Source organism: Zingiber officinale, chromosome 1A, assembly GCF_018446385.1.
Source record: "Zingiber officinale cultivar Zhangliang chromosome 1A, Zo_v1.1, whole genome shotgun sequence".
Classification (NCBI taxonomy): domain Eukaryota; kingdom Viridiplantae; phylum Streptophyta; class Magnoliopsida; order Zingiberales; family Zingiberaceae; genus Zingiber; species Zingiber officinale.
The window spans coordinates 159,664,904-159,795,360 of record NC_055987.1 but is presented as its reverse complement, the minus strand read 5'-3'; the positions used below and the strand labels follow the sequence as shown (position 1 = coordinate 159,795,360).

The following is a 130,457-nucleotide window of genomic DNA, read 5'->3' as shown; positions in this document are numbered from 1 at the left end:
CCATACCGGTGGATATTATTCCTCCTAATTGTGTGGTTGATTAAGGAGAGGGGCATATGCCTCAACAACAGCCCCCTCAAGAGGCGGAAGCAAATGAAGAGGTGCCTAGAGAAAATGTGCAAGTGCAACCATCAAATGTGGTCCAACGGTCGACAACTTCAAGTGAAGTGAGCTCATCCTCCACCTCTACTTCTTCCTCCATGGCATCACATGAAGATAGGGCAGCAAGTGAGACAATTCATACAGTATCGGAGGCATCTACATCTTCCTCATTGCCTACTACTACATCATCTACGAGTGGAGATACGGCTAGTAGTACACCGGCCCCTACGATTGGCACAAGACAACGGGTGCGAGTAGCTCGAAATGGTCACAAATGAAGGTTGCCTCTTGGAACATTAGAGGCTTTCACAAGCCTCTAAAACATGGAGGGGTGCAACATCTCATTCAGCAAAAAGACATTCAAGTTATAGCGTTAATCGAAACGAAATTCAAAGAAGAGGCACTAAGTCCTATATTACAAAGGAGGTTTTTAGGTATGGGGCATGCACATAACTTCAATTTTTCTAATAATGGCCGCATACTTCTTCTTTGGGACTTGCATAAGGTTGATATGGATATTGTTATGACCACAAATCAATATATACATTGTCATATTCGATGTCGTATCTCTAGCAGGAGCTTCTTTGTAACTTTTGTTTATGGATTTCATTCAATTGTCACAAGAAAACCTCTATGGGAGTCACTTACAGAGTTGGGGGATATTATTACTGATCCTTGGATGGTCATGGGAGATTTCAACTCATTTTTATCTATTGATGAAAAGAAAGGTGGTTCTCCAGTCACAAATCATGAGATGAGAGACATGTAGATTTTTGCACAAGCTTGTGGATTGGTGGATCTTCGTTCCATTGGATGTCGCTTTACATGGTCTAATGGTAACGTTTCTTGCAAGCTAGATAGAGCTTTGGTTATTTTTTTTTTGTTGATGGCAGATTATGATGCATATGTGGAGTTTACGACACCGGGGTGTCTCTCGGACCACTCATGTACTATTGTGCACACTTTGGCCAAAGACCACCCCCCGAATAGAGCTTTTAAATTCATCAACATGTGGACACTACATGAAGACTTTGAGTAGATTGTGAAGGACTCTTGGACAACCCCTATGCAAGGTAAAGCTCAATATATTCTCAAGGCAAAGATGTTCCGCTTGAAAAGGTGCTTAAGGGAGCTACACAAAAACAAAATTGGGCACATTTTGGAAAAGGCAAAGAAAGCAAAAGAAGAATTAGAGAAGGTCCAAAGAAGCATTCTAGATGGTGGCCCAACTCCTATGGGGTATACTCACATAAGGAAAAAAGCAAATCTCTTAGCCGAAGCGGAAAGGTAATTCTACCAACAAAGGGCCAAGAATGTATACTTGAAGAGTGCGGATAAATGCACAAAGTTTTTCCATGATGTGGTGAAGAGGAACAATAAGAGGAATGCAATCATCACACTCAAGAAAAGGAATGAGGACCAAACCACAACTATTGGTGAAGTTGCGGAGGAATTTGTTGACTACTTTCATGGCTTACTTGGCAAAAAAGAGGCAAATACTTTTTTGGACAGCAATGAGATCACCGGAAGGAAACTCACTTTGGGGCAAACTGAGAACCTAAGCAAGCCGGTCACGCTAGAAGAAATAAAAGCCGCTTTGCATGATATTGGGTGTGGGAAAGCCCCGGATCCGGATGGCTATGGTTCAAAATTCTTTACCTCATATTGGGATATTATTGATAACGATTTTATTGCAGTTGTGCAGGAATTTTTTCAGAGTGGCAAACTACTAAAGCAATGGAATCACTCTTTGATATCTCTCGTGCCAAAAGGGGATCATGCGGTGGGGGTAGCGGGCTATAGACCAATTTCTTGTTGCAATGTCTTCTATAAAGTTATTTCAAAGATACTTGCTGCACGATTATCGGAAGTTAAGGATTTCTTATTGGATCCGGCTCAAGTAGCGTTTATAAAAGGGTGATCCATAGGTGACAACATATACTTGACCCAAGAATTGCTTCGGAAATATACAAGGAAAAGGGTTTCTCCTAGATGTATGATCAAAGTTGATTTGAAAAAAGCTTTTGACATGGTGGATTGGGAGTTTCTTATGTCGGCACTCGTTGGTTTTGATTTTCCCCAACGATATTGCAATTGGATCAAGGAGTGTGTCACAACAGTCTCTTATTCAATCTCTCTTAATGGCAGGGTTTATGGCTTCTTCAGTGGGCAAAGAGGACTTAGGCAAGGGGATCCCCTCTCTCCCTTATTGTTTGGATTATGTATTGAGGTATTGTTAAGAAAACTCAAAGCTACCTCTAGATTGTCAACTTTTCATTTCCATCCCATGTGCAAGGAGGTGGGCATTACTCACCTAGTTTATGTGGATGATCTTATGTTATTTTGTCGAGCGGATATTTCTTCTACACAACACTTAGCGGATTGCTTGGATTTCTTTGGAAAAGCTTCGGGACTAAAGGCAAATCCACAAAAAAACGCAGATTTTCATAGCCGGTGTAGAAGCAAGAGTGAAGGCACAAATTCTTGATCTTTTAGGTTTTCAAGAAAGTTCTTTCCCTTTCCGATACTTGGGCATTCCATTGGCGGCGGAAAATTGAGGATTGCAAATTATGGACCGCTCTTAGAGGCCATCACAATGAAGATAAATACTTGGCCAAAGCATACTTTGTCTTACGCCGGAAGATTGGAATTGATAGGTACGGTTCTACAAGGAATGAAATGCTTTTGGCTTTCTATGCTTCCAATTCCTAGTGGAGTTGTAGACAAGATCAAAGCACTTTGCCGTATGTTTGTTTGGTCCTCCAAATGTCCTCCCATATCTTGGAAAAAAATTTGCTTACCTAAGCAAGATGGAGGATATGGTCTTAGAGATCTACTTGCATGGAATAAGGCTTTGTTGTGCAAAATGTTATGGAATATTCAGCCCAAAATGGATTCTTTATGGATAAATTGGGTGCATCATCATTATGTAAAAGGTGCAGATTTTTGGGCATGGGAAAGCAAGGCTTCGGACTCCCCGTTAATCAAGAGGCTCGTAGAAATTTGGAACAAGATCTTGAGAACCTCTAGTGGCATTGGAAGTGCAAATATGAGGATGATGAATTGGTTTGTTGGGGCACAAAATGGAGTTAAAAATGCATACACTTTCTTCATGCCAAGAGAGCCGGAGGTTCCATGGAAATCCATGGTGTGGAAACCAGAAATCATGCCAAAACACCGCTTCACACTATGGATGCTAGCTCATGGGAGATTGAGAACCAAGGATAGAATGGAGTATGAGCCAAACAAGGATTGTGACATGTGCCATCAACAAGATGAAACAAATCAACATCTCTTCTTTGAATGCCCGGTAGCTTGTGAACTTTGGTGCAAGGTAAAGAGATGGTTGGAGATCAAGCACAACTTCAAATCCTTTGAGGAGTTGCATCATATTTTTGGAAGACATTACAAGGGTGGTGGTAGAAAGGCGAAGGCCCGGCATCTAGGCATCTCTAGCTCAATCTATTACATATGGGAAGCTAAAAATAGGTGCTGGTACCAAGGCATTGCACCGGATGTGGATTGACTATTTCGGAAGGTCCAAATACATACCTATCGGTTTGTGGACTTAAAACCTCCATAAAGCTTTTCATTTGTAGGTTGTAGGCTATTGTTGGAGGGTGTTTGAAGCTATGAAACTGATGGTACTTGAAGGAAATGGAAGCGGTTAGCTGCTGTCCGAATTTTGAGCTCACTATGCTTGCTACTGTCCGAAAATTAGAGCTCACTGTGCTACTATGCTGGATTTCTATCCGAAGCTTTGATGAAGTGGCTTTCTATCTGAATGGTTGTTGTTTGGAGCTTTGATGAAGTGGCTTTCTGTCCGTGAGTTGGCTCACACCCGTGGAAGGCATCATGCTTGGCAACTGCACGTTTTGACTGTGTAGCTTTTGTTGACTTTGATTGGGTAATTTTTGTTGATTGCATGTGTGATTGTGTTTTTGTTTACATGCAAGTGTGAGTGGCTAAGAACGTGTAATGAAATGTGATGCGTGGATGGTTTGTGATTGCATGCACCATATTGAGTGACATGTGCTCAAGGGTGTTGATCATGAGACATGAGAGTGGGATGTTTGGTGAGTTTACCTCATCTATGAGGAGTAAATTCATGATGGTTGAATGCTTGTTATGCGGTTTGAGAGTTTTTACCTCTCAAACCAGTTTTATACATATGTACCTACTTCCGTGAATATCAAGAACTCTCAACTTGCATTTTATTGTGAAAAGACTTTCTTCCGAATGGTTTAGTAAACACATCAGTAAGTTGTTCCGCTGAAGGGACATATTCAGTAGCTACTGTACCATCTTGAATCTTGTCATGGATAAAGTGAAAAGTCTATTTCGATTTGTCAGGTTCTTTCATGAAATATGGGTTGGCTACAATATGAAGTGTCGCTTGGTTGTCACAATAAAATAATATTGGCTTTGAGTGCAATATTTATAGATCCTTCAACAATGATCATAGCCAAGATAACTCACAACATATATCAGTCATAGCTCTATATTTAGCCTCTGTTGAGGATAGAGAAACTATTTTTTTATCTCTTTGTTCACTAAGAAATTAGAGGAGATCCCTCCCCCCCCCCAAAAAAAAATATAATATCTTGTAGTCGATTTTCTATATACTGAGCAACCTCCCCAATCTGAATCACAAAATACGCGCAAAGATAAAACATTTTGGGAAGGAAAAAGTAAACCTTGACCTGAGTTGTTAATAGATGCATGACAACTTCCATATAAGGTTTGCGTGGAGCATGCATGAATATGATCGGTTAACAATTCTCCTTCATTTGATAATTTTGAATTCTATTCCATGGGAAAATCCACAAATTTAGGTCCAAAATATCCTCCATCTTTTAGAATTTTTAAAGCGTATTTCCTTGGTGAAATGAAAATACCTTAGCTTTCTTTGAATGAAAGACCTCCATACCCAAAAAATACTTAAAGTCGCCCAAATCTTTTTTCCGAAAATGATTATTTAAAAACGGTTTAAGAATAGTTATGGCAATTGGATCATTACCGATTATGAGGATATCATCAACATAGATTAATAAGACTGTAAATGATTTATCCTTCTTACATGTAAACAAAGAGTAATCTTCTTTGGATTGAACAAAACCAGCATCTTGAATAGCCGTAGAAAACTTGGCAAACCATTGACAAGAGGTTTGTTTTAATCCATATAAAGACCTGTTGAGAAGACACACAAGGTTCTCCCCCTGTCGTTGAAAACCAGGAGGAAGAGACGTATAAATTTCCTTTGAAAGATCTCCATGAAGAAATGCATTATGGATATCAAGTTGAGAAAGAGACCAATTTTGAGCAGTTGTCAAAGCTAATAAATAACGTACTGTAACCATTTTAGCAACAGGTGAAAAAATATCATGATAATCAACACCTTATGTTGGTGCAGTTGACACCAATGGTAAATCTGAGTTTTGATGAATGACAAATATGTTAAAGTTAGACATGTTGTGATCTAACCTTGTTACGGAGTGTGAAGAATTAACTAATCCTAGTTAAGATGTTTGATTCCTGATTGGCTGAAGATCGGATGTGTGATTCTAGTAAGACGGGATGTTTGATTCCTGACAGGTTGAAGTGCAGATGTGGAATTCTGGTAGTGGTTGGGATATGCGATTCTCGATTGGAGAAGATCGGATGTACAATTTTGATAGGTCAGGATGTTTGATTCCTAAAGTCGGGAGGTGTGATTCCTGAGGTAACTCTACACCTGTAAGTAGAGATAAGTCATTAGAGGAGAGTGACTAAGTGAGGACGCACCCTCGTTCGAAGGGACAGGAGGTATCAGTCTAATTTAGGTCAATTTCGAAAACCTAAATTGAGACCCTAACTAGATCTTGATCTCGGAGAGACATGGTCTAATTACTACTCCTTACTATTATTGTGCTAACATTGTCTTGCAAATTATTGGACTAATATGTTTTGCAGAGCAAAAGAAGCACAAAAGATCTCGGGAGCTCAGCAAAGCTCAGATCGCAAGAGTGAGGAAGAGCAAGAACTATTACTGTAGAGGCCCTCGACCTCGATATATATCCTGCACCTGCTGCACCTGTGAAGAAGACAAAGAGCAACACAGAAATCTAGTCGTTGTGTCGCAACGGTTAGGCCTGGACCGATCAGGCTCCACCCTGATCGGTCTGGGAGCCATCTAATCGGTCTGTGAACCGATCAGGCCCTAGGCTGATCGGTCCCCAGACCGGTCAGCCATCTCTGTGAGGGTTGGCTTTAAAGCCTGATCGGTCTGTGGACCGATCAGGCAACGATCAGTAGCTTCCTGATCGTTTTCTGATCGGTCTGTGGACCGATCAGATAACCCTGAGTATCACTGGATCGGTCACCAGACCGATCCAATGCCTTAGAGCTCCCCAGCCTTAAATCCTAAAGCCTTCCCGGTCTAGAGAACGAGCTACCGAGCCCTCTCTGACCTAGTCTGGAGAAACGAGCTACCGAGCCCTCTCCGACTTCCATGTCCGGTCCAAAGAACGAGCTACCGAGCCCTCTCCGACTTCCATGTCCGGTCCAGAGAAAGAGCTACCGAGCCCTCTCTGACCTAGTCCGGAGAACGAGCTATCGAGCCCTCTCCGACTTCCACGTCAGGTCCAGAGAACGATCTACCGAGCCCTCTCTGACCTAGTCTGGAGAACGAGCTACCGAGCCCTCTCTGACCTAGTCCGGAGAACGAGCTACCGAGCCCTCTCCGACTTCACATGCCAAGCTTCCATACTTGGACTTCTCCCGTGCCAAGCTCCCTGCTTGGACTTTTCCGTGCCAAGTCTCCATACTTGGACTTTTCCCGTGCCAAGCTCCCTGCTTGGACTTTTCCGTGCCAAGTCTCCATACTTGGACTTTTCCCCGTGCCAAGCTCCCTGCTTAGACTTTTCCGTGCCAAGTCTCCATACTTGGACTTTTCCCGTGCCAAGTCTCCATACTTGGACTTCTCCCGTGCCAAGCTCCCTGCTTGGACTTTTCCGTGCCAAGTCTCCATACTTGGACTTTTCCCGTGCCAAGTCTCCATACTTGGACTTTACCGAATCAAGTCAACTCAAGTCAGGTCAAACAGGTCAACCTTGATCGAAGGTTGCACCCACAATCTCCCAAGTTTGTATTTTTGTCAAACATCAAGATACAACTTTTCTATTCTCGTCAAACATCAAAATACAACTCGAGTCAGGTCAACTCGAGTCGGGTCAACCAGGTCAACCTTGACCTAAGGTTGCACAACAATCTCCCCCTTTTTGATGTTTGACAAAAACCATAATCAAGTTAGGTTAACCCGATAACCTAACTTAGGTTTTCCAATAGTTCTCCAATCAATGTTCTTCCTTGAACATTCTCCCCAAACTCCAATGTTCTTCCTTGAACATTCTCTAGACATTTCTCCCCCTTTTTGACACACATCAAAAAGAGTGAATCAAGGTTAAGAGTTTCTTCCTAATGAAAGTCCCATACCTTTCATTGAAACCCTTAATTTTCCCCTTGATACTAAAGACAATAATCAACTTAGTGATAATCTCATATCACTCATCCTCAGAAATCGAGTAAAAACTCCCCCTAAAAGTCAACTTCCCTTTGACCAATAGGTAAAACTCCCCTTAAAGGTCAACTCCCCCTTAACCATTGCACCAACAATGTCTTGGAGAGTTTCAATCCTTTAGAAATCTAAAATACCAACTTCCAGCTGAAATTTCAGACAATCAGTCGAAAATCATCATTTTGGCATGCTCAGCCCTTTACTGGATCGGTCACCAGACCGATCCACACTTCCCTGGATCGGTCCAGTGACCGATCCAGACCTCCCTGGACCGATCAGCATCCCCTCTTATCGGTCCACAAATCTCTGATAGAGATTTCTGATTTTTCTCCCGAAATTCAGAACCCCCTAAAAAATCACAGAAAATTTCAAAAATTGTAAAATTTTGAGAATACATTCCTCATAACATATATTATCATAGAAAAATAGTTTTCTATGAAAATAACTTCCATTTTTAAATCTTGATACAAAGTTCGAAAGACTTTGAAATAGCTCAAGGTTAATCCATCTTTGTATCAACTTGCTCAATGATGAATGCTATCATTAGAAAAGCTTCATCAAGGTTTTTCAAATCAATTTTGAAATGATTTTAAACCATTTAATTTAGGACCACAATCTTAGGGCTAAGTGCACATGACTTGTACGCAAGCTTTCCCTATGATCCTCAATTTCGAATTAGGCTCATCTAGGTACAAGAACTATGCACCTTGATCCTAACTCATAATCCTAATATCTCACACACATCTAGGGTGTATCAAATACATCCAAGTCAATTTTGATGTGAGATATGGGTTTAGGTCATCTTAAGCTAAGTTTTCATGCATTTTCTACACAATAATTTGATTTCCATATCAAGTTGTGTTTTTATCCTTAAATCAATTTAATTGATCATACATGCAAGAGATGATGACATGACATAAAATAATATCATAAGTGGAAACATGTGCCAATGTCATGATGTCATGGCATAAAGTATGAAACTTAAATAAGGCATAACATATAACTAACCTAAGCATTATCATGACATTTCAAATGATAGTAAATTAGATATGATGTCATGACATGACATATGACAAATAATATATGGCAAATAACATATAAAGGTATAGAAAATACCTAATTCTAGCTTTAGTTGCCATTTTTGATAATTTTGATCATTTTGCCATAAATTCTATATTCCTAAGTGTAATAGATCTAAAATCATATACTAAAGATTTTTAGATCACTATGTGCCAATTAGATTGACCCTAGAAAATTCCTCAAGTGTGGTTGGCACATCCTAACCCATCTTAGGAATGAGTAAAATTTTAAATTTCATTTTCAAGGCTTGATTACACCTTGAAAATTCCTAAAATGTCACCTTTTGCCATGATTAGGTTAACTACCTATCCAATTAAGGTTGGCACACTCTAACCCATCTAGCGTGATGGAATCACGCTCCTAGGAACCCAAAACCTATTTGAGCTCATTGGGTTCACTAAATATTCACTAGGGATGACTTCCCTAGCAACCCTCCTAATGACCCTCCTAGGCTTTAAAGCCTTGGTCATTTGGGACTCATCAAGATCAACTCTAGGGGTGACTCCCTTTGTGACCTTGGTGATGGTCTTCCTAGCCCTAAGTCTTGTTCCATAATCGAATGGAACATTATGATAAGTGGGCTTGACCACTTGAGACTTAGGTTTGTGACTCAAACCTCTCATGTCCTTGAGCTTTTTTTTGACCCTTAGACCCTAGAGTTGACTTCTCCAAATTCTTAAGGGCCTTTTCTAAAGTGTCAAGTCTTGACCTTAAGACTTGATTTTCCTTCTCTAATACCTCAAGTTTTAATTTGTCATTTTTCTTTGAGGTATTCCTAGGCATATGTCTAGTTATTTTGGGATTCCTATCTAGGTTTTCCTTAACCTTAGATGAATTAATTCTAGGGTTGACATTTCTAGTATTATCCTTATCTAGGCTAACATGTTTGGCACCTAAGGACATGTATCGGATTCTATGGTTATCATGCTTATCATCATTGGCAATTGCAATAAAGCTACTAGCATGTTTCTTATTAGAATTGCAATAATGTGCCTTAAAGGGTACCTTAGGGTTTGCCTTAGCTCCCCCTATAGATGTGCTTGGTCTCTTGTCCTTGTGAGGTTGCCTCCCCCTCGGACATTGGCTCCTATAATGTCCCCTTTGCTTGCATTGGAAGCACACCACGTGCTCCTTGCCCTTGCGTATCGGGACTCCGGCTTCCTTGACCTTTGGCGCCGGTGGAGTCTTCCTAATCGTCTTTGGACATTTACTCTTGTAATGCCCATATTCCCTACACTCAAAGCACATTATATGTAATTTATTTGAAATTAAGTTGCTTGAGTTACCTAGGGTTGAGGATGGATATACGCTCTCTTCTTCATCCCTTCCGGAGGTAGAGGCTGTTGGAGTGTATACTGAAAGCCTAAGCTTTTGTAAACATTTGTTTTGAATAAAGAATCACATTTGGTCAAATTATCTACATTTGTTTGTAGTTGTTCAATTAATTTATATTGAAGATAACATAGCATGTGGTGTCACATGCAGAAGATAATGTTATCAGTACCTTATAAATTATAAACAGTAGCTCACGACCAAAATGGAAAGGAACAAATCATTAGAAGGTCGTAGTGTAATTAGGCATCAGTTTATCTTGACTGTATAATTACACTAGTACACTTAGAGTGTATTGAGTAGGACCATTTGAGGTCGTTTCTTTTATACTGACTTTATAAAGGAACAAAGACCTCAGTTATTATGGAAGTGTGTGCTCTTAATCCTTATATAATAACAAGCATATATATTTGATATTTATTTCTTTAATTTATCAATGGGTGAGATTTAGTTCGATGAATCAATAAGCCCGATAAGTTGGGAAATGATATCACTTATAGTGTGTGTTGTTGATTATAGAAGGAAACTGTGTCCTAGAGATACTAGGTTGATAATGTCCCCAAGAGGAGCTCATAAGGATTGTCATGTTAAACCCTGCAGGTGGACTTAGTCCGACATGACGATAAGGTTGAGTGGTACTACTCTTGGACTTAGATATTAATTAAATGAGTTGTCAGTAACTCACTTAATTAGTGGACATTCGATATCTTAAACACAAGGAGACTAACACACTCATAATAAGAAGGAGCCCAAAATGTAATTTGGGATTGGTGCGGTAGTTCAATAATAGTTATCTAGTGGAATGAATTATTATTGATAAAATTAAGTTGTGTGTTCGGGGCGAACACGGGATGCTTAATTTTATCGGGAGACCAAAACCAATTCCTCCTCTCGGTCCCTATCGTAGCCTCTTATTTATAGATTTCTATACCCACCTATACCCACCTTCTATACCCACCCAATAGGGGCCGGCCAAGCTAGCTTGGGAACAAGCTAGGGCCGGCCTAGGTATAAGATTGGGTGGCCGGCCCTAGCTTGAACCCAAGCTAGTGGGGGCCGGCCAAATTAAATTAAAATAGAAATTTAATTTTAATTTTTATTATGTGGAAGATATAATTTATTAAAGAGAATTAAAATTAAAATATCTCTCTTGTAAAAGATCTACAAAAGATTAAAGAAAGAGATTAGATCTCTTTCCTTATTTGTAGATTCGTGAGATATTTTGTTTTCTCTTTAAAAATTATTCACATGTTGTAAAATTAAAATTATGGAAATTTCTTAACCATGAAGAGATTTTTTGAAGAGAAATTTTATTTTTAAAATTTCCGGAAACAAATAAGGAAAGTTTTAATTGTTGATTGAAACTTGTCCAATTTGCTTCCCATTGATGTGGCCGGCCACTTGATTTTAATTGGGAAAATTTTGTTTTATTTTTCTCAATTAAATCATGTCAAGGAAATTGAGGAAATTTTATTGTAATTAAATTTCCTAATTTGCCTAGGCTAAGGAATATAAAAGAAGGGGTGAGGGTACCTTCAAGAGACACAACATCTATTATTTCTCTCCCTCTTTTGTTCCTTAGTGTGGCCGGCCATCCTCTCCCTCTCTTCCTCTTGTGGTGGCCGAATCTCCCTCTTCCATTGGAGCTCTTGTGGTGGCCGGATACTACTTGGAGAAGAAGAAGAAGAAGGAGAGAAAGCTAGCATCTCTTGGAGCTTGGTTAGTATTTTGGTTTTTCTCCTTGGTGAAGTTTTCCTTTGTGGCCGAACCTTGCTTGGAGGAGAAGAAGGTGGTTGGTGGTTTCTCATCTCGGTAGATCGTTGCCCACACAACGTCCGATGTTAGAAGAGGAATACGGTAGAAGATCAAGAGGTTTTTCTACAAGGTATAACTAGTAATTTTTATTTCCGCATCATGCTAGTTATTTATGGAAATAATACCAAATACAAGAGGCTTACGTTCTATAATTTCGAATATGTTTTTTCGATGCTGTGTTCTTTTGATTTTTCTTTTCCTTGTGATTTGATTATTCTCTTTGGTTAACCTAAAGTTATTTTAGGAAATTAAATATTAGCTTTCTATAAAAGGTTTTGTCTAGTCGGTGGTGGTTGCTCCCATATCCAAGAAGGTCATGTGCCTCGCCACGTCAGTACTGGGAACCAATTATGGAAATTAATATTTAATGAAATTAATAACTTAAGGAGACTTGGGTCGAACGTGTAAAGTTCCGCAGGAGATCCAAGTCAAAACCTAAAAGAACAAATAGATTAAGTTTTGGATCAAACGTGTTAAGTTCCGCAGGCGATCCAAAATTTAATTTAAAAGAACACATGGTAGCTAGGAAAAGGTTCAGACCTTTGTACAAAATTTTGTACAGTGGAACCTATAGGTTTTCCGAGTAGCAACCAACAGAGGCTTCTTCTTGCACCAATCTTGAAGAAGAACTCTTCTCCTCTTCTTCCTTAGATGTTGAGTAGCCCTCAACTTCTAATTCCATACCTCCATGATGTGAGCTACTTGGCTCACTTGACTCCTCTTCATGACTTGAATTGGAGCTCTCCTCATGGAACTTAGCCAAGTTGTTCCACAACTCCTTGGCATCATTGTATCAACCTATCTTACACACGATATCATTAGGTAATGAAAATTCAAGGATTTTCGTTACCTCGTCGTTGATTGTGGATTGGTGGATTTGTTCCTTCGTCCACTTCTTCTTCTCGAGAGGTTCTCCCTTTTTATCCACCGGAGGAGTAAAACCCACTCGTATACAATTCCAATTTACTAGGTTAGTCATAAGAAAATACTTCATTCTTACCTTCCAATACGCGAAGTCGTCGCGATCGTAGAAGGGTGGAATCGTGATGTCTTCTCCAAGTAGATCCATTCTCTATCTTGTGCTCCCCCGAGTGTTAATCCGACGAAGAGCAACCTTGCTCTGATACCACTTGTTAGGACCTTCGGATGCGGCTAGAGAGGGGGTGTGAATAGCCGACCTCAAATTATCGTTTCTTCCTACAATTTAGGTTAGCGCAGCGGAAATACAATGTAGAAACGAAAGTGGAGAAGATCAAACCTCAAACACGATGATGTAACGAGGTTCGGAGATGATACTCCTACTCCTCGGCGTGTCCGTAAGGTGGACGAAGCCTATCAATCCGTCGGTGGATGAGACCCCAGATAACCGGCTAATATGAACTCCTTCTGGGTGGAGAAACCTCGCCACAATCTCTCTTGCAACAGCAAGAATGGAGTACAACCAATAGAGAAAGAAAACAAGAACAATATAAATGTAAAAACACTTTGCTTGCCTTCTCGTCGACTGGAGTTCGATGAAGCAGCAACTTCACGAGGTCAACAACAGCTGATCACCCAGTCGAGGGAAGCTCACACGAAGCTTCAGGAATAGGGAGCTCAGCAAAGCTCAGATCGCAAGAGTGAGGAAGAGCAAGAACTGTTACTGTAGAGGCCCTCGACCTCGATATATATCCTGCACCTGCTGCACCTGTGAAGAAGACAAAGAGCAACACAGAAATCTAGCCGTTGTGTCGCAACGGTTAGGCCTGGACCGATCAGGCTCCACCCTGATCGGTCTGGGAGCCATCTGATCGGTCTGTGGACCGATCAGGCCCTAGGCTGATCGGTCCCCAGACCGGTCAGCCATCTCTGTGAGGGTTGGCTTCAAAGCCTGATCGGTCTGTGGACCGATCAGGCAACGATCAGTAGCTTCCTGATCGTTTTCTGATCGGTCTGTGGACCGATCAGATAACCCTGAGTATCACTGGATCGGTCACTAGACCGATCCAATGCCTTAGAGCTTCTCAGCCCTAAATCCTAAAGCCTTCCCGGTCTAGAGAATGAGCTACCGAGCCCTCTCTGACCTAGTCTGGAGAAACGAGCTACCGAGCCCTCTCCGACTTCCATGTCCGGTCCAGAGAACGAGCTACCGAGCCCTCTCTGACCTAGTCCGGAGAACGAGCTACCGAGCCCTCTCCGACTTCCACGTCAGGTCCAGAGAACGAGCTACCGAGCCCTCTCTGACCTAGTCTGGAGAACGAGCTACCGAGCCCTCTCTGACCTAGTCCGGAGAACAAGCTACCGTGCCCTCTCCGACTTCATCCGGTCCAGAGAACGAGCTACCGAGCCCTCTCTGACCTAGTCCGGAGAACGAGCTACCGAGCCCTCTCCGACTTCACATGCCAAGCTTCCATACTTGGACTTCTCCCGTGCCAAGCTCCCTGCTTGGACTTTTCCGTGCCAAGTCTCCATACTTGGACTTTTCCCGTGCCAAGCTCCCTGCTTGGACTTTTCCGTGCCAAGTCTCCATACTTGGACTTTTCCCCGTGCCAAGCTCCCTGCTTGGACTTTTCCGTGCCAAGTCTCCATACTTGGACTTTTCCCGTGCCAAGTCTCCATACTTGGACTTCTCCCGTGCCAAGCTCCCTGCTTGGACTTTTCCGTGCCAAGTCTCTATACTTGGACTTTTCCCGTGCCAAGTCTCCATACTTGGACTTTACCGAATCAAGTCAACTCAAGTCGGGTCAAACAGGTCAACCTTGACCGAAGGTTGCACCCACAATCTCCCAAGTTTGTATTCTTGTCAAACATCAAGATACAACTTTTCTATTCTCGTCAAACATCAAAATACAACTCGAGTTAGGTCAACTCGAGTCGGGTCAACCAGGTCAACCTTGACCTAAGGTTGCACCAACATATCTGACTGCCACTGAGAAGTCGTCCAAACACCGAGCTAAAGCAGACCATCTACGAAAGTGTTTGGTAACATAACATAATTTTTGTTCTTAATTTCTATAAATGAAAAATGTAGTCTGTTACACTTTTTGGACTCTTTTGTACTCGATCCCCTTTTCCGGTGGTTCTGAAAGAGGCTTTTAGTAAATTATCCATCGATAGATCCATGAGATCGGAATCTTGGAATAGGAGTCGCCGAAGGCTCCGAACTAAGTAAATCTCTATGTTCGTGTCTTTTTTTGTTTATTTCTTTTTCCACTACGTGCTCTTGTTTTTAAAATAAAAAGGCAAGCTTTTCAAAATCACATGATTCCCCCCCCCCCCCCCCCCCCTTATCATGTGCATCTCGACCCAACACCTTCAAGTGTGTGTAACCTTTTGCTATGAGCCATGCTTTATAACGTTCAAGGGAACCATCTGATTTACGCTTGAATTTATATATCCAACTACACCCGATAGCTTTTTTCCAAGAGGAAGAGGTGTGAGAGACTATCTATTGTTGGCCTCTAAAGCAGCCAATTCTGCTTGCATTGCTGTTTGCCAATGAGATTGCGAGGCAGTTGGTCATAACATGTAGGCTCAACATCATTAGTAATAGTATAGCAATAAAAAATTTTTGTTGTGGTGAGTAATAACCATAAGAGATAAAATTACAGAGAGGATAACGTGTACCTTTACTTTGAAAAGATGACGATGATTCAAGAGAACTTACTTGATTATAAAAATAGTCATGCAGGGATGCAAGGGGAACATGAGATCGTTGAGAACAACGCAAGGGAGCTATTGGTGAAGTAGCAAAATCAACAGGGATATATTTTGCAGGTGTTGATTGAATGGAAGAGGAATCTGGGATTGCAACAAGTATGACAGAATCTGATTGAGGCTCAACAAATATGAATTCATAGGAAAAAATATCCTCATGAAAAATAATATCACGACTAGTGAAGACTTGATGAATTTCAATATCATATAATTTGTAAACTTCCTGACCAACAGGATACCCAAGAAAAATGTATTTAGTGGCATGAAGAGCAAACTTATGGGAAACATGAACATTAGTGGCATAAGTTAGACAAAAAAAAACTCTAAGATGGGAATAAGTAGTAATTTTTTCATAGAGTTTCTCAAATGAAGTTTGGTGAGAAAGTATAGGTGTGGTTAGCCTATTAATTATATGAACAGCAGAAGAGACACATTCTGTCCAAAAATGTAAAGGGAGATAAGTTTGAAAACGAAAAGTTCTAGCTAATGCAAGGATATGTCTATGTTTGTGCTCGACCACCCCATTTGTTGAGGTGTGTAAATGCAAGTATGCTAGTAAGTGGTGCCTTGTTATTTAAAAAAATCTCGCATAGAGAAGAACTCTCCTCCATTGTCAACTTGAATGTTTGTTATAGGAGTATTGAATTGGGTTTTCACAAAAGAGAACAAATACATTTGGAGATTTTTTGTCTCATTTTTATGACGCATAAAAAAATCCAAGTAAAATGAGAAAAATCATCTACAATAATCAAAAAATATTTAGCTCTAGAAAAAGAAGGAACTTTAAAGGGGCCCCAAATATCACAATTGATTAATTCAAACAGTCTAACGGAAGAAATAGAATTAATTGGAAAAGGAAGCCTTGCTTGTTTTGCAGAAGCACAAACATCACAATTATTATGTGGTTCCAAAGGAAAATTTAACAAGGTCTTAGCCATAAAGTCTAATCTAGAAGAGGATAAGTGTCCTAGATATTGATGTCACAAGATAGTAGTGTTTTGAGAAGAGGAAGCTTTGATGGTATGGACAGATTGAACATGATGGTGTAGCTTATTTGCTGACATTGTAATCAAGTAATATAGTCCATCTCGTTGTTTACCCAAACCAATCATCTTCCCCATCATCAAATCCTGCAAAATACACCAATAAAGAAAGAATGTTACTCGGCAATTTAAATCTCTTGTGACCCAACTCATCGACATCAAATCCACCTTACAAGATGGCACCCTAAGCACATTCTTTAAATAAATAATAGGACTCAAAGGTAAATTTTTAGTAGAGATAATTGGAGCCTAGTCTCTATTTGGCATAACAACTGGTGGTAAAGAAGTGTTCTCCTTACTATTAACAAGCGAAGCTGGAGAAGAAGTAATGCGATCTATTGCACTACTATCGATTATCAATTCAGGTGAGGACAAAAGTGAAGAAGTAATGACATTATTTGCCTTGGGAGTAGCTGTTTGAGATGCCTCATTGCTCTATATAATTGACAAAAGTTATTGTAATTGTAATTTAGTCAATCCAGTCATAATCAGTTGAAGTTGTTGCATCACTGGAGTCTCTCTGATATTATGAATTGAAGATTGATTGTCGTCGTTGTGCTTAAAATGATTATTTTTTGTCGTTGAATGCTTGGAATGTCTAGGAGGATAACCATGTAGTTTCCAACATGTCTCTCTCATATGATGATCTCTATCACAATCAGGCTGTGTTTGGTAAGAGATAATCAACCTTGTAATATAATCAGGATTACATTACAAGGCTATTCGTTTGGTACAGTTTAAAACCTGTAATATAATATAATCTGGATTATAAAAGATAATAAACTTTTTTTTAATATGGATTACAAGGCTAATACTATGTAATATGATTACATTACAATTCTAAGATTTAATATGCCAGGTATACCCCTAGTTTATTTCTTGCACCAATCGACAACTGACGGCAGCGGTGGCTCGTCGCCACAGTCGGTCGCGTCCGCCAACCGTCGCCAACAAAGGTCACAAGATATTTTTATCATTTTATAATAATATGAATTACATTACTGATAAAAAATAATAGACACAAAATAAAAAAAATATATAATCATCCTTATAATAAAAAATTACATGCATAGTATACAACTCTTTCACCAAACACAGTAATATAATATTAATTACATTATATTACATTACAAATTTGATTACATTACAAGCTTGATTACATTATGCCTAAAACCAAACGTAGCCTAAGAACAATGCAGCGGCTTGCGGTTATTGAAATTAGGATGAGAGAAAGGACTAGATTTATGTTGAACAGTAAGGGCTACTGGTTCACTTTTTTGAACAACCATAGCAGAAGCTTCTATTATCTCCCATCTTGTGCCCTAATTTCATTGCTTTTCTTCTTGAATAATGGAAGAATAAGTTTATGAAACATAAGGTAATGGATTCATGAGAAGGAGTTGACCATGAAAAGTATTATAAGACTCATTCAATCTCATAAGGAATTGCATAACTTACGCCTTTTATTATTTACATAAGTGCAAACAACATCATTGTAGGATCTTAGCTAACCCCCATAATTTTTTTTAACTTTGTATAATAAAACACAACCGTCATTTAATCTTGAGTAAGACAAGCAATCTCTTTCTCGATCTGAAAAATTTGTAGTGTTTTGCTTTGAGAAAAGTAATTTTGAAAATCTTCCCAAACTTCATGAGCAGTGTCATAAAAAATGACACTATCTGCAATATCAAGTATCAAAGAATTAAGAATCCAAGATAATATCATATCATTGCATTTTTTCATGTTGTTTAGTCCTCTGGTTTGTTTTGGGCAGATGGTGCCTCGAGGGTTTCATCAACAAAGCAAAACTTGGATTTTACGTTTAAAGAGATGGTCATTGCTCTACGCCAAGTTGAATAGTTATCACCATCAAAAGATTTAGAAACAAGAATCATCCGTCACTTCTTCGATACCATGTAAAATAAAAAAAAAAGAATATGATGATAATCTGTTCTATTTTCTCATTAATAAAGACATGATATATATACAAATGTACATATCTTCTGTTTCTATAATTCAATAATTCTAATATGATTGTTATCATATTTACAGCAACAGTCATTAAATATCATTTACTTTACCAACAAATTTAGAGCAAGAATCATGAGATACGATTTTCTTTCCTAACAGAATGCATGAAATGTCGAAAAAAATCATGCGTTTTATGCATTAATTGAGAATCTAAAGTCTTGTGGATCTGATTAGCTTATTATTAAACAAAAACTATCCCAGTGTTGGGTGAAACAAAAATTGATAGTGTTGAAAAATTATGGGGTTCCATTTAAAAAAAAAAAGTGTTTATGTTTGTGTATGAGTTTATTGATATTTTTCTAAGGCGTGTTTATCATAATTATATATTTGCTTAGTGGTATTAAATAGTTTGCTGACCCAAAGAATACATTGTGAACAATGCCCAAGATAACGAAAAGTTGTACTGAAAATAATAATTATGATTAAAATTATTACAATATATAATAATTAACTTTGATTAAATTACTTCATACTAACACTATAACTATTTTTAACAATTGTAATCATAATTGTCATATAATAGTTATAGTCATACCTACTTGTAAATTTAATTAAATTTAAATATTTTTAAATAAGTTAGTTAAGAGTTTTGATTAACCTATATATAGTGATTTTGTTAAAATAGTGCTTTGGTTAAAAAGTGCTAGAATAAAAATATGTTTAAGATGATATCATTGCAGTTGGCATTTATACTCAAACTTATATTTTAATGTATAACAGAGAATTTAAGTTAGACATTATGTGTTTAATATATGAGTTTAGTATGCAAATTATTTAACATAGAAAATTTTAATAGGTAAAGAAGATCAGACATTTCATCAGAAAGACCTAGTAGGTCAAGAGAATCGAACATTAGGCAAGGAGTCTTAGTGCAGAAGACCAGATGAGTTGATTTGACAGAGTACTTGATGAGTTAGCTGGACCAAACATCAAGTAAGAAAAGTCCTAGTGGGTCGATTATACACTGAGCAAAAAAAAGTCCAAATAAGTCAGCCAGATCAAATATTTAACAGGTAAGCAAGGTAAGTCCTAGAGAGGTTTTTCGTTCCAGAAGACAGTAAAGACGTGTCATGGTTGAGACAAACGGTAGGCAATGATCTGACTCAAGAAACCTCCGTTGGTTTCTAAGTCAAGATCAAATGGTCTTAACTGTCATATTAATTTATGCATACTTATTTATTTCAAACTCTGATTTGGAGGACTTTTATTATTACTCTTGTTATGCTAACTTTATTTTGTAGAAAAATAAAGTTCAAAATGATCGAAGTGTTTGGTCAACAGAACAAAGGGGTTCAGTCGACCGGTTCCAATACATAGGCACAGATTAGATCAAGATTCAATAAACAAGAAAATAATGGTTCTATCGGTCGAATAAGGATTTAGTCGACTGGGCATACTTGGTAACTTGAGATCGAATCGAGCAACAAAGAAAATAATAGAGTTTAGTCAACCGAACATGGGGTTAGTCAACCAAACACATTTGGTAAGCGCAGACCAAATATGATCGGGTCAAACATCAAAAGGAGCTCAGATCTTCAGTTAACCGAATAGGGAGTCCGTCGATTGGTAAAGGCTAATTTGCGGAAGATACAATTTGGGTAGATCATGCATCTAGACGTGAGCTGGGAGGATTCTCAAGATCGGTCAACCGAAAAAGGTTTGGTTGACCGAATAAAAAACTTATAAAAAGAGCCTTGAGGTCTGAGGTTGTGCAACAATTCTCTTATCGATCTATCTCTCTTCTACTACTTCATTCGTGCAAGTCCTGCTACTACTATGCTGAGAGGCTCTCCGACAATCTACGCCCAAATTCTTTACTTTTGTTGTTGGTACATTTATATACTTGCATTCAAATTTAAGAGGTAGTAGTGTTGTTACTACTCTTTTCATTTGTATGACTTTTCCTCCTTTGAAAGTTTGGAGAAGAGAACTTTAGTGGATTGCCTAGTTGAATCGATCTAAAGGATCATGGATTTTGGAATAATAGTCATTGGATTGTAAACCAAGTTATCGACTGTGAGGAGATTATTAGTGCAATCATCCTCGGATCAAATCTGTGAATATAAATGCATTCACAAGAATTCCAATAAACTTCTTCTTCTCCACTATTTATCACCAGTTCTTGGTGTTTGGGAGAATAAGTGCTGCTGTATTTTTTTAACACTAAGAGGCTATTCCTGTTAGAATGTATACTAAAAGCCTAGCTTTTGGTATAAAACATTTATCTAGAAATAAGAATCACATTGGTCAAATGTCTACATTTGTGATAAATGTAGTTGTTCAATTAATTTATATTGTAGATAACATGGTGTGTGGTGTCACACACAGAAGGTCATATTATCAGTACCTTATAAATTATAAACAGTAGCTCACGACCATGATGAAAAGGAACAAACCATTGGAAGGTCGTAGTGTAATTAGGTATTAGTTTATCTTAACTATATAATTACACTAGTACACTTAGAGTGTATTGAGTAGGACCATTAGAGGTCATTTCTTTTATACTGACTTTATAAAGGAACAAAGACCTCAGTTATTATGGAAGTGTGTGCTCTTAATCCTAATATAATAACAAGCACATATATTTGATATTTATTTCTTTAATTTATCAATGGGTGAGATTTAGTTCGATGAATCAATAAGCCCGATAGGTTGGGAAATGATATCACTTATAGTGTGTGTTGTTGATTATAGAAGGAAACTGTGTCCTAGTAATCTAGGTTGAGAATGTCCCCAAGAGGAGCTCATAAGGATTGTCATGTTAAACCCTGCAGGTGGACTTAGTCCGACATGACAATAAGGTTGAGTGGTACTACTCTTGGAGCTAGATATTAATTAAGTGAGTTGTCAGTAACTTACTTAATTAGTGGACATTTGTTATCTTAAACACAGGGAGACTGACACACTCATAATAAGAAGGAGCTCAAAATATAATTTGGGATTGGGGCGGTAGTTCAATAATAGTTCTCTAGTGGAATGAATTATTATTGATAAAATTAAGTTGTGTGTTCGGGGCGAACACGGGATGCTTAATTTTATCGGGAGACCAAAACCAATTCCTCCTCTCGGTCCCTATCGTAGCCTCTTAATTATAGAGTACTATACCCACCTATACCCACCTTCTTACCCATCCCATAAGGGGCCGGCCAAGCTAGCTTGGAGACCAAGCTAGGACCGGCCAAAGTTTGGTTCATGGGTGCTTCAAGGTGGCCGACCCTAGCTTGGGTTCAAGCTTGGTGTGGCCGGCCCAAATTAAAATAAAAAGGATTTTTATTTTTTAAAATTTTTCTTATGTGGATAACATGTTTTAAAAGAGAGTTTAAAAATTTAAATCTTTCCTTTTATAAGATTCTACAAAAGATTAAGAGAAGAGCTAAATCTCTTTCTTTATTTGTAGATTAAAAGGTTGATTTTAATTTTGGTAAAAACTTTCCTTTTTAACCATGTTCATGATTTAAAAGAAAGTTTAAAAAATTAATAATTCTCTTTTATTAGTTTCTACAAAAGATTAAGAAAAGATTTGATATCTTTCCTTATTTGTAGATTAAAAGAGATTTTAATTTTTAGAGATAATTTTCTTTTTATTCACATGTTTAAAAGAAAGATTTTAATTTATTAATTTTCCTTTTTATAAACCAATCATGAAGGGATTAAATTATTAGAGAAATTTTTATAAATTTCTGGAAACAAATTAGAAAATTTTAATTCTTGTTTTAATTAAAATTTTCCTTGATTTGGGGCTTGAGGTGACCGGCCATTGTATTTGAAAAAGAAAATTATTTTTAATTAAATAATTTTTCTTTTCAATAGAAAAAGAATTAAGGAAATTTTTATTAAATTTTCCTTATTTGCCAAGACCAAGGATTATAAAAGAGGGGTAGAGGAGGCTTCAAGGTGAACGACTCTATTCTATTTTTCTTCCTCTTTTCCTTGGTGGTGTGGCCGGCCCTTCCTTCTTCTCTTCTTCTTCTCTTTGTGGCCGAGCCTCTTCATGCTTATGGAGTTTTAATTGGTGGCCGGATCTAGCTTGAGGAAGAAGGAGAGAAAGCCTACATCCCTTGGAGCTTGGTTGGTGGAAAAGATCTTCATTTTTTGGAAGCTTTGTGCTTGGCCGAAATTTGAAGAAAGGAGAAGGTGCTTTGGTGGTTTCTCATCTCGGAAGATCGTTGCCCACACAACGTCCGAGGTTAGAAGAGGAATACGGTAGAAGATCAAGAGGTTTTTCTAAAAGGTATAACTAGTATTTTTTCTTTCCGCATCATACTAGTTATTTTTGGAAATAATACTAAATACAAGAAGCATACGATTCTAGAGTTTCGAATTTGTTTTCGATATAGTGTTCTTTTGTTTTTCTTTTCCTTGTGATTTGATTGTTTTTTTCGGTTAACCTAAAGTTATTTTAGGAAATTAAATATTAGCTTTCCATAAAAGGTTTTGTCTAGTCGGTGGTGGTTGCTCCCATATCCAAGAAGGTCATGTGCCTCGCCACGTCAGTACTGGGAACCAATTATGGAAATTAATATTTAATGGAATTAATAACTTAAGGTGACTTGGGTCGAACGTGTTAAGTTCCGCAGGAGATCCAAGTCAAAACCTAAAAGAACAAATAGATTAAGTTTTGGATCAAACGTGTTAAGTTCCGCAGGCGATCCAAAATTTAATTTAAAAGAACACATGGTAGTTAGGAAAAGGTTCAGACCTTTGTACAAAATTTTTATACAGTGGAACCTCTAGGTTTTCCGAGTAGCAACCAACAATTCTAAATAAGAAGAAAGCAAGTTAAGCAAAGGTGCATGCTATAAATCATTTTTGCAATTCTTATTTGTATTTATTGTATTTGAATTTGTACGAGGTTTCTCCACCTCCGAATTGTTTCCAAGAAATAGTATTTTTAATAGTGGGGTGTGTACAATTTGTGGACTTTTGTATTAGTCACCCGAGGTGGATACCAAATAAAATCAAGAATGTTAATATTATTTCAAATTTTTACTATAAATCATTATTGATGAAATGATTAAAACTAATAATCTCTCTTAGCTCCCAAAGTGTTCTAACCAACTTTGTTTTCCATCTATATGTGTCTCTATCTCTGTGATTATTTTGATAAAAAGAATATTTGTTAAATGAGTGTGTCGGACATTTCAATTCTACAATCATGATATATAGATTTTAGTGTCTTTTTATATTGTTTATAAAAATAAGAACCTTGTATAGTAAAAAATAAGGTGCACATTTTTTATTAAGATGATAAAAATAAAGTGCACATTATTTTTTTAATTTTTGCCCATAATAATAAGCATCATGCGATTGACCTTAATTTGTTTTTTTTTCCCTTTCAAGCCAGCAAATGCAATTTTTCTTATCCACGCCAAAATAGCCCAAACTCTTTCGAATCCTACCCCCAAAAAACTCTTCAGTAGAAGTCTCAATGAATTAAAATAATCTACTGTTCAATTAGGGTTACGTTACCTTCATTACACAAAATTCCTTTTGACTGCATATAATGAGAATTAATGTTAAAACACAAAAGGAGAAAGGAAGTTTGATTGTTTTTTTTTTCCCTTTTGTTGGAGCAAACATCACCAACAACTGTGCCAACCGTGACGGCCTATTTTTATTTTTATTTTTTTTCGAGAAAAGATGCAAAACATTATACATTTGGTAACAGTAGAGCTAAGTATTATTCGTTTAGGCTAATATGTTATATTATTGATCTCACTGTTTTATTCTATGGTAAACTTTGCTTTGCAATGAAGAGCTTTTTGAAGGGTACATCGATAAGAAAATTAGCTATTTTTTATAAAAAAAAATGTTATTGTTTAAAGTAAAATTTGTAACCCAATTAATTAAGCCATTTTTGGTCAAGATATATTTTTAATGTGTTTTTTAAAATAAAAAAATTCCACCCATTATGTTCATTTCATTACCGGTCTTCGCCAAACCAATTCAACATATGCCTACTAAGTACTCGTGGGAATACAGTATGATAGTAAGAGTAAGGCGAGCGTATCTCATATATCCGTGGTGTTCAAATCACTTATGATGCTAGATCGCTTATCAAAATTCATGTATACTTTTCATGTTTACTTTAGTGATCGATGGATAAAATTTTTTCACGGAAGTAGAATAATTATCTTCCGAATGAGTCAGTTTAAAAAATTAGATAGTTAAATTTAAATAATAATAATAATAATAACTCCATCCTCAGTTCCTAACACAAGAGACTTAATTGAGGGTTTTACTTCGATAACACGTTGCAATGTTGCATACTTGAAAATATCAAGGTATTGCCTACTTCACAATTGTTTCATAGTAGAATTTGAATTTAAGGTGAGAAAGTTCTTGACTGGGGTACTAAATAAGCTCAACTACGAAGATTTTATGAAAAACTAAATTAATTTCACCCAAAAAGTATTTTTGCTTATAATACATACTCCATTTAAAACTATACCCATGACTCGGTTACATTTTCTTCATCAGTGTTAGAACTAAAAAAAATTAAAATATTTTTTTAATAATATAATATTATCTACTTTAGGTTTTTTATAATTTTATTTTAGGATTCTATTCAAAATATTTCATATTATTAGGAATATTTTTTCCTTATACGTCTATGATATTTCCATGTATTTTCAGTATGTTAACTTTATTTTGCAACCTAATAATCTCTCCTTAAACGAAGGACCTCTCCCTTAATTCTATCCGCTTGAAGTCATATAATCCTTGACCCATCATTAGGAGATTGTTGGTGCAATCGTTCCCTGAGTCAAAGTTTACCAGTTTGACTAAACTCGAGGGGAGTCGAGTTTAAATTTTGATGTTTGGACAATATGTTGTGAGACATATGAGAGAGAAATCAAGTTATGAAGGATCGGTACTTGACCGGTAAAGTCCTAAATAGGAGTTAGGCAACGGTAAAGTCATAACTCGGAGGTTAGACAAGATAAGTCCTATCTCAATGGTTAGGCAAAGGGAAAGTCCAAGTAGGTTAAGGAGGATTGCACGTTGGCAAAGGAAAGTTCTAACTGCGGTTAGGCAAAGAAAAATCCAAGTGGATCAAGGATGACCGCACGTTGACATATGAAAGTCCAATTGGACCAGGGAGGACCACACGTTAGCAAAGAAAAGTCTAAATGATTCAGGGAGGACCACACGTTGGTAAGGAAAGTCCAAGTGAGTTAAGGAGGATCACACGTTAATAAGGAAAATCTTTACTACGATTAGATAAAGGAAAGTCCAAGTGGATCAAGGAGGACCGCACGTTGATAAGGAAAGTACTAACTACAGTTAGACAAGTAAATCCAAGTGGATCATTTGAATTAGGGAGGATCACACGTTGGCAAAGGAAAGCCCCAACTGCAGTTAGGCAAAGGGAAGTCCAAGTGGGTCAAGGGGGACTACACGTTGGCAAGGTTCAGTCGTAACTACGGTTAGGCAAGAGGAAAATCCAAGTGGGTTAAAGAGGACCACACTTGGTGATCGGAAGTCCAATGGAAAATTAGCAGAGAGTCTGAGTGGGTCAAAAGGTTGATCGAACACTTGATAGAGAAGTCCCAACATGTCACGGTTAATTGGAGATTAGGCAAGGAAACCCTAGACTTGAGTTAAGCAAGTTAGACTTGAGCAATTGATTGAAAGCTACGTCAATCGATCAATTGATCGATTAAGCGTATCTCTACATGACGCGCGTGGTGAATCAATCAGGTGATCGATTCTCCCCGAAGTCAATCAATTAGGTAATCGATTGAAGGGGGATTTCACGAAGCACAATATTTTTTTTGCTGAATCGATTGGGAAAGTGCTCAATCGATTGGTAGAAGTTCGCGAAGTGAATAATAGGCTTCTGAATCGATCGGGTGAATTGATTGAAGCTAAATAATCGATTGAGAGGAGTTTTCGCAAGAGCACAGAGGCATTCTTGATTGATTGGGTAATCGATCAAGAAGTGTTTAATCAATTAGGTAATCGTTTGGGAGTGCTTAATCAATATTTTCTTGTTGAGAGCTTGTACGAGGTTTCTCCACCTCTGGACCATTTTTGAGAATGAGTATTTTCATAGTGGAGAGTGTACTCTATGTAGATCCTTGGATTAGTCACCTTGTTGAGATAGATATCAAGTAATTCGGATGTTAGCATTGCTTCGAGTGTTTTCCATTGCAACAAATAATCAGAAAAGTGAATAGAGCTAATCACACCCCTTCCTCTAGCTCGTCGAAGTGTCCTAACACTCTCCTACCCCTCGGTCTAACCGACCTACTAAGACTTCCTTGCCCCTTGATCCATTTGACCTATTAAATTGACTTATTAGGTCTTCCTTACCTAGCTGCAACCAGAACTTCTCTGTTTGATGTGTAGTCGTCTTGATCCAAACATAGGGGCCCCTACTTCCTTCATTAGAGGTTAATATTGTACCCACATATCTTGATTGGATCATGATTATTGTGCACAGTCGACGGTTAATCCTTCTAGCAGTCTGAGCTTTTATATTAATTATTAGGGCCAAAAGAATTAAAATATTTTATAATGATATAATATTATATATTTGGGTCTAAAACTTCATCATTTTATTTTTAGACTCTACTTAAAATGTAATATTAATAGAGATATCTTTTCTTTATAAGTTAATGATTTTTTTTCTGTGTTTTTAATATGAAGTTTTATTTATGGAATCGAATGTGATGTAGTGTGTATTTTACTCGCGCTCATTAGATTGACCAATTAATTTTGTCCTCAAACCACACATCTATTAGAGGGTCTCACTTTGATGCCAATATGCAACACACCTTATACTTGAGATAATGCCCATTTTATCAATATCCCTTCATAATTTTGTTCTACGGTGAAATTTGACTTTAAGTGAGGTGTTTCCTAAATGCCCACCATTCTAAAATTATAATACAAGAAACACGCGTAATTATACTTTTTTCATGGAGCTCAACTAATTTTACAAAAGATTCTTATTGTTAAGAGTACATAATATATTTAGAATAATTTAAACTCATAGCTTAGTTATACAATTTTTGTGCTTCACTATGTGCAATGTTTTGTTTCTACTCGAGAGTCGGTCAAGAAGCATATGTTAGGAAGAAAATTAGATCTGAGAGAATGGAAGTTTAGGATTGTAAACAAATCGAGCCGAACTTAAATCAGCCTAAGCTCGAGCTTTGCTTGGTTCGATTTATACTAGCTCAACTTGAGCTCGTGCTCACTTGATCATGTAGAGTTGAGCTCGAACTCGAGCTCGATATTTAATTATGAGCTCGATGTCGATTTTTTATATTTTTTTTATTATTTTATTAATAAATAAATTAGTATTCTATATATTATATATTATATTATTATTGGCTCATTTGGCTCGACGAGCCATCAAACCAGTAGTAATTAAGTTTGAACTCGATGAACTTCAAACTCAAATTAAGTTTTGATCGAGTTGTTCATGAACGACTCATGAGACTCATTTACACTAGTTATGTTATTAGTCATCAATATAAACTATACCCATTTGTAACCCATCATATTGTGTAACATTTTCAGTTATTCAAGATTCTTGCCTAACATTGTTTTTTAATAATAATAATAATAATAATAATAAAAATAAAGGGTAACATTCATATGTATAACGTTAACATGTTAAAAGATGTTCATTCTATTTTAAAGGGTGCACACTAAAATGTCAAAAATAATCAAACAGAAAACTTCCAGAAACTTCGGATACCGCGCAATCCAAACCACCACCGTAACAAACCAAATCTAGCAGCCGCGTTAACTGTCGGTCAATATATATATTTATTATACACGGATTCGCCGCGGCACAAATAATTGGCAGCCCAAATTAACGATTCAACCCGCGCTTCTCCCTCTGCCATCATCGAATCCATCCATTGCTATTATGGCATTCAATATGCTCTTCTCCATTCCCCTCCACCACCACCACCACCACCACCACCTCCACGGCACCGCATTGAATACGCGGCACCTTTGCGCCTCCGGCGATCCCTCCAAACGCCCCCAACCCGACGTCGTCGTCCTCTACACCACCTCTCTCCGCGCCATCCGCCGCACCTTCGAGGATTGCCGCGCCGTCCGCTCCATCCTGGACGGCCTCGGCGTAGCCGTCGACGAGCGCGACGTCTCCATGGACGCGGGGTTCCGCCAGGAGCTTCAGGTGGCGATGGAGGGCCTCCGGCCCTTCGTGCTCCCCCAGGTCTTCGTCGGCGGCCGGTGCCTCGGCGGGGCGGCGGAGATCTACGCGATGCACGAGGCCGGGGAGCTCGGGAGGGCGCTCGAACCGGTGGCACGGCGCCGGGATTCGAGATTCAGCGTCTGCGGCGGCTGCAGCGGCGTGCGGTTCGTGCCCTGCTCCGTTTGCCGGGGCAGCCGGAAGGTGTTCGTGGAGGAGGAGGGGCGCGCGCGTCGGTGCGTGGAGTGCAACGAGAACGGGTTAATACGTTGCCAGGATTGCCGTTGATGTGAATACGTTATAAGACAGCGTTTTGAAGATCTCAGACCGGTTCAATTAACGAAACCCGAGTCAGTCTGGTCTGAAAAATGAATGTAGAAAGAAATACAGGCGGTAGAATCGGCCAGATTGTATCAAACAATAAGTTTTTAATACCTTCAGTTTGCAGACTTATAAACTATATATACCGTGTAGAATCGGCCAAACTTTTTACCTTGAATTTTAATACAGAGTTGAAACAATAATTCCAAGGATTACTAAATAAAGTCAAGAAATCACGAACCAATTATCTCTTACAGGCCATCATTGCAGCTATACCGCCTAACAGAAGCCCCACGGCACTTGCACTGATTCCTATGCCAATCACGCCCTGTTAGAAGTAGGATATTTTCACTTCAATTTTTTCAGAAGATAATAAAACAAATACAAGCAGTGTAAAGATTCGATAGGCATTTTATTTTTACCTTTAGCAATTTGATCTTCCACCACCTTCTTCCGAGTTTGGGGCTGTCTCCAATCCGGGGCAATCTACAACTTACCAAGATTCCAAAGTTAAAACCTTAACATTCGCTCAGCATACAAAAAAAATGAAATTCTCAAGTAAACAAAGTTCATAATGAGATGCGTTTCTCCCCAAAATTAATGGATGAAAGGAAGTTGCTCGATGTGTTAGGTACTAAACTATACTATAAAAGTTAACCTTACAATTGAGTTATCAGTTAAATTTCATCATTACAAAAGATTTTCAAATGAGAAGATCAAACAGAGTTTTTGATAAATTAATAAGTAACTTATTATTAAAGTTATTGGGTAATGAAATTTTAAAAATGATCTCATACTTGATATCATAATTTAATAGAACTACGATGCTAAATGGATATATGGAATGATATCAGAAATGCAGGTGTAACTTTTCATTTATAGATGGACTATCCATTTGAAGGAGTGGCTTTGATACCAAAATCATAAAACTAGCCCAACTTAGCTGTTAGAATGCAATCAACATAGAAGATCTTTACCAAAAATTATGATTATTGGAGATTCATTTGAACTTGCATAGATACACTGAATTAAATTGACTTTCAGAAGCTCAATAGGTGACAGATTTGAGTCTAGTGGAATGTGAACCAAGTTACACATTTTCTGCATTCTGACAATCTTTCACTGAGATAATAAGCAAATTGACTCGAACAATATTTATCATTTCACCTTTCTTTGCTAAAATCATGGAAGGAAAGGTACATCAGCTTAGCAAAGTGTTGATTAGTATTTAGTCTTCAGCAATATGGGAAAGATGAGCTTACATAACACAATTAACTTAGTAGAATTTTACATGTTTTTGGTATTAACTGAAGATTTTGAGTCTTATGATGGCATTCCAGTCTTGAGACAGTTTTTCTCTTCTCTTTTTGCATTTCACATATTCTACCCTTGCTATTGTTCATAATGCCATCCTCAGAATTTCTTCGACCATGAATGGCTCCGTGGTTTTGATCCGACAAGCCTAACACTCTATCCAAGAGATCCCTTCAATGTTTAAAGCATTGATTTTTCTTCCACAATCAAAATCACCCATAGAAATTCTCAAGACGAGTTTTTAGCATATATATATATATATAATTAGGTGCATGAGCTTCACCCGACTAATCCCGAAAGTAAACAACCTTCCCTCTGATTTACCTACCAAGTAAATCGGGAGCTTCTAAGATATTTGTCCTATTTGAGAATCAAATCCGATTCTCTTATTGTTCCTCTAGGTGCTTTACTCTGACTCTATCTTTATATTTAGAACATAGTTCTACATCATGAATAGTCAAATAGTTAATTGTCAAAGATTTCTCTCTTTGTACTCCGTAGATGCTTACGCCATTACTGGAAGTGGTATTTTTGTCCATAGCATTGATATTTATCTCTAATGCTTTCAATTTAAAACACAATTCTAGTACTCCACGAATTGAAGAAAGATGGGTATTTGTCTAGCATACTGATCAATAACACCATGGGAATTAGCGCCTTCCTTGAAACTTACACATAAGGTCCATCAAATAATCACAAGCATCAATAAACAAAACTAAAGCATATAATTCAAGATATTACATTCTAATAGTCATATTATACTGGTTCTTTGTTTACATTGCAAGGGAGTAAGTATGGTAGTAGCTGGACTAAGCACTATTCTTCACTACAATAACCTAATTCATTTCAACAGAGCCCAGATAGGTTTTCCTTGAGAACCGATTTCTCCTATCTGGTTAAGTTTAAATCAGGTGTGACCTATTATAACTAAAACTAAAGAAGTACCTTATATTTTTTAGGTCCACTACATATTGATTAAGCTGTGACCAAACTCACATTCTACGTGAAATGTGTTGGCCATACATAGGGGTGTAGTATAATTCTGGAATCCATGATCTAAATAAAAAAGAGAATGCAAAAGGTGAATTTTAAACAAATGAGACATAAAATAAACACAACTAAAGTAGGTAATACATGCATATCTTAAGTTAATGCTCCAAAACTTGTGGATCCATCATTAGAAAAGCAAACAAATAGGTTCTAGGCAAGTTGCTGCCAAGATTGTCGTTTCCTAAAAAAGATTGTTGATTCAATAGACTACTGTCGAAACCTACATTTTTAGATATTATAATCTATTTTGTCGATGTAACTTATAGCTTAACTGCTTAAGTCAGTGTACATGCTATCAAGAGAAAATGCAGCTTGAGGAAGCAACAAAACTAATGAATAAATCCGTCCAACTATGCAGATAGCACTGTATGTCCTGTAGGAAAGAAAATTGACTAAGGGAGGTGTTTTTAACAATTGCAAAGACTCAAATTAAACCATTGTTTGACCTTATATTAGTTGAATTATAAGAATTAACTTAAACTAACAAAAGTGAACCATTTCAATTTTCAGAATTCTACCTAAACATACATAAACACTGCAAAACCAACAGAAAATAAGGTGACAAAGAAATATGATATAGACTTTCTGAAACTCCATTTAAATCCAATTGAACCTGATGTCATGTAATAGACATGATTTGCATTAATTGATAGGTAAAGAAACGATAAAAGAAAAGGAACGCCCACTGCGTGGAGCAATGCCAGATGAATCCCATGAAGAAAGTAAAGAAATTGGCAATATACCCTTCATAATTAAATGGAACTTAGAAGGAAAGCATCTAGGATGATTTCCATTGACCAATAATAATGAACTTAAGAAAATAATAATAAATTGACGTCAAGAAACTGGTTTCTTAAGGTGTAAGGTCCATAGAAGATTAGTAGATCAGAATGATGATGTTTATAAAACCAATTAAATGGAGGCACCATAAGATGTTGTCCAAACAACTAGTAGGATCAAAACTATGAAATAACAGTATAAACAATGTACCTTTAAACATTGTTCCAAGAGATGACGACTTCTTGAGTAGTCTCCGTTTCTGTAAAATCCAACAGACAACAAATAAAGTTTCTCCCTGGTTTGCAGTGGACTCTACTTGTGAGGTCCTCAAACCTCTGGATTTGTTCCTCGGTATTTGACATAGTCGATTTTAGTTGACTGTCGTGATTTCCGGGAGATTGGTGCTGCGAGGAAGCAAACTGAGTTGTCGTCGAGGCTAGTATTCGACACCATCTCCGTAAAACGATATTGCTCCGCTACGATGCTCACGGATAGCAGCAATTTGTTCCCAAGATACAACGACGACGTCTCAAAATAGTAACACTTCAAATTTCGAGACCGACGAACCTTCTCGTAGGTTTTTTGGACTCTTCTTATGCAAGAGATGGAAGAATGGTTTGAATGCAAATACTTTTTGAATGAATGATTTCCAAGAATGAGAGGGATCTATTTATATTGGGTGAAGAGGCAAGTAACCCTTAGTTTGGACTGATCTGGATCGTTCATTATGAAAGGGTATAACCCTTTAAAGGTCTTTTGATCTCAACCATAAGATCTGAAGAGATATAACTCTTCAGATTCTGATATGATATCGTCCCTTGATCTGAAGGTTATAGTAACCTTCAGATCAAGGGACGAGATCATATCAGCCATCAGATTACAACATTTAATCCGACGCTTCAAATCAAGCCTTCCTCTTTAATGCCAGATTAGAATCTGACGCTCCAGATCGCATCTACTTGCGATCTGTCCTTATCTTTAATCCGACGGTCACCATCTGTTCGCCCAATCCAGTCATTGCTCTCTACACAGTCACGTGCCACATAGGCACTGCCTCGTCACCCGACATACCACGTCACCCCCAAGTGCAAAGTACACCAACAAAGCACCCATTGCGCGCGTGGCGGGTAGCGGGCGCCCAAGGGTAGAGAGCACTTGTGCTTTTGTATTAACAACATTAACACAGCAACACATATAAGGAAACGCTGGCTCTCGCCGGTTAACGATGTGGGACTAAAACCCAATCTTTTTCCTTAATATTAATTTGAGCACATCTTTGAACAATTAATTTTTCATTCACCCATAATCGGTTTTGAGCAAATTAATAGTCCAGATTTATCTACGCGAAACGTAGATTTCGATTTTGAAATCAAACTTGACTTTCAATGATCGATGGCACCAAGATTTTGGTTTGCAAAATCGTATCCAACAATCCCCCATATGAATAGAAATTAATGCATGTAGTGCATGTATGCATGCTGACACTTTACAAAAGTCCAATTGATAAGTCAATGCATCGGGAAAGGTAGCTTGTGGCTTTGAACCTTCCGTAGTGGAATGCTATCGAGCATACTAGGCTGCACAGTGAACGTGATGTCTTGAACTGCCCAGCTGTTGGTGTATACTAAGACAATAACACCCACATAGATACTTATTTCACCCACTTTTGGTTCTCATGGTTGGTTCCGTTTCGGCCATAGACACCATCTTAGATTCATGAGTGTTTCATTGAAGCGGTCTATCTTCATACTCACATAGGTGATACTTATATTAAGAGTATCCCACCATACTCCACTTTTATAAGGTATAGAAGTCATTAAAAGCATAAGCTTATCCTCACTACATGTGGTAGGACAGCACCAAATCATCCTAGGATTGAGATAGTAGAGATAATCATTTCTCTTGTGCTGTTACACAACTTTTGTAACTTCGTTGTCCCATTGAACCAAGATCTTGGAATCTCCAGTCAACAAGGTTGGGTTACCGCTACAGTCATTTTTAGTTGTAGAGTTTTAATCTCATTCCTCTTGATGAGCAGTATACTTGATCTCGACTTAGCCCCTTCGTAAGGGGATCTATCAAATTATCCTTAGATTTGACATAGTCGATTGCAATCACTCCGTTCGAGATCAACTGCCTAATGGTTTTATGTCGACGACGTATATGTCGTGACTTACTCTATACCCTTCCAATTGTCGATTGACTATCACAGTGGATAAGTCAGGCGGGCACAGGTTTCGTCCAACTCGGAACATCTTTCAAGAAATTCCGCAGCCATTCAGCTTCTTTAGCTGCTTTATCAAGTGCTATAAACTCGGATTCCATTGTTGACAGAACTATGTGTTGGATCGTAGAGTTTCGCTAGAGGGGGGGAGGGGGTGAATAGCGATTTAAAACTTGTCGAAAGTACGCAGCGAAAAAGTAAATGTAAAAGAATAAAGCAATGCTAACAAGAGTCGTTTTTTACTTGGTTCGGAGCCTTTGTCGACTGCTACTCCAAGGCCCGCACGCAAGGGTCCTTTCGATGGGCAATCCGCTAGAAATTCGAATATTTGATTACAAACTAAATTACAGGAATGCTAATAGAAAGGCAATACCGACAAAAGGAAGAAAACAAAAGAACAATGCGTGGTCGGAGTAGCTTCGCAGCGTCGCAGGAGCACAGGAGATCGAGTCGTGAGTTGTTGTTGGAGCTTCAACCTTGACCCTCCTTATATAGGAGGTTCGGGGCGCCTGAAACCTCCAGGGTGCCCTGGTTGTGACGTAGCCGAGCCAATCAGTGAGCTCCACTTGGCGAGGCGACACTAGGATAAAGTTTCACCTCCGGGTGCCCGGACCCTCATTTTCTAGCAGATTCCTTCATGCAAGAAAACGTTAGTCCGGAGGCAAATATAAGATATATCCTGCAATACAGAGTATTAGCACAGTTTAAAATTAAACAGAATATTAATTAGATTCCGTCTCTCCGAGACCGGAATCTAGTCACGATCTCGACTTAGATATCCGAAATGGGTCTAAGTCGGATCGACGCCTACTGTTCCCTTCCCGAGAACGCGTCCTCATAGTCACTCCCCTCCAGTGACTTACCTCCACTTACCTGCTAGACATCCGGTCATCCCTTCGACTCGTCTGGACTTTGTGTCAGCTACCTGGTCAACCCGTCGACCTAGCTGAGCTTCCCTGCAACACTGAGTTAGCACAGTATTAACAGAATTAAAGTATAACCTAGGGTTACCTCCTAGGGTTGCCTAACTTCACTCGTTAGGACTTCTATTACCTGACTTCACTCACCAGGACTTCCTCCACCTAGCTTCACTCACTAGGGTCTGACTTCACTCACCAGGACTTCCTCCACCTAGCTTCACTCACTAGGGCCTGACTTCACTCACCGGGACTTCCACCACCTAGCTTCACTCACTAGGGCCCGGCTTCACTCACCGACACTTCCACCACCTAGCTTCACTCACTAGGGTCCGACTTCACTCATCGGGACTTCCACTTTGCCTAACCTTTGGTTAGGACTTACCTTTGCTAGTCATCTAATCTTGACTAGACTTCTCTCTCCCAAACATCAAGGCTTGTTTGGGTCAACCCTTGGTCATATTGTCAAACATCGAAACCCTAGAGGTCGATTGTACCAACACTATACACGTCTGCTTAGTGGATTTCCAAGATACTGTTCCCCCACTGATCGTGAATACATATCCACTAATGGATTTTGAGTCTTTTGTATCTGATATCCAATTAGCATCACAATATCCCTCTAAGACCGCGGGATACTTTTCGTAATGTAATTCGTAGTTCATACTATATTTTAAATATCTAAGAACTCGCATCAGTGTTTTTCAATGGGTGTCATTTAGATTGCTCGTAAAACGACTCAGTTTGTTGACCACACATGCAATATCTGGACGTGTGCAATTTGTGAGATACATCAAACTACCAATTATCCGAGAATATTCTAATTGCGATATGGGCTCACCATGGTTTTTCCTTAAGTGTTGACTTAGATCTATAGGAGTTTTTACAGTAGAGAGATCATATGCATTGAATCTTTTTAATACTGACTCTACATAATGTGATTGCGTTAAAACTATCCCATCGGATGTCCTGAGAATTTTAATTCCCAATATGACATCTGCTAGACTCATATCATTCATATCGAAATTATTGGTCAGCATTTTTCTTAGTACTCATGATTACATCATGATTATTTTCCATTATGAGCATGTTGTCTACGTATAGATAGACAATTACATAACTTTTAGGTGTGCTTTTGATATAAATGCATTTGTCACATTCATTTATTCTGAATTTGTTTGACAGCATTATTTTGTTAAATTTTTCGTGCTATTGTTTTGGCGCTTGTTTAAGTCCGCACAACGAACCCCTCGGGTTACTCCATGTAAATTTCTTCTTCCAACTCACCATTTAAGAACGCAGTCTTAACATCCATTTGGTATATTTCAAGGTCATACAATGCTGCAATGGCTATCAACACTTGTATGGATGTAATCCTTGTCACCGGTGAGTAGGTATCGAAGTAATCAAAGCATTCCTTTTGCTTGTACCGTTCGGCTACAAGTCTGGCCTTATACTTGTCAATCGATCCATCAGCTTTATACTTGTGTTTTAGTATCCATTTACAACCTAATGGTTTAGTATCAGAAGGAAGGTCTACTAATTCCCAAGTATGGTTATTCATGATGGATTCGATTTCATTATTGACGGCTTCCTTCTACAGTGGGGCGTCGGGACTAGAGAGAGCTTCGCTTAATGTTCTTGGGTCCATTTCCGACATAAATGTCATGAAATCCGACCCGAACAATTTCTCAACTCTAGCCCGTTTGCTCCACGTGGCTCTTCGCTTTGATTGCCAATAGCCCTTTTCTGACAACTAAGTTCTGGAACATCATCTTTGTTAGAACTTCCGTTGTCATTACTTTGAATGTTTCCCTTCTTATTTGGGAACACGTCTTCAAAGAATATTGCATTTCGAGATTTTATGGTTGTACCCACATGAATAACAGGAATGTCTGACTTATGAACTATGAAATGATATCCACTACTGTTTTGGGTATATCCGACAAATATCGCATCGAACGTTTTAGGTATGATCTTAACTTGCTTTGGCTTAGGTACTTCGACCTTTGCTAAGCACCCCCACACTTTCAAGTATTTATATGATGGCTCGTGGGCTTTTCATAGTTCATATGATGTTTTATCATTTTTCTTGTGAGAGATTTTGTTGAGAATGTGGTTTGCTGATAAAATGGCTTCCCCCCACAAGTTCTGGGGTAAGCCTGAATTTATCAAAAAAGCATTCATCATCTCCTTTAGTGTCTAATTTTTACATTCGGCAACACCATGTTGGATCGAAAGCGCTAGAGGGGGTTGAATAGCACTCGTGGCTTTCACTCGTTTCGTATTCGGAAATCGTTCGAGAGTTTAAAGCAGCGGAAATAAAAAGAACAAGCACAGAAAAGACCCAAGTGTTTTTACTTGGTTTGGAGCCTTGGGCAACTCTTACTCCAAGGCCCTCGCTCGTTGAGCGATTACTTTAGGTAATTCACTATCAAATCGCAAAGTACAGATACGAATTAAGTACAACAGAATTTTAAGTAATACTGACAACAAAAATTAAGGAGACCGGAGTGTCGGGTTGTCGGGAGCTTGTCGTAGCTTGTCCGGAACGTCTCGTTAGGAACTCGGTGCTTAAAGGTTACTTGGAAGATGAATAATCGAACCTGCTGCTCGAGTCCCCTTATAAAGCCTACTGGAGGCGCCTCAAAGCCCCATTGAGACGCCTCAAAGCCGCCGAGTCAGCCGCATGGATGTGCGTTGAACATTTCTACTCTTATCCTGCGAGGCGCCTCCATAGCCAGTCCGAGGCGCCTCCATGCAGTCCGAGGCGCCTCCATGCAGTCCGTGGCGCCTCAAGCTCCTTTGAGGCACCTCCAAGCAGTGTTGTGCGCAGACTTCTCTCCTTTGCACCTTTGCACCTTTGCACCTGTTCATCCGAGACTTAAGGTTGCTCCTTTGTACCTGCAAGATACGTTAGTCCCAAAAATACCTTGCAACACAAAGTTAACACTGAATAGGTATACTAAATGAAATATCGACAGTCAACGAACTGTCCTGGTCTGACTTCGGATTTCCAACCGGAAACCCTAGGTCGACCCGACGCCTACTATTCCCTCTACGGGGAACGCGTCCTCACCTACTCCCCTCAGGAGAAATTACCTGGTGCCAGTTCGGTCCTCCAGACTGACTGGACTTTCTGCCTAGGGTTACCATCCCCTAGGACCTAGGGTTACCGCCCCTAGGATTTTTCACCACCTAGGGTTACCACCCCCTAGGACCTAAGGTTACCCCCCTCCCTTAGGATTTTTCTCCACCTAGGGTTACCACCCCCTAAGACCTAAGGTTACCGCCCCTTAGGATTTTCCTACCACCTAGGGTTACCACCCCCTAGGACCTAGGGTTACCACCCCCTAGGGTTTTTTACTTGCCTAACCGCAATTAGGACTTTCCTGTAATCTCATTTAAGCACATTAGATAACAAGGAATCTTAACTTTGAATCCCTTTGCCATTATCAAAACTTAGGTTCGATCGTCGTGTTAGAATGTATACTAAAAGCCTAGCTTTTGGTATAAAACATTTATCTAGAAATAAGAATCACATTGGTCAAATGTCTACATTTGTGATAAATGTAGTTGTTCAATTAATTTATACTGTAGATAACATAGTATGTGGTGCCACATGCAGAAGATGATGTTATCAGTACCTTATAAATTATAAACAGTAACTCACGACCAAAATGGAAAGGAACAAACCATTAGAAGGTCATAGTGTAATTAGGTATCAGTTTATCTTGACTGTATAATTACACTAGTACACTTAGAGTGTATTGAGTAGGACCATTTGAGGTCGTTTCTTTTATACTGACTTTATAAAGAAACAAAGACCTCGGTTATTATGGAAGTGTGTGCTCTTAATCCTAATATAATAACAAGCACATATATTTGATATTTATTTCTTTAATTTATCAATGGGTGAGATTTAGTTCGATGAATCAATAAGCCCGATAAGTTGGGAAATGACATCACTTATAGTGTGTGTTGTTGATTATAGAAGGAAACTGTGTCCTAGAGATACTAGGTTGATAATGTCCTCAAGAGGAGCTCATAAGGATTGTCATGTTAAACCCTGCAGGTGGACCTAGTCCGACATGATGATAAGGTTGAGTGGTACTACTCTTGGACTAAGATATTAATTAAATGAGTTGTCAGTAACTCACTTAATTAGTGGGCATTCGACATCTTAAACACAGGGAGACTAACACACTCATAATAAGAAGGAGCCCAAAATGTAATTTGGGATTGGTGCGGTAGTTCAATAATAGTTCTCTAGTGGAATGAATTATTATTGATAAAATTAAGTTGTGTGTTCGGGGCGGACACGGGATGCTTAATTTTATCGGGAGACCAAAATCAATTCCTCCTCTCGGTCCCTATCGTAGCCTCTTAATTATAGAGTACTATATCCACCTATACCCACCTTCTTACCCATCCCATAGGGGCCGGCCAAGCTAGCTTGGAGACCAAGCTAGGGCCGGCCAAAGTTTGGTTCATGGGTGCTTCAAGGTGGCCGGCCCTAGCTTGGGTTCAAGCTTGGTGTGGCCGGCCCAAATTAAAATAAAAGGATTTTTATTTTTTAAAATTTTCTTATGTGGATAACATGATTTAAAAGAGAGTTTAAAATTTAAATCTTTCTTTTTATAAGATTCTACAAAAGATTAAGAGAAGAGCTAAATCTCTTTCCTTATTTGTAGATTAAAAGGTTGATTTTAATTTTGGTAAAAACTTTCCTTTTTAATCATGTTCATGATTTAAAAGAAAGTTTAAAAATTAAAAATTCTCTTTTATTAGTTTCTACAAAAGATTAAGAAAAGATTTGATATCTTTCCTTATTTGTAGATTGAAAAGAGATTTTAATTTTTAGAGATAACTTTCCTTTTTGGAAAATTATCCACATGTTTAAAAGAAAGATTTTAATTTATAAAATTTCCTTTTTATTAACCAATCATGAAGGGATAAAATTATTGAAAAATTTTATAAATTTCCGGAAGCAAATAAGGAAGTTTTAATTTGTGTTTAAAATTTTATTTGCTTGGAGATTTGTATATGGCCGGCCATTGATATTGAGAAAAGAATTTTAATTTTAATTAATTAAAAATTTTCCTTTTCATGGCAAAAGAATTAAGGAAGTTTTTATTTAAATTTCCTTATTTGCCAAGACCAAGGATTATAAAAGAAGGGGTGAGGGTGCCTTCAAGAGGGACAACCTCTATTATTTCTCTCCCTCTTTTCCTTGGTGTTGTGGCCGGCCATCATCCTCTCCCTCTCTTCCTCTTATGGTGGCCGAATCCTTCATCTCCCTTGGAGCTCTTGTGGTGGCCGGATACTACTTGGAGAAGAAGAAGAAGAAGGAGAGAAAGCTTGCATCTCTTGGAGCTTGGTTGATGTTTTGTTCTTCATCCTTGGTAAAGCTTCCTTATTGTGGCCTAACCTAGCTAGGAGGAGAAGAAGGTGGTTGGTGTTTTCTCATCTCGGAAGATCGTTGCCCACACAACGTCCGAGGTTAGAAGAGGAATACGGTAGAAGATCAAGAGGTCTTTCTAGAAGGTATAACTAGTAATTTTTCCTTTCCGCATCATACTAGTTATTTATGGAAATAATACCAAATACAAGAGGCTTACGATTCTAGTATTTCGAATATGTTTTTCGATGTTATGTTCTTTTGTTTTATTTATCCTTGTGATTTGATTGTTCTTTTCGGTTAACCTAAAGTTATTTTAGGAAATTAAATATTAGCTTTCCATAAAAGGTTTTGTCTAGTCGGTGGTGGTTGCTCCCATATCCAAGAAGGTCGTGTGCCTCGCCACGTCAGTACTGGGAACCAATTATGGAAATTAATATTTAATGGAATTAATAACTTAAGGTGATTTGGGTCGAACGTGTTAAGTTCCGCAGGAGACCCAAGTCAAAACCTAAAAGAACGAATAGATTAAGTTTTGGATCAAACGTGTTAAGTTCCGCAGGCGATCCAAAATTTAATTTAAAAGAACACATGGTAGCTAGGAAAAGGTTCAGACCTTTGTACAAAATTTTTGTACAGTGGAACCTCTAGGTTTTCCGAGTAGCAACCAACAATTAGTATCAGAGCTAGGGTTTTGCCTCTGTGTATTTGGTATTAGTTTAATTATGCACATGTCATACATAATTTAGGCAGGTTAATAGTAGGATGTGCTAACTTTGTGGATGCAGGATCCAACTATTATGACTTATAGTTATTATGTGTGTGATTGGACCCTTGGGCATGTCAAGGGCATTTTATTGTGTGTGCATGATTGTATTATAAAATACAGCAGGAGCTGTATTTAGTTTTATTAGGATTTTATCTTTTGATCTAGTTACATGTACATTCCTTTTATGGAATATAGGATCGATGGATGTAAATTTTATTTTATGTTCGATCTAGTTTACATGTACATTCCTTCGAGGAATATAGGATCGAAAAATGTAAAATTCTATTTATGTCGCGGATCGAATCTTGCAAGGCGTGGAACCTTTTGAGGACCAGAGGCGCAGCGGAACAAGGAGCAAGATGGATGCGACAACTAGACCCAGTGGCGGTGGCCAAAGATGGCAGCAGCTAGGGTTGGCGACACATGGAGGACAACAATAGATAAAAGCCATAATAGTTGAAAATTAGTTTTTCTATTTATTGCTTTTTATGCTGTGTTGTGTGTGCTTGTTAGTATGCATGTTAGGTAGACTAGCATAGGCAAAATTCCTCACTTTAAATAACTAAGTGGGAGAGGGATTTATTTTTAAATAAATTCCACGGTCTCCATTACTGGTTTATAAGTGATGCAACAAGCTTGCGCGTTGGCTCTAAGTGCCTTCCTCCATATCGGATGAGCTTGTTTGCAGATCATTAGATTAAACTTCCATTTTAGATGACTATAGGAAGTTAATTAAGAGCGTGTGATCTTCCCCATCGGAAGGGGCATAATCTTATTAATGGACTTAGTGTCAAGTAATGGTATACACTTAGGCACGACTAATAGTATCCTCCCCATCGGAGTCACTGCTATTATTTGTGTGACCGAAGAAAATCAACTATTAATTTGTCAAATAAATAGGTTGACAAGATAATAAAATTAAAAACCCCTCTTACGAATGTTTGATTTTGTATACGTCCACACTATCATGGCATACAAAATTCACGGTGTTTGAGGTAATTTTATTTGTCATAAAGATTTATTGACAAGGTAATTAATGGATAAACCCCTCCTCTTACAAATGTTTAATTTTGTATACGTCCACACTATCGTGGCATGCAAAATTCACGGTGTTTGAAGTGTTGGTGAATTTAAATAATACTGTTTGAGGAATCAATGTTATTTTAAATTCAAAAAGTTTTGACCAAATATTTGATCAAAGACAGATCAACTATTAATTTTATTCGTCATAAAGTAAAGTTGACGAGATAATAAAATTAATGAATAAAATCTCCTCTTCGATTTTGTATACGTTCACACTATCATGGCATACAAAATTCATGGGGATTTTAAGGAGTTGATCTTGACCAAATATTTTTGTGATTCTTAGGATTTAAAATGTTTGTCAATCCCCTAGTAGTCATACTATAGAAAAGACTTAGTAGTCTCAATTGTAATGATTGGAAATAGGACTTGGACATTAAGGTAGACTGTCTTCTTAGAATTAGGAACAATATAGGTGTATTTAATTCATTAGTTGAAACATGTTTAGTAGTGTTATCTACCAGAATCTGGAGTGTAGATACAGATGCCATTAATCATGTCCGCAATTCATTGCAGGGTTCCAGGAAATCCGGCAACTAAATGAAAATTAAAATACCGTCCACATGGGCACTACTGTAAAAATTGGTAGCTGTTGCAGTGGGAGATGCTTATCTTTTGATAAGAATAAAACATGAATTTTTGAGTAATTACGCACCAAGTTTAGAAAGAACTAGTTTTCAGTTTCTAAACTATTCAAAGAACTTGATATTCTGTCTCTTTTAATAACAGAGTTGTTATTAAGAAAAAGAGGGAAGTTATCTATTCTGGTAAGTTGGTTGGCAATTTATAAATCCAATAACTCTCATGATGCAACAAATGGAAATTAGTAACACATCTTCTAACTTTAAGAGAAAGTAACCTTTAGAAATGAACCAATTATATCTTTGGCATCTAAAGCTAGGTTATATTAACTTAAGTAGGATTCATTGGTAGCTGATGAACTTTTGGGTTCATTAGTAGTGGAAATCTTTCCAACCTGCGAGTCTTACTTGAAAGGAAAAATAACCAAGAAGTTTTTAAGTCTAAGGGGTATGGAGCCAAAGATATGTTGGAATTGTTTCATTCTGATTTGTGTGATCCTATGACTATCCAAACAAGAGGTAGTATCGAATATTTCATCTATTTTATAGACAACTATTCAAGATACAAATACATTTACTTAATGTGCCGCAAGACTAAGTTGATTAGTTCAAAGAGTACAAGGCTGATGCGGAGAAACGTCAAAGTAAAAGTATCAAGATACTACGGTGAGATCGTAGTGGCAAGTACCTCTTGGGAGAATTTAGGAGTCACTTATCAGAAATAGGGATTCAATCCCAACTAACTGCACCTGGTACATCCCAACAGAATGGTGTAGAAAAAGGAAGGTATAGGACTCTTATGGAAATAAGTAGATTGATGAGTTATTTAGAATATTACCAAAATCATTTTAAGGATATACTCTGGAAACGGAAATGAATATAGTACCTTCCAAAGACAGAACTCTCTACTCATATAGAATTACTGAATAGGCGTAAGCCTATTTCGAAGCATATTCGGATTCGGGTAGTCCAGCACATATGCAGAAGAGAGACAATGATAAGTTGGACAGGAATTCACTTGTTTGTGGGTTATCCTAGAGAAATGGAAGTAGGTTTATAGTCTTAAAAATCAGAAGGTCATTGTTAGCATCAATGACCGATTTTTAGAAAAGGACTATGTAATAAACCTTGTGTCCATAAGAAAATTTGTTCTTAAGGAAATAATAAAAGACATGTCTAATCTAGTACCAACTGTACAAGATGAGATACCACAAGGAAACTGCAACACGTATCACAAATGATACACAATTACAGAAAGTGGCTTGTCGTAGTGGGAGGGTTGTTAGGCAACCTAAAAGGATTCATGTTTTGGGAGAGTTTTTTTGGACTCGATCCCTGGAGGGCATGAACCTGATCTCCGGACATATGACGAAGCACTCCAAGATAAAGATGCAACATCTTGGCAAAGAGTAATGAATAATAGAATATATGTATGCTAATAAAATCTGGAAGCTTGTAGAAACACCAAATGGTGTAAAAGCCTTTGGGTGTAAAAAGGTCTATAATAGGAAAAGAGGGATAGACAGGAAGGTAGAAACTTTCAAAAGCAAGGCTAGATGAAAAAGGAAACTTTTTCACTGCTAGCCATGCTTAAGTCTATCCGGATTCTTTTATCTATTTGGCAAGTGGATGTCAAGACAGCATTCCTTAATGGAAGTCTTGAAGAAAGCATCCATATAAAGCAACCAGAAGGGTTCATTGCAAAGGGCTAAGAGCATCTTGTGTGCAAGCTCAGTCAGTCTATGGACTGAGGCAAAGCTTCAAGGTTTTGGAATATCCGGTTTATCAAAGTAATCCAGACCTATGGATTTATTGAGTAAACGGATAAGTCTTGTGTATACAAAAGGTGTGATGGAAACGTGGTGGTATTTCTTGTACTATACATAGATAGCATTTTTGGTAGTTGGAAACAATATCAAAATGTTGTCAAAAGTAGGGGTATGGTTGTCCAAATAATTCGATATAAAGGACTTGGGAGAATGTATATATTCTTGAGATCAAAGTAATAAGGGATCGCAAGAAAAGAATATTTTACTTATCCCAAGCTTCATACATCGGAAAAATCCTTGCTCGTTTTAAGCATGCAAAACTCCAAGAAAGGTTTCTTACCTTTTCAGGATGGAGTAACTTTATCTAAAGATATGTCTCTATAGACATCAAAGGAGATAAAGGAAATAAAGACAGTTCTTTATGCTTCGGCTGTCGGAAGCCTAATGTATGCTATGCACGAGATCAGAAATCTGTTTTGCCAAGGGCATAGTTAGCAGATATCAAAGTAACCCTGGACAAGGACAGTGGACTGCAGTAAAGCATATATTGAAGTACCTTAGAGGCACTAGAGATTATATGCTAGCTCACAAGGCAGTTAATTTGGTTATTGTGGGTTGCATGGATTTTGACTTCCAATCGGATAGGAACAATAATAAGTCAACCTCGGGGTTTTGTGTTTACTTTAGGAGGAAAAGTCATAACTATGGAAGAGTGATAAGCATAGGTGTTTTTCTGGACTCCACCATAGAAGCTGAGTATATGGCAAGCCTCTGAGGTAGCCATAAAAGCTGAATGACTTAATAACCTCAAGATAGACTTAGATATGATTTCTAGTTTGTCCAAAGATTATTACAATTTATTGTAATAATAATGGTGCAGTAGCAAACTCGAAGAAACCATGAGTCTATAAGGCAAGTAAACACAATAGAGCACAAGTACTACCCAATACGAGAAATTGTATAATGAGGAGAAGTTGTTGCTGCCTAGATTGCATCAGATGATAACCTAAGGTCCTTAAGGCAAGAGCTTTTTGAAAGGCATGAGAATCAGATGTATGGCAGCTTAGTTTTTTAGTATAAGTGGGAGATTGTTAGAATGTATACTAAAAGCCTAGCTTTTGGTATAAAACATTTATCTAGAAATAAGAATCACATTGGTCAAATGTCTACATTTGTGATAAATGTAGTTGTTCAATTAATTTATACTGTAGATAACATAGTATGTGGTGTCACATGCAGAAGATGATGTTATCAGTACCTTATAAATTATAAACAGTAGCTCACGACCAAAATGGAAAGGAACAAACCATTAGAAGGTCGTAGTGTAATTAGGTATCAGTTTATCTTGACTGTATAATTACACTAGTACACTTAGAGTGTATTGAGTAGGACCATTTGAGGTCGTTTCTTTTATACTGACTTTATAAAGAAACAAAGACCTCGGTTATTATGGAAGTGTGTGCTCTTAATCCTAATATAATAACAAGCACATATATTTGATATTTATTTCTTTAATTTATCAATGGGTGAGATTTAGTTCGATGAATCAATAAGCCCGATAAGTTGGGAAATGATATCACTTATAGTGTGTGTTGTTGATTATAGAAGGAAACTGTGTCCTAGAGATACTAGGTTGATAATGTCCTCAAGAGGAGCTCATAAGGATTGTCATGTTAAACCCTGCAGGTGGACCTAGTCCGACATGATGATAAGGTTGAGTGGTACTACTCTTGGACTAAGATATTAATTAAATGAGTTGTCAGTAACTCACTTAATTAGTGGACATTCGACATCTTAAACACAGGGAGACTAACACACTCATAATAAGAAGGAGCCCAAAAATGTAATTTGGGATTGGTGCGGTAGTTCAATAATAGTTCTCTAGTGGAATGAATTATTATTGATAAAATTAAGTTGTGTGTTCGGGGCGGACACGGGATGCTTAATTTTATCGGGAGACCAAAACCAATTCCTCCTCTCGGTCCCTATCGTAGCCTCTTAATTATAGAGTACTATATCCACCTATACCCACCTTCTTACCCATCCCATAGGGGCCGGCCAAGCTAGCTTGGAGACCAAGCTAGGGCCGGCCAAAGTTTGGTTCATGGGTGCTTCAAGGTGGCCGGCCCTAGCTTGGGTTCAAGCTTGGTGTGGCCGGCCTAAATTAAAATAAAAGGATTTTTATTTTTAAAATTTTTCTTATGTGGATAACATGATTTAAAAGAGAGTTTAAAAATTTAAATCTTTCCTTTTATAAGATTCTACAAAAGATTAAGAGAAGAGCTAAATCTCTTTCCTTATTTGTAGATTAAAAGGTTGATTTTAATTTTGGTAAAAACTTTCCTTTTTAATCATGTTCATGATTTAAAAGAAAGTTTAAAAATTAAAAATTCTCTTTTATTAGTTTCTACAAAAGATTAAGAAAAGATTTGATATCTTTCCTTATTTGTAGATTGAAAAGAGATTTTAATTTTTAGAGATAACTTTCCTTTTTGGAAAATTATCCACATGTTTAAAAGAAAGATTTTAATTTATAAAATTTCCTTTTTATTAACCAATCATGAAGGGATAAAAATTATTGAAAAATTTTATAAATTTCCGGAAGCAAATAAGGAAGTTTTAATTTGTGTTTAAAATTTTATTTGCTTGGAGATTTGTATATGGCCGGCCATTGATATTGAGAAAAGAATTTTAATTTTAATTAATTAAAAATTTTCCTTTTCATGGCAAAAGAATTAAGGAAGTTTTTATTTAAATTTCCTTATTTGCCAAGACCAAGGATTATAAAAGAAGGGGTGAGGGTGCCTTCAAGAGGGACAACCTCTATTATTTCTCTCCCTCTTTTCCTTGGTGTTGTGGCCGGCCATCATCCTCTCCCTCTCTTCCTCTTATGGTGGCCGAATCCTTCATCTCCCTTGGAGCTCTTGTGGTGGCCGGATACTACTTGGAGAAGAAGAAGAAGAAGGAGAGAAAGCTTGCATCTCTTGGAGCTTGGTTGATGTTTTGTTCTTCATCCTTGGTAAAGTTTCCTTATTGTGGCCTAACCTAGCTAGGAGGAGAAGAAGGTGGTTGGTGTTTTCTCATCTCGGAAGATCGTTGCCCACACAACGTCCGAGATTAGAAGAGGAATACGGTAGAAGATCAAGAGGTCTTTCTAGAAGGTATAACTAGTAATTTTTCCTTTCCGCATCATACTAGTTATTTATGGAAATAATACCAAATACAAGAGGCTTACGATTCTAGTATTTCGAATATGTTTTTCGATGTTATGTTCTTTTGTTTTATTTATCCTTGTGATTTGATTGTTCTTTTCGGTTAACCTAAAGTTATTTTAGGAAATTAAATATTAGCTTTCCATAAAAGGTTTTGTCTAGTCGGTGGTGGTTGCTCCCATATCCAAGAAGGTCGTGTGCCTCGCCACGTCAGTACTGGGAACCAATTATGGAAATTAATATTTAATGGAATTAATAACTTAAGGTGATTTGGGTCGAACGTGTTAAGTTCCGCAGGAGACCCAAGTCAAAACCTAAAAGAACGAATAGATTAAGTTTTGGATCAAACGTGTTAAGTTCCGCAGGCGATCCAAAATTTAATTTAAAAGAACACATGGTAGCTAGGAAAAGATTCAGACCTTTGTACAAAATTTTTGTACAGTGGAACCTCTAGGTTTTCCGAGTAGCAACCAACACGTCGGATGCTTCCCGCACTAACAATCTCCCCCTTTTTTATTATGGCAACAAAGATTCAAAGTTAAGTAAAACAAGATGCACAAAATAAAGATAAGCAAACTATAACCAGTGCAAGCATGATTTAAGCTAAAAACATCGTGTATAAGACTCCCCCTTAATGAGAGCTCTGTTTTTCTTATCACTTAATTCCAATTAGTATACTTAATTTGAATTTGTCCTACACTTAATTTGAATTTGTCCTACTCTCCTCCTTTGCCATATATCAAAAAACTTTTGTTGAAAGAAGGGGACAAGTTGAAAGGTCTAAGTTTTTAAAACCAATACATTACGTTTTCAACCAAGCAATATTTCTAGTAGGTTTTACTTTAAAATTACCTTAGTTTTGAAGAACTTAGCCAAAATATGGGCAAAGGTAGGTTAAAATTACCTTAGTAGGTCTAAGTTTTTTTTTTTCGAAAGGCAAGTTTCGAAAAAATATTTTTGAAAGGTAGCCAAAATAAAGTAAGTTTTGAAGAACTTACTTTAGGCTAAGTTTGCAAAAGATAAATTTTTGAAAGGCTTTGTTGAAAAAATATTTCGTTAAATTTTTTTTTAAAACCTTTTAAGAATCATTAATTTCAAATTAGTTTAAAAACTTCTGAGAAGTTGGATTAACTTAAGACCTTAATTTTTGAAATAAAATTCAAAAAGTTAATTTTGAAGACGACTATAGAAGTCAAAAAGAAATTTTTAATAATTTGAAAATCTTTAAAGGCAATGGAGGAGCAATAAGCGTAAAACCTAATGTCCAAGCATGAGTTGAGTTAAATGGATTGTGAATCAATTTGCTTTAGCAAGGTATCAGAGCCCTAAAGTGTAAGCTGAGTCAGTTTGGAATTTTAATATCCTTAACCAACTGTCTAACCTTTAGCTACTGGCTGAATATTTAGAGGGCACCAATTTTCACTTGGTTAGTCAAGTTAAGTTAGTAATCCAGTTAGATTTGATTAGGACTGGATCATTTAACTTGATTAATGTAGAGTTAGTTTTTAACGCCCAGACTCACTTTGATGCACAGAGATAAGTATTCTGGAGTCCAGGCTGTACCCTATGCATCTCACACCATTCTAAGTTTCTTTCAAACACAAACAAGTTATGCCTAGTGTGTTTGTGAGATGCTCTGGCTGAAGCTAGGGGAGCATGATATCTATGGGGAAGATTCTAGGCTAAGTCTAAATTTTGAAAGACTAATAAGATTGGGATTTTTGAAAACATCATTTTTCCTAGAATTTTAAAAGATAATTTTAACATTAGGCAATTTTGAAACAAATTTTAAAATTAGACGTAGGAAATTTATTTGAAAATCAAGATTTATTCTACCCAACACATTCCTACTTGTTTTCTAAGTGTACTAAACTCGAGTTCAGGTAAGGGTTTTGTGAAAATGTCAGCTAGGTTAGATTTGGACTCAACATGGTTAAGTACAATTTCACCTCTAGCTACATGATCCCTTACAAAATGGTGTTTTACCTCTATGTGTTTAATTCTAGAGTGGTGAATTGGATTTTTGGTTAGATTAATTGAACTCATATTATCAATAAAATTTTTTATATTTTTATATTCTAGTTGATAGTCTTTTAGTGTATGCATCATCCACAGGAGTTAAGAAGCGCATTCTCCTAGGGCTATGTATTCAGCTTCTGTAGTGGATAGAGCAACGCAGTGTTGCTTTCTGCTTGACCAACTTACTAGGCCAATACCTAGAATTTGGCAGCTACCACTTGTGCTTTTTCTATCTAGTTTGCACCCGGCATAGTCTGAATTAGAATAGCCAAAAAGGTCAAAGGTGCAGGTTCTAGGGTACTAGAGTCCTACATTTAAGGTGCCCTTAATGTATCTAAGTATTCTTTTAGCACATGTTAGATGTGACTCTTTTGCACAGGATTGGTATCTTGCGCACATACCTACTGCAAATAGTATGTCGGGTCGACTTGCAGTTAGGTAGAGTAAGCTACCTATTACGCTTCTATAGTGTTTTGGATCTACTGGTTTTCCTTCTAGATCAGCATCAATGTTGATATTAGTTGTCATTTGTGTATTTATAATTTTTGAATTTTCCATGCCAAATTTTTTAATTAATTCCTTCGCATATTTGGTTTGGTATATGTAAATTCCATCCTTTGTTTGCTTAATTTGTAGACCAAGGAAAAAGTTAAGTTCCCCTACTAAACTCATTTCAAACTCACTTTCCATTAAGTTTGTAAATTCTTTTAAAAAATTTTGAGTTTGCTGATCCAAATATTATATCATCTACATAAATTTGAGCTATGAAAATGTCTTTTTCTAAGGTTTTCACAAAAAGGGTTGGATCTACTTGTCCTTGGTGGAATCCTTTTTCTAAAAGATAATTAGACAGTCATTCATACCAGACTCTAGGTGCTTGTTTTAGTCCATATAAGGCCTTTTTTAGTCTAAGGACATAGTTTGGATGCTCTAAGTCTTCAAATCCAGGGGGTTGGCTAATATACACTTCTTCTTTAATAAATTCGTTTAGGAAGGCGGATTTTACATCTATTTGGTAGAGCTTGAATCCTTTGTGTGCTGCATAGGCCAGCAGCATCCTGATAGATTCAAGTCTAGCTACAGGAGCGTAGGTCTCATCATAGTCTAGCCTTTCTACTTGATTAAACCCTTTAACTACTAATCTTGCTTTGTTTCTGACTATTTCACCTTGATCATTTAGTTTGTTTCTGAAAACCCATTTAGTGTCAATTATAGTTTTATCAGTGGGTTTCGGCACTAAGTCCCAGACTTGGTTTCTTTCAAATTAGGTTAATTCTTCCTACATTGCTAGTGTCTAGTCTGGATCGGGTAGAGCTTCGTCTACAGTTTTGGGTTCAATTTCAGATATCAAGGCTATTTGGCTGCTGTTTCTATAGGATGACCTAGTTCTAACTCCTAGAGATGGATCGCCCAAGATTTGGTCAGATGGGTGGTTTGTGTTTGTTCTTGTTGGTCTTAAGTTTGGGTTAGTGATTGGTTTGTCAGATTCATTGGGTTCAGGTTGAATTTCGTCATCTTCTGTATTTAGTGGGTTAATATTTTCTATATTATTTTCATTTGTTATAGTGGTTACTTTATTATCTTCATCAAATATTACATTTATTGCTTCTTCAACTTTTAGAGTATGTTTATTATACACTCTATATGCCCTACTAGTTGTTGAATACCCTAAAAATATTCTTGTGATTGTTTTTGATGAAAATTTTCCTAAATAGTCTTTAGTGTTTAAAATATATACTTTACATCCAAAAACTTTTAAATAATTTAAATTAGGGATTTTATTATAATATATTTCATAGGGTGTTTTGTTATGAGATTTGTTAATTAAAATTCTATTTTGTATATAACATGCTGTATTTATTGCTTCAGCTGAGAATTGGTTGGATAGCTTGTATTCGTTTAAAATAGTCCTAGCGGCTTCTTGTAGGGTTCGGTTTTTACGCTCTACTAGGCCATTTTGTTGGGGGGTCCTAGGGCAAGAGTATTCATGTTTATACCCATTAATTTCACAAAATTTAGTAAAGTTGTGATTTTCAAATTCCCCCCGTGGTCACTTCTAATTCTTTTTACTTTAGTGTCTTTTTCATTCTCTATTAGTTTGCAGAAGATTTTAAATACTTCATAGGTTTCATCTTTAGTTTTTATAAATTTTACCCAAGTAAATCTTGAGTAATCATCGATTATTACTAAGCAATATTGATTTTTACTTAGTGACTTGGCTGCATGCGAATCAAACAAGTCTAGGTGAAGGAGCTCAAGTATTGAGGTAGTTCTATTTAGGTTGGTTAACTTATTGTTTGACTTGGTTTGTTTACCTTGTTGACAAGCATTACAGGTTGAGTTTTCAATAATTTTTAATTTGGGCAAGCCTCTAACTAGACCATTTTGACTCATTTTCAAAATGAGTCTAGTGTGAGTGTGACCCAGTCTTCTGTGCCACAACTCAGTTTCCTCTTGTTGTGTTAGAAAACACTTTATTGAGGATGTTGGTAGGTTAATGGTGTAGACATTATCTTTCCTAGTGCTCTTAAGTATGATTTCAGGATTATCAATACTTTTACCTATACATTCATATTTGGAAAAGTTGACTGAATAACCACTGTCACATAATTGACTTATACTGAGTAAATTAAAGTTAAAATTTTCAACTAATAATACTTTTCGAATGATAAAGTCGGAATTGAGTTCGATGTTACCTCTTCCGATTACCTTAAGTTTGTCGTCGTTGCCAAATGCAACAGATCCTATTTTCTTTAATTTGAGCTTTGTGAACTTCAGTTTATCTCCAGTCATATGTTTGGAGCATCCACTATCCAACATCCATTGATCCAATTCTTTATGTTCAGAGGGGATTGACCCTATAGAAACGGATGCGGATCCGTGGCTTCTCTCGGGCTCGACTTCCGATTCGTCCTCGCTTCTGGTGTAGTCCCGGGCTGTCAATGCGAGGAAGCTTGCCTGCTCGACTTCTTCGTCGTCGGATTCCTCGGAAGAAGATTCGTCCCAAGTTGCCTTCAGAGCCTTCTTCCTTCTTGGTTTCTTTGGATCCTTTTGGTTCGGGCAGTGCGCCTTGATGTGTCCCTTCTGATTGCACCCGTAGCAAGTCACCTAGAATTTGACCTTTGAGCTTGATTGGGCTTCTTTGGTCTAGATGGCTTTTTTGACATCCTTTTTGTTGAAGCCCTTCTTTTTGTAGAGTTTTTTCATCAGGTTAATGAATTCTCTTGTGAGCTCGTCGTCGTCTTCCAAATCTTGTTCCTCTTCTGATTCTTGTTCGGTTCTACGTTTTGATTTTGACTCACGTGCTCTTCCTGTACCTGCAATCAAAGCCAACCCTTTCTCGGTCGAACGTGAGTTAGTCTGTTCATGAAGCTCAAACTCAGAAAACAACTCATCTAATTTAATAGTAGAGAGGTCCTTAGAAACCTTGTAGGCATCTACCATGGATGCCCACAAGGTGTTCCTCGGAAAGACGTTTAAGGAGTACCTTATGATGTCCCGGTTATCTACCTTCTGTCCGATCGCATAGAGTCCATTTAGTAGTTCTTGAATTCGGGCATGGAGCTGGCTAGCCGTCTCACCTTCCTGCATTTTTAAGTTATACAATTTATTGAATTACAAATCTCGCTTACTTACTTTGGTATCGGAGGTCCCTTCGTGAAGCTCTATCAGCTTCTCCCATAGCTCCTTGCCGCTCAAGAATGGATCGACGCGGTTTAGCTCCTCCTTTGTTAGTCCGCACTAAAGGGTACAAGTTGCTTTGGCATTTGCCTCCACCTTCTTGATTAATGCTGGTTCCCAGTCCTCGCAGGGTGTAGGTTTGCCGTCTTTATCAGTTGGTAGTTCCAAACCAGTCTTGACGATCATCCATGTCTCGAACTGGATCTTCAGGAAGTTCTCCATTCTACCTTTCCAGTAACCGAAGTCCTCTCCGATGAAGAGCGGGGGACGGACAGTGCTATAACCCTCTTGTTGGGCCATTGATACCTTGCAAGACAAAAACAATAAAATCTATTACAAGACTTGGTTTTGGATTAGTAGTGCTAGAATAATAAAAAAAATGAACTCGAGTGGTGTTGCACCAGCCTCGAGCAAAACCGATTCAAATGAGAAATAGATCGGAATATAGTAATTATACTAATTCCGATCGACTCCGGAAAACTGAAAATACCACGAAAAAATTACTTGATTGGTGGTTGCACCAAATCGAAGCGGCCCCGCTCTGATAGTAATTGTTGGATCGAAAGCGCTAGAGGGGGGGGAGGGATGAATAGCGCTCGTGGCTTTCACTTGTTTCGTATTTGGAAATTGTTCGAGAGTTTAAAGCAGCGGAAATAAAAAGAACAAGCACAGAAAAGACCCAAGTGTTTTTACTTGGTTCGGAGCCTTGGGCGACTCCTACTCCAAATCCCTCGCTCGTTGAGCGATTACTTTGGGCAATTCACTATCAAATCGCAAAGTACAGATATGAATTGAGTACAACAGAATTTTAAGTAATACCGATAACAAAAATTAAGGAGATCAGAGTGCCGGGTTGTCGGGAGCTTGTCGTAGCTTGTCCGGAACGTCTCGTTAGCAGCTCGGTGCTTGAAGGTTACTTGGAAGATGAATAATCGAACCTGCTACTCAAGTCCCCTTATAAAGCCCACTGGAGGAGCCTCAAAGCCCCATTGAGCCGCCTCAAATCCGCCGAGTCAGCCGCGTGGATGTGCACTGAACATTTCTGCTCTTATCTTGCTTGAGGCGCCTCCATGCAGTCCGAGGCGCCTCAAGCTCCTTTAAGGCGCCTCCAACCAGTGTTGTGCGCAGACTTCACTCCTTTGCACCCGAGGCGCCTCCAAGCTCCATGGAGGCGTCTCGGACACTGTTTATCCGAGGCTTAAGGTTGCTCCTTTGTACCTGCAAGATACGTTAGTCCCAAAAATACCCCGCAACACAAAGTTAGCACTAAATAGGTATGCTAAATGAAATATCGACAGTCAACGGACTGTCCTGATCTGACTTCGGATTTCCAACCGGAAACCCTAGGTCGACCCGACGCCTACTGTTCCCTCTACGGGGAATGCGTCCTCACCTACTCCCCTCAGGAGAAATTACCTGGTGCCAGTCCGGTCCTCCAGACCGACTGGACTTTCTGCCTAGGGTTATCATCCCCTAGGACCTAGGGTTACCGCCCCCTAGGGTTTTTCTCCACCTAGGGTTACCACCCCCTAGGACCTAAGGTTACCCGCCCTTAGGATTTTCCTCCACCTAGGGTTACCGCCCCCTAGGACCTAAGGTTACCACCCCTTAGGATTTTCCTACCACCTAGGGTTACCACCCCCTAAGACCTAGGGTTACCACGCCCTAGGGTTTTTCACCTGCCTAACCGCAGTTAGGACTTTCCTACAATCTCATTTAAGCACATTAGATAACAAGGAATCTTAACTTTGAATCTCTTTGTCATTATCAAAACTTAAGTTCGATCGTCGGATGCTTCCCGCACCAACACACCATTCGATTGAGGTGAGTAAGGCGTCGTTATCTGATGGATAATTCTAGGTTCCAAACAGAATTAATCAAACGACACATCATATTCTCCACCTCTATCGCTACGAATTATTTTAATTCGTTTATCAAGTTGATTCTCAACTTCCGTTTTATAGGTTCTGAAAGCTTCTAGGGCTTCGTCTTTACTTTTTAAAAGAAAGACATAACAGAACCTCGTGTAGTCATCGATAAAGGTAATAAAGTACTTTTTACCTCCTCTAGTTTGTATGAATTTTAAGTCACATAGATCACTATGTACTAATTTTAGAGGAGTCGTCGACCTTTCCACTGAATGAAAAGGTAGTCTCATTATTTTTGCTTCCACGCACACTTCACATTTGTGTGTTTCATCAACATCGATGTTTGGTAATAAATTTAGTTTGACGAGACATTTCAGAGTCTTATTATTGACATGCCCAAACCGATCATGCCATAAATTGAAACACTCAATAATCTAGCTGAAAGCTTTTATTTTATTACCATCAAAATCACGGTATACAGTCATTACAACCATTTTGAACAAACTTTGTTCCAAATACCCCTTTCTTACGAAGACACCGTTCTTTGTAAGTACAAAGTTGTTGGACTGAAACACTAGTTTGAATCCAGCTTTAACAAGTGTCGATCAAGAAACTAAGTTCTTCCTGATGTCGGGAACATGGAGCATATCAATGAGAGTTAGCTCCTTCCCAGACATCATTTTTAGAACTACTTTTCTGAATCCAACAATCGGGGGCGTCATGGAATTGCCCATATAGAACTTTCTTCCACCTATCAGGATGTACTTGGAGAACATCGCCTTGTCAGAACAGACGTGGCGGGTTGCTCCTGTAGGACCGTTGGGCCGGCTAGGAGGGGGTTGTTGGATATCCTGCTAACACAAAAAGGAAAACAAACCCTCCTCGAACTCTTTAGGCTAACACTTGCATAAATAAACTAAGCAGTAAATTAAAAGCATAAAGAAAAGCGAGGCACAAAAGATTTACTTGGTTACAACCGATGTGGTTGTTAATCCAAGGAAGATTAAGCTCAATAAAACTCCTTCTGGCGGAGAAGCCTCGTACAGCGTTGAAGTGCAGAAAACAGAAGCTTAGACTAAAAGAGAGTGTGCAAGCACTGGATTTACAATCAGTGAGTTATCTTTAAGCTTCTGGACCAAGGCTATATTTATAGTCTTGGTCCGGGCGCCTGGAAGGGTTCCGGGGCCCAGAATAAATTTTATCCCCAGCGGTCGGATCGAGTCAAAACTCGATCCCGTTGAAAGTCCATTCCGGGCGCCCGGATGGTTCCGGCGCCGGACAGCTCCGGCAACAGAAGTTGACTTTTTCTCCGGGTCCTCTTCTCTGGTTCGGCTCGCCTCGGTCCGGGTCTTCTGCTCCGGCTCCGCTTGCTTGGGTGATCTCGACATCCGGAATAGGGCTCACCGAACCCATCTTCCGGTCTTCTCGAGCGTGCTTCCCTCCGGCTTCTCGTCCCTCGGAATTACCGCGTGCTTCCTTCTCGTTCGCCAGCGTACTCATCCGCAGTCTTCATCCCTCGGTCGCACCCCGTGCCGACCTTCTTGCTAGCTGCGTCTCTTGCTCCTCGAGCAATCTTCTGCTCTGGCTTTCGTCCCTCGGAACAACCGCACGCTTCCTTCTCGTCCGCCGGTGTACTCTTCCGTAGCACCTCGTACCGCGGACGCACCGCGTGCCGTCCTTCTCGCTAGCTGCGTCTTCCGCTCGACTACCAGTGCTCCTAAGCTCCTGCACACTTACACACAAGGTTAAAAACACACAGGACCTAACTTAACTTGTTGATCACACCAAAACAACCTTGGGGTTCCAACAATCTCCCTCTTTTTGGTGTGATCAACCCAAGTTAAGCTAGGGTCAACAATAGATATGAAATTAAACAGTTTATTGCAATAACATGCAACATGATAGAAAAAATTAAATTTCAAACATTTTAATTTTCAATTTTGTCTACCTCCCCCTAGACTTATACTTTCCCTTCTCCCCCTTTGATCACAATAAAAATGGGGTACAAACGAAATCTAAGGGTTGACATTAAAAAAATTTTTGAAACTATATTTCAATAATTTTCAGGGAAATATTTCTAAGTCAAGACAAATTTCTAAGTCATTCGACATCAAGATTAAGAAGTTTCTAAACAGAAAGCTTTATGCAAGAAAATTTCAGAGAATTAATAACATAAAGAGAAATTTTCTATGCATTTATTTATTTATATAGTTTATACTTTAATCAGAAGGTTTAAATTTCCATTTTAATTTATCAGAAATTCTTAAGTCACACTTTTTCAGATTTAAAGCAAAAAATATTAAACATGCAACAATTTGTATCATGTTAATTTCTATTATTTTTTGAATTTCAAGTTCACGAAAATATTTCGATAGCATAGATTCTAACTTGATAAAATTTTTCGACGCTATAAAAAATTCTTTCAACGATGTGCAAAATTCGTTTGAAAGAATATTTTGTAATTTGCAAGAATTTTTTAATTCTAATTTGCAGGAATTTTTTAATAATAGATTTCTTAATCCGAAACACTTTTTCGATGACTCATTTTCTGAATTACAAAACTCTTTCGAGAAAGTAATTTGTAATTCGAAAAAATATTCGAAGAAAGTTTTTGACATCATTTCTAATTTGCATAATTCTTTCGAAAAAATATTTTACAATTTACAAAAGTTTTTCGACGAGATTTCTAACTTGCAAAATTCTTTTAATACGCTATTTTGAAATTCGAAGAACTCTTTCGATAATATTTCAAATTTGCAGGATAAGTTTAACAATTGATTTTCTAATATAAAAAACTCTTTCGATGATTCGCAAAAATTTTTAGGCAATTCTTCGATTGAATCATTCAATTGATCAGAGGTTCGAGTCCATACCTGACTTACCTTGTCAGTAATTGATTCTCCCCCTATCGAGTTGCTTTCTTCCGAAGATTCTCCCCCTTCATCGATCTCGGGATGTACTTCGGCTGTTGTAGTACTTACCTCGATTTCGGACTCTTCTGTCAGCAGCTCGGTGTCTATCAAAGAGTCGGATTCGGCTTCAGTTGGTTCTTCGTAGAGTTTTAAGAACTTTTCCCAAAGTTCTTTTGCGCTGTTGTATTCGCCAACTCTATCGAAATCTTCATTTGGTATTGCGGTTAGAATGTGAAACTTTGCCCGACCGTTTGCCATTGACGCATCACGTTGCTTCTTGTTCCATAGGCGTAGATCGAGTTCTTCTCCATTCGTTGTCTTTGGTGCTTCATAACCTGTTTTCATTATTAGTGAAATACCAATATCAGAGTTAAGATATACCTCCATTTGTTTCTTCCATGAAGAAAACTCCCCCTTGAATGCTGGTGGATATTCGCTAGCTCCGGCCATCGTTTTGTTGCTTCAGACGGCGGCGGCAAGAGGGGAGGGGTGAATTGCCCTACAAATTAAAACCAAAAACCCTTCTCGGATATTCAACTAACTTAAAAGAACTTGTAATTAAAAAGGCAGAGACTAAGTAAAGAAAAACAGACACCAGAGTTTTACTTGGTTTGCAATCAGGGGATTGCTAATCCAAGGAATGTAAGCGCACTATCTGATTCTCCTCTGGGCAGAGTAGCCTCTTACAGCGTTGAACGTACAAGAAGAAAAGTAAAGCACACAGAAGTTGATTACAAGTTCGTCGTTCTGATTAATTGATTTGCTTCTGGACCAAGGCTATATTTATAGCCTTGGTCGGGGCGCCTGGAAGGGTTCCGGGCGCCCTGGGGGGATAAAACTTTATCCCCCAACGTTCAGATCGAGTTTGACTCGATCTGGTCAAAAACCATATTCCGGGCGCCCCGGATGGTTCCGGGCGCCCCGGAGGGGTCCGGGCGCCCCGGATGGTTCCGGGCGCCCCGGACCCCAAAAGTCAACTCTGGTTGACTTTTTCCGTCTGGTCGCTCCGCTTCGGTTCAGCTCGTCTCGGTCCGGGTCTTCTGTTCCGGCTCCACAAGCTTGGGTGATCTCGGCCATCCGGAATAGGGCTCACCCGAACCCATGTTCCGGCCTTCTCCTCGAGCAGCCTTCCTTCCCGATTTCTCGTCCCTCGAACGCCGCGCACGTTCTTCTCGTCCACCGGTGTACTCTTCCGCGGACACCTCGTCCCTCGGACGCACCGAGCCCGTCGGCTCTTTCCCGTGCCGTCCTTCTCGCTAACCGCGTCTTCCGCTCGACTTCCTGTGTTCCTAAGTTCCTGCACACTTAGACACAAGGGTTAAACAACGCAGGACCTAACTTAACTTGGTTTGATCACATCAAAACACCTCGGGGTTCCAACAATCTCCCCCTTTTTGATGTGAGCAATCCAAGTTAAGCTAGGGAAAAACAGATGCAATAAAAACAATTTATTTGTAATAGGGGCAATAAAAACAAGTTAAGATATTTCATAAAAAAGTTTATATACCTCCCCCTAGACTTAACATTCTTCTCCCCCTTTGATCACATTAAAAATAGGGGTTCTTTAAACAAGTCTAAGGTAAAAAAAAATTTAGGTGAATTTTCATAAAACTTTCTAAAGCAATTAATATTAATTTCTAAGGCAATGTTTCAAAGGAAAATGTCTAAGACAATATTCATAGAAAAATTTCTAAGTTAATAAAACAACATCTAAGTCAATAATTATCAGAAATTTTAAAAAAAATTATTATTATTATTATTATATATATTTTTTTAAATATTTTCTAACACAAATTGAATAACTCTTTTAAAGCATTAGGTAAATTAAATTAATGCTTTTTCAGTTAGTCAATTAAACTTTTCATTTCGATACTTGACTTCCAGGTCGTGGCAAGGCACTAGGCCTTCTTGGTTATTGGAGCAACAACCACTCCCTTAGACAAAGCCTCATAATGAAATTAGTCGTTTAATTTCCTTGCTGAAAATGCTAAGTCTAATTTTAAATTAAACAAGTTTTTGGAACCCAGTAGAGGTTCCTACCTACAGGGTTAACCAAGTATTTCCTAGGTACATAGATTTTTGATATATTTCTAATTTGACTTTGATGAAATCTATAGTACCAATTTAAACCTCTATAATTTCTAAAAGTAGAAATATTTGAACTTTTATATTTTTTCAATCTTTCTATTTCTTCTTTTAGTTTTTCATTTTCAATTTTCAATTTATCAAAATCCTCTATAAGACATGATTTTGCTAAAATTCCTTTTGTTTCCAAAATTTCATTTTTTAATTTGGCATTTTCTTTTTCTAATTTATACATGGATTTAGTCATTGCCTTAATGCCAGAGTAAAGTTGATCAGGGGGTAAGAGGCATACCTCACTTACCATGTCAGACTTAAAGCCTGAATCTCCCCCTGCTTCGCTGCCTTCATCCGAGGTCGCTCCCTCTTCATCGTTGCTCGATTCTGATATACTTTGTCCATCGTAGCTTGCCATCAGTGCTATCCCGTATTCTTGAGCTTCTGATTCAGATGAAGAAGTGTCATCCCAAGTTGCTTTTAGGTTGTGTTTCTTGGGAGACTTCCTTTTGTCCTTTTTGAGTTCTGGGCAGTCTTCTCTTATGTGTCCCTCCTTCTGACACTGGTAGCATCGCACCTTTCTTCCTCCTTTTTGATTCTTTTTATTCTGCATTTTAAATTTATTAGACCTAAAGAATTTTTTAAAATTTCTTATCATGTGCGCTTCTTGATCGTCTTGAGTCGACTCGAGTTCATCCTTCCGAGTTGTGTTCGGCGCTATAGTCCGGGTTGTATCCTTTGTTCCCCGCACATCTAGTTTCGTGTAATTCAAGAGTAGAAAACATTCCTCTAATGTACTTACCTCCGGTCCTTTGAGATGTAGTAGGCGTCGATGATTGACGTCCACTCTGGAGTTCAGGGAAAGGCGTTGAGTGCGTAGCGTAAGGCGTCCCGATTTGTTACCTTTTCACCGAGGTTCTCGAGACCAAGACTAGTTCTTTTACCTTTGCATGTAGACCGGCTACTTTCTCACCTTTCTCCAAGCGGATGTTCATTAGTTTGTTTCGGAGGATGTCCCTTCTAGCGAGCTTCGCTTCGGATGTGCCTTCGTGGAGTTCTAGAAACTTATTCCAAAGTTCTTTAGCTGATGAGTAGCTTCCGATGCGGTTTACTTCCTGAGGCGGTAATACGCTTAGCAGGTGATGTTCCGCACGGCTGTTTGCTACGAACTCATTCTGCTCTTTTTTTGTCCAATTGCTTTCTTCTTTTTCTTCACCGTTCTGATTTGTTGGAGCTACAAAACCGTATTTCATAATAAAATAAATTTCAATCTCGGTTTTTAGAAATACCTCCATACGACGCTTCCAGTCTGTGAAGTTCCCCTCGAATTTTGGTGGAACGATGCTTGGTCCGGCCATCTTTCTTGCTTCGATCGGCGGTTAGTCCTCCTGAAGCGTCCTCGCTCTGATACCACTTGTAATAAATAAATAAAAGATTTCTAAGTCAATTTTCTCGTCCGCCGGTGTACTCTTCCGCAGCACCTCGTCCCTCGGACGCACAGCGTGCCGTCCTTCTCGCTAGCTGCGTCTTCCGCTCGAGTACCTGTGCTCCTAAGCTCCTGCACACTTAGACACAAGGTTAGAAACAACGCAGGACCTAACTTAACTTGTTGATCACACCAAAACAACCTTGGGGTTCCAACAATCTCCCCCTTTTTGGTGTGATCAACCCAAGTTAAGCTAGGGTCAACAATAGATATGAAATTAAACAGTTTATTGCAATAACATGCAACATGATAGAAAAAATTAAATTTCAAACATTCCAAATTTTAATTTTCAATTTTTTCTACCTCCCCCTAGACTTATACTTTCCCTTCTCCCCCTTTGATCACAATAAAAATGGGGTACAAACGAAATCTAAGGGTTGACATTAAAAAAATTTTGAAACTATATTTCAATAATTTTCAGGGAAATATTTCTAAGTCAAGACAAATTTCTAAGTCATTCGACATCAAGATTAAGAAGTTTCTAAACAGAAAGCTTTATGCAAGAAAATTTCAGAGAATTAATAACATAAAGAGAAATTTTCTATGCATTTATTTATTTATATAGTTTATACTTTAATCAGAAGGTTTAAATTTCCATTTTAATTTATCAGAAATTCTTAAGTCACACTTTTTCAGATTTAAAGCAAAAAATATTAAACATGCAACAATTTGTATCATGTTAATTTCTATTATTTTTTGAATTTCAAGTTCAGAAATTGTAAACAACACTTGTGTGCTTCCATTTCTTTGATTAGCTTCTTTCTTTTTGTGCCTACACTGCTGTAAACGAGGCTTCTCCGCCTGAAGGAGTTTTTAGTGCAACAATCTTCCTTGGATTAACAACCTCCCCGGTTGTAACCAAGTTAAAACCGGTGCCTCGTTTTTATGCTTTATTTTCTGTTCAATCTATTTTTCAAGTGTTAGCTTAATTGTCCGAGAAAGGGTTGTGTTTTACTCAGGGCTATTCAACCCCCCCTTCTAGCCGGCCGCATCGGTCCTACAGCTCCAGTATCGATCCACCACTTCTTCAGGTTGTCCACCATGTTGGCTTCAAACACGACCGCAGTGAGATCCATGGTGCTGAGATCTATGTCAGCAGAAGTTACGACCTGGTTCGCAACATTCTTCTGACTCTTGGTTGTCTTCTTCGGGCGTCTGCAGCCCTTGGACATGTGTCCTGACTTTTCACAGTTGTAGCACGTGCCCTTGAACTTCTTGCCTTAAGACTTCTATTTCAGTTGTTTCGGCTTCTTGGCTTTTGGTTCCGTCAGGTTGGACATCTCGTCGACTGTCCACTTCGTTCCTCTAGAGTCGGATAATTTTTTATTATCCTCCTCTATCCGCAACCGCAGGATAAGGTCTTCAACTCCCATCTCCTTTTGCTTGTGCTTTAGGTAATTTTTGAAATCCTTCCATGACGGAGGGAGTTTCTCAATTACTGTAACAACCTTGAACGACTCGTTCAGCGACATTCCTTGGGCGTCCAGATCATGCATTATTAGTTGTATGTCTTGGACTTGAGACGTGGCGCTTTTGGAATCCACCATTTTGAAATCCAAAAATCGGTCGACGATGAATTTCTTCAGTCTGACGTTTTCGGTTTTGTATTTCTTCTCTAGCGATTCCCACAGAGATTTGACCATCTCTATCATGCAATATACGTTATATAGCGCATTGTCCAGCACGTTAAGAACGTAATTGCGGCACAGGAAGTCACCATGTGACCACGCATCGTGAGCAACCTTACTACCGGAATTATCTTCCGTAGCGGCTGGTGGGTCTTCACGCAAAAACTGTACAAGGTTCAGCGTGGTTAAGTAAAACAGCATCTTCTGCTGCCATCTTTTGAAGTCGGCTCCGTTGAATTTCTCCAGCTTCTCAGCGTGAGGGATGGCGGCTGGTACGTCGTTGACAACATTAACACAGCAACACATATAAGGAAACGCTGGCTCCCGCCGGTTAACGATGTGGAACTAAACCCCCATCTTTTTCCATAATGTTAATTTGAGCACATCTTTGAACAATTAATTTCTCATTCACCCATAATCATTTTTAGCAAATTAATAGTCCAGATTTATCTACGCAAAACATAGATTTCGATTTTGAAATCAAACTTGACTTTCAACGATCGATGGCACCAAGATTTTGGTTTGCAAAATCGTATCCAACAATACCTGCATTATCCAATGAGGGATCAATAGACATGAAAAAAGTTGAGACCACGGTTGGAAATGTGAATGGAATAAAGAGGTGGAGATGAAGAGACTCTATTGAGCATGAGTTGTTAGTCTCACATTAGAAGTCTCTTGGCTTTATTGTTGGTTTAAATTATAGCGCATGCATTAATGTTGTAAATGTATGCATGGGGAGAGACTCTCACATGCGTGGGTGTGCAGGGGTGGGTGCAAATCCAGGGCCTGGATTGTACTGAACCAAGGTTGACTTATGTGCAAGCATGACCTGCACACGTCGAATGCCAGACCGGTCAAGGCAAGATTTGTCCAAGTGAATAAACCAGCGTTTTGCTACCGAATCTCTTTTTGCTACCTGCTTAAGAGGGTAACGGAAGTATTAATATGAAATTAATGACGATTCCGAAACGTCTCGACATTAATTGTGACATTAAACTCATTAATGGTGACTTCGTAACGTCTCGACATTAATGACAGCATTAAACCTATTAAGGGCATCCGTAATCGTAAACCTCTTGAAGAGGTTTATATTCCGTCACATCATTGTCATATCAAAAGTTAAAAACCCCACTCATTTTAAAAACCTCTCCACTATCATAACCCTCTCCAATAACTTTTTATAACCCCACTATAAATGTATTTATTTTTATTTTTCACTTATCTGTATTTATAATTTCATTTACTCTATATATAATAATAATTAATATTTTAATTTAATTTATAATTTTATTAGTATTTTAAATTTTTTACATTTATTTATGTAAAAATAATAATTTGATAAAAATAAATTAAAAAATTTATTGATCACGTAATAAAGAGAAGTGGTGCAAGATTAAGAGTTTCATGATGTTTTACAAAATATTGTATAAAATTAAACATTAGATAATTAAGTGCTTCAAAATTAATAAATTACTCTTTATTCATCTCAGCCATAGTGTGTCCATATGTGTTCAACTAAATCGGCTCGAAGCGGATGATGCACTTGATTATCACGTAGCTCGTAATTTTTCCTTATGTACTCTCGGAATTCTTTTGTCGAACCTTGATTTATCTGTGCAGGAGGATCGTTACCATCTTCATCTGACCAATTTCCTACTGCATCCTCCTCGTTCTCAACTATCATGTTAGGCAAAATTATACACGTAAGCATGATATCCTTCAAGTTACTCTTGTACCAAAATCGACAAGGACCTCTGACTATTGCCCAACGAGATTGGAGCACCCCAAATGCCCACTCGACATCTTTTCTTGCAGTCTCCTGTCTTTCCTTGAATTTCTTTCTCTTGGGATCCTGGGGGCAGGGAAAGCTCTTGACGAAAGTAGCCCATTGCGGATAGATCCCGTCTGTTAGATAATATCCTTTCGTATATTGTGTGTCATTTATTGTAAAATTAACCTCTGGTGCATTTCCTTATAATACATTGTTGAATAAAGATGATTCGTTAAGCATGTTGATATCATTTCGCGATCCTACGATCCGAAAAAAAGCATGTCATATCCACAAGTCTGCCGATGCAACTGTTTGAAGAACAATTGTTAGGACTCCATGATCGCCTCGAGTAAACTGACCTTTCCAAGCAACCGGACAATTTTTCCATTCCCAATGCATACAATCAAGGCTACCAAACATACCAGGGAAACTGTGTCTCTGTTCATGCATTTCGAGCAAACATTGAATGTCAGTGGCATTGGGTCTTCTCAAGTATCGTGCCCCAAATACGTTAATTACACATCGACAGAAGTTGAACAAGCATTCGATGGAAGTTTTTTCAGCAACTCATAGGTATTCATCATAATGGTCGGCAGGGGCTCCATACGCCAATTGACGGATAATAGCTATACATTTTTGAAGTGGCAACCAACCTTTTTTGCCAGTTGCATCGACCCTCAACTGGAAATATTCGGAATGATTTTGCACGGCTTCGACTATGCGAAGGAATAACTTTCTTCGCATGCGGAATCGCCGCCGGAATACTTCACTATGAAATATCGGTGCATTAGTGAAGTAATCATCAACAAGACGAGCATGTCCGGCTTCACAATCTCGATCCAAATACCTTCTTTTATGTCTTCCGCTGAAAGTACTTTGAGCTAACTCGAGTAGCATTTGTTGTTGTTCAAGTATCAACAGCATCATTTCCTGATCCGTATCATCCATCAACTCTTCTTCAAAGAGTTCATTGATCCTATTGCTGCTGAAGTGATTTGGATCTTCAAACATATTGTAACAGAGAATGAAAAAAAATGAAGGCAATAAAATTATTAGAGAGAAATGAGTACAATTGATAATAAAAGTGAGGGGTTGAAGCTTGTATTTAAAGGGAAACAAATATAACGGCTATATAAAACACTAATTATTATTTTACTAGTTGTCTGAAAACAACGACTATATAATTAATTTCATGGGCATGCAATTACAGATAATTTAAAAGTCAATTTAATGAAAACTAAATTACATAATTTGATAAAATAACATTACATAAGATAATGCAATTAAAAAATAACATACAAGATAAAAATATAAGTCTACTCCAGACCCTATTTCTTTTTAATCATTTGACAAGCATGACTATGTATACGAAGCTGCTCCTCCGTCATTCCTACGATATCTTTCATAAGAATTTCATACTCACGTTGGAAGGCTTCCGATTTCTTGTTTTCATTAGCAGTATCCAAAGTCTCTAACTTTCACTGATTGTAGTCTGTAAATTTTTCCAATGTTTTCTCCATCTTTTCTTTAAGATCTTTGAATATTGTAGATTTGGTTTTACCCTTCCTCTTAGATTTCTTTTGGTCATTTGGACGAGTGCAGACTTCGTAGTCTTCCACATCAACACTCGTATTTGGATTAGAAGATGATGTGTATGAGAATTCTCCACATATGTTCGTACTTGAAAGACTTGTTCTTTTTATTACTCATCCACTCTTCATGTGCCTTTGTTAGTATGTCATCGTCACTCCAACCACTTACACGATTACTATGCCACTTATTATAGATTCCGCTAAACTCGCTCACCAACCTTTGGAGGTTAAAGAAATGTGATTTTATCTGCTTCAATTGTCTCTCCACAATACTAGCAGGTCGATGTCCATTGTACTTCTCTGTGATACGTTTCCAGAAAGCTTCCTCCTTCTGTGCATTGTCAATCACTGGATCGGTGCTTACAGAGATCCATGACCTTGCAAGCACCTTGTCCTCTTCTAGTGACCAAGCTATCTTCTTCTTCTTCGCATCATCGTCATAGCCTGTCTCTGTATCCTTATTGATGGCAATGTTTTCTAGCCCAAAAGGCGATGAATGTGGCGGAAACAAAGACTTTGGTACAGAAGACGTTGCAGGATCCTTGTTGCTGCCGACCTTTCTTGATTCATCTAAAGGGAACGTGGCTGCATTTGGAGGATGAAATCCATAAGGAGAGGACGGCATGAAAAATTGATTGCCCGTCATCGAAATATATTCATGAGGATACATATAAAATTGAGCTCGAGGGACATTTTGAGGACGTTGTGGTATGTATGGAGTATTTGAGAAATTTTGAACGTATTGTGTAGGACGAACAGTGGAATTTTGAGAAGACGATCTTGTTAGAGTGTATACTAAAAGCCTAGCTTTTGGTATAAACATTTATCTAGAAATAAGAATCACATTGGTCAAATGTCTACATTTGTGATAAATGTAGTTGTTCAATTAATTTATATTGTAGATAACATGGTGTGTGGTGTCACACACAGAGGATCATGTTATCAGTACCTTATAAATTATAAACAGTAGCTCACGACCAAAATGGAAAGGAACAAACCATTAGAAGGTCGTAGTGTAATTAGGTATCAGTTTATCTTGACTGTATAATTACACTAGTACACTTAGAGTGTATTGAGTAGGACCATTTGAGGTCGTTTCTTTTATACTGATTTTATAAAGAAACAAAGACCTCGGTTATTATGGAAGTGTGTGCTCTTAATCCTGATATAATAACAAGCACATATATTTGATATTTATTTCTTTAATTTATCAATGGGTGAGATTTAGTTCGATGAATCAATAAGCCCGATAAGTTGGGAAATGATATCACTTATAGTGTGTGTTGTTGATTATAGAAGGAAACTGTGTCCTAGAGATACTAGGTTGAGAATGTCCCCAAGAGGAGCTCATAAGGATTGTCATGTTAAACCCTGCAGGTGGACTTAGTCCGACATGACGATGAAGTTGAGTGGTACTACTCTTGGAACTAGATATTAATTAAGTGAGTTGTCAGTAACTTACTTAATTAGTGGACATTTGTTATCTTAAACACAAGGAGACTAACACACTCATAATAAGAAGGAGCCCAAAAATATAATTTGGGATTGGTGCGGTAGTTCAATGATAGTTCTCTAGTGGAATGAATTATCATTAATAAAATTAAGTTGTGTGTTCGGGGCGAACACGGGATGCTTAATTTTATCGGGAGACCAAAACCAATTCCTCCTCTCGGTCCCTATCGTAGCCTCTTGTATATAGAGATTTATACCCACCACATACCCACCTTCTTACCCAACCAATAGGGGCCGGCCAAGCTAAGCTTGAAGCTCAAGCTTAGGGCCGGCCAAGCCTAAAAGTTGGCCTTAAGGTGGCCGGCCAATAGCTTGGAGCCCAATCTTAGGTGGCCGACCACATCATATTAAAAAGGATTTTTTATTAAAATTATTTCTTATGTGGATATCATAGTTTTAAAAGAGAGTTTAAAAATTAAATCTTTCCTTTTAAAAGCTTTCTATAAAAGATTAAGAAAAGATTTGAAATCTTTCCTTATTTATAGATTGAAAGGAGATTTTATTTTTAAGAAAAACTTTCCTTTTTAACCATGATAATAATTTAAAAGAGAAGTTTAAAAATTAAATATTCTCTTTTATTAGTTTCTACAAAAGATTAAGAAAAGATTTGATATCTTTCCTTATTTGTAGATTGAAAAGAGATTTTAATTTTTAGAGATAACTTTCCTTTTGGAAATTATCCACATGTTTAAAAGAAGAATTTTAATTTATAAAATTTCCTTTTTATTAACCACCATGAAGGGAAAATTATTGGAGAAATTTTTTATAAATTTCTGGAGACAAATTAGGAAGTTTTAATTAATTAAAACTCTCCTTGTTTATAGCTTGATGGTGGCCGGCCATGTAAATTGAGAATAGGAAAATTATTTTTAATTAAATAAATTTTTCTTTTCATGGCAAAAGAATTAAGGAAGTTTTTAATTAAATTTCCTTATTTGCCAAGACCAAGGATTATAAAAGAGGGGGTAGAGGTGCCTTCATGGGTGATCAACTCTATTATTCTTCTCCTCTCTTTTCCTCCTTGGTGGCCGGCCCTAGCTTCTTCCTCTTCTCTTCTTCTTATGGCCGGCGGCAACCTCTCTTGGAGCTCTTGATGGTGGCCGGTTCTAGCTAGGAGAAGAAGGAGAGAAAGGTGGTTTTGTTTCTTGCATCCCTTGGAGCTTGGTGGTGGTGGCCGGACCTCTACTTCTCTTGGAGAATTGTGGTGGCCGAAACTTGTAAGGAAGAAGAAGGTGCTTGGTGGTTCTCATCTCGGAAGATCGTTGCCCACACAACGTCCGAGGTTAGAAGAGGAATACGGTAGAAGATCAAGAGGTGTTTTAGAAGGTATAACTAGTAATTTTTCCTTTCCGCATCATGCTAGTTATTTATGGAAATAATACTAAATACAAGAGGCATATGATTCTAGAGTTTCGAATTCGTTTTCGATATAGTGTTCTTTTGTTTTTCTTTTCCTTGTGATTTGATTGTTCTTTTCGGTTAACCTAAAGTTATTTTAGGAAATTAAATATTAGCTTTCTATAAAAGGTTTTGTCTAGTCGGTGGTGGTTGCTCCCATATCCAAGAAGGCCATGTGCCTCGCCACGTCAGTACTGGGAACCGATTATGGAAATTAATATTTAATGGAATTAATAACTTAAGGTGACTTGGGTCGAACGTGTTAAGTTCCGCAGGAGATCCAAGTCAAAACCTAAAAGAACAAATAGATTAAGTTTTGGATCAAACGTGTTAAGTTCCGCAGGCGATCCAAAATTTAATTTAAAAGAACACATGGTAGCTAGGAAAAGGTTCAGACCTTTGTACAAAATTTTGTACAGTGGAACCTCTAGGCTTTCCGAGTAGCAACCAACAATTGGTATCAGAGCTAGGGTTTTGCCTCTGTGTATTTGGTATTAGTTTAATTATGCACATGTCATACATAATTTAGGCAGGATAATAGTAGGATGTGCTAACTTTGTGGATGCAGGATCCAACTATTATGGCTTATAGTTTTATGTGTGTGATTGGACCCTTGGACATGTCAAGGGCATTTATATGTGTGCATGATTGTATTATAAAATACAGCAGCGTATTTAGTTTTATTAGGATTTTATTTTGATCTAGATACATGTACATTCCTTTTATGGAATATAGGATCAAAATTGTAAAATTCTATTTATGTCGCGGATCGAATCTTGCAAAGCGTGGAACCTTCTAAGGACCAGAGGCGCAGCGGAACAAGGAGCAAGATGGATGCGACAGCTAGACCCGGTGGCGGTGGCCAAATATGGCAGCAGCTTGGGATGACAACACACGGAGGACAACTAGAGATAAAAGCCATAATAGTTGAAAATTAGATTTTCTATTTATTGCTTTTATATTGTCAGTGTGCATGTTAGTTTACAAGTTTAGTAGGCTAGCATAGTTAAAATTCCTCATTAATAAATAACTAAGTGGGAGAGGGATTTTTAAGTAAATCCCATGGTCTCCATTACTGGTTTGTAAGTGATGCAAACAAGCTTGCGCGTTGGCTCTAAGTGCCTTCCTCCATAACGGATGAGCTAGTTTGCAGATCACTAGAACAGACTTCCATTTTTGGATGACTATAGGAAGTTAATTAAGAGCGTGTGATCTTCCCCAACGGAAGGGGCATAATCTTATTAATGGACTTAGTGTCAAGTAATGGTATACACTTAGACACATCTAATAGTATCCTCCCCATCGGAGTCACTGCTATTATTTGTGTGACCAAATGAAACCAACTATTAATTTGTCATAAAACTAGGTTGACAAGATAATAAAATTAAAGGGTTAAAACCCCTCTTACAAATGATTGATTTTGTATACGTCCACACTAACGTGGCATACAAAATTAACGGTGTTTGAGATAATTTTATTTGTCATAAAGTTACGCTGACAAGATAGTTAATGGGTGAAAACCCTCCTCTTACAAATGTTGATTTTGTATACGTCCACACTAACGTGGCATGCAAAATTCACGGTGTTTTGAGGTGTTGGTAAATTTAAATAGTATTGTTAGAGGAATCAATATTATTTTAAATTTAGAGTCTTGACCAAATATTTGATTAAAGATAGACCAACTATTAATTTTATTCGTCATAAAGTAAGGTTGACGAGATAATAAAATTAAATGATAAAATTTCCTCTTTGAATTTGTATACGTCCACACTAACGTGGCATACAAAATTCATGGGGATTTTTAAGGAGTTGGTCTTAACCAAATATTTTTGTGATTCTTAGGAAGATGGTCAATCCCTAGCTGATATACTTTAGGATAGACTTAGTGGTCCCAATTATAATTGATTGGAAATAGAATTTGGACATTAAGGTAGACTGTCCTCTTAGAACTAAGAACAATATAGGTGTATTTTATTTATTAGTTGATACATGTTTAGTGGAGTTATCTACCGGTACCTGGTGTGTAGATATGGGAGCCACTGATCATGTCTGCAATTCATTGCAGGGTTCCAGGAAACCCGACAACTAAATGAAAATAAAAAACACCGTCCACATGGGCACTACTGCAAAAGTAGCAGCTGTTGCAGTGGGAGAGGTTTATTCTCTAATAGGAATAAAATTTGGATTATTAGGAATTGTCTTTACATACTAAGTTTAGAAAGAACCTGATTTCAGTTTCTAAACTATTATAGAATAGATATTGTGTCTATTTTGATAACTAAGTTGTTATCAAGAAAAATAGGCAAGTTATCTATTCTGGTATGTTGGTTGACAATTTATAATCCAATAACTCCCATGATGCAACAAATGGAAATTAATAACACATCTTCTAACTTAAGAGAAAGCAACCTTCGAAAATGAACCAATTATATCTTTGACATCTAAGGGTAGGTTATATTAACTTAAGTAGGATTCATTGGTAGCTGATGAACTTTTGAGTTCATTAGTAGTGGAAATCTTTCCAACCTGCGAGTCTTACTTGGAAGGAAAATAACCAAGAAGCTTTTAAGTCCAAGGGGTATGGGGTCAAAGATATGTTGAAATCGGTTCATTCTGATTTGTGTGATCCTATGACTATCCAAGCAAGAGGTTGTTTCAAATATTTCGTCTATTTTATAGACAACTATTTGATATACGGATACATTTACTTGATGTGCCACAAGTCTAAGTGCTTTGATTAGTTCAAAGAGTATGAGGCTGATGTGGAGAAATGTCAAGGTAAAAGTATCAAGACACTACGGTGAGATCGTAGTGGAAAGTACCTCTTGGGAGAATTTAGGAGTCACTTATCAGAAGTAGGGATTCAATCCCAACTAACTACACCTAGGTATATCCCAACAGAATGGTGTAGAAAAAGGAAGGTATAGGACTCTTATGGAAATAAGTAGATTGATGATGAGTTATTTAGAAAATTACCAAATTCATTTTAAGGATATACTCTGGAAACGGAAGTGAACATAGTACCTTCCAAAGTCAGAACTCTCTACTCATATAGAATTGCTGAATAGGTGTAGGCCTATTTTGAAGCATATTCGGATTCGGGTAGTCCAGCACATATGCTGAAGAGAGACAATGATAAGTTGGACAGGAATTCACTTGTTTGTGGGTTATCCTAGAGAAATGAAAGTAGGTTTATAGTCTTAAAAATCAGAAGGTTATTGTTAGCATCAATAACCGATTTTTAAAAAAGGACTATGTAATAAACCTCATGCCCATAAGTAAATTTGTTCTTAAGGAAATAATAAAGGACATGTCTAATCTAGTACCAACTGTACAAGATGAAATATCACAAGAAACTGCAAGACGTATCACAAATGATACACAATTGCAGAAAGTGCCTCATCGTAGTGGGAGGGTTGTTAGGCAACCTAAAAAGATTTATGTTTTGGGAGAGTTTTTGGACTCGATCCCTGGAGGACATGAACCTGATCTCCGGTCATATGATGAAGCACTCCAAGATAAAGATGCAACATCTTGGCAAAGAGTAATGAATAAAAGAATTAGAATATATGTATTCTAATAAAATCTGGAAGCTTGTAGAATCATCAAATGGTGTAAAAGCCGTTGGGTGTAAAAAGGTCTATAATAGGAAAAGAGGGATAGACAGGAAGGTAGTAACTTTCAAAGCAAGGCTTGATGAAAAAGGAAACTTTTTCACTAGTAGTCATGCTTAAGTCTATTCGGATTCTTTTATCTATTTGGCAAGTGGATGTCAAGACAGCATTCCTTAATGGAAGTCTTGAAGAAAACATCCATATAAAGCAACCAGAAGGGTTCATTGCAAAGGGCTAAGAGCATCTTGTGTGTAAGCTCAATCAGTCTATGGACTGAGGCAAAGCTTCAAGGTCTTGGAATATCCGGTTTATCAAAGTAATCCAGATCTATGGATTTAGTAACCGGATAAGTCTTGTGTATACAAAAGATGTGATGGAAACGTGGTGGTAATTTTTGTACTATACTTAGATAACATTTTTGGTAGTTGGAAACAATATCAAAATGTTGTCAGAAGTAAGGGTATGGTTGTCCAAACAATTCGATATAAAGGACTTGGGAGAATGTATATATTCTTGAGATCAAAATAATAAGGGATCGCAAGAAAAGAATATTTTACTTATCCCAAGCTTCATACATCGGAAAAATCCTTGTTCGTTTTAAGCATACAAAACTCCAAGAAAAGTTTCTTACCTTTTTAGGATGAAGTAACTTTATCTAAAGATATGTCTCTGTAGACATCAAAGGAGATAAAGGAAATATAGGCAATTCTTTATGGTACGGCTGTTGAAAGCCTAATGTATGCTATGCACGAGATCAGAAATCTGTTTTGCCAAAGGCATAGTTAGCAGATATCAAAGTAACCCTGGACAAGGATAGTGGACTGCAGTAAAGCATATATTGTAGTACCTTAGAGGCACTAGAGATTATATGCTAGCTTACAAGACAGTTAATTTGGTCCTTGTGGGTTGCATGGATTTTGACTTCCAATCGGATAGGGACAATAATAAGTCAACCTCGGGGTTTTGTGTTTACTTTAGGAGGTAAAGTCATAACTATGGAAGAGTGATAAGCATAGGTGTTTTTCTGGACTCCACCATAGAAGCTTAGTATATGGCAAGCCTCTGAGGTAGCTATAAAAGCTGAATGACTCAATAATCTCAAGATAGACTTAGATATGATTTCTGGTTTGTCCAAAGATTATTACAATTTATTGTAATAATATTGGTGCAGTAGCAAACTCGAAGAAACCATAAGTCTATAAAGGCAAGTAAACACAAAAGAGCGCAAGTACCACCCAATACGAGAAATCGTATAAACGAGGAGAAGTTGTTGCTGCCTAGATTGCATCAGGTGATGACCTATAGATCCTTCCACCGAGGTCCTTAAGGCAAGAGCTTTTGATGGACATGTTGAAGGGTTAGGAATCAGATGTATGGCAGCAGATATAGCAGCTTAGTCTTTTAGTATAAGTGGGAGATTGTTAGAGTGTATACTAAAAGCCTAGCTTTTGGTATAAACATTTATCTAGAAATAAGAATCACATTGGTCAAATGTCTACATTTGTGATAAATGTAGTTGTTCAATTAATTTATATTGTAGATAACATGGTGTGTGGTGTCACACAGAGGATTATGTTATCAACCTAATAAATTATAAACAGTAGCTCACGACCAAAATGGAAAGGAACAAACCATTAGAAGGTCGTAGTGTAATTAGGTATCAGTTTATCTTGACTGTATAATTACACTAGTACACTTAGAGTGTATTGAGTAGGACCATTTGAGGTCGTTTCTTTTATACTGATTTTATAAAGAAACAAAGACCTCGGTTATTATGGAAGTGTGTGCTCTTAATCCTGATATAATAACAAGCACATATATTTGATATTTATTTCTTTAATTTATCAATGGGTGAGATTTAGTTCGATGAATCAATAAGCCCGATAAGTTGGGAAATGATATCACTTATAGTGTGTGTTGTTGATTATAGAAGGAAACTGTGTCCTAGAGATACTAGGTTGAGAATGTCCCCAAGAGGAGCTCATAAGGATTGTCATGTTAAACCCTGCAGGTGGACTTAGTCCGACATGACGATGAAGTTGAGTGGTACTACTCTTGGAACTAGATATTAATTAAGTGAGTTGTCAGTAACTTACTTAATTAGTGGACATTTGTTATCTTAAACACAAGGAAACTAACACACTCATAATAAGAAGGAGCCCAAAAATATAATTTGGGATTGGTGCGGTAGTTCAATGATAGTTCTCTAGTGGAATGAATTATCATTGATAAAATTAAGTTGTGTGTTCGGGGCGAACACGGGATGCTTAATTTTATCGGGAGACCAAAACCAATTCCTCCTCTCGGTCCCTATCGTAGCCTCTTGTATATAGAGATTTATACCCACCACATACCCACCTTCTTACCCAACCAATAGGGGCCGGCCAAGCTAAGCTTGAAGCTCAAGCTTAGGGCCGGCCAAGCCTAAAGGTGGCCAGCCAATAGCTTGGAGCCCAAGCTTAGGTGGCCGACCACATCATATTAAAAGGATTTTTATTAAAATTATTTCTTATGTGGATATCATAGTTTTAAAAGAGAGTTTAAAATTTAAATCTTTCCTTTTAAAGCTTTCTACAAAAGATTAAGAAAAGATTTGAAATCTTTCCTTATTTGTAGATTGAAAGGAGGATTTTATTTTTAAGAAAACTTTCCTTTTTAACCATGATAATAATTTAAAAGAGAGTTTAAAATTAAATATTCTCTTTTATTAGTTTCTACAAAAGATTAAGAAAAGATTTGATATCTTTCCTTATTTGTAGATTGAAAAGAGATTTTAATTTTTAGAGATAACTTTCCTTTGGAAATTATCCACATGTTTAAAAGAAGAATTTTAATTTATAAAATTTCCTTTTATTAACCACCATGAAGGAAAATTATTGGAGAAATTTTATAAATTTCTGGAGACAAATTAGGAAGTTTTAATTAATTAAAACTCTCCTTGTTTATAGCTTGATGGTGGGCGCCATGTAAATTGAGAATAGGAAAATTGTTTTAATTAAATAAATTTTTCTTTTTCATGGCAAAAGAATTAAGGAATTTTTTAATTAAATTTCTTTATTTGCCAAGACCAAGGATTATAAAAGAGGGGGTAGAGGTGCCTTCATGGGTGATCAACTCTATTATTCTTCTCCTCTCTTTTCCTCCTTGGTGGCCGGCCCTAGCTTCTTCCTCTTCTCTTCTTCTTATGGCCGGCGGCAACCTCTCTTGGAGCTCTTGATGGTGGCCGGTTCTAGCTAGGAGAAGAAGGAGAGAAAGGTGGTTTTGTTTCTTGCATCCCTTGGAGCTTGGTGGTGGTGGCCGGACCTCTACTTCTCTTGGAGAATTGTGGTGGCCGAAACTTGTAAGGAAGAAGAAGGTGCTTGGTGGTTCTCATCTCGGAAGATCGTTGCCCACACAACGTCCGAGGTTAGAAGAGGAATACGGTAGAAGATCAAGAGGTGTTTTAGAAGGTATAACTAGTAATTTTTCCTTTCCGCATCATGCTAGTTATTTATGAAAATAATATGGCATATGATTCTAGAGTTTCGAATTCGTTTTCGATATAGTGTTCTTTTGTTTTTATTTTCCTTGTGATTTGATTGTTCTTTTCGGTTAACCTAAAGTTATTTTAGGAAATTAAATATTAGCTTTCTATAAAAGGTTTTGTCTAGTCGGTGGTGGTTGCTCCCATATCCAAGAAGGTCATGTGCCTCGCCACGTCAGTACTGGGAACCGATTATGGAAATTAATATTTAATGGAATTAATAACTTAAGGTGACTTGGGTCGAACGTGTTAAGTTCCGCAGGAGATCCAAGTCAAAACCTAAAAGAACAAATAGATTAAGTTTTGGATCAAACGTGTTAAGTTCCGCAGGCGATCCAAAATTTAATTTAAAAGAACACATGGTAGCTAGGAAAAGGTTCAGACCTTTGTACAAAATTTTTGTACAGTGGAACCTCTAGGCTTTCCGAGTAGCAACCAACAGATCTTCCTTCAATATTTGAAGAATTCAAATAATTCATAAAAGAGTTATTGTAATTTTCATCCATTTTAGATAAAAATTACGATGATAGGATCAAAATAAAAGCAGAGGTGGATTACTACCGTTGATGGAAAAAAAATGAAACATTGCAAGATAATTTATGGGTAAAAAAATAGTCGTTATTCCAAAAAATAGTCATTGTAAAAAATGAATTAAAAAAATAATTAGAGGCTAAGATTGACATGCAATTTTTTATTTTTTTATAAGGTATAAACCGGCCCCAAGATTTTGGGACCGGTTTATAAAAAAAATATAAACCTCACTCATGTAGTGGGGGTGGGGTTTATAATGAAAGGTTTATAATATAAATCTTATGCTATAAACCCACCATTACAGATGCCCTAATAATGATTCCGTAATATCTAGACATTAATGAAGACATTAAACTTATTAATGACGACATTAAATCCAGCATTAAATGACCATAATTTGATCATTCATTACAGGCAAGGTGAGTACTCCTATATAAGGAGGTTAGATCTTGAGTAAAGGATAGAGAGTAGCGGAAGATAAGCGAAAGAGAGAGCAAGAGGAAGAGCAGGAAGCGAACCTTTGTCCACCCGTGTTCTCCCACAAAAACTCCCTCAGTTGTCATCCGGACGGCTGAACAATTCGTGATAGCACTCAGGTGCATTCTCAGTTCGCTACAAACAACTAGTGCTTGCTTGCGTGTGTAGTTTTGCCGTTATATCCTGGGAAATAGACGATCCGTGAAAACCTTGAAGCACAACTGGAGGTGGGGCAAATTTGTTTCAAGGAAACTACGCTGACAGCAGGCCTCAGTATCTTACTCAGTGAATTCCCTTCCCGACTCGGAGATTGACTCCCGATTCTGCTACACACTGCATCAACTCTACAACACGGACCATTGGAAGCTTGGCAGAACCAGCCCCGATGACAGCCTGAGATTATCTGCTCAGGTCATCTCAATAAATAAGTTAGAATTGATTTTGTGTAATTTCAATTCAGTAATTTTTCAAATATCTCCGGCAACAGATTGTCTAACAATCTTGAAACATACTTCGTTCTGTTGAGATGACCATAGAATAAAGTGTTGAGGTGCAATAGACTCAACACATGAAGGCCCCCTCTGCCCCAATTAGAACTGTGACAATCAACCACGGGGAAAGGCTAAAGAAGTTCACTAGATTGTATTTCAAGAGATGGCAGCAGAAGATACTCTTCTACTTGACCACACTCAATCTGACTCGATTCTTGACCGAGGACCCTCCCAAGCGTGCTAAGAATGCTGATGCGCAAACCATCAGCATAGTGGAGGCATGGACTCATTCTGAGTTCTTTGCCAAAACTACATCCTCAACTGTCTTGCCGACTCACTGTACGTTGTGTATAGTATGAAGAGAACAACTAAGGAACTATAGGAGTCCCTGGACAAGAAGTATAAGATGGAGGATGTAGAGACAAGAAGTCCATCGTGGGTCGATTCCTAGACTAAAAGATAGCTGAATCCAATATGGTGATCAGCAAATTCCAAGAGCTTCAGGTGATCTTGCACGAGATCCACTCAGAAGGAATGGTTCTGAGTGAAACCTTCCAGGTGACTACTATCATTGAAAAACTACCTCCTGATTTGAAGGACTTTAAAAACTACTTGAAGCACAAGCGGAAGCAGATGAACGTGGAAGAACTCATGGTTAGACTTCGAATTGAAGAAGACAACAAGAGTTTGGAAAGGAAATCGGTCAAAACTCGAAACGAAAGAATCAAACTCTAAAGGAGATGATGAATGCTCTTCTATTGAGCTCTAGTCTACTAGAGTGTTGGGTTCTTCGGGCCGCGAAAACCACTTTTTTCGCGTCGCGGAAACCCCGAGTCACCCAAAGCGGTAGATCCGTGCAAAGATTCGTAAACAAAACTTTTTCGAAAAACTTTTTCTTGTACGAGTTTGTAAAACTTTAGATCTACACTAGATGAAAGTTATACCTTCGAAGCGAAGCCCTTCGCGTTCCCGCTCGTCCAAATGATGCCGGATCTCAAGACCGTCAAGTGTCGGTCCTCTAGAAGTATCCACACGGACACACTAGATGGAGGTGACCAAAAATCAAAGTGTGCTAGCACCTATGTGGTTCGGCCAAGGAAGGAGGAGAGGGAAAGGGAGAGCTTGAGAGGAAGAACACAAGGAAGAAGAAGGAGTTACACCACTTGAATGGGAAAATCAATTCACACCCCAAAAACCAAGTGGCCGGCCACTTTCAAAAACACACAAATTAATTGCATTAATTGCAATTAATATGAAACCATTAAGAGAGTGACTTTGTAACTTCCATGAGGTGGCACTCATGATGATGTGGAACATCATTATTGGTCCACCTAATGCCAACTCACCAATGAGGTGGCAAAAGGTCAAGTCAAAATTGACCTTTGGTCTTCCTTCTCAAGTCAAGTCAAACTTGACTCAATCTCTACCATGGTGGATCTAATCCAACCATTTGATTCGAGCCAACTTAATATAATGAATCTAATTCATTAAATTAAATTGATTCAATGAGTCAAAATCTAAATTAGACTCATTTAACACATGAATCAACTTGAGTCGAACTCAAGTTAGCCCAATTAGGATTACTCTTAATCCAATTTGATTCATCAAATGAATCTAATCCTCTTGGTTCATCATATGAACCTAATCCCCATCTAATTGTCCTTAGTGTGTGACCCTATAGGTTCTTTTAACGTTGGCAATGCCCTAAACCCATTTAGGAGCATAAGTAATGAGCGGTATCTAGCAACACATCATTACTACGCAAGTTACAAGAATGTCGAGATCCGACATCACCTTGTGACTACCAATTGTGACTACTCACAAAATAATGACAAGTGTCCTTCTATCCTAGACATCTAGATTGATCAATGTGAGGCATAGACCGTGTCATCGTCTAATCAATCTAAATCTTGAACTCCAAGTAGACTCACTCGATCAAATGAGCTCAACATCTAATGTTGACTCATTTGGGCATGGCCATGCACTTAGTGGTCTCACTCTATCAAGAATACCGATGTCGCTCCCGTCATATGGGAGGGATAGATCCCATCTACATCACTCACATCCTCTACATAATTCGTTATATACCCAGTAATCGCTTTTACACCCAGTTACGGGTGACGTTTGACGAAACCAAAGTACATAACTCCTTATGTAGGGATCCATGGTGACTTCAGGTCTAAGGACTAATAGTCATACTAATAGCCACATGAGAAAGTATATGACACTCATATAATGATCCATGATACTTTCTCATGGCGGGTCATTCAGTATACATTCTCTAATGCATACCCATGTGTCAGCTTGATATCTCTATATCCATGACTTATGAGATCAAGTCATCGAGCTGACCTACATGCTAGTCTTATTGTATTAACATTGTCCCAGAATGCTAATACTCGACTAGGAATGATTTAGAGTAGTGTTCCCTATATCATCTCACTATCGATTCAACTAATCGATTGATATAGGTATGAACCTTCTACTCAAGGACGCTATTATACTTAGTCTATTTGGCACTAATATAAATAAGTATAATAACCAAACAAATGCCTTTATTAATATACAAGAATATGATATACATGAGTCTATACAATCATCAAATGATTGGCTCTAGGGCTCTAACTAACAGAGTTCACGTGGGAGAAGTTGTGTTAACAGCTAATTACCTTCTAAATAAGGTGCCCTGAAATAAAATAGATAAGAGCCCTTATGAATTGTGGAATGAAAGACAATCATCCTACAAACATTTACGAGTGTGGGGATATTTTGCCAAAGTTTTGGTGCTTGATCTGAAAAGAATTAAGATAGGACCAAAGACAATTGATTACATATTTATTGAATATGCACATAACATCAGTACGCATCAATTTTTGAGTATGAATCACAAATACCGGATATACATAAGAACTTGATAATAAAATCAAAAAATGACTCGTTCTTTGAGCATGTGTTTCCGTATAAGACTCGAGAGGAAGTTAGCTCCTCAAAACGAGCATATAAAATACAAGGTGAAGATGATGATGAGGAATCAGTCGAGGTTGAGCTTAGACGGAGCAAAAGAGCTTGGGTAGAAAAATTCTACGGATCAGATTTTATTACTTTCATGTTAGAAAGTGAGCCCCGCAGTTATTCAGAAGTAGTAAGCTCTTCTGATAGACCTCAGTGGAGAGAGACAATTACATCTGAGATAGAATCTATCTTGCAAACTCACACTTGAGAACTTGTGGATCTTTCTCCGGGAAATAAACCACTAGGCTGCAAGTGAATCTTCAAGAAGAAAATAAAGTCATATGGTACAATTGATAAGTATAAGGCTAGATTGGTAATCAACGGATACCGATAATGAGAAGGCCTTGATTATTTTGATATGTATTTTTCGGTGTCAAGAATAACTTCCATTAGAGTATTGTTGGTTATAACCATTCTATGAAATCTAGGAATATATCAAATGGATATAAAGACATCCTTTCTAAACGGGGATTTAGAAGAGGAGATTTACATGGAGCAACTTGAGGGGTTTTCTGTGCCAGGACAAAAAAATAAGGTTTGTAGATTGATGAAGTCATTATATGACTTGAAACAAGCACCATAGCAGTGACATGAGAAATTTGATAATGCCATGAAAGAATGTTGATTTAAGATTAATGAATGTGATAAATATATCTACATGAAAGCCACAGAGAATGACTACGTCATTTTGTGTCTATATGTAGATGACCTACTTATCATTGGGTGTAATGATAAGATAATCAAATTCACTAAAGATATATTGAACTCAAGATTTGACATGAAAGACATGTGCCTAGCTGATGTGATTCTAGGAATCAAAATTCTTAGAACAACAGAAGGACTTGTTCTTAATCAATTCCATTATGTGAACAAGATTCTTAAGAAATTCACCAAGGGTGATACTGCGTTGACATGAACACTGATAGATACGAGTCAACATCTATCGAAAAATTGAGGAGAAAGTATCTCTCAGATAGAGTACTCTCAAGTGATTGGAAGTCTGATGTACCTGATGAGCTGTACACGGCTAGACTTGGCCTACACAGTAAGTAAATTGAGTAGATACATTAGTAATCCCGGTGTTGAGCACTGAAAAGGGATAATAAGAGTACTAAGGTACTTGAGGTATACTTGTAAATATCGATTGCACTATACGAGATATCCTATTGTGATCAAACAATACAACAATGCAAGTTGGATTTCTGACATAAAAGACTCTATGTTTACGAGTGGATATGTATTTACTATGGGAGGTGCAGCCATTTCTTTGAAATTTTCTAAGTAAACGATAATAACCAGATCCTCGATGGAACCTACGTTTGTAGCTATTGACAAATGTGGTGAAGAGGTTGAATGATTACGACAATTCTTAGAAAATATTCTGAGATGACTGAACCAGTGTCGGCAATTTGTATACATTGCGATAGTCTATCAGCAATTGGCCAGGCACAGAGTCATCTGTATAATGGTAAGTCTAGGCATATACGTCGTAGGCATAATATTATTATACAACTACTCTTAATGGGAGTTATCATTGTGTGAAGTCAAAGGATAACTTAGCAAATCCGCTAACCAAATAGTTAAATTGAGAGTTAGTTACAAGCTCATCACGAGGAATGAGTTTGATGTCATTGTCAGCGATCAGTGCAGAGGACACCCAATCTATGTTGATTGGAGATCCCAAGAACTAGGTTCAAAGGGACAACCAATTTATACTAACTAGACACTGTGAGGGATAACCCAATAAAACAGTAACCGAACCAAGATAAGCCTATGATCTTTAAATGATTAAGAAGAGTAGATGACTACTCTCAAGGGATCACCTATGCGAGAAAGAAGTGAGACCGCTTCGAAGAGAATTGGATACACAATTCTTAGAGCTTCTCATAGAATTAGGCATATTCATGGCCAAGAACGAACACACTCATGAGAACTGAGTTGTATTAGGGAGAGTCTTGGGTGAGATTTATCAATGTTTACACAGACAGCGGAACAGTTCAAGGACATCATGTCTATTATCAACTAGCATGCAAACAGATCTTCATAAGGGAAGGTTCAAAGAGTAAAACCTACCTATCATATACTTGATTCAACTGCTGAATGTTATCACATACCCTGTATTCCATTCATGTGGGGGATTGTTGGAAATATGAATGAAATAAAGAAGTGGAGACGAAGATACTCTCTTGTGCATGGGTTGTTAGTCCCACATTAGAAGTCTCTTGGTTTTATTGTTGATTTAAATTATGACACATGCATTGATGTTGTAAACATATGCATGAGACGAGACTCTCTCACGCATGGGTGCAAACAAATCCAAGGTCTGGATTGTACTGAACCAAGGTTGACTCGTGTGCGAGAATGACCTGCACACGTCAAATGCCAGATCGGTCGAGGCAAGATTTGCCCAAGAGAATACACGAACGTTTTGCCACCAAATCTCTTTTTGCTACTTGTTCAAGAGGGCAATGGATGCATTAATATGAAATTAATGATAATTCCATAACGTCTCGATATTAATGACGACATTAAAATCATTAATGGTGACTTCATAATGTCTTGGCATTAATGGAAACATTAAACTCATTAGTAATGATTCTATAACGTCTCGACATTGATGGAGACATTAAATCCATTAATGATGACATTAAACTAGCATTAAATGACCATAATTTGGTCATTCATTGCAGGCAAGGTAAGGACTCCTATATAAGGAGGCTGGATCTTGAGCAAAGGATAGAGAGTAGCAGAAGATAAGCGAAAGAGAGAGTGAGAGGAAGAGCAGGAAGCGAACTTTTGTTCACTTGTGTTAAAAAAAAAATCTCTCTCAGTCGTGCATCTGCATTCGTTCGGCTGAACAATTCGTGATAACACTTGAGTGCATTCTCAGTTCGCCACGAACTACCAGTGCTTGGTTGCTTGTGTGGCTTTGCCTTTGTATTTTGGGAAACAAATGACCTGAGAGAACCTCGAAACACAGTCGGAGGTAGGACGAATCTGTTTTAAGGAAATTACACTGAGCGCAAGCTTCAGTATCTTACTCAGTGAATTCCCTTCCCGACTTGGTGATTTACTCCTGATTCTACTACGCACCGCCTCAACTCCGTAACTCGGACCACCGGAAGTTTAGCAGAGCTAGCCCTGCTAGTAGCTTGAGATTATCCGCTCATATTATCTCAAAATATAAGTTAAAATTGATTTTGTATATTTTCCCTATCTCCTGCAACAAATTGTCCAACAACCACCACACAATTCTATACAAAATTAATAATAAAATAAATAATAAAAACTTTGAGATTGAGTGATAAAGGCACCTTCGAGCATGGCAATTCCACGATTCACATCGTGCCACGATTCACATCTTCCGAGTGCCTGGAATGGACAAGAGCCCAGGACAACCTCATAAGACCCTCATTCTTGGTCTCCGTAGTTCCACTCTCTGTGACCTCTCTCTCACAACCCTATGCGAATGAATTCGATCAGTTAGCTAAAGTAAGCAAAAATAATTCATCCTATCAAGAATTCTACACTATAGCATCAGGTGACAAAAGGCGAAATCATACCCGACCCCATGCCATCATAAGAGAAGTAAATCATGGCAGCCGAGCAGACAAATAGTGGGTGGGGTGAGGTGCACAAGGTATGAGAATTTACGCCCCGACAATCCCGTGGTTTGACCCCGCATTCTCAAGTGATAAACGAACCACTACTTACCAATTCGGATGACCCGTGAGGTCCTGATTGTAAAAGAAGACAAATGGCTCCACGAAAACAGCTTCTGAGAATGTCCTAATTATTCCGAGCAATGCGAGAGAGAAAAACAAGGAAAAAGGAAGCATACGAAGGGGGATTCGACGTGGTTAGATTTTTTGCAGACGAAGGATAGACTTACAGCGATGATGTCGCGGTCGCTCCACGGAATGTGATCGCCGCCGGTAAAGAAAGAACCAACCGAGTCTAAGAACTCACGGATCTTGACATCCATGGCCGGCCACGCACTACCTAGGCCTAAGGGGAGAAGAATTCCGAGACGGGCCATCAGTCGGTCAATGTAAAAGGGAAGAGAATTTGGGGGCTAAGAATATGAGGAGAAATCAAAATGGGGATGTTTGTGGATCTCCTCCAACGGGAATTTGAAGACGAATCCACAAATGTTAAGGGCCCGTTTACACGGATGGAAAATTTGACGGACGGATGATCGGGCTGAGAGATGTCATCGTGAACAATAATCTTTTCCCCTGTTTGCTTCAATGGATCGATAGAAACAGAGTGCCAGATTATATATACATACGTAGGTGCTATATTTTAGAATTAACGCTTTTATTATGTTCAAATACGTTAGAAATAAAATCACATCAATGGAATCTCAAGGTCCATTGAAACCTTTCTCCAGTTATTTACATTTCCTCTTTCTAAATCGCTCTATCACTTGGAAATTGGCATCATTTCTCAGGAACTGATCACCCCAGATAGCAGAATCTTAGTCTTCTCCTTTCTTGTGCAGATTCCTCATCCCTGGCTTTCCTTTTGTTGCAGAAACCGCTATTGTCACGTCTGATGCTTCTGCAGATCTCACAGTCTTCTTCTTGATTTAGCTGTCCCTCTTTCGATTTCCCTTTCAGTATGTGAGGCCTGAGCCTCTTCATGTCCGAGAGCCTAAGTGGCTTCAGAAAGAACTCTTCTGCTCCTCCTTCTAAGCATCTGCAGAAACTCCCTCAGAATATTTTAGAATTCAATTAAATACAAAGAAATGAATTCAGATCAAACTTCTTTCTCTTTCTCACCTGTTTATCCTGGAAGGCATGTTCTCTGATGACATAATCACTACTGGAATGTCCTTGAAAGCAGATGACCCCTGCAATTGAAGAACGCGAGTTAATTTCTCATCAGATTCTTGAAACAACAAGACAAACTTTTTGCATCAAAAAAAAGTGAAGTATACCTTGATGCTTTTGAGAAGGTCATAACCTGTCATCCCTGGCATGGAGTAATCTGTTATGATCAAATTCACCTCTGTTTCCTGCATCAGCAAGCTAAATTAACACCAAAGGAGAAAAAAAAATGGAAAAGAAGAAGGAATTGAGGTGCTGAAATGGATCAGAAAAATTACATGATGTTCTGATGAAGCAGTCGCTGACAATCCCAGGAATTCAAGAGCCTTGCTCCCTGAATCCACCGTGGTAACTGAAGCACCAAATACGCATAGAAACTTGTGGTCAAAAAAGTGAAGAGCAAGGATTGATAAAGGCATCAGAGACTGGGCGAAGTTAATTACCTCGAAAGGAAGAGGTTTTGAGGAGCTTCTCGATGAGCTTCCTGTCCATGATGCTATCATCCACAGCCAGGACATGGAACCTTGCCTCTGCTTCAACAGCCATGGAAAACTGATCAAGAAGGAGACAGGTTCTTTGTTTTCATTGCTCATCCTATAAACGCCCTCCGCGACCCATCAAATCCAGAGAGAGATCCGGCCAGATATGATTCGTATCTAGTTGGGTCCTTGCACTAAACACTGAGGAACAAGATATTGAGGTCTCGGTGGCCCATGCGATCGTTGGTTCAGATACGTTGAGTCAATGGAGGCCCAGCTTGTTCCCCGAATTGAACGGAGATTAAATGCGTCGGCTCGCAAGGACAAGGGAGGCAATTTTCCACATGACAGACCTTTCATTCAAAGATTTGCTAACTCAACACAATCTCCTCTCTCTCTTTCTCATTAAAAACTAGCTCACTCTTGTCCGCTCAAAATGACAATTAAAAGGATCAAAAGTGACCTCCACTAAACCAAAATCCCACTTTACCGAACTCCATAGTGTTTGCTTGATGGGGTATCAAGACCGGTCCGAAAGCTGCTTGTGATCCATCTCCCAGTAAATAGCGATTGCCACCGTTAACTTCATGCCACGCTTTGCGAATCCCTTACTAAGCTAATGGGGACCAATCCTTTTGCATTTGTCTCTTCAACTGAGGTGCCATCCTCCCTAAGAAAAGAGATTCACTTTAATCACCCAAAGGTAAAAACAATCAAACACTCTTCTCCTCTATTATATCCTCAGCATTATTTTTCCAGTAAGTAAAATCCTTAATATCATGATGAGTAATAATTCTCTCATCTTAGTGACGAATAATAAAATATTTAAGATCACGACATCCGAGAGATATCTACTAAATCTTCACCTCATCCTACATAAGCTTCTTCACTTAATCCTTTGGATCAACAAACCTTTGCAGAGGTTGCGGCAAATAGTAATTATTTCATCTAGAAAAGATATTATTCTATCTTGCTAAAAACCTAACAACGTTCTTCAGTGTAGATGCCCCTCTTGGAAGGAACCATGACTTTAGTAGTTAGAAAATGGCTTTATAAACCTATATCAATGAAGACTTTACAACCAACACTCATTGGACTTTTGCTCAACGAGAGTACAAATGGAAGATGTCAGCTTGAAGATATCAGGCAGGTGAAGTGGGTATGATGGGAGAGGAGGGAGGTGAAGAGACAAACTTAAATGATCTTTTTCTCAATTATCTAGCAGATGTTAAAGCAGAGTTTTTTACAACTTAATAATCCATTGATGAAAGAGACACAAAATATCTGTGAAACAAGAATTAATTTTCTATCTTACTTCGTTTAGAGTCTTGAACAGGATTTATTGAGAGGACGTTTGGTTCTCTCCTAGGAATAGGAATGGGAATGTGTATCATAGTATTATGGAATAGGAATGAGTATGAGCTTAAGTATTATTCTTAAAAATAATATTTGGTTAGTTAAATATTTTCAATCGGAATGAACCTAAATTTCTTTTTTTATCCTTACAGAAAAATAAGAGAAAAAATTAGATGGGAGAGAAAGTTAAATGTGAGAGAACATATGATGAGAGAAAATGAAAAGAGAGAAAGTGTGTTGGGAAAAAATGAAGAGAGAGAAAGTATGATGAGAGAAAATGAGGAGAGAGTGCATGATAGGAGAGATTGAGAAGAAAAAAAGTATGATGAGAGAGAAAATGTGCTGAGAAAGAAAAAGTGATGGGAAAAAATAAAGAAAGGAAAGTATTATGAGAGAAAATGAAAGAATGAGGAGAGAAAAAGTATGATGAGAGAGAAAGTGGGTTGAGAGAGAAAGAGTGATGGGAAAAAATGAAGAGAGATAAAGTGTGATCAGAGAAAATGAGAGACAAAGTATTATGAGAGAAAATGAAAAAATGAGGAGAGAGAAAGTATGATGATAGAAAAAGTGAGTTGAGAGAGAAAGAGTGATGGGAAAAAACGGAGAGAGAGAAAGTATGATGAGAGAAAAAGTGTGATGAGAGGGAAAGTATGATTAGAGAAAATAAATAGAGAGTGTGATGAGAGAGAATGAAGAGAGAGAAAGTGTGATGAGAGAAAATAAGAAGAGAGAGTATGCTAAGAGAGATTAAGGAGAGAGAAAATGCGATGAGAGAGAAAGTATGATGAAAAAATAAGGAGAGAGTGTGTAATGGGAGAGAAAGTGTGATGGAAGAGAATGAAGAGAGAGAAAATGAGAAGAGAGAGTGTATGATAGGAGAGAATATAGAGAGAATTTGTAGAGAATATGTGATGAGAGAAAATGAGGAGAGAGAAAATATGTTGAGAGAGAAAATGTGATGATAAAATAAGGAGAGAGAAAATATGATGAGAAAGAACAAGGAGATAGAGTGTGAAATTAAAAAAATGAACAAATATACTAAGGGTATTTTTATCTAAAACTTAATTCATATTTCTATTCCATCGAACCCCAAGGGAGGGGGGTGAATTTCATCCATACCCAAGTTTTTGAGTTTTATTCAAAAATCTTGATTCAATTTCCATCAACCAAACACAAGAGTTGAGAATGAATCCATTCTCTCATTCCCAAATCCATAAACCAAACGTCACTTGTGTTTTTTTTTTGGATCGGATATCAAATGTGGGATATTGTCATTTTTCTATTAAATCTTGAAATATCAAATGCCTTTCCAAATGTAAAAAATATATAATTTTTTATAATAAAAATATATAATTAATAAACCCTATTAAAAATAAGGAAAAACACCTAAAAGCTCTCAATTCCAAGTGTTAGTTAAATTTCCGAGTCTTGGATCACATGCAGAGAGTTTAGCATTTATATTTAATCGAATAAAGCTAAATATTCTTCTAGTGTTTTATTCTGCATTGTTTCTGAGCCGGTTTCATTCTTTGTGCATGCTTCAAAATCTCAAATTATTATATCATAGGCATGAAGTATGAACTATGAAGAATGAACTAATCCATCGTATCTCATATTATAAGAAAGTAATAATTTATCCTAAACTCTAAACCTTAATACCTTTTCAATTTCTCAAGTATTTAAGTATCGAGTCCTAATTTGACTGAATTAACAAATATTTTTTTTAAATAAATGATGATTTAAGAACCTTAGGTTGATAAACCATTCGCTACAAGCACTTTTTGATTTACTTTAGTAATTAATGAAAAAATTTTATGAGCCAAATCAGACACTCTCAATATTAATCAACGTAATTTAAATATATGACAACTCACATTATCTCCAATAGGGATGACAATTTTTCCCGCGGGTTTAAGGCCCCGTGGGGAAAATCCGAAATGGGAATGGGAATCCCTGATTTTTCGGGGATGGGACGGGTTTGGGATAGGTATGAGAATACTATCCCCATCCCCGAACCCGCCCCGAATTTTATTATTATTAATATTAATAAATAATAATATGATTTTTTTAAAAAATATTAATAATAGTATTAATATTAATATTAAAATTTTTGAAAATATTATTAATAATAATATTATTGATATTGATATTAATATTAATATTATCATTAATAATTATTATTAAATAATAATAATAATAATATAAATTAAATTTAGAAATGAGGCGAGGATGGGGAATCCCCGAACTCGTGGGTTCGGGTTCGGGAAATCCCCGAACCCGAAAAAATGGAAACGGGGCGGGGATGGGAATGGCAAACCCACCCCCGCCCCGTTGCCATCCCTAATTTCCAGTGCAATGATAATCAAAATTAAAATCTCAAATAGAATGAATATTATAAAAATGAGCTTCTAATTAGGTATAAATTATCTTCTATATTTATCCTTGAGTGAATCATCAAGAGACCATCTTAACAAAAACTCTCAATAAATATCACATCATATCATGGTTAAATCATTGAAATTAGAGTTACAGTTAGCTATCGTTAGTCTAATATCATTAAATTACTTTAGGACATCTCATATACTTATACAGTTTGTTTTAACTTTTTGTGCTTCATTAATTAACTCCACTTATATTATTAATTTTGCGATGAAAAAGTAAATTTAAAATTTAATTACGATTCTTATAACTTAAACTTTACCTCTATAATTGATTTGAACTTTTTTCTTCGACTATTTAATTTTACAAGTCTTTAAAAATCTCCTATGGAAGAAAGCTAACATAGTACTATTCAAATGAATATAAAATAAACCATGTTCTTGCTGTTTTTATTTAAGTAGAGAGAAACAAGCTATAAGCTCACCAATCGAGGCAGCTAAAAAGCTACCTACACCTACACTTGTAAGGTGCGTGTCCAGTGGAGTGGTGTAGTTATTGCATCCCCTCCTACAACTAATAAATTGCCGAGCTTTGAAGGCCGTGAAAAGGTTTACAGACCAAGCATTAAATAATCTTAATTCAGATCAGAGAACATGGAGAGTAATGTAACATAGTTTCCATAATTTCTTTTATCAAAGCCACAACAAAACAAGTTCTTATGATAACCGGGTGTTAATAATGATATATATTTTGTAAGCGATGTTCTAAAAGTTGATAGGATAACGAGACTTGGAAGATACCAAAATACACCAAATTTAGCATCATTATGTTTGAAGATAGCCGACACACCACTAACATGATAAGAAACACCCAGTAACTAAGCAATTAATGGATCTTATTTGTGGAACTCAAAAATTAATCCAATTTGCAGCAAGCACATCCTTCATTAACAAAACCAGCATAGTTAAAGTTTATAGAAAGGATAAATATGAAGATCAATTTATGACCGACACGTATCCTCAAGGAAAAAAAATAAAAAAATATCTCTTCCGTCTATTAATTATAAATTAATTCTATAATTTATATCTCTTCACACAATTTAAAAAGAAAAAAAAATCTCTTCCATCTATTAACCTCAGTTATTTATAAATTAATTCTATAATTTATATCTGTTCACATAATTTAAAACGGACCGTGAGAGATTCAAGATAAACATAATCACTTTTTACAACAATTGAAAACAGACCGTCATATAGATTCAAGATAAACATAATCACTTTTTACAACAATTGAAAATACAAACATAAATGAAGGAAATCATTCAAAACACACACACACACAAAATATATATACATAGACACACTTCATAGAATAATAATATGGTCCCCTACTCCCGTCCATAACTCTCACATACATTCGGATGCTTAGATCATTTCTGAACACCCCACACACTCACTTAAGCAAAAGAGTAGAGTTAAACACCATAACAAAACCAATACCTTAGATATCACAAGATTATATCACCTACCCACCACCCGCTTATCTAAAAAGTTTGGGCAACTTTCATAAAAAAAAAATATTGGGACAACTAGATAATCTACGATATCCCCAATGTTAGGGACGATGAGCTTGTAAGAAACACTAACTATAAAGACAAGAATCGGTTCCTAGGGCAATCAATGAATCAACGCAAATAATCAATAATGAGTGGCCATTACAACTAAAAATCTTGATAAAACAGCAATAACAAGGAAACATATTTTTAGTTAGTCGCTTGCAAACTCCTTGAATCAACTAACTAAACTGTATAGTTACATAAAATTCTAAAGATAATGATTTTGAATAAGATCACTTAAAAAAATTCCCTCATTACTCTGATTAACTTCCGTATGAGATTACAAATTCATCACTAATCTAAAACGCTAAGAGATAAATTTCAACCAAATAAGCATTAACTCAATCTAGAGAACAAAAGAGCATTTCAGCTTTATAGAAGTCAACCAAGGAACTTCTTAAAAGATCAGCCAGATACTAACCTTTAAACTGTAATTATATTGATAGAATATTTCTTGTACAGCAAAAGGAAGGCCAAAATTGGATTTGATAGTAATTCTACTTTAGCAAAAAAAAAACAACAACAATTGAGAGTATGATGATTGAGATATAAGGAAAGTAATTATAGGGCCATCTAACAACGTATAGTGCTGTGAAAACCAAACACATTAGATGAAGAAGAACAATCATGCGGCATCAGAACTACTGATCCATCAGTATTAGGATGAAAATTTGTAAGAATATTAAAAGCGACAACAAGATATATATAAATATAAGCTGAAAGAATTTCTACCGATATCAGATGAGAGATATTGTTTGATAATCATTCAGCTAGCTATCATGATGAAAGCAAAAGTGGATATTATTTCAAAATTTTGAAGAACTTAGTATAGTAATGTCAAGTAGCACACACCAAAAAGAATCATGTCATTCTCGAGCCGAGATATAGCCTAGCACTCATGATCACATGGAATATAATTCATTTAAAAATCCAAAAGCATTTGGTAGAATCAAATTTACACTATTTTAATATCTATATATCTATAATTGCAAAAGGGGGGAAAATCAACCAGACCATTAATGGAATTTAATTAGAGCTACTTTTAAGTAAGTTTTCTGATTGATGTGTTTCGTCATGTATGGATAACTCCTAATTAAAATTCTTCATCTTCAGAAGTTCTTAAAAGTCTTCATCACCTGTCAAAATAGCTATGTAATAGTCTGACATAAATACTTGTTATTGAACTCGTCAACCATATAAAATTGTTCTGAAACATGAATTAAATTGCTAGTCAGAATTTATAAATTAATGTATAAATTTTAGTTCTCACATCTCTCCCTGCCTGTATATTTACATATATGACAATTATTTAATTAAATATTCAAGCAAACATGATTGTGGACCAGTAAAATAAATGAAATCAATTAGTTATGGAACAATGGTAATCACAAAGAATTTTAATAACAAGGACTTCCAATAAAAGGAGTGATAAACAAGCTAAGTCCTATTCATAATCCAGGGAGTTTTATCCTTCCACACCAGCATACACTAATTTGATAATCAATCAATTTAAGAAATAGATTAAAGGATCAAAACCAGTTATTGTGATCTGTCTCATGAATATTACCTTTAAATTTATATTTTAACTTGAAAATAAAAACGAAATTGTAGTGGTTATTAACTTGGCAATTTCATTAAGTACTATCATTGAACAAGATAATTTGAGTAAATGAGTTGGGTTATGCATTTTGTTTAGTGCTATTACAAGAAATAAACTGAAACAAAGCACGGAGCAGTAAATTATCTTGTTTAGTGATGAGGATATTTAATGATTAAGTAAATTTCAACAATCAACTAAAACAAATAGAAAAGAAAAGGCATATGGATCTAATTATCAAGTTAAGCTTACATTCCCCAAGTTTCCGTTAAAAGTGAAGCATATACAATCGCTAATCATGGGTGTCATGCTCAAGAATAATGAACGATAAAAACCAATACAAAGCTGAAAACAAATAGGAAAAAAGTAATCAAAGCTGACACTGAGAGGATGGTCAATAGTGAATCCTACAAAAAAGATAAAATCAATGACAATCCTAGTCATTGTTCCCGTGATAAAACCATTCACCACTATTCAACGTCTACTGCTCAGATTCTTGATCTTTGAGTGTAGTGGCATGAGTTGATGGGATGACAAAAGGAGAACGGTGAACAGAAAACGTGGAATCACATCACACCGCCCATGGCCTTGGAAAAGAAAGAAGCCACAGCAACCATGCTTTCAAGTAACTTGGCACATATGCACACCTAAATGCCAAAAAAAAAAAAAACCTCTACTAGTTTCGATACTCCCTCCACCACACACCATCTTTGCTCAGAAACAAGTTCAGAAACTAAACATGATAACTGCAGGAAAGCTACTAAGTAAAACTATACATGAAGTTACCATTAACAAATTGGGCAACATATGGCCCCCATGGCGAGCTGAGCAGTGCAAATGGAGATGGCCCCATGGCGAACTGAGCAGCGCAATTTACACTGCACCACTTTCACGTCTTTATTTGTCAATGAAAGATGCAGAGAATCACGGCCAGTAACAGTGCAAGAAATAATGGTGATAGGATAGCATTGAAATGGCGTTATAAGAAGACGAGACAGTATCATCGCCATGAATTAAATACAAAGGAAGATATAATCGCCGCTAGCAAAATAAAGAAAGATAAAGGAACATACTGTTACAACAAAGCATCGGGATGATTCATTCATTTATTTGATTATCGTAGTGGGTGCTTCCAATCAATCCACCGCCGAAGGCGTCCGACGGAGACTGCATCGTCGACGAGGAAGCACCGCCGAAGCGATTTCCGAGGTGCAGCTCCGAGATGTTGGGTATAGAGCTCTCCTTGCCGTCGTCGGAGTGGCCGCCGCCATCATCGAGACCGTGGTCGTAGAGGAAGCCTTTGAAGACGCGGCCGCCGATCTTGACCATCGCGTGGTAGGCGTACTCGTCGTCGCCGTCGTCGATGGAGGTGACGCGCACGCACTTGAACAGCGCCGGCACTCGCACGTGGCCTGGGAGGTGCTCTCTGACGCCGGCATCTGCGTGAGAAACAAAGCAAGATGAAAATTTTAAAAGTTGTGAGAGGTTTTGCTTTAATCAATTCAATTACCTTGGTGGCTGGAGGTGGTGTCAAAGCTACGAGTGGTGTTGGAGGTGGAGGTGTGGGAGGCGGTGGTGGGCTGAGAGGAGACGAGGCGGGGCTTCTTGGAGGCGGAAGTGGAGGTGGAGGAGCCCGCGGCAGCAGAGGTGCCAAGCTGGCGCTCGCGACGGCGGGCGGCGGGAACCCAAGTGCTCTTCACGTGTGTAGAGCACTCCAACCCCCGGCTCTTGCAACAAGTCCGGCAGCGGCGGTGACTGCAATCTTTCTTTGCCTGGTTGCCGCAGTCCTGACACGTGGACGCGCCAACGCCGGCCGTGGCGCCGATAATAACGCTGGATTCCAGCATCGGGATTGGCTTCCGAAGGTAATTATAGAGGGTAGGGTTAGGATTAGGATTAGGGTTAGGGTTGGTTTCATGGTGTGCTGGAAACGGGTGATCGTCGTGGTGATACGGTGCTGCCTGCGGCTGGGCGGGTTGCCAGATGTGGATCCCGCCTCCAAGCTTTCCCCGGCCGGCGGGACTGTCGTCATCGACGACGCACGGGGTGGCGGCGAGGAGGGGGATGATGGCGGGGTGGTGCTCCGAGGCGGAGAGCCACGATTCATGGTGGTGCTGTAACGACGCGGCGGAGGCCAGCACCACCGTGCCCATATCAGCAGGCATCCCATAATTAACGGTCTGGCGCCCGCCGCCACCAGCCGCGGAGGAGCTACCCGCGGCCGCCCATACTACGCCCCCGCCGGATCCGCTTCCACTTCCGGCATTGAATCCGAGGCAGAGGTCGTCTCCCCGGTCGGCGACGGCGGAGGATGCCGCCCAGTCCGCGAAGGCTCCGGTGTCCGAAGGGAAGCGCCTTGCAGAAGCCACCCCGCCTGCTTTTATTCTCTCCCTCTCCCTTTCCTTTCTCTCTGCCTACGCTCACCAAGCCTTTGCTTCACACTCAACCTACAGGCTAAAATCCATCTCTCACCATTCTTTTATTAATTAATATTATATATATATATATATTTTTTTGATAAAAACTGAAAAGAAAAAAAAAAAAAAGGTAAAATGATAGTTAAGAAGCTCTGCAGACTGCAATTCCTCTGGTTGGACTTCTGGGCCACTCTCCTTCGCTAGTAGCTTTTCATCCTTCCCCTCTCAACTCTCCACCCAACTTTTCTTTCCTTTTTCCTTCGCCTGTTCTTCCTTTCTTTCTACACGCTCGCGGGTAACGTGCTCTCGTGACCTAAAACTGGAGACGTCAATTACTCGATGGCGATATACGAACCAACTAACTCAAGATTTGTCAACGTGGTTCGGAGCCAATAATTGCGTCCCGAACCCAGATTTGATCGTCGCTCATTCCTTCTGCAATTGCTTTCATTCCATGCATGGGTGGAGATATTTTAATATTTACATGTGAGGTTGAAAACTTTACAGCAAAAACACGTACACTATTGTTGCCTCTGTCATTACCTTTGCGTATTTTGACCCTCCTCTCTGTGTGAATGGTAGCGAGGCGGAACTGCGGAAGCGAAGCAGAGAGGTTAGAGAGAGAGGGCCCGAATTATTGAAGGTTGGGAAAGCGGACCCCGACGCGCGGCGTGATGGGGCCCGAGGAGCCGCGAGTGTACGGATTCCATCGCAGGTGAGCGCAGGCGCATTCCACCACACAGTCACGCACCCGTAATTTTAGCCGCGGTTGTCTGCGACAGCAAGCTGGTGGTCGCTCGCTGCTGCTTTGAAAACGTCGACCGTGGTCCTGCTTTCTTACAATTTTTTGATGATTTTGAAATGTGCAGGGAGAGGCCTGCGTCCCGCTGCAGCAGACTGCAGGTCAGTAGTGTGGGGATGGAGCTGACAGAGGACAGTGCCATAGCTTCCTCTCCCTTCCAGATCATAAAGGCAGAGATGGGGAGCCATGGGCTCCAATCAAGGGATGGAAGGTTCATGGTTCGTTGGCGTGGGCGGGGAAGGTGGGAAGTGAAGTCCCCGGTTGGAATGGCATGGCATGGGATGGCGTCGATCTGTAGGGTATGGATTGTGGCAGACTAGACCTGTATGCTAAATATGATGTCTGTGTGTCAGTGAATAGGGAGAGAGAGTAGCAGCAGAGACAGGAAGCTGTCTTTGTTTCTGCTGCTGCTGCTGCTGCTGCTGCAGCAGGAGTAGGGCAGTGGATGAAGGTGAGCAAAGAGGCGTAGGCCTTCTTCTCGCATACTTGCTTTTTGGGCGATGGCAGTACTGAATGCGCTGCCAGAATGTTTTTGTATGTGGATTTAGATCGGAGAGGGAGGAAGGCTACAGGCCCACCGCTAAAAGGGCAAAAGCATGGCAGGAATCAGAAATACCAGTTCATGATCCACGCCATGCGCAACGGCGGCAAGAGGATAATTATGGAAGACAGAAAAGAAACGTCTTGCGAGCAGGAGAGTGTACAGGAGCAGATTTTCAACTGCAATTTATTGCTCCATTGTAAGTTTAAATTATTTATCTAATTAAATAATTATATATATATATATATATATATATATATATTGTCTTATCTAGGGAAAAGAAAAAAACAGAAGAAAAAAAACTTGTCACGGCTTTTATTATAAAGGATTCATTTATAATGATTCACTCTTCAGATAATGGAGGATGACACAGATCAAATAGAACTGGATCCATAGTTCAACCAAATAAGACAAAACCATTTTTGCTTTTTAGTTAAAAAAAAAATAACTTTTTTAAACTAAAAAGAAATCCAGTCTTGACCCAATGATAAACCTTATTCAAGATATTAGGTCTCGAGCCATCATCACGTTGGATTGTTCTTCAAGTTTGGTGTGCAGTCTCTTATTTGATGATGTAACTTTAGAAATTAATCTTACTGCACGTTTCTTGATCTATAAGATACGATTTGCAAAGCATCAGCTGGATTATAGTAAAATATTAGCGTTCATTGAGGATGTTGAACTTATCTTGAAACACTGAGCATGAGGCATAGTGATTTAGAAATATTTTAGAAGTCGTCAACAACGTGATTGACTGACTTTCAGGACTTCATTGGCACGTTTTTTATTTTGGACGATTGAGAACAAACGGCACTGGGGCATATCGCCACGCCAGGATCGGGGCTGTTGTTGTCAGCAAAGTCTCATCTCGGCGGCTAACAAAATCAACTCTAAGATAAAAATATATCTTGAAGAGTAAGACACCCATTCTGAAAAATATGCACGCTTGTATGAGTTCCGAGATTTTTTTTCCCCCAGGATATTCGTGTTGGTGATTTGACTGCAATTCAAATTGACAAAAAAATTAAGTGTGACCGTTGAAAAACCCACAGTGAAATTAAGTAGTTAAATGATAATTACCCTTTATAATTCTCCCAGTCGCCTCAAATGGGTGGATGCATCATGACATCAGTGGCTTGTTACTGAACTCCAAGCGAAAGGAACTCTTGATGAGATGACAAACGCCATCCAAATCATTGGCGAGCAAGGCACAGTGTCATTCTCGCTATGGTGCTCCACCCAGCATTGAGCAGTGACATGTCGTCTTCTCAACTCCATAATATCTTAAATGAGGTGCACTCCTGACTGTAATTATTCTTCTCCTAAGAACCGTACATTGCAATGTGCTTCCTTCAGGCGAGATCCACGAGGAAGAAGCATACACAAACAAGGTTGCAAAACAAAGGAGTTCGCCAAAATCCTAATAAACTTTTCTCCGTGCCTATTCAGTGTGATGCCAACATTCTTTTCCAAAATATCGTGCCTCTGTTTCTATAATAAAATTTGCTAAGAATTGAGCAAACCCATCGTTTATTCTTGGGATATAAATCCAGTTCTTTGCAAAAATTTAATGAGATAAAAGCAAGCAATCAGCAATTTGTCCTGTAGATAACAATGTCAAGGAGAATATCATTAATCTAAAGAAATAACAATTTGATTGCTTTGCATGCAAAAGAGTCTTTCAAAATTGCATTTAAGTTGTAGTCATTACAATTTCAGAGATTTTGAAAAATTTGAGTCTTGCAGTTTTATTGTTTTGAGATCTTTATTAATACCAGAATCATCACAATACAAATTTGCCACACAGACTCAATGGATAAAGCAGCATATGGAAAAAGAGAAACGACATAATCTGATGGATAATCCTGAAAGGAGTCTATCAGTTTGAACTGAAAAATATGAATTAACTATGCTTTGATAACCCAACAGTGCAGCCATGTATATGCTTTGGCTGAATTAACTATGAAATACACCTCAAAGTTTAGGCAGGGACTGCCAAATTTCTCAACAACTTCAAAGAAATACAACCCCCCAAGAATTTGAGACCGACATAGCAAGTTGTATTTTTGAAGAATTTAAGAGTTTTCTATTATCAAATTAATGCAAGTATCAAGCGGATAATATGGTGAGTTAATCACTAATTGTTAAACTCTATTACTCACCTTGTGAGAGTGAGAGTGATGCGCCGTGCCCATCATTATCTGTTGAAAGAAAACCTTTAAAAAAAAAATCAGCCTTGTCTTTTAGTATTAGATTTGCAAGACCCTAACTATCCATTAAATTAATAAAAAAAAGTTGTGACCATAAGTATCAAATATGATGTATTAAATGTCTCCTCCATAATGAAGAGAGCAACAATAACAAATGTGGTTAAAGCATACCCAGTGTACTGAGAAGCTAAAGCCCATTACTTCTGAACGAGTTTGCAAACTACTAAGCTCTGGAATAATGACACCAACATCAGGCCAAACTCCTAGAGTAAATATGAATAGGTATCTGCATATCAACAAGAAAATATTACTTTGAAATTGAAAAGGTCAAGAGAATCATACATTTTTTTTTATCATCGCCAAATCCTATATCAAAAGAGAAAGATTGAACCTTCTCTATCTCTAGGAACACATAATCCATGAATTAGATACAGACATTGATGAACCCATCTTCAATACTAATATCCAACTTTAACAGTGGTTGCTGTAGTAATTTATCATGATAACCAATTATTTATACAAATTTCTCTAAGCATAGGATAAAATTTAAATGCAGTCTAAAAACTTTAAGTTATCACAAAAATAATATCAAAATTTACTAGAAAATATCTTATCCGTTTGGTGCTAATTTCATCTACTAGAAATAATTTAGTTGCATGTAAATCAAGTCTAGGTAGCATAAAGAAGGGATTCGGTAATACAAAGCAATGCACCAAATATTATAGAAGAGAACCATAAATCAATTATAAGCATGAACAACGTTAGAAAACAAGGATTCTGAATGTTGATGGTGCATCAACTCCTAGGAATTAACAAGGTCACTTTGTTCTTGCTACGGAAACAAGAATCAACTCCTGTCTTATGTGAATATTTTAAACATAACATAAAAATTAAGGGGGTTGTATTCATTCTAGACTTCTAATGACTTTTAATGAGTTTTTAAAATAATAGATTTTTATAGAGTTGATAGATTTCTATTGACTTTAATAGAATTCCACATACTTTTATAAACAGAATTTCAAAGACTCTTATTGACTTTTTTTGCAAGATTTTTATAGACATTCGTAATATTTTTCATAGAGTTCTGGATTTTCATGGATTTTGTAACTTGTATAATTATGTCATTTTTTTATTGATTTCTTTTAACTAGTAAATGAACGACAACATCTTAACTTTTTATTATTTATTTGTTTAAGTGAATTCTTCTTAGCTTAAAATCAAATTAACTTTAATTTAAGAAAAATGATGAATGAATCACTATTCAATTTATTAAAATCAAATTTAAATTCTTCAAGTCAATTCAATGTATATAATTCATTAATCAATAGTTTTTAATAATACATACCAAGATAGTCTTGTACGGAAAAAACCTAATTGTTATTGACAACATGATCAATATCACTCCACATTTGATTGGCTATACTCTCTCTCCATGAGTTAGCATTCGCTCGTTGTTGTTCTTGAGAAAATAATTGATCAAAGTTGTTATCTTCATAAACTTGTTCTGATGAAGATGATGGGACTTCATTATCTAGTTCGATTGAAAATTCATCAGAATGACACTCCCTGCGAAGAAAATTGTGCAATCCGGCACAAGCTAATACAAGCTCTGCTTGTGTTGTATATGGAAATGGCGGAGCTGTTTTGAATATTTTGAACCACGATTTAAATATACCAAATATCCTCTCAATAGCGTTCCTCAAAGAAGCATGACGAAGATTGAACAACTCTTTTGCATTTTCAGGGTGACGACCCTGACCAGTGAATTCTTGAAGATGATAACGTACATCTCGAAAAGGAGCCAAGAATTGACGTCGATTTGGATACCCGCCATCCACTAAAAAATATTTACCTGTCAAACCATATATATGTAGTATCAAATAACCAATGAGTAACATATATATTCTTTAAAATTACAAAAATATAAATAGTTAAGAAACATATAGAAAAAAAATACCTCCAGGCACTTTAAGCCCATTATTTCTTGATAAAGCATCTGTCAACACAAGTGAATCATGGGCAGACCCCTCCCACCCACTGAGTACATATATAAATTCTAAATCAAAGTTACAAGCTGCTAAAATATTTTGAGAAATTTCTCCATGACGATTATGACAACTGTTAATATCTTGCCCAGACACCATAGCTGGAATGTGAGTGCCATCAATAGCTCCAATACAATCCTACAACAGCAATAACATAACCACCATCGTCATCACTAATAATAATAATAATAATAATAATAATAATAATAATAATAATAATAATAATAATAATAATAATAATAAAAAGAATTTCATACTTACTTTAAAGTAAGGGTAAAATCTTGTACTCTCTCTTATTTTTTCTGGCACTGCAGATCCAGGTTTGACCATCATATCTACTACAATATTGCTCTTCAATGCTTTCAACACCTTGTTGAAGTTTTGGCTAGTATTGTAATGTGATCGGCCAAATGTTTTACGAATAAAGCAATACCGAGTATTATGACCAACAACAAGTAAAAACATGGCAAACATTTCTTCGACGCAGATGTGTCTTGTATCTTGTAAGGAGGTTCTTTCTCTAAGGATCTTGCATAATTTTAAAAATATGTTTGGGTACATTCTATAAATTTCTCGAAAGTTTATTGGATTCTCTTTTAATATTCTATGAATATAATTATATCCACTTGTACTTATTGGTTGTCTATTTAAGGGACGATGAACATATTCGTCTTGTATGCTTGCTATATATTGATATAGCACATAGAGGGTCTTGGAAATTTCCATCAACAAAGACTCAATGGTTTCATGCAACTCTTCTTGCAATTATTCTTCTTCCATTTGTTCATCTACTTCATGCATATTGATATTTGCCATTTAAATGCCTGACATTAACAAACAATTAAAATGAAAGAACATCTACGAAATCATAAAAAAAACATACCATGCATAACCAAAATAAAGATGTGTTCAATAAACAATCCAAAACTTGTAGAACTAGAAAATATTCAAGAGCTAATAATTCGCTACTAGTTCAATAATTAGAAACCAATTCAAAATACTATAAATAAAAATTCTAACATTAATTACTAATTTATGCCCCCCAAAACTACTCATTCACTCATTTTAAAATCTATCCACTCCAAACGCTCTTCAATTGTCATTTTCAAGAAAGCCACCTTCTTTGCTCTAGTATTGAGCCAGTCAAGCGCCTTGTAACGAGTACGATTATCCAAGTTTGGGACTTATTTTATAGCATCCCAACAGTTATCATCTGCAACGCCAACTAATTCAATCTTAGAAGATGCTTTCTCAATGGTGTAAGAGAGCCTATTTAAAACATCTGGGTCTATATTCTTTGAAGTGCTTGATTTTGCTTCAAATTCGCTCCTATCTCGTTTTCTAGTTGCTTGTGGAACCTTAGAACTCATAGGTTGAGATGGTAATGGTGAAGCAAGGTCCTCAGAAAATAGAGGTTGATATGAAGATTCTTGCCTATTGCTTTGTATGAATTCACCACTGTTGTGATCAAATACGTAATCATCTAATTAGTTAGTACCCCCATTTTCTTGTGTTTCAAAGGTTCTCGCATCAGTGTCATCTCCAAGTCCAATTGCATATTTTCCTGTAGCAGTTCCATTCCCAACTACAAGTCTTAAGTCTTCATAATCCTCAAAAGTATCAGTCTGATAATGTTCATGTTTAGGGTGAGACTGTCAAAGAACAAAAATCATAAGTGTAATTCAAATTCTAATTGTAAATATACAGTTTGTAAATATACAATTTATTATTCTAACCTTAAAATAATCCTCCCATACTTCATCACTAGATGTGAATTTCTTTGTCATAGAATCCCATCCAAACCCAGAACTATGATGCATAAGCTTACAATAGTTGTTATATCGTTGTTTGAACCACTTCAAACGGCTTTGATACTGTGCAAAAGTCTTTTCATACCCAAGTTTTGCATTAAGAGTGGGAAGTATTTTTATTTTCACTATTCTTTTGTTCAACACACCATTCCTATCACGCCATCCTCACATTGCAGCATCAACCATAAGTCTTAATAATTCATTGCTGTCCTCCGCAGTCCATATATTATATTTTGCTTGTGAATCTCCCATTGATAGTACTTCTTTAGCATGCATAAGATAGAAAAATGGTGGATGAGCACATATATAATAATATTCTTTCTGTTTTATAATAAAAGTTTGGCTTATGCAACCAATTAAACAGAAAAAGAAATTTTCAACAATCAAATGCTTCTTAATTTATTGATTTCACTATTAAATTATATGAGATTTTCATTGACTCCTTCAATGAAAATAAAATACTATGTTATTTATATGCTCTCCCTAATGTCTCAAAGTTCATACATTCTAGGTTACATATTTGCACATGTTTATAAAAGCAAGCCATCATGTATAAAAATTGATAAATAATTGATATTTTCTTTGATCCTTTGTTCTTTGCTAAAATGAATATTGGAAATTACAGAACATAGAGCAGCTGCTCCATTTTCCCCAAATTATATAAATCCAAAACCAGCAACATTTCAAAGCCGATTTTGAGTTAGAATGATGCAAAAATAACCACCTATGAACCACAAAAGAAAAATATTTTACATGAAGTTTCTACAATTAATTTTCTATACACAAATTGTGCTCCATAAAATAAAAATAAAATCAAACACTCACTAAAAAATGAAATCAAATAAAAAATTCTGCTCCACTATTCATATAATAGTAATCGTTAGAGATATAATAAATTCTACTATTAATTTTCCATATACAAATTGTGCTTTGTAAAAGAAAAAATAAAATCAAACACCCATTAAAAAAATGAAATCAAACAAAAAATTTTGCTTCACTATTCGTATAATAATTCAATATTTACTTACGTTGACCCATAGAGTTGAAAAAAGTATATACTAATCGTTAGAGATTGTGTTAGAGACGGTAGACAGATATATAGGTTTATGGTACCAATCGGGATGGGAAAAATTGTAGATATATAGATGAACAATTGAAACAGTACCAATCGTTATGAAATAAGGGAAAAATTGTAGACGAACAATCGAAACAGTAACAATCATATCTTTGAAGGAGAATTTGTTGGTCGTGAGAGGAGGTTTTTTTTATTGTGAGAGGAGACAACCCTAGAGACGTCTTGAGAGAGTTTAGTGCGATTAAAATCCATCAAAATCTCTAGGTAAAATGGAAGACAATTTTTTACTTTTTATGGTAATACCTAAGGCATTTAAATATATACTAAAGAATTTTCTAAGAATCCTTGAAAATCTATTACAATTTTGGATACCTTTAAACTTTTATGTAGTCTTTAAAAGTCAAGTTTGAATACCACATGATTTTTTATAACTCTTTGAAAATCTATTTTGAATACCACTAAATTTGTAAAGAGTTTATAAAAGTCTAATTTCAATACCTCTAGACTTTTAAATTTTAGAAGAGTCATTAAAAGTCATTACAAGTCTAGTTTTAATACACCCCTCTAAATAGATCTTCCCAAGTCGGAGGAATCATGATCTGACAAGTTATGTGGCTGCCGCTTCATTTCCATTTAGGCCGTCTCTCCTTCATCAAATTCTTCATCACTGGACCCGTCATATTCGCTGTCCTCTTTGCCCTCACGTTCGTCGTTATTGGAGGAGACGGGAGGAGGTGGAGGATGATTGGGAGCGGGGGAGACGACGGATATCTTGTTGGGAGAACGGAGAGAGAGAGATACACCTTCTTCTCGTCTCTTTCCACTTCCTCCGATGAGGTGTAAGAGAGCGCGGAATCAGAGTCGGACTCCGGATCAGAAGTGAATCAGCGGCGGCGGTGAAAGGTTTTAGGGGTTTCCTCAACAGAAATATCAAAATTGAATAATAATTTATTCAACAGCTAAAATCATTAGAAAAAAATGGTTTTTTTACCAAAAGGAATGGTATGTTTCTTTATTTATCAAAATAAACATCCTAATTTTAAAATTATAAAAAGAACATAAAAAATAATATCATTCCCTTCCTATCTCTCTCATCAACCTCCTAAATCCCCTTCCTCCCGATATCATTTTCCATTGCATCCAAGCCACATTTGTTTAGTTTTAAATTTAAAATTAATAAAATAGTTCGGATACATACTAGATTCATTCATCTCTTTCTTAACTCGTGGAAATCCATCATCATCGACCGCCACCGAAATCTTACCTTCGTGTGTCTCGGCATCCAGGGTTCCGACGGAATCCACATAGTGTGTCCCTCTAAGGCGACGTCAAGGCTTTTCGATGAAATCCACACATCTAAGGCGACGAACGTTAAGGGTCTCTGTTGAAATCCACACAGACGTTTGTCCATTCAAGTGTTTAGGGTTTTGTTTGCCTAAATATTCTCCTTTCAGAATGAAGCAAGAAGGTGCGACAGTAAAGGTAAGTATCATGAACTTGTTCAACTCATAGGATATATCCAGAAATCATAGGATATATTCAGAAAGTGTCTGATATGGATTATCACGTTGGGCCTGATATGGTAAAATCAGGGCCAACGTAGACCTGATATGGTAAAATATCAAGCCCAACGTGAGCCTGATATGATCCCATATCAGGCCCAACGTGGGCCTGATATGGTCCCATATCAGGCCCTCCAGAACGATATGAAGCTCGATTTGGAAAGCATTCTACCAGTTTTAATTTTGTTGTTAATAAATTAAATTTGTAAAAATTATAGGTTGTAGTTGATTTTGGCCAGGAACTACATTGAAACAGTGTGTTAGGTCACTTTAACCCTTTTTTTGACCATCCACAATCAAAGGAAAGCATGAGCTATTATTTTACATGATCGACACATAGCGATGATCAAACAGTCTTCCTTTTGTTTTTTCTTGGACATAGAAGAAATCTAGCATATCCGTGGTATACTAGTTAATATATTTGAAAATTAAGATTTAACATCTCAAACCTTTAGATTCTTAGGTACAACTCCCAATTTTTAATGATTTATTTTAAGCACCGAATAGTTTTAGAAATTTGATGTCTTATTTTTTTTACATTTTGGCATATAAAAAAATCTTACAATATAACTATAAATTTGTGATTTTCATATATACCTATTGCATTTACACGAAGAGACGTATCTTTATTACTTGGTATTGCAGACCAAGGTGCTTCGGTTCCTTTGAATTCAAATCAAGCATCGGGTAACCTCTTTCTTGCTCACTTCTCAAATAACAAACCCAAAACCAGATCAAGATTTGAGGAGTTGTTGAAATTTTATTCCAATAGCATTGGAGCACATGTTGATGTTTTATTATTTTGTAAATTCTACATTTTATATATATTTGTTTGTATCTTATTTTCTTCTAGTATGTATAAACTTCCTTTAGGTCTTATAGATATAGTAGATGATTTTGAGAATCTTGGTAGATTCAACTGGGTTGAAGTCATCCATCAATTTATAGCTCCACAATTAGCTACGATTGGGGATTTATTTCCATCAACTCAGACATATGACCCCCAAGACCACCTCACTCCCTTACCTAAAGGCCCTTACCTAAAGGGATTTGTTGGTCTTTTGCCTGTGAGTATATTTTTTTTATATTAACTTTGATAATATTTTGTGCATATTTATGATTATGTAACACTTATTATGATGAATTAGGTATGGTTTTTGGAGCATGTTCCAATTCAAAAATCATACAATATAAAAGGTGCATGAATAAACAAATGAAGAAATATTCCTTCACATATTAGTAAGGTAAGAACCTTGTTAGACCGAGTATTACCTGAAGAGGTAAATATTGAAGACTCTCACCTATTCAAAGTAAATATACAATTTGCTACATTTGTTTTTATAATTGTATAGGTTATGATTGAATTAATGCCTACCGAATTTAAAAAAACATTGGTTGAGAACCTTGATTTGGCTGATGATATTCCACGTCTAATGAAGACACCACAATTAGATGACACTGAAGTTGGATGTCAAGGTAATAAGGAATGTCGTAAATACATCGTTTAAACAAACCGAATCAAGGTGCTAACATTGGAGAATATGCATTTGAATGAAAGGGTGAAAGAATTAATCGAAATAATAGAAAAGAAAGCCATGTAAGGTCAATCAAGCAAGCGTGTAGTCGATCTACAAAACCCCAATTGCTTTTGGAACAAGGAGTAGAAGAGTACGTGACCGTAGTGAGTATGATTATAAGGATACTCCAAGTGATAGTCCAGTGTGGCGAAAACTTTTACATAAGAGGAAGCAGAGCGAAATATAATATGCAAGTCTATCGAGAACATCATAGCAATAGAAGAGACTGAAAAAATTGTAAAAGAAGGTGAGACTAAAGATGTTATGGATAAGGGCAAAGGAAAACTTAATGTGGATGATATGAAAGAAGAAACAGAGATTATTTCAATGTCGGAAGGCAATTCTAAAGAAGAGGCAGAAAAAGATGCACTTAGAATTGCACAACTCAACAAAATGAGAAAATAAGTCATTGCCGTAAATGTGTATATACATATTAATTAGTTTTAGATGTTAAATTTAAATTATTAATTAAATGTGTTTAATGTTTATACTCGTAGTATGTGAAGAAGCAATTTAAGACTTCGAAGAAGAAAAAATAAAACAAAGATGTGACCTACCTGTTAAAACAATTAGAAAACTTAAAGTTTAGTAGTGTGAAGTCTGTAATACATAGTATATTTAATTTATTAAAAAATAATGAAAATTATCTGGTTCATTCCTTAATTTATTATAGTAATTGATTTACTTTGCAGGTGTTTAACTAATTTTGTTTGGGAGGAACCACCCTTTGGGTTAACTGTGGCTTCCTTCTTATCTGGTGTGAATAAAGAGGTGTTTATAAAAGGGGACTTAATTGACACCTATTGTAAAATTTTATTTAGGAGCGTCTGGTAGGTCATATAACAAGTCTATATATTATCCCAAATTCTTCAGTGTAAGGAATTTAAATAATTTGATAATATAAAATATCTTACGATATTTTATAATTTTCTTAAGTAAATATGCCTTTGCATATTTGCAGTTGGCAAAAATGTCCACAATGAAGTTTGACATGTAACAATAAGTGATAAAGACATATATTGAAGATGAATGGATTAGGTATAATTTTATACTTTTGTCCATTGATAGTGCACACTTTCGCTTGATGGCGGTGGACACCAAAGCAAGGACTTTTAATCATTATAATTCTCTTGCAAATAGCTCTAAATCAAAATATGAGTTTGAATCAGCAGTGAGCATCCAATATTCATGTGTATGTTAGTATTGCAGTATAAATTAAAAATTATAGTTGATGTTTATTTGATAAATTGTTTGTTCATTCTTACAAGTGTCGAAGATAAAACAATATACTCATGAGCAATTTACTGTTGTTCATCCATATTTAGAGAGTCATCATCCATTGGACAAATGGGTATGTCTCACAATAGAATGTCTATAACAAGAAGCCAGATAAGTAAATGAGAAACAGTATAAATATAATAATTGTATATTAAATATCAAAGATTAAATTGTTGATGTTATTTACAACATTGATTGTGGCTTTTTTGTGATGCAATATATTCGATGTCTGCTATATGATTTAGAGATGAACTTTAAACAAGGAGACATGGAAAAAAAAATTAGAATTGATGTAGCAGCATCAATCTCGAGGGACAGGTTTCGCATTAAATCAGATTAATTATCCAGTGTTGTAAGAAAAATTGTTGAGTAAGGAGTGTAAAGTTATAACTTTCTAAAGTGGTGTTACTTTGATCATCTTTGTATGTATTGTATGTAATACATCCAGTGTTATAATGTAAATCTACATTTCTGTATAGTATTGTTACTTGATCACGTTTGTATGTATTACATCCATTGTTGTATGAAAAAAAGTTCAGTAGGGAATATAAAGCCACAATTGTCTAGATATTTCAAAATGGATACTTGTAAATTGGGTTTCATCTGAAAGGTATGACTAAATTACGATAAGTTTTAGCTAGAACGTGTCAGACCCACGATGGACTAGATATGGGAAAATATCAGGCCCGCCTTGGGGTTGATATGGAAAAATATCAGACCCACGTTGGGCCTGATATGGAAAAAAATCAGGCCCACCGTGTGCCTAATATGAGAAAATAGAGTTGTAAATTGGGTTTCAACTTTAAGTTACGACTAAAACAATAGGATTTTGTTGTGCTTGTAAGGCAAAACTCGAAAGTGTGTGCTGTTCATTGAATTCCAACAAGTGCACTATTCCGTGCCAAATGACACGCCCCAATAACTTTATTAGTAGTGGTTAGAACCTAGGTTTGACATCATATCTACCTTCTCCTCACTCAACCCTTCCCATTGCTCGATATTTTGGTGAAATTTGACTACACTAGGTCCATTAGTGACTAATGGACTTAGAGAGATCAAATTGCATCCAAATCAATTCCTGTGGCTTTCTCATGCATCAAGGACTCAACGACGCCGTCTATTGTTGATTTAGATCTCTCCAAAGGTAATCAAATCTTATGATACATTTTAGCCAGAACACGGGCTTGATATGGAAATATAGCAGGCCCACGGTTATTCCTAATATGAGAATTATATGGTTGAATAATTTCCTGAATAACAAATAGGATTATAAATTGAGTTTCAACTCTAAGTTATAACTTTAATTAATAGGGTTTTGTTGTGCTTGTAAGGCAAAACTTGAAAGTATGTGTTGTTCATTGAAATCTAGCAAGTGCATTGTGTTGGAACCCCAAGGTTGTTTTGGTGTGATCAACAAGTTAAGTTAGGTCCTGTGTGTTTCTAACCTTGTGTCTAAGTGTGCAGGAGCTTAGGAGCACAGGTAGTCGAGCGGAAGACGCAGCTAGCGAGAAGGACGGCACACTGTGCATCCGAGGGACGAGGCGTTGCGGAAGAGTACACCGGTGGACGAGAAGGAAGCGCGCGGTGGTTCCGAGGGACGAAAGCCGGAGCGGAAGATTGCTCGGGGAGCAAGAGACGCAACTAGCGAGAAGGTCGATGACCGAGGGACGAAGACTGCGGATGAGTACGCTGGCAGACGAGAAGGAAACACGCGGCAATTCCGAGGGACGAGAAGCCGGAGGGAAGCACGCTCGAGAAGACCGGAAGTTGGGTTCGGGTGAGCCCTATTCCGGATGGCAGAGATCACCCAAGTAAGCGGATCCGGAGCGGAAGACCCGGACCGAGGCGGGACTGAAACGGAGTAGAGGTCCCGGACGAAAAAGTCAACTCTGTTGACTTTCGGGGTCCGGGGCGCTCGGAACCCTTCCAGGCGCCCGAGCCAGTCTTTTGACCAGGATCGAGTTTTGACTCGATCTAATCATTGGGGGATAAGTTTTATCCCCCCCCCCAAGGGCGCCCGAAACCCTTCCAGGCGTCCCGACCAAGGCTATAAATATAGCCTTGGTCCAGAAGCTTTTCAATGAACTTTGAATTGTAATTCCAAACACTTGTGTGCTTCTGTTCTAGTTTAGCTTCTGTTTTCTGCGCTACATTGCTGTACGAGGCTTCTCCGCCTGAAGGAGATTGATAGTGGACTTTATCTTCCTTGGATTAACAACCACATCGATTGTAACCAAGTAAACCTTTTGTGCCTCGTCTTTTCTTTATGCTTTTAATTTATCAGCTTACTTTATATATGCAAGTGTTACCTTAAAGAGTTCGAGGAGGGTTTGTCTTTTTGTGTTTGCAGGATATCCAACCCCCTCCTAGCCGGCCGCAACGGATCAACAAGTGGTATCAGAGCCGAGTACGCCTCAGAAGGACTAACCAGCGTCTGAAGCAACAAAATAATGGCCGGAGCTAGCGACTACCCACCAGCATTCGAGGGGGAGCTTGCTTCTTGGAAGCAACAAATGACGGTATTTCTTAACTCTGATATTGGTATTTCTCTAATAATGAAAACATGTTATGAAGCACCAAAGACAACGAATGGAGAAGAACTCGATCTACGCCTATGGAACAAGAAGCAACGTGACGAGTCAATGGCAAACGGTCGAGCAGAGTTTCACATTTTAACCGCAATACCAAACGAAGACTTTGATAGAGTTGGCGAATACAACAGTGCAAAAGAACTTTGGGAAAAGTTCTTAAAACTCTATGAAGAACCGATTGAAGCCGTCCCCTCAATAGACATCGAGCCGTCATCAGAAGAATCCGAGACGGAAGAAATTATTGAGACAACCCCAACAGCCGAAGTACATCCCGAGATCGATGAAGGGGGAGAATCTTCAGAAGAAATTAATTCAACAGGGGGAGAACCAACGACTAACGAGGTAAGTAAGGTATGGTCTCTACCCTCTGAACAACCGGTTAATTCAATAGAAAAATTGCCTGAAGATTTTTGTGATTTAAAAATTGAATTACCGAAAATGTTTTTTGAATTAGAAAATCAATTGTCAAATTTGTCTTGTAAATTAGAAATATTATCAAAAGAAATTTACAAATTAAAAAATATTTTAACAAAAGAATTATGCAAATTAGAAGAATTTTTCGAATTACAAATTACTCTCTCGAAAGAGTTTTTCGGAGTAGTAAATCTATTATCCACAGATTGTTGCAAATTTATGTTGTCAAAATACTTTTGCAAATTATAAAATATTTTGTCGAACGAAGTTTGCAAATCAGAAGTATTGTCGAAAAACTTTATCAAGTTTATATTATCAAAATATCTTTGCGAATTAGGAATTCAAAATACAATAGAAAATGACATGTTACAATTTGCACAAATTTCTACATGCTCAAAGTTTCTTGCTTCAAAGTTAAGAAATTATGATAAATTAAAATGAAAATTTAAAATTTTCTGATAAAAGCATTAGAATATATAAATAAATAAATACATAGAAAATTTCTTTTAATGTTATCATCTTAAATTTTCTTGCATAAACTTTTCGGCTTAGAAAGTTTTTTGATGACAAATACTTGAAATTTTTTTTCAAAAGTTATTTCTTGACTTAGAAATTTGTCTTGACTTAGAAATATTTCCCTGAAAATCATTGAAATATATTTTTAAAAAATTTTTTTGTCAACCCTTAGATTCTTTTTTGTACCCCATTTTTATTGTGATCAAAGGGGGGAGAAAGGAAAGTATAAGTCTAGGGGGGAAAGTATAAGTCTAGGGGGAGGTAGAAAATTGAAAATTAAAATTTGGAATGTTTGAAATTTAATTTTTTCTATCATGTTGCATGTTATTACAATAAATTGTTTAATTTTATATCTATTTTTGACCCTAGCTTAACTTGGGTTGATCACACCAAAAAGGGGGAGATTGTTGGAACCCCAAGGTTGTTTTGGTGTGATCAACAAGTTAAGTTAGGTCCTGTGTGTTGGTGCAATTTCCAGTAGGTCAAGGTTGACCTAGTTGACCAAGCGTAAACCTTGGTCATGGTTTCGATGTTTGACAATACAGAAAGACATGTAGACATGGACAATGCAGGTGCAGCTGTCCATGCGGAGAGATACTGATCAGGGTCTGATCAGGTTGGATGAAGAAGAATCAAGTAGGTCAAGGTTGACCGGATACTTGACTGGGAAGTCCTAACTGGGATGTTAGGCAGTTTGTAAAGTCCTGGTGAGTGAAGCCAGGCAGTTCGGAAAGTCCTGGTGAGTGAAGCCAGGCAGTCAGGAAATCCTGGTGAGTGAAGCCAGGTGAAAATCCTAGTGAGTGAAGCTAGGTGAAAGTGAAAGTCCTGGTGAGTGAAGCCAGGCAGTTGGAAAGTCTTGGTGAGTGAAGCCGGGCAGTTGGAAAGTCCTGGTGAGTGAAGCCGGGCAGATTGGAAATCCTGGTGAGTGAAGCCAGGTGAAAATCCTAGTAAGTGGAGCTAGGTGAAAGTCCTGGTGAGTGAAGCCGGGCAAGGGAAAATCTAGATGGATCAAGGGTGATCGGACATCTGGTGTTGAGAAGGTCAAGTAGGTCAAGGGAGTGACCGGATACTTGGCACGAAGAGAAAAGTCCAAGTGGGTCAAAGGGATTGACCGGACACTTGGTGGGGAGTCTTAGCAGGTTAAGGGAGTGACCAGATGCTAGGCATGATGTACCAACAGGTCAAGGTTGATCGGATGTTGGTTCGAGAGACTTGGGACTTGGTGTTGAGGAAAACCAAGCTCTGGATCGATCAGTGGATTGATCCATTGATACCATAGATTCCTGATCGGTCAGCAGACCGATCCAGTGATACGGCTGATCAGTCTGCAGACCGATCAGTAACCACACAGCGAGCTTCTGTGTGTTATCTGATCGGACTGAAGACCGATCAGGAGGCCGATCAGAAGAAGGCAACAGAGCTGGGAAAGGACAGCTGATCGGTCTAGGGACCGATCAACATAGAGCCTGATCGGTCCCCATGACCGATCAGCAACACCCTGGACCGATCAGGCTGGAGCCTGATCGGTCCAGGCCTAGCCGTTGTGACTCAACGGCTAGGCTATTTCGGGCTTCTGTGTTATGGACTTTTTGCCTTGCAGGTTCGCAGGTTGACTCAGGATATCAGAGGTTATAAAAGGAGATCGAGGGCGACTCTCTCTAAGACTTCTTCTTCCTCTCTGTTTCTTCTTGCTGCTGCAAGTTCTTCTGCGAGCTTTGCTGAGCTCTTCGTTCCTGAAGCTTTTTGTGAGCTTCCACTCGGCTGGGACCAACTGATCAGTTGCTGTTGCTATTGTGGTTGGATCCGAGAAGCTGCTGCTTCATCCAGTCGAAGAGAAGGCAAGTAAGCGAAGGTGTTTCATACATTTGTATTGTATTTTGCTTCTTGCTGCTTTCTACTCCTGTATTGCTTTTGCAAAACATTGTGGCGAGGTTTCTCCACCCAGAAGGAGTGTTACAATAGCCGGTTCTCCGAGGTCTCATCCACCGACGGATTGATTGGATTCGTCCACCTTACGGACACGCCGAGGAGTAGGAGTTTCATCTCCGAACCTCGTTACATCGACGAGTTTGAGGTTTGCTATTCTCCGCTTTCGTTTCTATTCATTTTATTTCCCCTGCGCTAACCCTAATCGTAGAAAGAAACGGAAGATTTGGGGTCGGCTATTCACACCCCCCTCTCTAGCCGCGACCATCAATCCTAACACTGTGTGCTTCTAACCTTGTGTCTAAGTGTGCAGGAGCTTAGGAGCACAGGTAGTCGAGCGGAAGACGCAGCTAGCGAGAAGGACGACACACTGTGCGTCCGAGGGACGAGGCGCTGCGGAAGAGTACACCGGTGGACGAGAAGGAAGCACGCGGTGGTTCCGAGGGACGAAAGCCGAAGAGGAAGATTGCTTGGGGAGCAAGAGACGCAGCTAGCGAGAAGGTCGATGACCGAGGGACGAAGACTGTGGATGAGTACGCTGGCGGACGAGAAGGAAACACGCGGCAATTCCGAGGGACGAGAAGCCGGAGGGAAGCACGCTCGAGAAGACCGGAAGTTGGGTTCGGGTGAGCCCTATTCCGGATGGCAGAGATCACCAAAGTAAGCGGATCCGGAGCAGAAGACCCGGACCGAGGCGGGACTGAAACGGAGTAGAGGTCCCGGACGAAAAAGTCAACTCTGTTGACTTTCGGGGTCCGGGGCGCCCGGAGCTGACCGGGGCGCCTGGAACCCTTCCGGGCTCCCGGACCAGCCTTTTGACCAGGATCGAGTTTTGGTTCCAGGCGCCCTGGGGGGGATAAAACTTTCCAGGCGCCCCGACCAAGGCTATAAATATAGCCTTGGTCCAGAAGCTTTTCAATGAACTCTGAATTGTAATTCCAAACACTTGTGTGCTTCTGTTCTAGTTTAGCTTTTGTTTTCTGCGCTACATTGCTGTACGAGGCTTCTCCGCCTGAAGGAGATTGATAGTGGACTTTATCTTCCTTGGATTAACAACCACATCGGTTGTAACCAAGTAAACCTTTTGTGCCTCGTCTTTTTCTTTATGCTTTTAATTTATCATCTTACTTTATATATGCAAGTGTTATCTTAAAGAGTTCGAGGAGGGTTTGTCTTTTTGTGTTTGCAGGATATCCAACCCCCTCCTAGCCGGACGCAACGGATCAACACATTGTTCTGTGCCAAATGACATGACATAATAACTTCATTGGCAGTGGTTAGAACTTATATTTGACACCATATCTACATTCTCCTTGCTCAACCCTTCCCATTGCTCGATATTTTGGTGAAATCTGAGTACACTAGGTCTATCGGTGGATTTTGTTCAAAATCCATTGATGGACTTAGAGAGGCCAGATTGCACCCAAATCAATTCCTATGGCTTTCTCATGCATCAAGGCCTCCAATGGTGTTGTCTATTGTTGATTTAGATCTCTCCGGAGATGATCGAATCTTACGATACATTTCAGCTAGAAAGTGGACCTGATATGGAAATATATCAGGCCCAAGATAGGTCTGATATGGAACCATATCAGGCCCACGGTGGCCCTGATATAGAAAAATATTAGGCCCACAATTATTCCTAATGTGAGAATTGTATGGTTGAATAATTCCTGAATAACAAATTGGGTTGTAAATTGAGTTTTAACTCTAAGTTATGACTAAAAAATAGGGTTTTGTTGTGCTCGTAAGGCAAAACTCGAAAGTGTATGTTGTTTATTGAATTCCAGCAAGTGCATTGTTCCGTGCCAAATGACATGACACAATAACTTCCTTGGCAGTGGTTAGAATCTAGGTTTGACATCATATCTACTTTCTCCTCGCTCAACCCTTCCCATTGCTTGATATTTTGGTGAAATCTAAGTACACTAGGTCCATTAGTGGGGTTTGATCAAAATTCATTGATGGACCTACATAGGTCAGATTACACCAAAATCAATTCTTGTGGCTTTCTCATGCATCAAGGACTCCAACGTGTCATCTATTGTTGATTTAGATCTCTCCAGAGACGATCGAATATTAAGATACATTTCAGCCAGAACATGGGCCTGATATAGTTCCATATTAAGCCCACAGTTATTTCTGATGTGAGAATTGTATGGTTGAATAATTTCCTGAATAATAAATAGGTTTGTAAATTGGATTTCAACTCTAAGTTACGAGTAAAAAAATATGGTTTTGTTGTGCTTGTAAGGCAAAACTCGAAAGTGTGTGTTGTTCATTAAATTCCAGGAAGTGCAATGTTCCGTGCCAAATGGCATGACACAATAACTTCATTGGCAGTGGTTAGAACTTAGGTTTGACACCATATCTACTTTCTCCTCACTCAACTCTTCCCATTACTCAATATTTTGATGAAATCTGACTACACTAGGTCCATCAATGGATTTTGACCAACACCCATTGATGGACCTAGAGATGTCAGATTGCACCCAAATCAATTCCCGTGGCTTTCTCATGCATTAAGTGTTGGAGTGTATACTGAAAGCCTAAGCTTTGTAAACATTCATTATGAATAAAGAATCACATTTGGTCAAATTGTCTACATTTAGTTGTAGTTGTTCAATTAATTTATATTGTAGATAATATAGTATGTGGTGCCACATACAGAAGATAATATTATCAGTACCTTATAAATTATAAACAGTAGCTCACGACCAAAATGGAAAGGAACAAACCATTAGAAGGTCGTAGTGTAATTAGGTATAAGTTTATCTTGACTGTATAATTACACTAGTACACTCAGAGTGTATTGAGTAGGACCATTTGAGGTCATTTCTTTTATACTGACTTTATAAAGAAACAAAGACCTCGGTTATTATGGAAGTGTGTGCTCTTAATCCTAATATAATAACAAGCACATATATTTGATATTTATTTCTTTAATTTATCAATGGGTGAGATTTAGTTCGATGAATCAATATGCCCGATAAGTTGGGAAATGGTATCACTTATAGTGTGTGTTGTTGATTATAGAAGGAAACTGTGTCTTAGAGATACTAGGTTGATAATGTCCTCAAGAGGAGCTCATAAGGATTGTCATGTTATGCAGGGTGGACTTAGTGCGACATGACGATAAGGTTGAGTGGTACTACTCTTGGACTAAGATATTAATTAAATGAGTTGTCAGTAACTCACTTAATTAGTGGACATTCGATATCTTAAACACAGGGAGACTAACACACTCATAATAAGAAGGAGCCCAAAAATATAATTTGGGATTGGTGCGGTAGTTCAATACTAGTTCTCTAGTGGAATGAATTATTATTGATAAAATTAAGTTGTGTGTTCGGGGCGAACACGAGATGCTTAATTTTATCGGGAGACCAAAATCAATTCCTCCTCTCGGTCCCTATCGTAGCCTCTTATTTATAGAGTACTATACCCACCTATACCCACCTTCTATACCCACCTAAAGGGGGCCGACCAAGCTAGCTTGGGAACCAAGCTAGGGCCGGCCTAAGCATGGGTTTAGGTGGCCGACCTTAGCTTGAACCCAAGCTAGAGGGGGCCGGCCATATTAAATTAAAAAAAAAATAATTTTAATTTTTATTATGTGGAAGATATAATTTATTAAAGAGAATTAAAATTAAAATATCTCTCTTGTAAAAGATCTACAAAAGATTAAAGAAAGAGATTAGATCTCTTTCCTTATTTGTAGATTGGTGAGATATTTTATTTTTTCTTTAAAAATTATTCACATGTTGTAAAATTAAAATTATGGAAATTTCTTTTTATCAACCATGAAGAGATTTTTGAAGAGAAATTTTAATTTTAAAATTTCCAGAAACAAATTAGGAAGTTTTAATTAGTTGATTAAAACTTGTCTAATTTATTTCTTTTGTGATGGTCGGCCATTATAGTTTAATTGGGGAAATTTTATTTTATTTTTCTCAATTAAATCATGTCAAGGAAATTAAGGAAATTTATTATAATTAAATTTCCTAATTTGCCTAGGCCAAGGAATATAAAAGAAGGGGTGAGGGTGCCTTCATGAGACACAACCTCTATTATTTCTCTCCCTCTTTTGTTCCTTGGTGTGGCCGGCCATCATCATCATCCTCTCCCTCTCTTCCTCTTGTGGTGGCCGAACCTCTCTCTCCCCTTGGAGCTCTTGCGGCGGCCGGATACTACTTGGAGAAGAAGAAGAAGGAGGAGAGAAAGCTTGCGTCTCTTGGAGCTTGGTTGGTGTTTTGTTCTTCATCCTTGGTAAAGCTTTTTTGTGGCCGAACCTAGCTAGGAGGAGAAGAAGGTGGTTGGTGGTTTCTCATCTCGGAAGATCGTTGCCCACACAACGTCCGAGGTTAGAAGAGGAATACGGTAGAAGATCAAGAGGTTTTTCTAGAAGGTATAACTAGTAGTTTTTCCTTTTCCGCATCATGCTAGTTATTTGTGGAAATAATACCAAATACAAGAGGCTTACGATTCTAGTATTTCGAATATATTTTTCGATGTTGTGTTCTTTTGTTTTATTTTTCCTTGTGATTTGATTGTTCTTTTCGGTTAACCTAAAGTTATTTTAGGAAATTAAATATTAGCTTTCTATAAAAGGTTTTGTCTAGTCGGTGGTGGTTGCTCCCATATCCAAGAAGGTCATGTGCCTCGCCACGTCAGTACTGGGAACCAATTATGGAAATTAATATTTAATGGAATTAATAACTTAAGGTGATTTGGGTCGAACATGTTAAGTTCCGCAGGAGACCCAAGTCAAAACCTAAAAGAACGAATAGATTAAGTTTTGGATCAAACGTGTTAAGTTCCGCAGGCGATCCAAAATTTAATTTAAAAGAACACATGGTAGCTAGGAAAAGGTTCAGACCTTTGTACAAAATTTTTGTACAGTGGAACCTCTAGGTTTTCCGAGTAGCAACCAACATTAAGGACTCCAACAGCATCATCTATTGTTGATTTAGATCTCTCTGGAGGTGATCGAATCTTACGATACATTTCAGCTAGAATATGAGTCTGATATGGACATATATCAGGTCCAAGGTGGGCTTGATATGGAACCATATTAGGCCCATGGTTATTCCTGATATGAGAATTATATGGTTGAATAATTTTCTGGATAACAAATAGGGTTGTAAATTGGGTTTCAATTCTAAGTTACAACTTAAATTAATAGGATTTTGTTGTGCTTATAAAGTAAAACTCGAAAGTCATGCCTGATATAGGCTAATATCAGGCCCGATATGATTTACAGAACGCATTTGCTTCGCTACATCTTCTTTATCGAAATTAGGTCAACTGAATTGCGAGAGGGCCGAAAACTTAACATTTCACGAACTTCCTGTGGCTTAGGACTGCCATCATCTTCTTTCTTGAATGTACGTAACTCCAATGCTTATTTAGTTTTTATTTCGCCTGGGGTTATCGTTAGTATTTAGGGCGCCCGAATTGTGACTGATGGCTTATGCTTGATATACTTGCTTAGTTCGGGATGACTTCAAAAACAAAGTCTTCAAGTGGAGGTGCTGCTCGACCTAGTTATCCTAGTTATGTAAATAGAGGGCACAGTAAAAGAATGAACGAGAAAAGTAGTCATTTCCACTTCACGGAATTTATTTCTTTTGTTCAACTGAAGGTACAACAAGAACAGTTGATTCGAAGCATGCCCTTCTCATGGGTCCTGACCTCACTAATTGTCCTTATGTAAGAGTTGTGGTTCATAATATGTTTGATAATTAGGACTCAGAGGAACACAACTTCATCTTCCACCAAAATAAACTACAATTCACAAAGGTTGATGTTACACTGATTCTAGGCTTACCTGACAATAGGGATCTAGTTCCACTTAATTTAAATGAGGCATCCAACCCTTTGTACATGCAAGTTTTCCAAGAGTTTGATTGTTTTGTCAAACATTTGGAGGAACTCATATAACAAGTTGTACTATCAGCTTTATATTCTCTATTTTTTTGCAACTGTTCTATTTTGTGGTACTAGCAATGTTGCTAGACTACCTGTGCTATCCCTGATTGACTGCCTAGATTATTTTGACAACTTAGTCAGGTTTAACTGGTGTAATGCGATTTACAGTTTCATACCTCCTCAATTGGAGGTCATTGGTTTGGAGATTACATTGAAGCCAAAACCACAAGTTGTTGATCCAGCCCCCAAGGCCCCCTTGCTAAAGGGATTTTCAACTATATTGGCGGTAAGTTAGATTATATGTGACTCACATTATTTGGTCTGAATTATTTTTAATCATTACATTGTAGGTATGGATGAGGGAGCACATCTGTTTCATTAATCCAAAGCATCTTAAGTATTTCCTAGAATCATTCGATAGAGTTGGCCTAACTATTATGTTGACATAGTAAAAAAGATCATAGACCATGTGAGTGGTGACAAAATTGTTGTAGATTTAATTCTAGCAGAGGTTGAACTAAGTTTGGTACCAGATTGGTCTCCTCCAACTTAAGGACCTGATATATTAGGCCAAGCTTCTTTACATCAAGGTCAAGAAGGTCTATTGCATTGCCTAGAGAGTTCCAATTACAGTGAGTGCAAGGAAAAGGTAGAACATATTGAAAATTTAAAGCAACAACTAAATACTGCTATTTAAAGTTTGTAGATTGTTAAAAGGGAGATGGCCATGACCATAAATGAAAAGTATAGACTCTTATCAATAAAAGATAAGTTAATTGTTGACGCCGAAAGTAAACTCAAAGAGCTCCAAACTAAGCTACAGATGAAGGAATTTGAAGATGCACAAGCAGTCCCTATCACGGATAAAGAGGTCATACCACCAACACATACAAGAGTAAAGAGGCTAGCCAGAAAGAGTGTGAGGCCCCTATCAACAATATTTGAACAAGGGCCCAAAGGAAAGAGAACTGAAAGAAAAGTTATATCAGAAGTTAAAGAGACAAGTAAATAGATTATTCAACATGTAGATTCTGTTGGTCCGGTGGGCTAGCTGGAGAGGGTTGAGTTGCCTAAAACACTAAAATGTCTTTCTCCTCGATCTTCTAACGTAGGTTAGCAGCAATAGCAAATAAAATAATACATAAATAATAACTTAAATAAAATCAGTAAAAGGTATCAGAATTTACTTGGTTACAACCTAGTTGGTTGTTAATCCAAGTCAAATGGAAGCTTTTAAAAAGTCTCCTTCACTGAAGTCGGAGAAACCCTTTACACTCGTTAATAGCTCATCATATTGCTAGAAAATCAATACAAAAGTTGTTGTATCTTTTCTAGGTTCAGGGATCTTTTTATAGCCCCTGGAAAAACTTATCCTCAGGCTGAAGGCACCTTCCATAGGGCTGGAAGGCGCCTCTAGTGAGGCACAAGATAAACCTTTATCTTTTCCGCCAACGACTAGATTGTCTGGTCGAAGGTGCCTTCCATGGCCATGGAAGACGCCTTCCATGGCTGGTTAAAGGCGTCTTCAGCCATTGAAGGCGCCTGCTACCTGAAGGTCGCGGAGATGCCTTCAACTCTTGTTGAAGGCGCCTCTAGCAACTTCATAACTCCACTTGAGCTCTTTCGCTGCTCCGATTTCCTAGGTGATTTCGGCCAACCGAAATAAGGCTCACCCGAACCCAATTTCGGCCTTTTCCTTGAGCAGACTTTTGCTCCGGCTTCTCGTCCCTCAAACATCACGCATGTCCTTCTCGTCCACCGTCATTCTTTTCTGTAGCGTCTCGTCCCTCGGACGCACCGAGCCCATCAGCTCTCTCCCGTGCCATCCTTCTCGTTGGCCGCATCTTCCACTCGACTTCCTGTGCTCCTAAGCTCCTGCACACTTAGACACAGAGATAAGAAAATAACAAGACATAACCTAACTTGGTTGATCACACCAAAAATAACCTTGAAGTTCCAACAAATTCAGTAGCTATTGTCACTGCAATTGTAAGTTCCACCGTTTCATCAAGTCAAGAAATCAAATGTCTTCATCTTCAGGAAGTGAAAAATAAATTATTAAAGGTAGGTTTGAAGACATATTGTCAAATAATAAGGATGATTAAATATGGTAAGAAAAAAAATACTCATCTTTTAATTCTCAATGATATTTTTTTCTATGAATTTGGTCAGCAAGCGAAGACAACTTTCAAGAAGAATAAAAGCCTATTTATAGCAAATGCATTATTGAAGATTAGTCAATTAAAGTATGCTAGTTGGTAGCATAGTTGCATCATTAGGTAAAACATTAATGATTTATGGAGTTTAATAATATTAATAGTTGAAAATTGTTACTATGATTTTGCTGTTTATGAAGGGTTACAATACTTCCAGTCTGGTCCAACTCAACTTTCTCACTAGATATGGAGGATTTATTTACAATCTTTGATTGGACTGAGTGGGCACATGGTGATTGCATTTATGCATATTTTTCAATTATCACACATGAAGCCAAAACCTGTGGAAAAGCATACTTGCCATCCATCTTTTGTGGGGTTTCCTTTGCTTTAAGTATTTGACTACCGTAAATCATCTTATTTATTAATTCTTAACTTTAATCTTTAAATGAAATGAATCTCCCTTACATAGAATATGCATGAGATGATGAAAGAAGAAGTCTTGCAACAAACTTGTCAAACTGATGAATATGGAACCATTAAATATATCTTCTGTCTGCTCAATAACATATATGATCATTGGCATCTAACGGTCATTGGCATGCAAGAAGGTCCATTCATTCATTATAACTCTCTCGGACATACAAACAATTACACTGCTGTATTTGAAACAACTGTAAGTATTTAGTTATATATATTTAACACAATAAGCTTTTAATATGTATTGATTACTAATGTCATTTACATGTAGGCGGAGTTTTTTAAGGGTATAGACAGCTTATACTATGATATGTGGCATCAAGGTCTACAACCTATTTCGCCAAGAGAGTTTAAAATGATTCAATTAGATGGTCCAACACAAAGCAATTCGTAAGTAATTATTTACCAACTGTAAATTTCTTGAATGCAAATGATTCTTACCTACTTAAAAAATTGGTCTTACAGGTTTGATTACGCCTTTTTTGTAACGCTCTATGCGGAGAGTTTAATGTTTAAGAAATCAACCACATTTAAGCAAAGTCAAATTAAATCTTATAGATTTAGAGTTGGACATAAAATTATGATAGACACAAACTAGATCGAGCAAGTGTGATTGTTATCTATATGCATACTTCAATATATATATGTAAAAAAAAATTGTTATGTCAAAAAGTTTGATGTTTTTTTGTTAAAAAAATCATTTGTATATATTTGTGATATCATATGGAACCATATCAGACTCACGTTCTGGATAAAATGTATTGTAAGATTCGATCACCTCCGGAGAGATCCAAATCAACAATAAACGACATTGTTGGAGTCCTTGATGCATGAGAAAGTCATAGGAATTGATTTGGGTGCAATCTGACCTCTTTAGGTCCATTAATGGATTTTGACCAAAATCCACTTATGGACCTAGTATAATCAGATTTCACCAAAATATCGAGTAATGGGAAGGGTTGAGCGAGGAGAAGGTAGATATGATGTCAAACCTAGGTTCTAACCACTGCCAATGAAGTTATTGCTAGAGTGTATACTAAAAGCCTAGCCTTTTGTAAACATTTTATTCTGAAATAAAGAATCACATTGGTCAAATGTTTACATTTATATGCTAAGTGTAGTTGTTCAATTAATTTATATTGTAGATAACATGGTGTGTGGTGTAACACACAGAAGATCATGTTATCAATTCCTTATAAATTATAAACAGTAGCTCACGATGAAGATGGAAAGGAACAAACCATTAGAATAGTCATAGTATAATTTGGTATTAGTTTATCTTAACTATAAAATTACACTAGTACACTCAGAGTGTATTGAGCTGGACCATTTAAGGTAAGTTCTTTTATACTGACTTAATAAAAGAATTAGACCTTTATTATTATGGAAGTGTGTGCTCTTAATCCCAATATAGTAACAAGCACGTGTACTTAGTGTTTATTTCTTTGACTTATCAAAGGGTGAGATTTAGCTTGATAAATCAAGAGACCCGATAAGTTGGGAAATGATATTATTTATAGTGTATGTTGTTGATTATAGAAGGAAACTATGTCCTAGTAATCTAGGTTGATGATGTCCCCAAGAGGAGCTCATAAGGATTGTCATCTAAACCCTGTAGGTGGACTTAGTCCGACATGACGATAAGGTTGAGTGGTACTACTCTTGGAGCTAGATACTAATTAAGTGAGTTGTCAGTAACTCATTTAATTAGTGGACATTCTGTATCATAAACATAGGAAGACTAACACACTCATGATAAGAAGGAGCTCAAAATATAATTTGGGATTGGTGCGGTAGTTCAATAATAATTCTTTAGTGGTATGAATTATTATTGATGAAATTAAGTTGGGTGTTCAGGGCGAACACGGGAAGCTTAATTTCATCGGGAGACCAAAACTAATTCCTCCTCTCGGTCCCTATCGTAGCCTCTTATTTATAAAGTGTTATATCCACCTATACCCACCTTCCTACCCAACCTTAGGTGGCCGGCCAAGCAAGCTTGGAGTCCAAGCTTGGGCCGGCCAAGCCAAAGGTTGAGCCAAGTAAAGATGGTCGACCCTAGCTTGGAGCCCAAACTTGGTGTGGCCGGCCATATAAAATAAAAGGATTTTATTTTTTAAAATCTTTTCTTATGTGGATACCATGGTTTTAAAAGAGAGTTAAAAATTTAAATCTTTCCTTTTATAGCTTTCTACAAAAGATTAAGAGAAATGTTTGATATCTTTCCTTATTTGTAGTTAAAAGGAAGATTTTGTTGATGCAATATTCCTTAGGTCAAGGTTGACCAAGTTGACTGAGCTTGGACTAAGTCAAGCTCGAGTCTTGATGTTTGAGTTTCGATGTTTGACAATACATGTAAACAACACATGGAGATTGCAGGTGCAATTGTTCATGTGGGGAGATTGTGAAGAAGAGTCAAGTAGGTCAAGGTTGACTGGATATTTGACTGGAAAGTCCTGGTGAGTGAAGCCAGGCAGAAGGAAAGTCCTGGTGAGTGAAGCTAGGCAAAAGGGAAGTTCTGGTGAGTGAAGCTAGGCAGAAGGGAAGTCCTGGTAAGTGAAGCCAGGTAGAAGGAAAGTCCTGGTGAGTGAAGCCAGGCAGATTGAAAGTCCTGGTGAGTGAAGCCAGGCAATTGAGAAAAGTCCAAGTAGGTCAAAGGGATTGACTAGATACTTGGCACGAGGAGGAAAAGTCCAAGTAGGTCAAAAGGATTGACTAGATACTTGACACGAAGAAAAGTCCAAGTGGGTCAAAGGGATTGACCGGACACTTGGTGAGCGAGTTCTAGCAGGTCAAGGGTGACTGGATGCTAGGCATAATGTACTAACAGGTTATAGGTGACCGGATGTTGGTTTATGGGGCTTTAGACTTGATTTTGGGCAAAATCATGAGCTGGATCGATCAGCCGATCGATTGGCTCATGCCCAATCGATCAGCTGATCGATTGGGCAAGTCTTCGTGTCAAGCCTCCTTCCAATCGATCAGTGGATCAATTGGGAGAGGCTCGAAATCACACAGAACAGCGCTGGATCGATCAGCCGATCGATCCAGAGCTTCCAATCGATCGGGCGATCGATTGGGAGGTGCGATTCTGTGCAATAAGCCCTGGATCGATCGGTGAATCGATCCAAGTGTTTCCCGAGAGCACAGAGGCGCTCTGGATCGATCGACCGATCGATCAAAGTCTCCCCGATCGATTGGGAGCTTTTGTAAGCTTGTAAGCTTGTAAGCTTACAAGTTAGGTTAGGGTTTCGTGTGCAAACTTGTAAGCTTTTGCTTGTATCTTGTTTTCCCTTTCCTTCTTCTTGTACTGAGAGCTTGTAAGGCTTCTCCACCTTCGGCAGTTACCGTAAAGGAGGGTTTTTATTAGTGGAGGGTGTGTGAGTGTGTGGATCCTTGGATTAGTCACCTCTTCTTGAGGTAGATACCAAGTAAATCCTTAGTGTTAGCGTTGTGTTTGTTTTCTTTGTATTTTTCGCTGCATATCTTTGAAGAAACAAGCAACGAAGAGCAAGACGAGCGCACCGAGCTATTCACCCCCCTCTAGCTACATAATTGGTCCCAACAAGTGGTATCAAAGCCAGGTTGCTCATCACCGGAATCATCGTCGGAAAGGCAAAAAGCTAGAGGGTGAAGAAGTTGGAGCAAAATTCTTCAAGTCAAAGATTTTATCAAGCTCAACTTCAACATGGAATTCCAAGACGAGCTTGGATTCGATACAAGGGTACCTCTATCATTTACTTCAACAAGCTTCGATCTTTGGAAATCAAGGATCGAAAATTTCTTGATGATGGAGATAGAGCAATGGTTTGCTCTCATGGAAGGATTTGAAGCTCCAACAAACTCCAAGGGCAAGCCTCTCAAGAAAAGCAAATGGAGTCAAGAGCAAGTTCAAAGGAGCAAGACAAATGATAAAGTGACCAAGCTTTTGGTCAATTTATTGCCAAGCAATATTTTGGCTCAAGTTGGAGAATTCAAGGATGCCAAGGAGCTTTAGAGCAAGTTGGCACTGCTTCATGAAGAACCCTCCACTGTACCAATTCAAGAAGAATCCAAAGAGGGAGACTCATTGGAGCAAGATCAAGAGGAGAAGGACTCCGAAATTGAGAGATGCTCAAATTCCGAAGAAGAAGTCCAAGAAGCCTCATCTTCAAAGGAGTACAATGAAAAGGGCAAAGAGAAAGCATACTCTTTGTTCCATATACAAGATGAAGATGAAGAAGCCTCCACCTCTAGAATTGAGGGGGAGCAACTTTCAGTGACACCGGATCAAGAAGAAGGAGAGGTCTCCACATCCGGGTCAAGAGAAGTGGAGGATGAAGAAGCTTCCACCTCCATAAGTCAAGTCAAATCTATTGGAGGAGCATCATTATCGGATCAAGAGGAAGCCTCTACCTCCGGAACAAAATGAGAAGATGCTATCCCTACACACGAAGTGTCACGCCCCAGAGGAGTCCCCGTCCGAAGAAATTTCGGCAGCATCTCCCCTGTACGGCTGACAATCTGAAACTTTCTACATATCTCCATACCTCAGCCACATGCGGGTGGAATAATAACAATAAATATAACACAACCACACAAACACCCACACAGTTATATATAATCAAACAAAGCAGTAATACTCTGACTCAAAAACCACCCTACTCAACTACACTCGTAAAACTCAAATCCGACGAAACTCACCTCTTATGCCGACCCGGCATGCATGTAGTGGAATAAGACCAAATAAAATCCATCGATATCACATTAATAAATACAACATCCAAGTATCAAACCAATCAAGTCTAAACATAGACAAACGAGAAGAAAACTCAAAAGTCAATCAATCCTCGTGGTCTGCAGGGGATCTAGCACTACGTGCAGTGGGGACTAGCGACTGGAACTCCCTCCTGACAGCATCAACCTGAAAATAATAACAATGGAGGCGGGGTGAGTCCAACACTCAGCAGGTACAGTTGATATGCAAAGTAAAGAAATAACACCTAGCACTAATCATGCGTACAGTCTCCTGATAAAAATAAAGGTAAATGCAAACCGAAGAAGACAGGAGAGAATCTGTACTAACAGAATAATAAGGACAACAGTCCAAAGGTATAGAAGACACATGCATGTCAAACATAGGTATCCAAACAATATGCAGCATATAAATGCAACAATCACAATCACAACAATAAATGCATCATGCATATGATGCCAATGTCATGGTCACCCCAGTCAGCCAACTCACAACAAAAGTGGGACCAAGTGGGTAGGGTGACAACCGTGCACTCGGCAACACTACTCCGATGAGTGATCGAGTGGGCGGGATCTTGTCGAGTACATACGTACTCTACCCCAAATCATAAATGGGGGCGCGAATGCTCTCATCTCCCGGTACACTATGACGGGGAGGAATCTCTAACGTGCTACACGCTGCGTCACACTACCCATGAGCGGATCAACGGAGCACCGGAAGAGTCAAACTGACGTGCTACCACGTTGTGTCACGCTACCCATGAGCGTCACAACGGAGCACCGAACAGTGATGAAAACTGGCAAAGTGCTCGACAATAATGAAGCAATCTCTCACACAGCATGCAATCATGCGAATGGTGCATGTCACTAAGCAAGGTAATATGCTAAATCAACCTCTGGACATATAACAATGGGCACCATAGTGAATAGATCAAAACAAGATATACTGATCAATAAGGTATCAAACCTAGGTCCTGACATGGTAAAACATGGTTATATCACTACCCATGAGCATGTGAAATCAGATAGGTATCAATACGAGATGCAAACAAACAATCAATCAAGCAGGCAACATGTATCGGGCAGTGATTAACTGAAACAAATAGGAAAACACAATTAATGCAAATTGTTAATTTCATTACTAAGCATATCAAAGACAATAAGTCAAAAGTACCCGCCTCCGAAAATAGAAAGGTCCAATCTGACTCCGAGATACTCGTCTCGCGTCAAAGTCCTGTGTCACCAATAAATATATATTTTATTTAGCTACATTCCTATAAATAGCTAAATAAAAAATCTCTTGCACTAAATTAGGGTCAAACCCCAATTAACACAATAACATAGACCTAATTTCAATTATACATATACAACCAATTACAAAAATCTAACTCATACCTAATCCAACCTAATTAAATATCTTACCTCAACACCAAAGTCTCCTCTATTGATCCACAACAAGTAGTTGCTGTCGGGACAGGGCAGCCGCTGAAACCAGATACACCACCGTCGAATTGAATCTAAAATTAGAGACTACCACCCTTAGTTAGCATAACCTTCCACACAACCCAAGTGCTGCTCACGGCAGGGATAAGAACCAGATCACAGAATTGAAAACAAAAAAATAAACCCTAAGCCTTACCTCAAGTTCTACAACCTAGAAATCCAAATCAACCTCGCTGCTGGAATCCAAGAGTTGCTGCTCAATAGGGTTGTTTACCGCTAGAAGGTGGCTGTCGGAAATTAGAAACACCCCTCAAAGCACAAAAACCCCACCAATCCGTGACCTAGAGTGGCAGCAAGGAGAGGGTCGGCAGTGGTGGCGGCGCGAGGTGGCTAGGGCAGAGGCGTCGGCGCTCAGTGGCTGGCACAGAGGAAAGAAGGGAGAATGGCGGCGATGTCTCGTGAGGCAGCGGTGCTGCTCTCGTCGCCGGCGGCAGAGGATCGACAGCAGGGGAAAGATAACTGTCGGCACTTCTCCAGGCAGCGTCGGCTGTGGCTAGGGCACCAGTGGCCAGCGCTAGGAACCCCACGGCAAGAGGCTACGACAGAGGAGAAGAAGATGTGGCGGCGGAGGAAACTGCCGTGGCCGGCGGTTAGGGCAAAGAAGGGAAAACGAGCGGCGTCGGAAAGAAGAAATGAAAAGGCTCGGGTGTGCGAGGGAGCGAACGAAGGATTTAAAGAAAATAAAGAAAATGTAAAGAAAAAGAAAAGGGAAAAGGAAAAGAAAAATAAAACTTTTCCTTATTAAAACTGGGTAGCCTAAACAGGCTTTTCCGGC

At 37.9% G+C, this 130,457-nt stretch overlaps 5 protein-coding genes across 5 annotated transcripts; 1 reads left to right on the top strand and 4 right to left on the bottom strand.

The window, feature by feature from the left end:
* The first annotated feature begins 28,499 nt into the window (after window positions 1–28,499).
* Window positions 28,500–29,361, top strand: LOC122011829 (uncharacterized protein At5g39865-like). Its single transcript, XM_042568224.1, has one exon. The coding sequence runs from the start codon at window positions 28,547–28,549 to the stop codon at window positions 29,123–29,125; it is 579 nt and encodes a 192-aa protein (XP_042424158.1). The 5' UTR covers window positions 28,500–28,546; the 3' UTR covers window positions 29,126–29,361.
* Window positions 29,362–29,489: 128 nt separating this feature from the next.
* Window positions 29,490–85,840, bottom strand: LOC122011821 (mitochondrial fission 1 protein A-like). Its single transcript, XM_042568214.1, has 7 exons — window positions 85,748–85,840; window positions 85,198–85,316; window positions 79,395–79,405; window positions 79,064–79,083; window positions 32,513–32,614; window positions 29,581–29,644; window positions 29,490–29,509 (listed from the first exon to the last, which is right to left on the bottom strand). Exons 1-7 carry the CDS (start codon window positions 85,838–85,840, stop codon window positions 29,490–29,492), a joined length of 429 nt encoding a protein of 142 aa, XP_042424148.1.
* Window positions 85,841–86,158: 318 nt separating this feature from the next.
* LOC122011812 (two-component response regulator ORR9-like) lies at window positions 86,159–87,328 on the bottom strand. The gene is made up of 5 exons (XM_042568201.1): window positions 87,131–87,328; window positions 86,966–87,039; window positions 86,798–86,875; window positions 86,640–86,710; window positions 86,159–86,556 (listed from the first exon to the last, which is right to left on the bottom strand). The coding sequence occupies exons 1-5, from the start codon at window positions 87,231–87,233 to the stop codon at window positions 86,316–86,318; spliced, it is 567 nt and encodes a 188-aa protein (XP_042424135.1). The 5' UTR covers window positions 87,234–87,328; the 3' UTR covers window positions 86,159–86,315.
* A 7,719-nt stretch (window positions 87,329–95,047) lies between these two features.
* On the bottom strand, window positions 95,048–96,585 carry LOC122038185 (protein LATERAL ROOT PRIMORDIUM 1-like). The gene is made up of 2 exons (XM_042597819.1): window positions 95,624–96,585; window positions 95,048–95,552 (listed from the first exon to the last, which is right to left on the bottom strand). The coding sequence occupies exons 1-2, from the start codon at window positions 96,276–96,278 to the stop codon at window positions 95,212–95,214; spliced, it is 996 nt and encodes a 331-aa protein (XP_042453753.1). The 5' UTR covers window positions 96,279–96,585; the 3' UTR covers window positions 95,048–95,211.
* A 4,868-nt stretch (window positions 96,586–101,453) lies between these two features.
* LOC122011803 lies at window positions 101,454–102,458 on the bottom strand. Its single transcript, XM_042568188.1, has 3 exons — window positions 102,390–102,458; window positions 102,041–102,266; window positions 101,454–101,614 (listed from the first exon to the last, which is right to left on the bottom strand). Exons 1-3 carry the CDS (start codon window positions 102,456–102,458, stop codon window positions 101,454–101,456), a joined length of 456 nt encoding a protein of 151 aa, XP_042424122.1.
* Window positions 102,459–130,457: the final 27,999 nt, after the last annotated feature.

What these genes read in the sequence shown, in the direction of transcription:
- LOC122011829 (XM_042568224.1), top strand. Translation starts at nt 28,547, where the DNA reads ATGGCATTCAATATGCTCTTCTCCATTCCCCTCCACCACCACCACCAC.
- LOC122038185 (XM_042597819.1), bottom strand. Translation starts at nt 96,278, where the DNA reads ATGCCTGCTGATATGGGCACGGTGGTGCTGGCCTCCGCCGCGTCGTTA. An exon ending in CACCACCTCCAGCCACCAAG is followed by an intron (nt 95,553 to 95,623) that starts GTAATTGAATTG and finishes TTTCTCACGCAG; the next exon opens with ATGCCGGCGTCAGAGAGCAC.
- LOC122011803 (XM_042568188.1), bottom strand. Translation starts at nt 102,458, where the DNA reads ATGGTCAAACCTGGATCTGCAGTGCCAGAAAAAATAAGAGAGAGTACA. An exon ending in GATTTTACCCTTACTTTAAA is followed by an intron (nt 102,267 to 102,389) that starts GTAAGTATGAAA and finishes TTGCTGTTGTAG; the next exon opens with GATTGTATTGGAGCTATTGA. An exon ending in TGGGCTTAAAGTGCCTGGAG is followed by an intron (nt 101,615 to 102,040) that starts GTATTTTTTTTC and finishes CAATCGAACTAG; the next exon opens with ATAATGAAGTCCCATCATCT.
- LOC122011812 (XM_042568201.1), bottom strand. Translation starts at nt 87,233, where the DNA reads ATGGCTGTTGAAGCAGAGGCAAGGTTCCATGTCCTGGCTGTGGATGAT. An exon ending in ACCTTCTCAAAAGCATCAAG is followed by an intron (nt 86,711 to 86,797) that starts GTATACTTCACT and finishes CTTCAATTGCAG; the next exon opens with GGGTCATCTGCTTTCAAGGA. An exon ending in ATGCCTTCCAGGATAAACAG is followed by an intron (nt 86,557 to 86,639) that starts GTGAGAAAGAGA and finishes GAGTTTCTGCAG; the next exon opens with ATGCTTAGAAGGAGGAGCAG.
- LOC122011821 (XM_042568214.1), bottom strand. Translation starts at nt 85,840, where the DNA reads ATGGATGTCAAGATCCGTGAGTTCTTAGACTCGGTTGGTTCTTTCTTT. An exon ending in GCGACCGCGACATCATCGCT is followed by an intron (nt 85,317 to 85,747) that starts GTAAGTCTATCC and finishes TCATTCGCATAG; the next exon opens with GGTTGTGAGAGAGAGGTCAC. An exon ending in CACGCTTGGGAGGGTCCTCG is followed by an intron (nt 32,615 to 79,063) that starts GTCAAGAATCGA and finishes CCTCACAAGTAG; the next exon opens with AGTCCACTGCAAACCAGGGA.